The 144,179-nt window shown below is 35.9% G+C and overlaps 1 protein-coding gene across 2 annotated transcripts; it reads left to right on the plus strand.

The window, feature by feature from the left end:
• Positions 1-114,116: 114,116 nt before the first annotated feature.
• LOC145129848 (ethylene-responsive transcription factor ERF118-like) lies at positions 114,117-116,463 on the plus strand. 2 transcript variants are annotated; one of them, XM_079064661.1, is made up of 3 exons: positions 114,117-114,230; positions 114,590-114,842; positions 114,932-116,463. In XM_079064661.1, the coding sequence occupies exon 3, from the start codon at positions 115,144-115,146 to the stop codon at positions 116,191-116,193; it is 1,050 nt and encodes a 349-aa protein (XP_078920787.1). In that variant the 5' UTR covers positions 114,117-114,230; positions 114,590-114,842; positions 114,932-115,143; the 3' UTR covers positions 116,194-116,463. The 2 variants fall into 2 exon arrangements, with proteins under 2 accessions (XP_078920787.1, XP_078920789.1); XM_079064663.1 differs by lacking the exon at positions 114,117-114,230 and having other exon boundaries at positions 114,299-114,842.
• Positions 116,464-144,179: the final 27,716 nt, after the last annotated feature.

The following is a 144,179-nucleotide window of genomic DNA, read 5'->3' on the forward strand; positions in this document are numbered from 1 at the left end:
ATCGGGTCAAGTACATCTCAAATATAGTTATGGACTTAGACACCTTATCCAACATATCATACGTGCATACCATACATACGTGTCATACTAAAGCTATAACGGGTCTATTTCACCCCTGAGTCCCTTCCGACTCTCTAAGTCCCTTCCAACTCGTTGAGTGCCTTCCGACTCCTTCGGTATCTTTCAACCGGTACGAGTCTGTTTCACCCCTACACTAAGCATATAGTCATATTAGCAAGAGTCACAAATACAACGAGCACATACAGGCATATCGGTAAGGGTCATGAAGACAGCTATACTCCTACAACATAATCCAAAGGGTCGGAATTGGTGCCTTCAACCCACAAGTATAGTGAGCATACTCACCTCAATCTAATGATAAACAATAACACCCTCAAGCTGCTGCCTCGGCTCCTCAAGCTAAACATATCCAAACATCAACCCTAATTAATAATCACGGTAATAACCCATAATAAATGGTCTAGATCGTATTCTATCATGCTAAGGGTAAAATACCATTTTACCCTTCCCTCACTTGATCCATCTAACCATGGCCCAAACCCATAGTGACCCAAGGCCCCAAAATGGCCCAAATGGCCTTCTGGTGAGTACGTCATGCGTACCACCCCATCACGCCCTACGTACTGGGCCTCGACATAAAAGTTAATCGGGATTAACCCGTTACGCCGTACGTACCTAGAGGGTAGACCCAACGTGCTCTACTGATGACCAAAACTTATCATTAAGCTCTTAATGCTTAAAGTCCAAACGTCCAATTCACATATCTAACTCTTGGGAAGGTCTTAACTGATAAAGTTGGTAACTTTAAGCTTTTTCATGTCTTAAAAAGACCCAAAACTAAACCCTAGGTCCATAACTTCATAAAAAGACCAACAACTCATGCATGGGTGGAGTACAACCCTGAAGATCTGGTTTTTATGACTTATCAAACTCAGAAATGGCTAGAAATGATGCTCAAAGGCTCTGGAGTAACTTCTACTCACAAGATCCAAGCCATGGGAACAAAACATGCCCAAAACATAACCCAAAACTAGATCTACACTAAAGAGCCATAAAGTTTAAAGCTTTATACCTCCAAAAGATGTTAGATGAAAAACCAAGTCTGGATCCACAAGCTCCAAGCTCCCAACACCTCACCAATGGACTCCTTCTTCTTCAATATGCACGAAAACACACAAAGTTTCACTCCAAGAGCTCAAGAACCTCACAAGGTGGCTAGGGTTTCGAAATAACAGAAAGAGGGAGAGTTGAGGCTGGTTATGAAGGGGTATTGAGGTCTTAAGGTGTTTAAATAGAGTCCAAAACCTTAGGGTTTGGTACTTGCATGAGTATGCCATGTGTACCTAGCACGTACGCCCAACGTACTTGACGGAACCTGCGATCCTCATTAAATGATCTATACCCGACGTACCTATCACATACGCCCTACGTAGGGACCAATTTGCAAACAGATTTATAAATTTAACCTTTAGGACAAATACCTTGAACACGAGCGTTACATAAAAAAATCAAAATTACACTTAATGAGACTCCATACATCAAGACCCATTGGAAATGACCCCATAAATCAAAATACATTGTTGTGCATTTTTATGGGGTCCATTTCCAAGATTTTCCAATGGGTCTTAAAAAGGTTTGTTTTCCAATAGTTTATTATGATGTATGGAGTCCATTTCCAAGATTGGACCCATTTGAAATGGACCACATACATCAGATTACACAAGATCAAAAGGAGAAAAGGAACATGAGACACTTTTATCAAACAATAAAGCATAATTTTTTTTCTAGTCACTACTGCTACATTAAGAAATATCATAATTGTTCGAAACAAAAAAACTATATAGACCAAAAATTATAAACATGATGATGACACATATTCCAAACAGAAATACCAAATATAAAAATAAAAAGATGAATGACTCAACTGAAAAGAATATAATTCAAACAGTAGTGGCAACAACATCAGATACTTTAAATTCATCCATGTAGATTTCTCATAGCTTATAGCCAATACCAATCACCTTATAAGACCATGGATCTTGTACAGAACAAAAAGAATAAGAAAATATAACCCAATAACTGAATTTACATAAATAACTAATTGAAGCAAGGTTAAAGGCAAGTTTAGGAATATCATAGACATCGGTAAGAGATGTATGAGGGGTAACAATATAACCAACCCTATAAATACATAGATGTAGCACTAATATAATAACATAAATTAGGACTATGAGACAAAAAAGCAAAAGATGAAAATTAAGGTGACATGTTATGAGATTCCCTAGAACCCAATATTCATAAAGATAAAGGGATAATTGAAGTATTAGACGAAGACATACCTGCATGAGGAAAATATGCTTACATGATCGTATGATTGGATATAAGGAACTGTCTGAACTGCTCAAAAACTTCTGAATCCAAAGCAGATGAAGACATATGAGGATCAATCTTTATAAAGTGAGCAAGAATAACATAAATGATGGTGGAAAGACGTTTATAGGGTAATAGTGGGCATTACGATTTCCAATGGTTCTGATGTTTACAAAAATCACATTCATGAAGCAACTTTAGGAGCTGTACGATATTGGTTTGTAGCCTGAGGTTGTGGTGGAACAGTAAAAACAATAAGAGTAGCAGACTATTTAGACCCTTTATTAACTTGAGGCCTGAGACAAGTCTCCTCAGCAATCAACTCATGAACAACAGATTTAATAGTGGGAAACGAAGTAAGTGAAGGATTAATACATGTAATCATATTGTAATACCATCAAGAGTTGAACCAAACGTTGCTCTTTTGTCCTAGCAATATAGGATCTCAATGCCTTCAACTTATCAGATTTTGTAAGGACCAACTAATCCCACACATCACACATAGTTGTATAAAAGTCCTAGACTTTCATAGTATTTTATTTGAGTGCTCGAGTATATGTCTCCAACTGGTACTACTTAGAAAAAATATATTAGGTATATAATATGCCCAAGTGATCCCAAACTAGTTTACTTGTATCATATTTTGCCAAGTGGGTGCCAATGGATTAGATCTCAGAACTGTTGATCCAAGTGATGTTTTTTGAATTATTAGTCTCTCATGTATTAAGTAAAGTTGTACAATAAACTACTTATCATCATTAAGTTTACCCGATGTGCCAGGAACATATCCCCGTATATGTTTCCCACGTAGAAAAATTTTCATTATATAACTCCAATAGACATATTTTTTGACATCCAATTGAGTATTGAGGGAATGTAGAGAGTCATCCTTAGGGCCTCCACAATCTATTGAACTCTATGGAGTTTGATTGATTGTCACATCATCCATTAAACACATATACAACAACACATACAACCCATTAAACACATATTCAATCTTTTTTTTTGAAAGAGCACACATATTCAATCTTAATCAACACTTTATTCATTTTATTGAACCATTCAATGATCATTCAACTTCTTCGTTCAACTTGACTCAATGTCATCACTCTCACTTTATTCAACTCATATTCAATAATAATCATCACCATATTCAACTCTTATACTACTTGTCTTAAAGATGTTTTTACAAGTCATATTGATAGTAACCAAAAGAAACACATATCAGTAGCAAATATGAGCAAATACCAAAAATAATCAAAATAACCAAATAACAACAAAACGAACAAGAAACAAGCATAGAAATGATAAAAATTTACCAAAACATCGATCTGCAAAACTGAATCCTACTACACTGTCCTCAACAAGCATCAAATCAAAATGCATGGATCAAATAAAATTCTAATACCATATAACCTGATAACAATTTATAAAAAATTAAATAAGATTTTATTATCGACTAAAAACTGAATTTAAAAATATCTAAAATTAAATTAAAAAAACAATATAAATTACCTAACTAAATGGTTAATTAAAGCCCGACACAAAAACAACCAAAACATTTGGCTCCGACAACAACTATTAGTCTATCACCACGAGCTACATAAAGATATTGTCATATTTAAACAAAACAATTTATTAAACGTAGGCGGCGTTATTCCATAACAAAACAATTTAACTACTGGTGACTCGTTTAATGAAAACTTAGTTAGCTGGCAAATAAACACAGCTTGGTTAAAGGCATATGTACAGTATATTTTACAAATGAAAATCAATGTTCAATAAAAGGAGACGTTAGTTTTTTCTTGTTATATCTCCTATAGCAAAAAAAAAAAAAAAAAAAAAAAAGTAATAATAGACTCCTTGTAATGAATAGATATAAGGAACAATACAAAGTTTCTTGTAAACGTACGGCACATAAAACTAACGCTGAAAATATTAAAAATTTAAACATCTTATTCGTTATATAAAATATATAGGAAAAAAAATCAATAGTAATGACAACTATCGAGACGAATCTATTGACGAAAGCTACACAATGAAGTAATATCTAGTGAAAGGGATTTAGGAATTAAATAAATAAACAATCGTTGACCATAATATTGTTCTTAAAGCATAATTGAATCGCGTCCACGAACATAATTCCCCTTAAAAAAGACAATCATAAGAATAAAGACTATGTTTTCTTTTTAGTTTGACTTAAAATAATAACATATTTCTAAAATTTTTTATCAAATTATTCATCATTATTAGTTAAACTATCATGAAATTCAATGCAACCAGAATTAAATGCAACAAAAGGGTGAAAATATAATTTCATTTAATAAAGTTAGTGATAATTAATGTTTCCTTAATTTGTGTATTTTTTGTCTGCGAACAATAATTTTGGGACGGAGGGAGTATGTACATGGTGATCCCAGCAAGTATCAGGCGTGGTGCTGACATGATAGACGTAGTCAGGCTGAAACACCGGCTCTAGGCATGACACTAATAGGGGCGGTTCAATATGGTGTTTTATAATGACACTACTAACGTGTGACTTTCGTGTACGCTGTACAAAAAATTTTAATTTTTTTTCTACTATTATGTTACTATTTTTTTTTCTTGTGGCACGCCTAATATGAAAACCTGTGTCTGCCCGAGACACTATATAGAGTAGCCGGCCGTTGGCTAGGTCAGGCAGAGCACGACAAATTTGATAAATTTAATTGTTCAATGGATGAAAAATATTTTTAATTTTTTACCTCATTCTTATAATTTATACACCACCATATCAAACCCACTCATGTTTTTTTTTTATTTCATTTCATCAAACCATACAAGCCCTAAAAAAATTCGATCACCTTTATTTTCATAGTCTGATGTGAATATTCCATGACTTTGTTTAATGTTGATGATCATCAAAAAGATAGAGGACATTAGAAAATTGACGTGGCATACTATGCAGAAATGGCAGGACACGTGTCAGGGTCCCACAGACCACATGCACGTTAATGGCGGGAAAAAAGTAAAGGGGTAGGTGGGCTGAGTGACACGTAGGTGTATTTGGCGGGAAATAGAAGCGATGTGGTTTCATTGGATATAGCCGCCCACTCATCAGTCATCACTACTTGCGTCGTCTACTTGTACTCTTTAACCATCATATACAATACATATTACACATAAATATATGAATGATAAAAATAAATAAAACTAATATTATTTTGTTCAGCTAAATATAAATATAAATGTTATATCGTGTTTTTTTCATATTAGTTAAAAAATAAAGTCATTTCTACACCGAATTGACAAATGAAGAGACAAAAAGGACAGTTACTTTTTTTTCTTTATGTTTTCTCGTTTTAAGTTCTAAATTCGAAACGTGATAAATTTCTATTTGTCTCTTCATTTTAAATTCAACTTTAATATAACATAAATTTCTACAATGTCAATTTTTTCTAAACCGGCTACTCATAATAGCTTTTATTTTTCTTTGACATGATTGATTGGTACGCCGTAGATTTTTCTTAAAGATGGCTTTTTATTATTTTAGAACATATTTTTATAAGTTATTTTTTAGTATAATTTTGTGCTGGTTACAACCTTTTTTTTATTTGGTTGGTTATTTCGATTTTCATTTTAATCGGTTTTGGTTGATTCTATTATAATTTGTTTAGCTTTTTTACTCTTTTTACGTTCTTATTTTGATAATAACATAAAGATTAAGAGTCTTAAGAGTTTTCTATAAAAAAAAACTAGTATTTTACATCAAGTTGAGTCATTATTGGTATTTCTTGAGTTCATCATTATTCATTAATTTTCAAGTCTCCCAATAAGACTCAAAAAACTAGAAATGTTGTTATTTCTTCGTCTCTTCGTTGGTTGGTGATTTAATCTTTCTACAACTTGCAAGATGATCATTGGTGGGTTTAAACTTGTTTTACGTTATTCAAATGATCATGTCTTTAGTTGCCTAAAATCATATTTTTGAAACTATTTTTGAATAAAAACCAAACAATTTGTATCAGAGTCATATTGCAAATTTAGTTAGATTTTTTGATTTTTAGAAATCTTAGTTTTTGGAAAATATGGATAACTTAGTCTTGTATAAAAACAAGTTCATACATATTTTCTATAACAACTCTATAACTGATATTTTTTTTTATGTGACAAAAGTTTCATGCATCTTTAGTCATTTAAAGTTGTCTTAAAAAAACAAATGTTGTTTAATGTGTATGTTGATATGTATGATGTGCATAAACTAGCCAATGATCATTGTGTTTGTTGTGTTGTTGTGCTTGTTGTTTTTATTATAAAAATAGTTGTAATAATTTATTTATTCATATGGTATGTAATAAATTAAATAAATTAATTTTCTTGGTTTATTTTTTTAAAGACTAAACTGCACAAATGGTCCCTGTGGTTTGCTCAAAATTGTCATTTTGGTCCAAAAAGGTTTGGACTAACACCACAGGTCCAAAATTTTCATTTTGTTGCTAGTTTGGTCCAATTTGCTTTGAACTTTTTCATAATGACGATTTTGCCCTTAGTTTTTTATTTATTTAAATATTTTTTTGTTTAAAAGAAAAATAAAAAAAATTACATTTTCTATTTTATTTTTATAATTTTTTTATAAAAGAATAAAAATAAATCAGTAAAACAATCTCTCTCTCTCTCTCTCTCTCTCTCAATTGATCTTCCTAAGCAAATCTTCATATTAGATCAAATATATAATCCAAATGGGGCTTATGTTCAAGAAAAAAAATTAATCTTCACTATTTTCGTTCAGTTTTCACCTTCATCAGTTCACCATGTCTGAAACTCTCCCTCCTTAATCCACTAGACAAGACTTCAACAAACTCGACCACAGGAAATCAAAAACACAAACCCATGGATCAAAACCCATTCAAACCTATAAATCAAATCCACAAATCAAACATATAAACCAAACCAGAAATCAAACTGAGATAGTGGATGATGATACAGAAAAAGAGAAATTGAGAAGAAGAAAGGAGGATGGTGCCGACGATATACCGTGGTGGTGTTGTAACAGCCTTGCAATGAAGGGAGATTGGGGAAGAGGTGGTTTATGACGATGGGAAGAAGAGAGGCGGATGAAGGTGGTTTTTGAACTTCTTCCATCGACCTCCTTATTCTCTTACAAACCCATAGCATGTTCTAAATCCCACCCTTCCATGCGTTGATTCATCACGAGTTCATCATCTACATGTATGCTTTACTTTTTTGCAATCCCTGTGTGTAATTTCTATTGGTTTACACTAAAAGACTTCAAAAATCACCCCCTTTCCCCTTTGATTTTGGGTTTCAGGTCTAAATAAGAAGAGTACAGGGAATCAGAGATGGGGATGGGGTTTTTGTGCGCCGGTTGAAAAAACCCACACACATGAGGGTTTTTGTACGATTAAGCTTACCATTGTACGAAGGAAGAAGGTGTAGAAACCCTAGAATTGGCGTCGGCGGTGAAGAAGGCGCTCCAACTCAGATTTATGCAGATGACGAACCTTCAATCTTCTGATTTGTCTTCGATCTTCTGATTCGTCTTACCACCTCCCTATTATCGGATATGTAAGAGAGATGGCGCTCCAACTTAGATGTGTGGCGGCTGACGGTGGTGTTAGCGTTTATATCTTCCGACCTATGGCGATGCATCGGCGTTTATATGAGAATGGAAGAATATGGGGTTGTGGATTTTAGGAGAGAGAGAGAGAGAGAGAGAGAGAGAGAGATATTGTATATTTTATTGATTTATTTTTATTCTTTTATAAAAAAATTATAAAAATAAAATAGAAAATGTAATTATTTTATTTTTCTTTTAAACAGAAAAATATTTAAATAAATAAATAACTGAGGGCAAAATCGTCATTATGAAAAAGTTCAAAGCAAATTGGACCAAACTAACAACAAAATGAAAACTTTGGACCTGTGGTGCTAGTCCAAACATTTTTGGACCAAAGTGGCAATTTTGAGCAAACCACAAGGATCATTTGTGCAGTTTAGTCTTTTTTAAATAATAAATTAGTTGTTAGAAATAATTTATTTGTACAAAAATATAACAAAAAATGAAATTGGAGCCATTTTTTGAAGACAAAAGAGCAATTTTTCGAGATTAGAAGTATGCTGAAAGTTAGTGACAGTTTCTGAAAAGTGTCACTAATGTTGTTTCTTAAGGGATGTTGGACTTTTAGCAACAGTTTTTCGAATATTGCTTTCACAAAGCTTTTACAATCTTTTGCAAGCAATGAGTGTTTTCTCAAGTGTGAGCTTCTACAACAATATTACAAAAAGATTTTTAGTCCCTTTAGGAATGGACTTGGCATTTTTGTGTTGGCTCACAAAAATGTCATTAGTTGGTTATATTTATGCACATATATTTTTATGTATGTTTGTGTTGTTTATTTTATGCAATTATAATGTGTGGTTGATAAATTAGTTTTTCACATGCTAAAATATTTTTGGATAAAATAAACATCACATGGAGTTTGGTTTTCAAAATTTATAATGTTGACATAAGATGTAACAAGTTATTGTTTTAAAATAAAATTTTGTTTTATAAAAAACGTTAATAACGTCAAATTTTGAAATACTCAAATATAAGTTTTAAAATAGTGAATCTTTGTAACTTATACAAACTCCAAATACATAAGTTTTATTAAAGATTCAAATGCACTCAAACGTAATACTGATTATTAAAATTGAATCGCATCAAATTATATACAAAAACTAAATTTTTATATAGAACATTTAAAAGTGATTTTTCTTTTGAAAATTGGTACCATGGTTTATTATATGCTTGTAATAACCATGCTATCATATGTTTTTAAAACTAGAATTATAAAACATATAAAAGACTCTTTCAAACCTCAAATCTGTGCAATCCATCTTGAAGAACACTCGCACATCTTGTGTATGCACTGGTTGGATAAAGGTCACTTAACCGCTTAGTGTTATATGTTGATGGTCGGGGTGTCTTCGTGATTTCTATAACCAAGTTATAGGCCGATTACACAAGTTTTTCAAATTGGATGATTTGATCGGAAATCTTTTGTGATAAATGTCACCTAAGCAAGAGAATTCTGAGTCATAGATGGGATCAAACATGTCTAATTAAATTTGTTTATAGCGATCCCATAAATCTAGGAATTATATAGTAAGATATAATTGATAATCGATATCTACCGGGTTTGATTCAACTAAATGGGATAAATGTCACCTAACCATTTATTGGTTTTGCAACTTGGATCCTAGACTTTAATACTTAAAGTTTTTAGAAACTAAAAGGGTATTAATTATTAAAGAGTTTAAATATTGAAAATACTAAATGAATTTTGTTAAAAATTTTGTAGTTAAATAATTCATTCTCATTACCATGAAATTGTCATTTTCTTCAATGACTTAATGAAACAATAACATTCACTAGATACAACTTTAATGATTGAGTTCATGTCTTAAGAGACAATCTCGTGGGAGATATGAAATTATATAAAATTAAAGGCCCTAGTCCTAAACTATTTGCTCTGAGAAATAAACCTAAACATGATACCTAGTAAGGGCATCACTGTGATGTTAAAGATGTTTCTAACATCAAACTAGGAAAGGTACAAGGTCAAAAAGAGTGACCTTGTGTGATAGAAAAAGGCCATTAGTTCATGGAGAGGGTTCCTTTAAGCCCAATAGATCCAAGAAGGCACACATAGATTGATCGTATTTCTACTGTGGAGAAACTGGACACTGGAAGAGGAACTGCTCCTCTTATCTGGAAAGAAAGTCTGGAAGAGAATAGTACTTCAGGTATCTACTAGATAGAACTCATACTTTTCATATAACACTTAGGTACTTGGTACTTAAATGTTAATCTAATATTTGTAATTAGATTGTAGATATTTACAGAAGAGTAACCAGCTGAGCACAATCAAGGTGAAACTACACTCTTGAAGTTTAGTTTATTAATTATGTTAGGAACATAATGTACTTGTAATATAAAACAATGTTTGTTTTGGACCAATGTATATGTCTCAGTTATTTTAATTTATGAATGACTGACTATTTACTTAAATCACTTTTCAAAACGATCATATTCATATTCGGAAATGATTAAAATTCTTTTTATGAGACTAGATCTCCTAATAAGAATTATAAAGTAAATATCAATATTTTATAAATAACAAGTTCTATCGCCAAATACTTTTGACTTAAAGTTGTTTTAAATCAAACTCGTCTTTGACATTGTTATCTTTATGATATAAATAACATCCACATATACCAACTTCAAGAAAGGGATCTTTGAAGTCAAATAATGTAGTTTATTTGACATATGTAAATTTTATTTATATATAAAATATTTCTAATGTTATTTTCACTAAGTAGTAGAGAAAATAATTATTAAAGAACTATAGACTATGGTGTATGAGTTTATTTCTTTAGAATGTCTAAGATTTAGCAAAAGATACCAAATCAACTTTATTAACAACTATAGTAGTTATAAATTATATTTTACATGTTAAAACATAATTGTGAAATCTTTGTTGAATGTTTCAAATATAAAGTTGCAATACAAACTGGTAAGAACTATCTAAGACCTTAATGGTAATAAAGGATGAATTAAATCTTACTTTGTATGATTTACTTTCTAATCGGTAAAAATGTCATCCTTCTATTTTCTTGGGATAACACCTAAAACACTATCAATTGTACCTTGAATACAAACACCAACTAACTAATAGATATAATATTTTCTTCATAAGATGTTGTGTGGAAAGGCTCCATCCCTATCTTACTTAAATGTTTTTTGGATTTAAAGCCTATATTGGACAAAAGCTTTTAAGCCCAAAATCTACTAAGTACATATTATATAATACTCTAAATGTGGCTTAGATTATTATGTGCAAACCCACCAAGAATAAGTTCTCTTATTCCTCTGATAGTTGAGTTAACAGAAAGCAAGATTCTAATGACAAAGCAAGTGTGAGGTACATGGAACTTGAAGAAGCTCAAGAACCATTACCCGATGTAGTAATATTTGGAACTAGTTTTAACAAGGGAATGTTAAAATTGAATAATAGCTATTCACAAACACAAATTGTTCGCTTTAGTGGTAGAAATCATATATGACTTGAGAAATGTGGAATCTCTCATTGATGAGCTTTTCTTGATGGTTTCTGGAAAATCCATCAAATACCAAGATGTCATGTCAGATCTCGAATCTGATTAATGACTTAGAGTCATGAACATGAGATGTAATATATGTCTAATAATCAATTATGGTATTGACTGAACTTCCTATCTATAGCAAGGCTAGAAGGAGTAAGTAATTTTTCTAGAAAGAATAAATTACATGAATAACCATACACATTTAGAGCAAGACTTGTTATAAAGGGATTTTCTCATACTTGTGTCATTGACTATGGTCCTTATCATACTCATGACATTGATTATGACCAAACCTTTTTCACAAGTAGCTATGATTAGATAAACAAGTATATTATTTACTATAAATTCATATTCTTAATATGAGATACAACAAATAGATTTCAAGAAAGACTCATTTTCTTAATAGACATCTACTAGAAGATATCTATATAGATTAGCCTAGAGGTTTTCTTAATCCATATTATCCTAAAAAATATGTAGAGCTTTAGATCCACTTGTGGATATAAAGGAAACATCTCAATGTTGTAATCATCATTTTAATATGAAACCACAAGGTATGCTTTTATATCAAAATGAATAGAACATGTGTGTTTACTAAGAACTAGTAGGAGCATAGTGACATTCCTAATATTGTATGAATGAGACATAATTGATCATAACAAATTACATTCTAACCATGCCAAGCCTTTTCACATTGACTCGGAATGTGTTTCTAAAATGAAATACTTAGGAAAGACAAGATACATTCTTGGAATATCTATAGAGATAGATAAAATGAATGTTAAAAGTTTTATATCCATATGAATATATTGACAATATCTTGAAAGAGATCAAAATAGAAGATTCCTTTGGAGGAACCTTTCATTGTCACATGGCACTGATTTTGAGCCAGTATCAAAAGAACCAAGCTCATAGGTTTAAACTAGCTGAATGATTTATATTCAATTTTATTGGCAAATGAATCCATTATTTAAGCCATATTATGCATAAGACATGGTATATGATCATGCTATGAGCATATCATAATATACCAATTGAATACATGGTTAAGTCACCGGATAAGTATAGGAACATTCTAAGAGTACTTTAAAAGAACTAAGAGAATGTATATGAGACAATTAGTTTAGAATAAAATATTTATGTAAAGAGCTACATAAGATTCTGATTTCTAAACAAATATATATAATTATGAATTATAATTAGATTATGACTCCATTGTGGGATGAAGAGTAAGTTTGGTTGGAATGAAGTCCAACCAAAAAATAATGACACACAATCTACTACAAATGAAGAATACACTACTTTAGAAGTTGAAATCTAATATGACTAGATGAATGAGTTCATTTAAAAACTATGTTGATTTCTGCCATTCAAGGATCACATAGAAATCTTTGTGACTTCGAAAATATACTTAATCGAGCTAAGAGACTCTATGTCATGAAAGAACACCAATCATATACTCCAAGATATTTAACTATACCTAGACTAAAGTCAAATATGGAGATGATAGTATTCACATAATTCACACAACTTAAGTTTAGTCGAACCTATTAATAAAGTCCTTCTTCTGAACTAAGTATGAATTGTCACACTTCAGCTATAAGACTTTATTATTCTAGAAATAGGATTTTGATTTGGATATAGTATTTGGATATTGGAACATTATAACAACAACTATTACATACTGTTTTTGACATACTGTGATATGATCATCACATTAATACTTGTTGTGTTCAATATTAACATAGATGAACGTAGACAATGGGTTGTAACCAAGTTTCCTAGGTACTTGTCAGAGAACTTGTAATGATATATAGTGGGACTTAAGTGTAGGGATGATGTGCTTAGATATGGTCAAATGCTGGTCCTTAATCGGGTAGTTATATAAGCCATTTTCAGGTATGGTATGAACTATGCAAGAGGATTATGTAGTCAATATGTGATTTGTTCCTATTATGTGTTTAGAGTTAGACATCTAAGGTGCCTTACCAAAAGTTGAACACCAAATGAGATTGATTGTAGTCTGTATCTCATGTTTAACATGATGTCTGTGACAAAGGGATAACTGATAAACTTACCTTATACACCAATTTTACCTTGGAGCTTTTTGGGAATTGGGCGTTGATAGAATGGTACAAAGTCGTATATTGTTAGGGCCAGTGAAATGTTGCTAGACGTTCACCACTGTCTATATCAGTCTAATATGAATCTTGTGCAAGTGGGAGATTGAAAGATCTAGTATGCTAAAGAATCATATTAAAGTGATATTGTTAATTAGCATATGATACTAATGGGTCACACTAATAACAACTTGATACAATTGATTATTTATTAGAAATTGATTTTAATAAATATTCAATAAACTCTTATAATTAAATTGGAAATTATTTATTTATTGGAAGTAATAATTTTTATTAGAAAGTAACATTACATAATTCATATGGTATGAATTAATAAGTCATGCACATCATTTTGGACTAGATAAATTCTTTTGTCTTTTACCATAAAGTTAAAGTTTATATTTTATAAACTTGGTTTATAAAATATAAAAGCTTTTGTCTTCTTTTGCCTTCTTATTTTCGAAATTAAGAGAGACAAAAGATGGGATGGTCTTTTGGCTAGTTTATTCAAAAGCAAGGCATGGCTTGAAGCATGTGGAACACATAGGCTTTAAGGGAATGGGTTCTTAAAGTGTTAAGGACTTATGGACCAAATATTGGCTTTATGAAGTGAGGCTTCCATTCCTTTTTGTTTAACCATGCAAAACCGTAACTTGCATGCATGTGTGTTTCTCTCTAGTTTTTTTTTTAAGATTTTTAAGATCACACTCTTGCTTATGCTCTCTTTATGTTCTTATTTTGATAAGAACATAAATCTTAAGAGTCTTATGAGTTTTATACAAAAGAACTAGCATTCTACATCAAATTGAGTCACTGTTGGTGTCTCTTAAGTTCATCATTCTTCATCAACTTCCAAGCCTCCCAAGAGGACCCAAATAACTACAAAGGTTGTTATTTCTTCATTTCTTCTTTGGTTGGTGATTTAATCTTTCTACAACTTCCAAGATGATCTTTAGTGGGTTTAAACTTGTTTTATGTTATTCAAATAATCAAGTCTTCCATTGCCTAAAATCATGTTTTTGAAACTAATTTTGAATAAAAACTCAACAAATATTTGATGAAATTTTCTTACCGTTATGTGAAAATACATTCTAACAAATGAGGTGTGATATAATGGTATGAAATTTCTATGGTTTTAAGCTCTCTCTCTCTCTCTCTCTCTATATATATATATATATATATATATATATATATATATATATATATATATATATATATATATATATATGTGTGTGTGTGTGTGTGTGATGATAGCGGTAGTAGGTGTGTCTTTAATAAATATATTTTTGGGTTTCTAACTATAATTATATAAAAACCCTCAAAACTCAGATAAATCATTCAACATTTTCATGTTAAAATGACAACTCGCAATAAATGTCTTGAATTTGTAGTCAGAGTATCTAAATTCGTAGTCAAAATGTGTGATTTCTTATTTAAAGATCCCAAAAGGATTTTCCATGAAGTTCATATGAAGTAACAACCCATGATAATGGTGATCTTTAAATAAATTAAAAAATGATCGAGTATCCTACTTTAGAGCTTACAAATTACGAGTTTCCAACTTCAAAATAATGAGTGTGATTAGGGCTGTAAACGAACCGAACGTTCAACGAACCGTTTGTGAACCATTTGGCGGGAAGTTCGTTTATGTTCGTCTATTTAATAAATGAACGAACATGAACACAAATTCTCATTTGTTTAGTTAAACGAACAAACATGAACAATGATCTCGTTTGTTCATTTATGTTCACGCACGTTCGTTTGTGTTGGTCATTTACATTCGTTTATGTTCGTTCGTTTAAGTTTATTTATGTTTATATATGTTCAATTGTTTTTTATTACATTACTATATTATATGTTCGTTTATGTTCATATATGTTCAATTGTTTTTGCTTATCATTGTTCGTTTATGTTCGTTTAGCATGTTCACGAACATAAACGAACGAATATGAACAAGGTAATTTGTTAAACGAACGAACATGAACAAGAAAAACTTGTTCATTTATCCGTTCGTGTTCGTTCGTTTGTTCGGCTAACTTAAACGAACGAACATGAACAAGCTTTTGTTTGTGTTTGTTTGGTTCGTTTACAACCCTAGGTGTGATATGTGAATGAATTGTCTTTCTTACAATGATGGTAATAATTTTTTTTATCTCAAATGAAGGTCATACGAAAAAGTTATGAATGTTCAGTGTTGGATATTTTTTCATATTTATCATCGGGCATCCTACTTTGGAGCTTTAAATGACTTTGTGACCTCGAAATTTGGATTGTGATATGTCCATAGAAAACACTTTATTACAAATAGAACAATGAAAAGAAAATCAGATTAAACAGAGTTCCTATGAAATAGTAACGCAAGTTAAAGGTCGGCCAAAAATTCAAAATTTTCCAGGTTTTGACCTGCAAAAATTTTAAATTTTGGTAGGTGAATACATGTGCAAATCTCATATTTTAGCAGGTGAATACCTATAAAATTCTTATATTTTAGTCGACGAAGACCTGCGGAAATCTTTATCATTTTTGGTATTTTACACTGTTTTTTGAAAAATAACTGGAGTGCTTAACCTACTTAGTAAATTTCTCAGATATTATTTAATTTCAAAACCAACAAACAAGTTAGTATTTGGGGATTAACTTAATTAGTCATTTTTGCTTACAATACCCTTCCAATTACTTTGTGCACCTTTGGTTTGATGGGTTTTTTTCTGGTTTTTGTTTTTTACTTATTTTCGATTATTTTTTTTCCTTTGGACTATTCATATGTTAATTTTTTTTTCATATATATATATATATATATATATATATATATATATATGTGTGTGTGTGTGTGTGTGTTTGTGTATATATATAGACACGCATATATAGTTATTCGTAAAAAAAAATTGTTGAACAATACATATGAAGACCCCCACAAGTTCCTCATAGACTCATCCACCTACTCCCAACCTTTAGAGGGCTCGAAAATGAAGACTACCATAAGTTCCTCATAGAGTTCCATGTTGTATGTGTGGTCACGGAACCACACAATGTCACAGAGAATCAGATTAAGCTTAGGGCATTCTCTTTTGCAATGCAAGACTTACCAAAAGATTGGCTCTATGACCTCCTACCAGGCACAGTCAACACATGGGTAGATCTTGCACGATTGTTCTAGACAAGTAATTTCCCGAGATGATAGCTTCAGCCTTGAGAAGGGAGATCATTGGAATCAAGCGCAACAAGAACGAAGAATTACACACCTATTGGGAAAGATTCAAGAAGGTGTGCACCAGTGTCCAAAGCATGGTATATACGAATACAACCTCTTCCAATACTTTTGTGAAGGCATGCTACCATGGTAGAGGCGACTCCTCAATGCTTCAAGTATAGGGTCAATTGTTGATAAAACTCCAACAGAAATTCGAGCACTAATTAAAAACATGGCTTAAAATTCTAAGCACACTTCTCATGAAGATAGTTGGTACATTGATCCACCTCGAGGTGTGAAGGAGTTGCACACTCCTCAAATCGAAGCTCAACTATCCAAGATAACAAAGGCGGCCATGATGCTCACCAAAGACAAATGTGTGCAACCCACACCCTGTCCTTATTGTATTTTTACTCAAGTGGGACACCCAACCGACATGTGCCCACAACTACAAGAAGACATGGAAGAAGTGCAAGCAATGGGAGGTTAAACCGGGCAAAATCAAAGGAACTACAATCAGCCCCGAGGCAATCAAGGGTGGAATTAACCAAAATGTGGGTTATCAACCAAGTCAACCACCTCAATACCAACAACGACCACCTTTTCCACCACAAAACTTTCAGCCAAGGGAGCCACAACATCCACCTCAACAAGCAGGTTTATCAAGTATGTCCTTAGAGGACATAGTGAAGAGTTTGGCCACTAGCACCAAACCTTTCAACAAGAGACAAATGAAAGCATCAAGAACCTAGAGAAAAAAATTTCATAGCTTGCCACTTCAGTTAGTAGGTTGGAATCTCAAGGAAAGTTAACTTCCAAAATCGAGACAAATCCAAGGCACAATGTATGGTCCATCACATTGAGAATGGGAAAGAGTTATGATGGCCCATCAATACCAGTTGATCAAGAAAAAGAAGATGAGATAGTGGTGGAGAAGTTGAGTAACGAGGAGGAAAATAAAGAAAAATCCAACAAAAAGAAGCCTTCCACCACCAAATTCAAATATACTCCAGTCCCTCCATTTCCCAAAAGATTGGTGAGCACAAAGAAAGAACGAATGGAGAGTGAGATCATGCAAATGTTATGAAAAGTTCAAGTCAATATCCCATTCCTTGATGCCATCAAATAGGTATCTAGAGATGCTAAGTTCTTAAAAGAACTCTGCATACCTAAAAATAAACTCAAAGGTAATTAAATGGTAAAAGTTGTTGAGAACATTTCAACAGTTTTGCAAAAGAGTATACCCCCGAAGTGCAAGGATTCGGGTGTCTTTATCATGCCTTGCAAATTGGGGAATCTTCATGTACCTCGATTTATGATTGACTTAGGTGCATCTATAAATGTCCTACCATACTCCATTCACAAATTAATTGGTGTAGGAACATTAAGCAAAACCGATGTAATCATTCAACTTGCCGACCGGTCGATAGTACACTTAAAAGGTGTACTAGAGGACGTGTCAGTGCAAGTCAATGAACTTATTTTCCCGGCTTATGTTCTAGATATGGGAGATGATGACTCCCCAAATTCAAGTTCCATACATTTGGGTAGACCTTTTCTTAAAACCGCAAAACCCAAAATCGATGTCTACAATGAAATTTGATGGGGAGGTCATTAACTTCAATATTTTTGAAGAAAAAAGGTACTAAAGTGATGTTCACTCTTTAAATTTTGTGGACATTGTTTAGTCTTTAACTAAAGAATGATTTGAGTTGAGTAACCATGATTTTTTAGAGTTAGTTTTGAGTAGGAAATTTGATAGAAATTCAGTCAAGGAGATTGCGGAAAAAATCAAGCTAAATGTTGAGCTGCTAGGAATTGTGGAGTTTATGGCTGACAAGAAGAACATGGAGTCCAATGAAATGGGTATTCACCAGAAGGTAAGGTTTCAAGAATCGGAGGAATTCCAAACTGAAGCCTTCGAGAAGTCACACATATGCAAAGACAAGACCAAAGAATTCCACTAAGTACATTTCTCGTAAGACCTTTGAGATTAGTCAAAAGGTATTACTCTATGACTCTTGTCTGAAATGGTTTTTTGATAAGTTACGGTCCCGGTGGGTGGGACCGTTGGTTGTTACTAATTTGTATGATCATAGTGTAGTCGAGATTAAAAGTAATAAAACGGGAAAAAGTGTTCAAAGTTAATGGTCACAGGTCAAAGGCTTTTTATGAAGGTTTCCAAGGGAAAGATATGGAGGTTGATAGCTTGGAATGCCCAGACTAGATTGAATAACATTTAAAGGGGCAAAGTCGAACCACAAACTTAAAACAAGGGTGGCTAACCAAGAGGCAACTCAGGAGGGAGTATTTTCTTTCCATTTTTCTTTCATATACTCTATTTTATTTGTGTTGCAATGTTCTTGAGTCTTTTTAGAGGATCACGTACAAAACAATTTTCATATCTTAAAGATTGAGAAAGATTCGTGTTTTAAAAAACTTGAAAAATATGTTTTCGTGAGGATCTTAGAAAAAAAACGCACGATTCAAAGCACAAAACGCATGGTCGATCACTCAAAATGCATGGTCTTGATCTTGGTTGTGCATGTCTATCAAGGTTTCCAAAGAAGAAAATGTGCATGGTCTAACCCTAAAACCGCACGAGCAAGCTTTTAAAACGCATGGCCTGAACTCACCCTATGCGTGTCATTACAACTTTAAAACACGCATGGGTAAACATCAAAAACACATGGTCTGACTTGGACCATGCTTCATGTCGCGATTATTCTTTCTCGAAAAAACTCATGAGCACAAGAGGGACCATGCGTAAGGATGCACAATTATGCGTTTTTAGGTTGTTAAAAAAATTGATTTTTTTATCCCCTTGTTCCTCCAAGAACTCACGATAGTGAGATTTTCTCCCTACGTCCTCTATAACTGAAAACTCCTAAACCCTAATAAAGCTTCGATTTTCTTCAATCAATCCAAGATTAAAGCTCAGAGGTATGTTATTTTCGCTTCCTAACTTCATCTCCTTCATCCTCTTGGTTGATTTCCTCCATTGTTGGGTAAAAAATCGGATTTCCCTTTAAAACCCTAGTTTTTTCTTTGTAAATTTTTATTTGATTCTTGTATTAGAATTCAAAATTCTTGTGTATGGTTTCAAGAGCAAGCTTGGGGAGGTGTTTTGGAAGGAATATTTGAAGCTTTCACCTCCGTTTGTGCATTCTAACGTTTAAGAGCTCAACTTGTGTAGAGGTTGAAGATGAAGTGCAAAAGGCCAAGAAAACACCAACAAGTTCAGGATTTTTGCTGGTATATTCCTTCCATACTTCAATTTTTGTGCATAAATCTCCAATTTGTTTGACTAGAGTTGCTAGAAATATGATTTTGTGCTTTAAATCTAGTTCTGTCTCTTTTTCACTTTCACCTCTAATCATGTTGAACTTATGTAGTTCTTGAGGACTTGGATCCCTTATAATTACCCTCATCTTCCCTTTACTCAGTAGGTTGCCCTACCCTCTCTGAGCATCGATGATGATGCTTAATCTTAATCTTGGTGAGGGGTCTTTGTATATTACGTTCCTCATGCATTTCATAAAAATATTTCGAAAATCACAAAAATATTTTCAATGTTTTTTTTTAATTCCTTTTGCATTTCGAATTGTTAACCACCAAAAAAATTACAAAACGATTTTGTTTAACTCATTCTTAGTTTGCAGTTCATCCAAAAATTAATAAAAAATTCCAATAAGATTTTCAATTTTTATCTTTTGCATTTTCAAAAATAAAAATAATAAATAATAATAATAATTTCTCACCTGTTGGACACTATGGAGTAGGGTCATAAGTATTGAATCACATATTGGTCTCGGGTTTTGTTATGGAATTTCTTGTGTTTGAAAAGTGGGACAAATTTTGAGCCTGACATACCACTTTTTGACTGCTTGTGTGGGGGCCAGATGTAGGAGCTTAATTGGATCTAGGTGCGGATAAGATGGTTAGTCAGGATGATGTGTGCAAGCAAAGACTAGCCCGATAAGGTATTTTAAAGACATGAATATTCGCATCTTGGTCAGGAGGAATACCTTTATGTACTCCCGAGTCTTGCCCAAACCTTACATACATAGTTTCTCACCACCTTTTTGAGATAGGTCTTTATTTTTATAGGATTCTAGAGTAGATAATTAGATAGGTTATATTCATCGCGCCTAGCATTGATGTACTTTGAGGCGGGTCCCCCAATTCACATTTTTATGACCACAATTTTTTTGGTAACACCCTTTTTTGAGTCATTCCCCATCCTTTTTAGTAGGACATTAATTCACCATGAATGATCATTATGTGTTTATATTAGCCTCTACATAACACTCTGTTTCATATTTATGGAGTAAGTGAAAAGGAAAAACAAGAGAAATGAAGAAAATAAGCATCACAAAAAGAATAATAAGAAATCAAGTGGAAATTCAAGCTTAATCTTTCTTCACACTTAAAAAAAACAAAACAAAACAAAACAAAAACAATAAAAAATGAGAAAGAAAGAAAGAAAAGGGGGAGAAAGAAACAAGAAGAGGGAATACAAAATACTAAAAAAGTGTGATTCAAGGATGAAGATTTAGGTTGTCTTATGTCTAATGTCTAATTCTTAGACTGAGTTGTATTTTTATTTTGATTTTGGTGAGAAAATGTAGTGAAGGCAAGATGGCAGAATGTAAATGACAATCAAGGGAGAAACCCCCGAAGCGAGGTGTTTGTCCGGAGGCTATGCTGCAAACCCTATTTCATTATTATACACTTTGGCCTGACCAATGTAGGAATCATTATGTATGGAGGCATCTTTCCTTCACGCGTTATGGTTTTAATTGATGAATTCAGAGTGCCCCATTGGACGCATCCCCTTGTTTCTTTTTTCTTGTACACCATCATGACTGTCTCATCGAAATGCGATTTATTCGCCTTTCAAGTGGTTCAAGAATGTGATTTATGTCTCTAAAGTTGGGAACATTTGGAAAACGCATATGGTCCATTCAAAGCCGATTCTGACCATGTTGACTAACCTTGACCCAGTTCTGTGGCTCTATTGAAACTTTCTTGGAGTGAGAACAGTAACTGAAAAAGGGCTTTATTTAGAAATTTCTTAGTTTAAACATCTACTTCTTTTCATTGCATTTTTGTTAGTTTTTTTTATTTCTTTTCATAGCATGCATTCATTCCTAGCACCCATAAGCCATGTCATCCTTTTTTTTCCTTCATTGTTTCTTTTTGTCACCTAGAAATAGTCATTTCTTATTTGATTCTTGTCTTTTTTGAGGACAAGAAAGGTCTAAGCTTGGGGAGGTTTGATAGGTGCATTTTATGCACCTATTTTGCACATCTATTCCTGTCTTTTCATTGCATTTTACGTCCAAATTCTTGCATTTAGCTAACTATTTAGGCACTTGCATGTTTTATTTAAAATGCCTGGTACATCACTATCTTTTGATTTATTTTGTAGGCATTTTGGAGAACGGATAATTGGAGTTATGGAGGCGAGCATGGAGCTTCGATGATGGATCTTGGAGCATTGGAGCATGAAGAGAATATGTATTGGTCGTGTATCGAAAGAGAACTTGAAGACACAACCCGAGTCGTTGCATTTCATCATAGTAAATGACCATATTTAAAGCACGGTCTGTATCACACTTACAAAGGTCGTGTTTTTCTTTTTCATCATATATTTGAGCAATACGACATGGGGTGAAGCTAGACCGAAGACGGATCCAAGTCTGAAGACTGATTTAAGTTTTAGCAAAAAGCACAACCTTGATTCGAAAACACATGGACATGCTGAAAACACATGGCCATGCTGAAAACACATGGTCAAAACACATGGCCATGCCAAAACCGTATGACCATGCTAAAAAACACATGGTCTTATGGCTAGCACGTGAGCAGTTATTTGTGGGGCTAAAATGAGAAAATCGATCATTTTTCATAGACATACGGTTTCTAGAGCAACCAGTAGCAATTTTGGGCAATTTTGGGAGAATTTTTGGAGCTTTTGAAGATACCAAATCATTCCAAATATTTTTGATTTCCATTTGTAAGTATTAAACACTTCCATTTCTATATTTTTGTTGGTTGATTTGTTCTTAGTCATGTGTGGCTAAGAAACTCTAATTTCTAGTTCTTGTTCAAAACATGTTGATTGCTTGACTTGAAGCATATGACTTGATAGTAGATTTATGATTCTATGCTAGTGATTATGTTCTTGTTTAAACTAGAATACTTGAATTTGATTTATGTTTGATTGGCCACGTATATGAATTGAATTCTTGTGTAGTTAATTAACTTTTACGGCACATGATCGTTCTATAAAGTTAATGATTGGTAACAAGTAAAAGGTTTTCTTATTGTAGAACATATACGACATGTTTTCACACTTCCGAGCGTATGAGAAGAAAAGAACATTGTTGGGAAGCTTGTACAAAACGTAATACAGTTTTTCAATACAATATAAGAGCATGTTTAGGTTGAATTAGTAAAGCTAGGTCTAATCAAAGAGCATGTTTTGGTTAGATAATTTGGAAAGCGAGAGGTATTAGAGCGTGTTAATATCTTTCAGTACCAACTTAGAATAGTAATCAGGAATTACATCAAGTCATAATCAAGTTAAATGACGACATTGAGAATCAGAACTAGAACCATTCTAACAAATTGTTTACAAGTCAAATTAATTTGCTACATGTTTTCAAAGTAGATTGTTATTTACATTATTTCAGATTTTGCATATGAACCCCCTTTTGTGACTAAAGTACCTTGTGCAAAAAGTTATAGACTTTTGTCTCGTGTCTCTGAGGATTGACCCTGCTTGCCTTGTACTACTTTTTAGTGCACTGAAGCAGTGTATTTGGAGTCCATAGTACCCCTATTATTTGTTGGGTTTGACACACCTAGCAATCGACGATCAACACGTCGTTTTTTGGCAACCCTAACAATGAATTATACAATAGTGAGATTCGAGATATGGGATACGGCGGGTTGAACGGTATCATAGTTTGGCTCCTATGTACTACAGGGGCGTTGCAACTGCAAAATTAAATAATTCATACAAAAAGCATATGCTTCTTTACTTTATCATTACAAAGGCATCATGTATCTTATCTACCAATTTTGTCATATAAGGCTTATTTGTTCCAATTTTACCCTTTGAACATTTATAGGAGATGGAAATGGAAAAGCAAACCTATGTGATCATTTCAGCAAGATAAACTAAAATACAAAGATGCCACTACCATTGTCATTTCCCTATGTCAATCATTCAAGTATGGTAGTAAGTGGTGACCCTACCCCAAGTCCAAGGGGTGGCAACCCCTGGCGGGGTCCAAGAGGCAGAGCGCCTGACTGGGTTTTTTTACCATAATCTTGAACTCGATTTTAGTGACAGTTCGAGATGGCTACAAAATTGTCATACGGTTGATTTTTGGTAGTTTTCAGACAAATGAGTTATCTCCTAATATTGGTCATTCTTGTTTTTTTTTCCTGAGAAACCACAAGATTATAATATATTTTCATTCTTTATTCTGGATATACACTAAGTTTTATCCAATCTAAAGATTTCGAGAGTTCCATCAAAATACTTTGATCTGGAGTGTAATTCCCGACTCTCAGTTTTTCAAGTATTGTAAACACTCCGATTTTCTAACAAATTTCAAAGGTTATACCTGGAAACCTCTCAGATAAGCCAATTGTTATGTTCTGGTACAAATCAATGATGTTTAATTAGAATCAAGGTGAACAAATCACACAGTTACACACGCTAGATTAGTCGAATACTCAGTCCATCGTATTAATCTGGATATAGATATGTTTTTAGCTCTTATCATGTTGTTTATTCACAGTTCAAATGATGTCAGCTAGGAAAGACTAACTTTAGTACCCATTAAAGAATTTTGTAGAAAGGAGTTCAAGTAGGACACTTGATTAATTTTTATAGGTTAAGAAGTGGGGCAAAATGATCTTATTAATTTAAAATATTTTATAAAACTCATTCATTAAATTTTTGGTTTTAGAACACATTATATTTTTTTTATATATTGTATTATATAAAAATATTATTATAAATAATGTTTAAATATGCATAAATAAAATCTTTAATTCAAATATAAAATGCATACAAAACTAATATGTTATAAAAAAAAAGTTTCAAATATTATAGAAAAGTCATAGACTTAATATTTTATAAAAAAAAATATTATTAAATAGCTAATAAAATTAATTACTTAATAATTATTAATAATTAATTAAATTTTAAAGATTATTAAAAATAAATAAAATATTATAAAAAATAAATAATTAAATGTATAAAAAACTCGATATTTGTTGAGCGTTCAATGAACAAACTAAAAAATATATCTGCTTCAATGTTATATTGAATGCTGTTGAGTTGTCGGTTAAATGACAATAAATTATAACCAAAAAACATAGGTCTCCTTAAAAATGCTTGCATCCAAAAGTTATAATGATTTCTATAATGACAATAACTCAGCATTATTAATTTATAATTGATAATTGATAAGAAAATGTACTAATAATGTTCGTAAATATCTAACGTTCCTCGACGTGATCGTCGGGGTTTGTTTTCGTTAGCGGCGCGTGACCTATGGTAAGCCATGGTGATGCGTGGGCCAATAAGATTTTGGTCAGGTCGAAGGTATCACCTGTTCGGTGGCGGCCAGAAAAAATCTGGCATCATATATGCATGTGATGGATAGTATGGTCATGCATGGCGAATGTCGGATGGCATGACAACTCATCACTCGTTTGTATTAGATATTTACTGTGTAGAAAAGCGTGTTAAAAACTACTACATTTTATATCTATGCTTTCATCTACAATTATTATTTTTATGTTGATTTTTAGAGTTTATGGGTATGTTGGAAAAACTCTAACTCTAATTGGATTGTTGGATATTAGATGTATAGTTTTTAAGGATAGTGACTTATATTTGTAATTATATATATTTAGTTACTAATTTTTTATACACGTTTGTGCATTTAATTTGTTTAAATAGTTCAAAAAAAGTTAATATGATCGTTAAAAGGCATTTGCCAGTGAGATTGGTATGTTTTAAACAATTTGAATACATTGAATGGTAGATCACATATAAAAACATATCAAAAGTCTAGAGACTAAATATCAATAATTGTAAAAATAATTTACAAGTCATTAACTCTTATTTTCAATCCAACCCAACGCAAAATATTTTCGTAAAACTTGAAAACGTACTACCATCGAGGGGGTCATTTGGTTTTAACGTGGTCTTAGTGTTGTCTCAGTAACACCATACCCCTATAATTACATATATTAGCGTATAATATGGATTTTAAATATATAATATATATTTACGCTTAAACATAATCAAGTTTTTTTTTTCTCTTTTGTACCAATATTTTTCAAAAAAAAATCTATATCTATATCTCTAAAAAGGGAATTTCGAAATGTCAAATGATTCTTAATTAAATGTAACCTTTAAGCCATTGTATTGTACTAATATCATATGAATTATTGTTAAATATGACATGGGAATTGAAGACCATCTGTTGGTTGATCCTATAGTTAATCTGTAGTTGAGTCGTAGTTGATCTGTAGTTAGCTTGGCTAACCAATTGCTAGCTTGGCCGACGATCAAATGATGAAATGAAGGCCCAGTTTGATTTTGTAGTTAAGCTTTATGTGTATGTGTTGCTTATAAATAAAGGTTCATAGTTAGAATTCAATTATATTGTAGCACACATCATTCCAAGCTTGTGAATAAAAATACTGTCACACCCCCAAACCAAGGATGGCGGAAACGTCCGGGGGTGGAGGACTTCATGTATAGTATCACAACAACGAGTATAATAGTGCTCAAAGTAAATACAACCATCATAAATATAATTGAAAAGGTTACACCGTAGTATATGTTTACATGTTTCAAAATCAATTACATTATGATGACAAAATGAACTGTTTGACGATTTAACGTCCCATCCTCAAAATGCTGTTGGTTTCCTGTTTCACTGATTTCCTGAGAATACAAGTAGTTTTGAAAAGTGTCAACAATTAAGTTGGTGAGTTCATAAGAGTTTTGTTTGAGAAAGAAGTCGTTTTCCTTGTAAAAGCGACAGAGTATGTTTCCAGAAAATCCAATATTTTCTTTATTAGGTGTGAAATGAATGCTCCTATGTTATGCGATAATGTACCCTAGAAAGACCCGTAGATTCCTTCTATAATCACCCAGTGTATATAAGTTATATAAAATTCAAGTTAAATAAACCGTCGAATATAATGGGTCTGCCCTAGGTCCACAACCAAACAAGGAACAGGAAGTAAGGCGGGCCCACCAGTTCTAAGTCGATTGTGACTAGATTTTTATATAACTCTAGCATATACACTTAGCAATTATAGCTGAAGTCTAACAATTCTAGATGAAATGTAGTTTTAATAGAAATATGTTTCCAAAGAAAATCCAATATTTTCCTTATAAAAGTCATGTAGTCTTAAATGTCAAGACCGAAATGTACAAGTATTTTTCCATACTTAAAGTAATTCATGCAAGTTTAAATCGACATAAACTCGTTTAATTTTGAAGTAAAACCCCTTTTCAAAGTAGAATTTTCCCTGTAAACTTGAAAATTTGTTAACTCCCTATGTGAGTCGTTATAACCATACTATGACGAGAAATAACCTGCACAACGTTTTTCAGACGTTAAGATCCTATGACTCTTGTCACCAGCAGACCTTCCGGTCCGGCTGTAGCTAGCAGCGAGGTGTGGGGGTGTCAATCCCAATATAGATCTATACACAATTATCACGCTCTCCCTACAAGAGACTCTGGTTATAACTTACAGGAATTGAAATCCCGTACTCTAGGCGTACGGGGAGAGAATTGTCTCACAACTTACGTTAACTAGTTTACACATAGTTTGATTATAAAACCTCTTCCGTGGTGGAAGTAAAATCACATTTTATGAATAAATTAGTGATATGAAATCCTTAAACTATTACTATTATAGCTTATCATGTAGTATATGAAAAACCCATTTGTTTTGAGAGTAAAACATTTTTCATGTAGTAAAAATCCATAAACTATGCTTATTGTAGTTTATTATATGTGTTCGAAATAAATGAAGAATCCTTATCATGAATGACTAAATTTCAGTTTATGATGATAAACTAACAAGAAAATACATTCAATATTTAGAAATTATTGTTATGCACTTTGCTCAACATACTACAAAGTGTTATGAAAGTTGTAAGCTGTTAACTAGTTTTTGACCTTTCTACACTGTTTTAGAAAAATCATAGAAAACTCATACGAAGTCGAAAACTGAATCCGTAAATTCTGAGAGTTCATAAAATGTGTCCAGTTTATTCATAATTTTTATTATGATTTTTAGAAGTCTTTAACTTGTGTTAAAATGTTCATATTCACAGACTGGTCCGAATTCGTTTCTGAAATGATAGGCAGTTTTGTAAAAATCACCATAAATCGTAGAAAAATCGTATGGAGATGTGCAAGTAGTAATTTTAAAGGTATGAACCTGATATATTTGCATATTAAATAGTTTTGAAAGATATCAAGTTTAAGATGGTCAAAACAGTCCGTGAATAAGACTCAACTTTTCTGATGAAAGCTGTTGTTTGAATTTAGTTAAGTTTTTGGTATTTTAACTTGTATTCCCCCCCTAAAACTTGAAGAAAACATGAAAATGTAGGGGTATGAACTCACCTTGAGTGATTTCAGAAGATGGATGATGAAGAAAAGAAGTGTTCAACTCAAGAACACTTAGAAGATGCTTGAAGATTCGAAGATCTAACAACAAATATGACGATATTTGTGTAAGGAACTCATGATTTGAGTGAAGAAGTGTAAGGAAATCAAGTGTGGTAAAAGATTTACTTACCAAAGGTGTGTGAAGAGCTCAAGATCAGCCTTGAATCTCGAATTCTTGGTGAGAGGAAGTGAGAGAGAATGTGTTTTGCTTTTTGGTGAAAAGTGAGTGAAATGGGAGGAGAGATAAAGATCCTTCTAGCCTTTGATCAAGATTATGGCTGGAAATGAGTGTAAAAAGGACAATGATTGACTAGGTATGGGTGAATAGTGACTGGGAATGGTCATGGAGTGGGTATGGGAGGTAATTTGTGTCCTTGCCCAAAGGATAAGTCAACACTCCACCTAAATATCTCACCCACTAGATTTTATTCTTAAATAAAGATTTCCCTAAAAATGTGCTTAATTTATGAATATATGGGGTCTTATATGTCAAAGTATAAGTTTGGGTGAAAATCCCACGCTAAAATAATCAAAAACGGGCTTAAAACGGAATCGGGGTCGAAAACCGGGTGAAATGGGGCTTACAGCGAAGCTTCTCGGATTGGGGCCAAAGTTCGGTCCCCCAGCAGCAAGGACCGAAGGCGAAGGAAGGGAGGGAGCGAAGGCGAAGGTCAGGTTCGGTCCTCCGAGGTTCGGGTTCGGGTGCTCCAGTTTCGGGTTCGGTCCGACAGCTTCGGTCTTCATCAGTTTCGGTCCTCAGCAGTTCGGCCCTAATACTTTCGGCCCCTATAGAGAGTTTCGGTTCTAGAGAGGCTTCGGCCCTAATAGGCTATTTTTCAAGGTATCTTCCCGTTTCGAACGGTTTTTCACCAAGTTAAGTGTCGGGATGCCCCAAATGATTATAAAAAGGTTGAGAGAGATTTTGAGAGAGATTTGGGAGAGATTTCACATACTTGGAGAGATTTCTCATACTTAGAGAGATTTGGGAGAGATTTCACATACTTGGAGAGATTTCTCATACTTAGAGAGATTTGGGAGAGATTTCACATTCTTAGAGAGATTTCTCATACTTAGAGAGATTTCACATACTTGGAGAGATTTCTCATACTTAGAGAGATTTGGGAGAGATTTCACATACTTAGAGAGATTTGGGAGAGATTTGAGAGAGGTTTCGTTTGCGACCTTTATGAGTGTTTGGCTTCGTAATGCAGGATTTGTACATCCCGTTAAGTCTCGTTATGAATGTTATACGCCCCCGAGGGGTATGGAATAATGTTTTACCGAGTAGTTTCATCACTTACCCCGATTAGGGTTTAGAATTTCCATACACGTGAAAACTCTAAGTGATACTTTGTTATTAAGATTGAGAGTTGTACAATAAGAAACATAATGGAAACCCTAATATACAAGGGTTAGATGAGTTGACCGGTTTAACTTGTAATTTTATACTAGAAGTTTATTTACTGAAAGTGTATTTTTATACCAAAAGTATGTTTACTGAAAGTGTACTTTTATACCAAAAGTATGTTTACTGAAAATATACTTTTATACCAAAAACATGTTTACTGAAAGTGTATCTTTATACCGAAATCATGTTTATTTATTAATTTGATATGTACTTTTCGAGACTGAAAAGTATGATATGTATACATATAGGTAGTTTTTTTTTTTGAAAGAGCACATATAGGTAGTTTCTAAGCCTATAATGTATTTTATGTTTATCGTGAGTTTCTATAACCAAAATCCTGACGAAATGATATGCCTTGTATGTATATAAGTCGTTTCCTAGCCTATACATGATGTATTTTATGTTTATTGTGAGGTCCTATAATCGAGTTATTGACGAAATGATATGCCTTGTATGTACATAGATAGTTTCCTAGCCTATATATGATGTATTTTATGTTTATTGTGAGGTCCTATAACCAAGCTACTGACGAAATGATATGTCCCTCCCGACGTTTCATCAGACGTCGCAGTAGTATAGAAAATTATCATCCTTCTTACACTCGACAGTCTAGGTTGGAGCTAGCAACCACTGGTGGGGGTGTCAACCGGTATAGATAAATACATAATATTCCCGTTCTCCATGATTAACGATTATAAGCCAGGTACAACATCCAAAAATTTAAGACTAAGTTCTTACATTAATAAAGTAAATAAAGGAAATATGATTTATTTAATTAAATCTCTAAGAAATGATCATAATAATAGTTGGTATGAAGTTTAGAAAGTTAGAAATGAAAATAATGACATTTTAAAAGTTAAAGGGCCAAAAGTGTCAAGTTGGCAAAGTGACTTGACCAAAGACTCAATTAATGGAAGGGACTACAAAAGTTATATAATTGATGGATAAGGACTTATGATGTCAAAACCTAAGTTAAAATCACAATATTGACGTTTGATGAATTTTGTCCAAAATGGGCAAACTAGAGAGATCAAATATGAAAAATTGGGAAATAAGATCCACAACTTCTCCATCCTTGTTCCAGATTTGTGATTTCATCCAAGAACCCTCTCTAATGGCTATTTTTACATCCATTTCTTTTAGGGTTTGTTCCAAGTGAGGAATTAAGCAACCAAGCAAAGAAAAGAAAGACTCATGGCGTGTAAGGTATAATTTCTCTTCCATTTACCCTAGAAATCGAGTTTGTGAAGTGGGTTGAACCCTAATGTCAAGTTTTAGGTGATTCAAGGATTAGGATGTAACGCCCGTGTTTCTAGGCTAGGCATTAATATTGACATAATGGTCTAGGTTAACCTTTGTAACTCATTTAGAAGAAATGAAAAGGAATTATGTGAATATTATGTGAAAATTATGTGTTTTATGCTTAATTATTAGGGTTTAAATAATTAAGAATAAAAATGAACGTCAAAATTAAATATTAGATAAAGCCGATATCTATTAAGGAACTTGTAGTGGGCTTGACAAGGATTGCGGATATATAAAGAATACCGAAATCCGAGTTATAACGAAGAAGTTATGACCTGTCGAAGTTTCACGACAAAACCGGCACGGTGCCGAATGTCGTAAAAAGTGAGTTTTTGATAAACTACTTTTTAGCCTTAGTGATCTAAACGAAACTCATAGTACTCGTTAAACCGAGAGTATGTATAAAAAGAACGCCCAAATCTGACTTCGTATGAGGAAGTTATGATTTTTCGAAGTTTCAGCTTAGCAGTAGACAGCTAAAAACTCGAATTTTAGATCGAGTGATTTTTAGCTGACACAACGTAAACGAGAATCGAAGGTCTCGTAAATAGTAGCACAACGGTAAAAAGTCTGACGAAAACGGACGTCGGATGAAGAAGTTATGAATTTTTAACGGATTTCCTTTCCCGGTCTGTTAAAAATAATAATATAAAAATTAAATTCAAAATTAGCAGACGAAGTCTAAACGAAAGTTGTAGAGCGTAATTTTACCTACGCGTGCATATAAAGAACGTTAAAAACGGAGCCCGTATGCGAAAGTTATGGATTTTAGAAGTTTTTGCACAAAAACCGAGAAAAAGCACAAAAACCGAGGAATTTCGCATGGCCCAACTTCGGCCACGTCACCCTCGCTCCGAGGTGGCCACGTATCCGAAGCAGCTGCGTGGCGCGTCCAAGAAGTGACATGTGTCGCACAGGTGTCCGATCTGATGCGTCGTCCGAAGCCAGCTGCCAACGGGTGTCACCTGCTGATTCGACCGAAGGTGCGGCCCAGTAAGAAGATGACACGCCTCGCATCAGTGGCAGGTCCGAAGCGAGCCACGTGCCTCGCCTTCGCATCCGACGCGTGCAGCCTTCGCAATTCCGACGCGTGGTCCTCCTTTCCTTCGGCCGAAGTCTTCTCGCAGCCTATAAATAGGAGGGTGCGAACCCTCCCGGCTAAGATTGGAAAATTGGCAATTTTGGCCCCTTTTTCAATATTTTAGCCATTTTCACATCCCCCGATGCCCTGAGATCATTTCCAACGCCCGGAACACGTCCCGGAGTGCCCGAGAAGCCCGGGAAATTTATTTTTTTCGGTTTCGAAGCCCGACCCTCGCAGAGCCCGGTTTCTCAATAAAACTCCCGGTTTTATTAGAAACGATCGTTTTAGGCAACGAAGTGCTGCCCGGTTATCGTTAAATCATGTGAGTGTATAGGTACTTTCACCTTACACATAGATATGAAGTATTTACCTTGAAATACGTGCTATGTGTAAATATATTAATTGTTTATTTGAGGTGACTGTTGAGTTGATGTTTTATACAAGTTTTAAACTGTATATGTATTTTTATCTACAAATATGTTGGGTAAAACATGGGTAGATGAATTAGATGATGTGTGATGAAATAAAAGTGATGAGAGGTACCGATGTTTGAAAGATCTAGTCATCTAGCAGAGTGTAGACAACGACCACAGTCCATTTTAGATAGTCCAGTGGAACGTTAGCAGATTTGTAATCGGTAGATATGTTTGAACTATATGTTCATAAGGTGTTCTCGAACTATATGTTCATGAGGTGTTTTTGAACTATGTGTTCATCCGTTAGTTCTTCTTTTTGACACTATTACGTGCCGGGGTACGGAAGCGTGCGGGAGTACTTTATTAGTATTTTCCCTATGCTTTTATTTTGAAGAGCTTTGGAGTCTTCGTTTCTTTTGTGAAGTGTTCAGACGAGCTTCATGATTCAGTGTTTTCATTTCCAATGCTGGATAAGGGTGAGTCTGGGGATTCAGACCACAGCCTAGGCATTAGTCAGTGTTTTCATTTCCAATGCTGGATAGGGGTGAGTCTGGGGGTTCAGACCACAGCCTAGGCATTAGTCAGCGTTTCCATTGCCGGATAGGGTGCGTCTGGGGGTTATATACCTCACGATATTCAAACCACAGCCTAGGCAAAGTTCGATGTTGGATAGGGTGCGTCTGGGGGCTACATACCTCACGATATTCAGACCACAGCCTAGGCATTGATAACTACCCCTGACTTAATTGTCTTGTGGTTCTTTCTTTTACGAACAAAGGTTTGTGGTTAAACTTATTCCATTCATTCGATATCTTTATCGATCCTTGTTTGCTGCTAGGGGATTTCCGAAGCAGTTTCGTTAGTTGGTTGTTCATATCGATCCTTTAGGCTAGATCTAGTAAGATCACTGTATAGGATCGGTATGTGGGGATCGACGTTGTTAATGCTTGTAGTATAAACCTTGGGCAGCGATGGACTTCGTGCCTATTCCTTAGGATGAATCCTTAGGAATGAGTGATAGTTGATTCTTAGGGTAGATCCTTAAGAAATAAATAAGACAATGGGGATTGGGTAATTGGGTTGATTGTTTGATGTTTAAGCATAACAAATTATTTATTGTGGGTTGAAAACACTATATGCTCACCAGGCTCCCAAGCCTGACCCACTCAGTTTAATTGTATCACAGGTATCGATACGAAGTTGCTTTACACTGAGAGATTAAAAGAGAAGTAGATCACTAGTGTAAATGAATGTAAGTTTTGTTTATGCTTATGTTTTTGTATTGACAATGACATCCCAATGGTTTAAGTGAATAAAATACATTTCTTCGGAAATGATTTGATAACATATTTATTATGTTTTTCTGGGAACAAATTCCGCAACACTTTTAATCAAATGATTACTCTGAAATTATTTTAAAAGCATAAATTAAACCGGTCTTTTCTGGCCGTGAAATTGGGGATGTCACATAGGATTAGGTTTTCTAACCTCCCTTCAGTTTTTTATGATCCCAATCTCAATCCAATCATCCCATTGATGAATTTTAGGATTTGGTGAAAACCTCATGAACCCTAGAACCCCAAATTGGGGATATTACAATAGATGATGAAATGAGATTGGATTCTATGACCTAGATGATATTTGATATCCACAAATATAATTGGAATGCTCAAATTCATCTATGATGGTAGAATCATATTTATGCTAGAATTGGAATGGAATTGAGTGAAATGTGAAGAAAACAATGGAATCTTTTATCTGTGATCATTTGATGAGTATATGATACTCAATTACTCATAAACATGAGTTTATACTAATAACATGATTTGAGTGAAAAAACAAGAAGACTTGAATGATATTTAGTTGAATTTATGGAATATTTGGCCATAAAGGCATTTTGGGAAACCTATGGATAACTACATGACGATTGTCATATTATAAGTGATTGACATTCATGAACATGAATTGACACTCTAGAGATGATATTGGAACAAAAATATGAAGGGATGCCAGTAAGTTTCTAGCTTTAGTTATTGTTTTGGCCCAAAGGGTAATTTAGGAAACATGGAATGGAATTGAGGATTCCATACTTGGATTAAGTACTTACAATGAGATTGATGGTGGCTTTATGTACTTGACAACACTCAGTGATGTATTAAATGATTTGGAATAATTAATATTGGTTAAAGAGTGTTCTTAAGAAACTTGAGCTCTTAACCATTTCATTTGAGTGTTTGTAAGCCTTGTGAACTAAATATTTTAATTGATGACTTAATGAATTAAGTTGAATGTTTTGACATAATAAAACGCCCTCTAGTAGTGCTTGGAAACCTTTAAAAGTGTTACAGGTGGTTACCTAAAAGACCAAAACCATCCAAGCAAGTTTAAGCCTAAAAAATTGAGCTTTTAGGTGTGTTTGGGGTGTCTCGGGACGCGACCCGCGTGCAGGGGTCAGAACCTACAACTCAACCAAAATATAAACTTTAGTATTTTCCTCATAACTTTTGCATACAGACTCGTATTTACTTGCAATTTTCACCTACATTCATATTTTTACATGATGAGTGATTTAAAACAATAAAATTTAGTAATGGAACCTATGAGGGGTATTTTGGTCATTTTAATAACTTGTGTCCATATTGTATAAGTAATGTTTGAAGAGTGTTGCTCTAATGAAAGGAACTATAAGAGGACTAGCTAACCTGTGTGTGATTGAGGTAAGTACGTGTTGGTATTTTCCCACTTTGGGATACATGGAAAAATGATTTTTATGATAAGGAAATACCAATGATTTGATATACGAAACGTTTTTAAATGAAAGTGTTTAATTCTTTTGAAAAGAATGTTTTGAAACAAGAACGTTTTTTAAAGTAAAGGAATGTTTTGGAAAAACGAATGTTTTGATATGAGAAATGTGTCTTTTCAAAGTATATCTTTCTAGTAACATATGCCATTATAAATGATGATATGAGTATTGATATTAGGGAATGTGAAAGCTAAAAAGAAAGTAAAAAACACACAATGAAAACTTCCTGGGTCATGATACCGCATAAGAGGCACTAGAGGAATCTAACAGGGTGGTACCTTCCTTGCCGCGAAGTAGATGTCCTATTATGATACCTTGGTGGCATGATTTGGTTGTGTTCACCTTGTCCAATTAGGATATAGTTGTGGACTGATTTGGTTATGTCCACCTTGGTCAGTTATGATACCTTGGTGGATTGATTTATTCTTTCCACCTCGGCCTTGGAAATGGAAAAAGAAATCTAATGATATTATATGATATGATATGATACGATATGATAATATATGCATGGGATGATATGATATGTTATGTTCTTATGAAATGGTTTTCATGAAAATGATTTGAAATGTATTGATAAAAATGTGATAAAGGTTTTGGGTCACAAACCCCCATATCTCACGATACATTTTTGTCTTACATATCACTTTTTAATGTCATGTATCTCAGGTTTCACTTAAGGAGAAATGATGATATATAGAAGTTAAATCTAGAGAATGGATGGGAATTTGTTAAGTTTCTTATTAATTTTATTGACGCAATTCGTATTTGCTTGCGATAGTTCATATGATGATTAATGGTAACACCCAATGTTTTATTCATAAATATTTTGTGGGACCGGTTTTTGTTAAATTTGGCTTAATACCCGAAATGATTTTGTTTAAACTATGGCATTTAAAAGTTTTAAAACTTTGGGTGTTACACCATGGGTCTTTCGAAATAATGGATACTCAGTTTGATGAATATTAAATACATAAACTAGAAATGTATTGTAGTTCCCACAAATTAGACATGTATTGTAGTACTAGTTCCCTAACTTTAAATGTCAAAATTATTTGGGCACCGTTTCGATAGCATAACCTTATTATATTTGATTGATAGGCAGATGTTCTATAGTACAATCCTACTGCATTTATTTGATAACCAAAGATTTAATAATATTACCCTACTCTGTTTGTTTTGTAAACAAAGGTTCGACAGTGTTTTAGATATACAAAATATTGGTATATAATAGTTTATGCATGTATTCTTCCCTGAAAATAGTTAAAAGGTTTGAAAGTGGGGCCGTAAACACATACTAGTAGCGTACTTTAAACCAACATAGCTCTCACTAAAGTGGTCAGAAGTTTGGAAAGTCGCATACAAAACTTTGATACGGAACACTACTTTCTGTAAGCATAGTGATAATACTACAATCGTGATAAACGTGTTAAATTGAGGTTTGTTTGTTCAAGAATGGCCCTATGTTGGATACTATATGTAGGTAATTATACCATACCCAAAAGGGTAGAATCCTATAAGAAGAAAGAGTAAAAGGAAACTATCAAGTATTAAGACAAACTGTGCAAATTCATGAAGAACATGTTGCAGGGGAATTTGATCACTACTCAATGTTTTGATCATATATCAAGTTCTGGAGTTCCGATTTACTTGAATGAAGATGTTTTGGGAAACTAGACTAAATTTTCTACAACTTCCATGTATTATGTTTTTGCTGATTCGACATATTCACCTTCAAAAGAGGCACGAATGGTGAAGGGAAAGTGTAGGCGTCCTTCTTTTAAACTTGTATGGTTCAAACATAAGTCGGTTCACATCAGAAAGAAATTGATTGGTTGAATACCTAAGCCTTAATTTGTAATAATCTACAAGCACGCGTATTTCTTAAGGTATTCATAAGTATCATAGTTGGGTAATTGGTGTTTTGCAATAAACATCGGACATGATTGATGTATATAAGTGCTAGAGTTTCATGAGGATTTGAAGTAAATATTTACAAGGTGTTTACTAAAATTCCCGAGAGTTCCTAAGTGTTTTCCTCCGTGTCATGTACTATGATCTTCCTTGAGTCTCTTAGAATCTTCAAGCATTTTAGTCAAACATTTATCGTATCCAAGTTTAGTTTTGCATCATTCTAACCATAATAAAACATATGTGACCAGTCTACAATTAGTTGTGGTTCGCCCCATTTACAACAAACTTAGTTAAGGTATTTGACCTAAAACCTTACGTTGTATTCTTATCGAGGGTTTGAGTTTTTAGTACGTTTGGGTTATATATACATGTGTTCTCATCATGGGTACGAGTTTTATGTATAACTCTTATCGAGGGTTTGAGTTTTAAATATTTTTTTGTACCTCAATGCTAGTTGATAAGGCACCAACTAGTCAGGACAGTCGGTGGGCAGGACTATTTTAGCATATAGTTGTTCTAAAATCTAGCAACCCATGTGACGTGTCTATCCGATCACCACTCCTGTAAGTAGCATATCGGTAGGGTAATTAATAATACTTGATTATTTGTAGGTTTATAAACCCGAGTACAAAATGTCGTAGGTTTATATGAATAAACCTATTTGTAGCATGTCGAAGATTTATAGTAATAAATCTAATTATAGAGCTTATGTCTTATACTATAGTGCTTTCTTAAGAACGTACTCGTTTGTCACACCCCCGGCCGGCGGCGGAAACACCGAGCGGTGTAACTTCATTCTTATATCACAGTTATCAAGCATACATTTAACAGTACAAAAGAATTTTATAAACTACATACCTTTATTGATGATAGAAAGTTACATTATTCTTTTTTCCTAGTGATTATTACATAGTATCCGAATTATCGCACACGTCTTAACATATATATGTTCCCTATGAATAGAAAGGATAAAAGTAACACTTCCCTTGTTCAAGTAACATTCCAGCTTATCAAGTTTCTGAAAACACATGCGTTTTGAAAATACGTCAACATAAAGTTGGTGAGTCCACAGGTTTTGACTCTGAGTAAAACTAGTACTATTTCCAAGTTCGAAAAGTATTAAACATAGTTTGAAAGTATCATTCTGACTCATACTTATCTTCAACATATTGTATATATCATAGGTATAATGGTTTACTTACTAAATAAGTGATATACCTACAATCTCCATATACCTAAATCAAGGAAGGTTACTACGTATAAATCTTATTTCAATTCTATATGAGTATATTTGTTAGGTATAGTTGTTTACTTAGTGAATAAGTAGAATACGTACAAATTCCTTGTACTTAGAGTATAAGTGTTTGGGAAACTTATACTTAACATTAATACTTGTATATTGACAAAGTATAATGTTTCTAAAATTGTGCTACCATGAGTCCATAACCGCTGCTATATGACATACAAGACCTCTGATTGGTGCTACAAATGTCGCACCGTGGTAATAGATTCGGCACGCTTCATCGACTTTGGAATAGAATAAACTAGGCAATTTCGTCACCCGAAATAAATCGTTGGGTTGTAACTACCAACCACAGGTGGGGGTGTCAACCATTATAGATATTTCCACAACTTCCTTGTCACCCGAAATAAACCGTTGGGTTGTAGCTAGCAACCAAGGTGGGGGTGTTAACCCGTATATATCTATACACAACTTCCTCGCTCACACGAGATTAGTGGTTACAAGTGAGAGGATTTACCATAATATTTCCAATCTTAGTTGATGAATAAAATACCTCATGTAGACTTTGTCGAGTTCCTATAGTTCTAATAGCGAAAGCATGTTCGTGTCTAAAACCCTAAGTTACTAGACTATGCTTTAAACATTACTCCTAATTTTTGTAATACTTAGGCAGTACAACATCTATAACTCGAAGTAAAACCAAGTTTTATCTAACATAAAAGAATAATAGCAACATACTTAACAAGTCTATATAGAACTCCCGAGTATAACTCTGGGGTTATAACACAACATAGTATATAGAACTCCCAAGTATAACTCTGGGGCTATAACACAAAATAGTATATAGAACTCCCGAGTATAACTCCGGGGCTATAACACAACATAGTATATAGAACTCCCGAGTATAACTCTGGGGCTATAACACAAAATAGTATATAGAACTCCCGAGTATAACTTCGGGGCTATAACACAAAATAGTATATAGAACTCCCGAGTACAACTCCAAGGCTATATTAGTAAAATCTATGATAACAACATGCTAACAAGTTTAAGATAGTTGTATGATTTCAAAATATCAGATATATTCTTGGTATATATGATACAAAACAACGATATCCCGGGTAATTATAACTATTTATGTTAATACGAACATACTATCATATAAACATAATATTAACTTATATATAATATTTAGCATGCATTTTCCCCCGAATACATTAAAAAGTGGGGCCATGAAACTCACCATAGTAGCGTGATTTGACAGAATCTAACTAGAAACGGTCAGCGGTTCGTGATCGTCGGGCTCGGGTTAAGGAACGCCTTCAGCAAAAAAGAGAGAGAAATTAAATTTTTGTGTAAGGAAGGTTAGGGTCGAACTTGCTTAATAGGCTCTCCAAGACATGTTTACGTCGTGAAGTATAGTTGCATCACCTCATAGACTTGTCATTTGGGTTCTATCTTCGGAAGGTGTCCAGATAACATTTTCACGTGGTGAACCTTTATGTTCACGTCGTGGAGTCTTAACACATCACTCATGTAGACTTGTCGTCTATATTCTAGCCTCGAGAAGTGTCCTAGATAACCTTCACGTCATGAACTATGACAGATTAGGGTTTCTGCCACTTGTCATGTTCTCAGACTGCTACATCTTTGAAAGATGATATCTTTTGCATACAAACTTTGTTTTTGACGTTCTTTATATCCACACGTACGTATTTCTGAGTACTACAACTTTCTTTTAGATTCCAATAGCTAATTCTCACTATATTTAATTTCTTCTTATTATCGATATTTATAGTGTTAGAGTTTATCATAACTTCTTCATGTGAAGTTAGATTGAGATTTGTTAAAATCTTTTGGAATTGTATGGACGTGTACTTTGATTTATACCATAAGGTATGTACGAAAGTTCATATTTGTATTAGAATTTTCCATGAACTACAAAGTAATTTTATTATATTACTTGTTTGACATGATCATATGCGACTATTGTTGACCTATTTTGACTGGTGTTACATTCTTCCCCCCCCCCCCCTCGTTGAAATAATTTTGTCCCAAATTTTATCTTGTACTAGATACCACCAAACGGTCCTGGATAGCTTCCCTGCTTCCGATTACGAATGCCCTGCCGCGGCCTAAACCTCCATAACTCCTTAATTTTTGACATTCCCTCCTGAAGTGACAATTCTCACCATACTCATAACATGTTCTTCCTCCACCATAGCCTGTTCCACTATTTGTTCCTTGATTTACTGTTGTAGGTGTTGTGTTACTGTAGTAGCTCACGGTATGTTCGTGCTTATTACACTGATTGCACCATAAACACTGACGTAGATGATGATGATTACACCGAGTGCACCATGGGAGTTTCCCATCAAACTTCTTTGGTTGTGTGGGTATTGCTGTTGTGGCTTCATAATTAGTTTCCACAACTTGTCTCTTCTCGGATGATTGTCTGGGATTCTTCCCATTAAATTTGTGCTTGTATGTTCCAGATTTGGGAGGTTCAACTTTGTAACCATAAATCCCCCTGGGATTTCTATGTTGGTTAGCTGATGAGCTATGTGCTTTGTACTGTCATATGTTGTAGGTTTTGATGTGATCACCATCCCTTTGATCTATGGTGCTAGACCCCAGATATATCGCTCGATGTTATTGTATTCCAAAGTTACAAGTGTCGGACACATCACTACAAGGTCATTGAATCTAGCGGTATAAGCATTTATCTCTGAACCCTTCATTGTTAGGTTCCACAGTTCTTGTTCCAAGTTTTGTATTTCCTCTCTTGGGCAATACTCTTCTTCTAGCATCATCTTTAACTCCTCCCATTTCATAGAATTTATGGTATTAACTCCCATCATATGTACATGGCTGTTCCACCATGTTAGTGTTGCATCAGCAAAAGTACATGCTGCAAATCATACTTTTCAATCATCTGGACAGAAACTTATTTGAAAGATGGATTCTGCCTTTTCAATCCACCTATTCAATTTAACAACTCCTTCAGTTCCATGGGAGGTCTTTGGTTTGCAATTCATAAAGTCTTTGTAGGTACACATTATGGCGGTTCCTACATTGCCTTCATTTCTAATTCCACATGTTGTGACATTAACTAGAGTCGTAGCGATTCTCTGCGCTATAAATTCTTCAAGTTCAGTTGAACTTATGGAGGGGTTTATTTCTGGTGGTGGTGGTTGCAGTTCTTGTTTTTGTTGTTCTGTTTGTTGGTTAAGGTTTAGCCGAGCACCTTTTCTTTTAGGCATTTTATTTAGTTCCTATTATAAGTAATAAGAACATTATGAGTTTTCTTCAGCATTTTAATTAGTCATTTAAAATACGAGTGCCAATGACTTCAATTATTCTTCAAAGTATAATACATAGTGGATGACACAATTTGTCACATGATTATTGTAATATTCTTCATTTTTATTACCAGTGGTTACATTAGTTTATTGTAGGTTTATATGAGAAAAGTTTCTAAAAACATCATAAAATTTGCAAGGTTTACTACACCCTTGCTATAAACTTTTCCCCCTTTACCTTAACTAGTCTGATTTTTTATCTCCTATCTTACACAACCACTAGTTCTATTCCATCTACTAGTATCCCAGGTGATGACCCAGTGCGTCAGTGGCATGAGTCATTTGTTCTTCAAGCACTTGATTCCTGTGCTCCAAATCTCCAGTCCTTTCCTTGTTTCTTGAGGTTTGATTGTAGTGCTCCAGTTCTGCAATCCTTGAGTCGTGAGTAATCATGTCATTATAAGCGAAAGATATGCGACGATGGACACCCATCATCGCCTCTTGATCTCGGGTCCTTTGTCCGTCTATCCTTCGCACCCATCCTGAGAGATGAGTAGTAGTCCCTATGAAAATTTCCATTTTGTTTTCGATTCTCACACTTTTCTCAAACAGTTGGGACAGAGGGTCAACTTCGGAAGAAAGTGAGGGATTGTGACATCCCCAAATTTCTCGGCCAGAAAAGACCGATTTAAGTTATGCTTTTAAAATAAAATCAGAGTAATCTTTTTAAAAGATGTTGCGGAATTTGTTCCCAAAACAAAAACATGATAAATGTTTATCAAAACCTTTCTTTAAGAAATATATAATTTCCTTTTATATCAAAACCTCGGGATGTCATGTTCCGATACAGATCAAAAGCATAAACAAGACATTATAAGCCTTACAACAGTTATTTACGACTACTGGCCTATAATCCAAAATCACTCATCATCATCATCCGACTATGCTCGGGGTCCACTACCAGTAATATAAAAAGCTGAGTGGGCCAGGCTTGGAAGCCTGGTGAGCATATAGGGTTTTCAACCCACAATAAATAAATTTATTATACTTAAACATCAATCAATCAACCAAATTACCCCAACCCCATTATCTTATTTATTTCTTAAGGATTGACCCTAAGATTCAACTATCACTCATTCCTAAGGATTCATCCTAAGGAATAGGCACGAAGTCACATCGTCGCTAGGATTTATACAACAGGCACTAAGTCCATAGCTGCCAAGGTTTATACAACATGTGCTAAGTCCATAGCTCTTATTTATCGACAATATTATTCACGGGAATCCCCCCTGCAATACATGTCAATGGGTTTTTAGAGTATATCTGATGAACATATAGTTCACACACTTACAGGTTGCGAGCCTGCTAGTGTTCCACAGATCATCTAGAATAGTCCATGGTTGTCATCCATACTCTGCTGAATGACTGGGGCCACGTTTGGGTAAGTGATTCTCTCATAATTCACCACACACCCTCAACTCATGATCCATATCACTGATCATCTCATTCATCCAACTCATCTTTCATCACACACCCACTATTTCATCTACTCATGCTGAATGACTGGGGCCACGTTTGGCTCCGTTTTTGACGTTCTTTATATGCACGCGTAGGTAAAATTACGCTCTACAACTTCCGTTTAGACTTCGTCGGCTAATTTTGACTTTAATTTTTATATTATTATTTTTAACAGACCGGGACAAGAAATCCGTTAAAAATTCAAAACTTCTTCATCCGACGTCCGTTTTCGTCTGTCTTTTTACCGTTGTACTACTATTGACGAGACCTTCGATTCTCGTTTCGGTTGTGTCGGCTAAAAATCACTCGATCTAAAATTCGAGTTTTTAGCTGTCTACTGCTAAGCTGAAACTTAGAAAAATCATAACTTCCTCATACGAAGTCAGATTTTGACGTTCTTTTTGTACATACTCTCGGTTTAACGAACACTACGACTTTCGTTTAGATCACTAAGGCTAAAAAGTAGTTTATCAAAAACTCATTTTTTACGTCATTCGGCACCGTGTCGGTTTTGTCGTGAAACTTCGACGGGTCATAACTTCTTCGTTATAACTCGGATTTCGGTATTCTTTATATATCCGTAATCTTTGTTACGACCACTACAACTTTCTTAATATATATCGGCTTTATATAATATTTATTTTCGACGCCCATTTTTATTCTTAATTAATTAAACCCTAATAATTAAGCATAAAACACATAATTTTCACATAATATTCACATAATTCCTTTTCATTTCTTCTAAATGAGTTACAAAGGTTAACCTAGACTATCACGTCAATATTAATGTCTAGCCTAGAAACACGGGCGTTACAATTCTCTCCCCCTTAGGATGATTCCGTCCCCGAAATCACACATCAGCAAACAAATGCGGGTAGCGACTCATCATGTCACTCTCCGTTTCCCAGGTGATATTTGGCCCATTCGTATGTTTCCAACGCACAAGCACTAAATCGACCATCTTGCGTCGCAACTTCTTAGTCTTACGGTCAACGATTGCCTTAGGTTCTTCAATTAACCTCTTGTTTTCATCCAACCTTAATTCATAAATGGGAATTATGTCAGGCACATCTCACGTGAACTTTCTCAAATAACACACATGAAAGGTGTTATGAATACCCTCCAGTTCTTCCGGTAATTCTAGCTTGTAAGCTTGATTCCCGATCCTCTGAAGAACTTTAAATGGTCCAATAAACCTTGGACTCAATTTTCCCCTTTTACCAAATCTTATAAGTCCCTTCCACGACGAGACTTTAAGTAAAACCGAATCTCCAACTTCGAATGATATCGGTTGTCTTTTCTTGTCAGCATAGCTCTTTTGTCAATCTTGAGCTGCCAACATCCTTTCCCTAATCACTTTCAACTTTTCAGCAGTCTGATGGACTATTTCAGGTCCCATAAACTGTTTTTCCCTAGCTTCCAGCCAACATGATGGCGTTCGACACTTTTCTCCATACAAAATGTGATAAGGTGCCATCTTGATGCTCGAGTGGAAACTTATTATTATAGGAAATTCTACTAGGGGTAAGTGTTCATCCCAGTTACCTTGGAATTCCAGGGTACATGCTCTCAGCATATCCTCCAATGTTTGAATTGTTCGTTCGCTCTGACCATCGGTTTGCGGATGGTAAGCTGTACTCAAACACAACTTGGTACCCAATTCCTCTTGTAGACTCCACCAAAACCTTGAGGTAAAACGGCTGTCATGATCGGATACAATCGTTAATGGAACACCATGAAGCCTCACAATTTCCTTCACATAAGAATTCGCAAGTTTATCCATAGACCATTTCTCGTTGGCTGCTATGAAATGCGCACTCTTAGTGAAACGATCAACGACCACCCAAATCATGTCGTGACCGTTCCTTGTTATGGGCAGTTTAGTCACAAAATCCATGGTGATGTCTTCCCTTTTACCCATGGGTACAGGTAAAGGTTCTAAACTCCCATAAGGTCTCTGATGTTGTGCCTTAACCCTAGCACATGTTAAACACTCGGCCACATACTTAGCAACATTCAGCTTCATCGTCGGCCACTAGTAATAGGGTTTTAGATCCCTATACCTTTTTGTACTGTCGGGATGAATCGAGTACATGGTCTTGTGAGCTTCTTCCATCAGAAGATCTCTTAATGCTCCCGTCTTAGATACCCAAATCCTATCTTTGAATACCTTCAGTCCTTGACCATCTGTATCAAACACCAACGTTTTATCCCAAACGTTCTTCCTTTCGGTTATTTTTCTCTAAAGCTTCCTCTTGAGCTTTCTTTATACTTTCCACAATTGTCGAGACAACTTCAATTTTCAACGCTCTTGGCCTTTTCTTTTCAAGATTTACCTTCCGACTGAGAGCATCAGCAACAACATTTGCTTTACCAGGGTGGTAAAGTATCTCACAGTCGTAGTCCTTGAGTAATTCTAGCCAGCGCCGTTGCCTCATGGTCAATTCCTTCTGATTAAAGAGATATTGAAGACTCTTATGATCAGTGAAAAGTTTGCATTTAGTACCATAAAGATAGTGCCTCCATAACTTTAAGGCAAATACTACCGCTGCCATCTCCAGATCATGAGTGGGGTAGTTCTTTTCATGCTCTTTTAATTGCATCGATGCATACGCTATCACTTTATCCCTTTGGGTCAGAACACAACCTAACCCAACTCCAGAGGCATCACTATAAACTGTGAAGTCATCAACTCCTTCAGGTAACGAAAGAATCGGTGCTTCACACAACTTCTTCTTTAACTTCTCAAAAGCTTCCTTATGCTTCTCATTCCAAGTATAAATAGCTCCTTTGTGGGTCAAAGCTGTTAATGGAGTCGCGATCGAAGAAAAGCCTTGGATAAACCTTCGGTAATATCCAGCTAATCCTAAAAAGCTTCAGATCTCAGTAGGACTTTCAATTGTAACCTTGGAGTTACAAAATAAATCCTTATCGAGGACTCCTTATTCTTCTTAGAATAAGTACTTTCCTTCATTCATTGTAACAGACCGATGGGTCATGTTCTAATGATCTCTCATCGTATAATGCACTACTTAGACTCAGGTCTCTTAGAGACAAATTTCGGAACAAACTATACTTTCCTTCATGTTCTAATGTGATACAATCACAGTTCATCATGTATCATTTCTAACTACCAACTTCTTATAAAAATACTTAAATCTTTAAAAAGTATACTTGTAGTCAGAGCTCCTTGCCCCGATGTATTTATAGTTTGTATATCGTTTATGGATTGATATACTGAGTTCACTATAAACAATGCTCTGATACCAATCTGTCACAGCCCGAAACCAGATGACGGAAACGTCCGGGGTGGAGGACTTCATTTGTAGTATCACAACACATGCATCATAGTAATCAAAGTACAAACAACCATTGTATTTAAAAAGTATAAGTATTTACATGTGTTCAATCATTGTATATTGAACCAAAATATAGTTATACAAAAGAAGATATGACTCAACATAGCTCCATCTTCTCAAAAGCTCGGGGAGTACCTGTGTATTATTTCCCTGAGAATACAAGTAATTTGAAAAGAGAGTATCAACATAAAGTTGAGTGAGTGCATAAGTGTATATGTTTAAAGGATGTCTCTGTATCTTGTATATGTAAATTGTTCCAGAAAATCCTATATTTTCTGTTGTATATGAAAAGTAGTTTTATTCCCATAAAACCATTCTCTTTGTATTAAAGTTTTGTATTTGTATTCCTTTATGAAAACTTGTAACTGAGAGTGTGCCTGGCTCCACCAGCTGTTATTGAAAACTGTATTGAACCATTGTAATTTGTATTCTGTAAACTGGTACTTTGAAGGTGTACTTTCGTTTAGTTGTTTATACATTAACGTATTGTTAATATCTTTTTAATGAGTTATTATAACCATACTATGACTGATGGCCTGAAACAAACGCTTTGTGGGCGTTTAAACTGTTGATAACAATTGCCACTCATTGGCGTGTATGCCTGACTGTAGCTAGCAGCCTGAGTGCGGGGTTGTCAATCCCGATATAGATCTACACACAGCTTGTTTCGATCCCCGGCTGGAGATTCTGATTATAATGTCAGGACTTTACCTATGCTGTCTAAAATGAATTAAACAACCTGAATTGAATGTCTCATAAAAACCATATAAACGTTACATGTATATTAGTTATGAAAACCCAATCATTCTGAAATAAATGATTGACAGTATGTTCTTGAATTAGTATTCCGAACACGTATGTTCTTGAATCAAAACCCAATCATTCTGAAATAAATGATTGACAGTATGTTCTTGAATTAGTATTCCGAACATGTATTTGATAAGTGTAAACCCTTGATTTGTTCTGAATCAAAACCCTTGTTTCTTGTAAGACAGTGTATTCTAGTATACTTGAATCATGAATTATTGTTCTATGTATAAATTATACCTATTATAATTTATATGTACTTTCTGAATCTGTATTAAACTATGTTTGCATATAATCCCTTGCTCAGCATGTTACAAAGGTAGTTAAACTGATGAAATAACTATTATATTTATATACATATACAATTTTATATATAAGTAAAATTTAAACGACACTCGGACAAATAACCGGTACTATAAGCCCACATCCAAACAAGGAAAAGGACCCAGAATGAGTTATCAGTCCTAAGTCTTTTAAATCTCATTTATATATATATATATATATATATATATATATATATATATATATATATATATATATATATATATATATATATATAATATGAATTTTGGGGAAAAATATAAGTTTATAAAAGAGTTTAATGTTTTGAGTATTTTTAATGACTTAATGTTGTTTTATCATGATTTGAAATCGTGATTTTATAAGACAAAGTTCTTGTGTTATGCTTGTATTCCCCCCTTAAAACAGTAGAAATTATGAAAATACGGGGGTATGTACTCACTTGATAGGTGGTGAATCGGACAGATTTTCGTTTCACGAATAGGAGTTTATTTGCCAAGGAACCAGCTCAAATTGGCCAGAGTTTCGACTGGAGAGAGGTGAACTTCTCGGGAATCTTGGGGCTTCGAGGCTTGCTTAGGGTTTTAGACTTGATACCGGGGCTTTAGGGGTTGTATGTGAGCTTATGGGAGTGGAAAATATGAAAGAGGATGAAATTTAGGGTGAAAAATGTAAATAATTCGGAAGCCCTCGCATGCCTTATATAGGCCGAAGCTTCGAACCCGAGGCCATGCGAGGCTGACGCGTGTCGGACAGGTGGCGAAGGAATGGGGCTCGCTTCAGACAGCAGGATCGCAGGTGGAAGGTTCGGACTGGACCGGACTTCGGTCCAATAGGAGAAGGGCACGTGCGAAGGGGATGTCCGAGGAGTGTCCGAGGGTGATGTCCAGGGTGTCTCCGGTGTGTCTCATGCGAGGTTGTCCGAAGATGAGTGGACCGCGGAGTTGGTCGAATCGGAAGGTGCCACGCAAGGCTTCGGTCCAATCAGCAGATGACACGTGCGAGGATGACGTGTCCGAAGGTCATGCATGCGAAATTGCCCAGTTTTCCATTTTTCTTGATTTTTGTGCCAAAAACTTGCGAAAATCATAACTTTCAATACGGGCTCCGTTTTTGGTGTTCTTTATATGCACGCAAAGGTAAAATCATACTCTACGACTTTTGTTTAGATTTCGTCGGCTAATTTTGAATTTATTTTTAATATTATTATTTTAAACAGACCGGGACGGAAATCCGTTAAAAATTCATAACTTCTTCATCCGACGTCTGTTTTTGACTGTCTTTTTACCGTTGTACTACTACCGACGAGACCTTCAATTCTCGTTTAGGTTGTGTCGGCTAAAAATCACTTGATCTTTATTCCGAGTTTTTAGCTGTACACTGCTATACTGAAAGTTAGAAAATCATAACTTCGTCATACGAAGTCAGATTTTTCCGTTCTTTTTATGAAAGTTCTCGGTTTAAGATAAACTACAACTTTCATTTAGATTGTTAAGGCTAAAAAGCCTTTTATTGAAAATTCAGTTTTTACACTGAACAATGTTTTGCCGGTTTTGTCGCGGATTTTCGATTGGTCATAACTTCTTCGTTATAACTCGGATTTTAGTGTTCTTTATGTTTTTGGAAACCTTGTTACAATCTCTATCACTTGGTTCATCCCAATCGAGATTGTTTAATAATTTATTTTTGAGGATCAATTATGTAAATATACACATTATGCTAAAATTTCTCTTTATTATTTTAAAAAGAAATACACATTGACCTAAATTATCACCTAGGTTTGAAATAACGGTTTGTTACATTATCCCCCCGTTAGAGAGAATTTCGTCCCGAAATTAGTATTTTAGATAGACTAGGGAAAAAGATGTGGATAGTTCTGTTTCATTTGATCCCCTCGCTCCCAAGTGAATTTAGGTCCCCGTTTTGCATTCCAGCGAACCTTCATTATCGGGATACGGCTTTGTTTAGTTTTCTTAACTTCCCTGTCTAGAATCTCTACGGGTTCTTCCACAAAGTTGAGGCTCTCGTTTAACTCGATTTCCTCGAGTGGGATCACAAGAGTCTCGTCGGATAGACACTTTTTCAAGTTCGAAACGTGGAAGGTAGGATAAATGTTATTTAATTCTTGGGGTAGTCGAAGTTTGTAAGCTACAGGACCAATTCTATCAAGAATTTTGAAGGGTCCTATGTACCTTGGATTCAGTTTGTCACGCTTTCCAAAGCGTATCATGCCCTTCCAGGGTGAGACCTTTAACAACACGCGGTCACCAACCTGGAATTCCAAGGGTTTTCTCCGTTTGTCAGCGTAGCTTTTCTGTCTATCTTTGGAAGCTTTAAGTCGCTCCCGGATTTGTACGATTTTCTTAGTGGTTTCTCGAATAATTTCCGGACCAGTGAGAGCACTGTCAGGAGTTTGACCTCTAGCTAGCTGCGTGTCACCCACTTCATCCCAACACAGAGGGGATCTGAACTTGCGGCCATAGAGGGCTTCAAATGGAGCAGCCTTTATGCTAGTGTGATAACTATTGTTATAAGAGAATTCAAAAAGGGGTAAATGAATATCCCATGCTTTTCCAAAGTCTATCACGCAAGCTCGCAACATGTCTTCTAATGTTTGAATCGTCCTCTCACTTTGTCCGTCGGTTTGTGGATGGTAGGCTGTACTCATGTCCAGCCTAGTTCCCAAAGAGTTTTGTAAAGACTGCCAGAAACGAGAGGTGAATCTACTATCTCGGTCCGAAATAATAGATATTGGTACACCATGCAGTCTAACAATATCCCTGAGGTAAGTTCTGGTTAGTTTCTCCATCTTGTCGGTTTCTTTTATTGGCAAGAAGTGTGCGTATTTGGTTAATCTGTCGACGATTACCCAAATAGTATCATAACCACCCGAAGTCTTGGGTAATTTGGTTATGAAATCCATTGTAATCCGCTCCCACTTCCATTCAGGGATTTCAGGTTGTTGTAATAAACCTGAAGGTTTCTGGTACTCTACCTTGACTTTGGCACAAGTAAGGCACTTGCCCACAAAGGTAGCGATTTCGGCCTTCATGTTAGGCCACCAGTATAGTTTCTTAAGGTCCAGATATATCTTGTCTGAACCTGGATGAATGGAGTATCGGGTTTTGTGTGCTTCATTCATAACCACGTCTCTGTAACCACCGAACTTTGGTGTGCAGATCCGGTTCATGAAATAATAGACTCCATCATCCATGACTTCGAAGTTCTTATCCATTCCTCTCAGAGTTTCACCTGCCATGTTTTCGGGTTTCAAGGCTTCAAGTTGAGCTTATTTGATCTGTGTGGACAGATGTGAATGGATTGTCATGGTCAACGACTTTACTCGGCGACCCGAGTATTCTTTTCTGCTAAGGGCATCAACTACTACGTTTGCTTTACCAGGGTGATAAAGAATTTTACATTCGTAGTCGTTCAGTAGCTCCACCCATCGTCGTTGTCTCATGTTCAGCTCTTTCTGATCGAAGATGTGCTGGAGACTTTTATGGTCCGTGAATATTGTGCATTTTGTGCCATATAAGTAATGTCTCCAGATCTTCAGAGCAAATACCACTGCTCCTAGTTCAAGGTCGTGTGTTGTATAGTTGACTTCATACGTCTTAAGTTGTCTTGAGGCGTAGGAGATAACCTTTCCTCGTTGCATAAGTACACACCCAAGCCCTTGATTTGAAGCATCACAGTACACTACAAAGTCTTCTGTCCCTTCGGGTAGAGACAAGATCAAAGCACTGCACAAGGCTTGTTTGAGCGTTTGGAATGCTGCTTCTTGCTTCTCTTCCCAACTAAAAGTTACACCCTTTTGCGTCGGGGTGGTAAGCGGTTTAGCGATCCGGGAGAAATTTTGGATGAATCTGCGATAGTAGCCAGCAAGACCTAAGAATTGACGGATTTCTATAGGTGTTTTGGGTGCTTGTCAGTTTTCAATTGCTTTGATTTTGGAAGGGTCCACGTGTATTCCTTTTGAACTGACCACGTGACCTAGGAATTTAACCTTCCAAATCCAAAACTCGCACTTTGAAAACTTCGCATAGAGTTTTTCTGTCCTAAGGGTTTGTAATACTTGACGAAGTTGTTGGCCATGTTACTCTTTGCTCCTTGAGTAGATCAGGATGACGTCGATGAAGACTATGATGAATTTGTCCAGGAATGGACGACACACTCTGTTCATTAGATCCATGAGCACAGCAGGTGCATTCGTCAATCCGAATGGCATCACTATAAACTCGTAATGACCATAACGAGTTCTAAACGCGGTCTTGGAAATGTCTTCCTCCAAAATCCGTAACTGGTGATACCCGGATCTTAAGTCTATTTTCGAGAAGTAGTTCGCACCTTGAAGTTGGTCGAACAGATCGTCAATGCGAGGTAAGGGATATCGATTTTTGATGGTAAGTTTATTCAGCTCGCGGTAGTCTATGCACATGCGGAATGATCCATCCTTCTTCTTTACGAACAAAACCGGTGCTCCCCAAGGTGAGAAGCTTGGTCTTATGAAACCTTTACTAAGGAGTTCGTTAAGTTGGCTGGATAATTCTTGCATTTCAGAAGGTGCAAGACGATAGGGGGATTTGGCTACAGGGGTAGCTCCAGGGATTAAGTCGATTCGGAATTCGACTTGTCGTTCGGGAGGTACTCCTGGAAGATCATCGGGAAAGATATCGGGAAAGTTGCAAACTTCTGGAATACTCGCGATATCTTTCACTTCTTGCTTTTTGTCTACGATGTGAGCTAAGAAAGCACAGTACTCTTTGCGAAGGTACTTCTGTGCCTTAATGCAAGAAATGATCCGAAGGTTCGTTCCGGGTTTGTCGCCATAGATAATAAGAGTTTCATTAGTTGGTAAGTTCAAGCGAATAGCTCTTTCATAACGTAGGATGTCGGCATGGTTGGGGCACAACCAATCCATACCTATTATGATGTCAAAACTTTTGATAGAGACCGACATAAGGTCTATTGGGAAAGACAAATCATTCAAGGTAAGGATACATCCTATGTATATATCGTTAGTGGATTCAGATTTCCCGTTAGCCATTTCTACTGTAAACATTTCATTTAGTGGTTGGGAGTTTTGATTTAGTAGATGTTTAAAATTATGGCTCACGAAGCTCCTCTCAGCACCACAATCAAATAGAATGCATAAATAAGTATTGTTGAGAAGGAACTTACCCGTGACCACTGCAGGGTCTGTCACCGCTTCTTCGTGACCCAGTGCTAAAATCCTCCCAACTCACCGGCATTTCCAGCTTTTGGACAATCTTTCATGAAATGCCCCACATCACCGCATTGGTAGCATGCTCGGCCTACTCCAGCGGCAGGTACTTGGTTAAGTGGTTGGGGTGGTATTCTACGGAATCGGGTAGTATGCCCTTTCCTGTTGCAGTTACGGCACTGTATTTCTCGGCAATTTCTGTTGTGGTGAAAATTGCACTTGTTGCATTTAGGGAGGGTACCAGCATAGGGCTTAGTTGGTGCAAGGTTATTAGGGACAGCAGCTGGTATAACAGCGGGTATGGTAGCAGGTATAGTAGTAGCATGGACTGCCATTACTTGTTGCTTCTTTGCAGGTTCCAGAGGAGATTTTCCCTTCCTCTTGTTCCAACCCTTCTTGCTGTTGTTGTTGTTCTCCTTGGGTTGTTCTGGAGCAGAAACCACAGAGTTTTGACGGGCTCCATGGTCGATAAGAGATTGTGCCAGCTCTTTGGCACTGTCAAAAGTAATAGGCTTTGAAGCTAAAACACTTGACTGAATTTGGGGCGACATACCCCAAATATATCTCTCAATCTTTTTGCTCTCCATAGGAACCATATCCGGACAAAGAATTGCCAGATCACAGAACCTACTGGTATAGGTTGATATGTCAGAACCAACCATTGTAAGAGCCCATAGTTCTTGCTCCAGTTTCTGTATCTCCCCTCGCGGACAGTATTCCCGCATTAACATGGCTTTTAGGCTCTCCCAACTGATGTAGTTAGCCACTACTAGAGTAAGTGACTTAATGTGACCATTCCACCATGTTAGAGCCCTATCAGAAAAAGTACAGGCAGCAAATTTAACTTTGCTACCCTTCGGACAGGAGCAAATTTCGAAGATCGCTTCCGTCTTCTCAATCCATTGTCTTAGTGCCATAACTCCCCCGGTCCCGTTAAAGGTCCTGGGTTTGGCATTAGAAAAATCCTTATAAGTGCATTCTCGCGAATGCCCATGACTTTCGCCATGGTTAGAAGGATGTGCACCAACTCCCGACCCACTAGCACTAGGAGTATGGATATGAGACAGGGCAGCAGCTACAGTTGCCGTGACCGCCGCTTGGAACATAGCGGGGTCGAATTGAGGAGGTGGGGGGGTGGCGCCGGTGCTTCATTGATATTGATATGTCTTGGATTTCTACGAGGAGGCATCTCTTGCTATAAAAGTCAATAGATAAAAAGATAGTGAGATATCAAGAATGAAAATGAATTTGATATCTCTGAACTAAACACTTAATTCAACATGAATTTCGCAAAGAATTGGAAATAGAAATCTACTGCAAGTACAACTTGCAACAGGATAATATGAAATTGAATGGTTATTTTCCAAAGAGTATGAATGTACATGTCAACTGTATTGGTATATTAGGTGTATGTAATCTGGAACACTTGACCTTAAAGCAGGTCTATAATATACCACAATACTGAGGAAGTGTCGACATCAAACCGACCTATCGAAATTAAAATTTCCGCGGTCGTATTAAAAGTATGAAAAATAACACTGGAACATTTCCGTGATCCAAAACTTTGGAATGGAATGTTTATGAGAATTGTACTAACTCTTGTTGAAGTAAAGTGCTTATTGTTTTATTGATATTCGATTTTGTACATATCGTGAAAAGTAGTATATACGTTCGATATATAAAGTAGAAAGTATAAGTAGTGCGAACACTACTTGCGGCGATTTCTACGACGGTTGCTAGGTTCCGCTTCGTCTTGTGCTTTCCAGCGCCTTTCTTGGGCAGCTTGATGCTCCCTCAGTTCTCTTATCTCTGATTCAGCAGCATTAAGTTGCCTTTGAAGGGCTTCAATATGGTGTTGGGTCTCATCTTGCATTTCGTCAAGACGAAGGATATCTGTAGTGTTAGCCTGCGCTACCGCATTCACCTCTAGGATTCGATTGATCGACATCCTTGATTGATCGAACTGCCGGGCTATTCGGTTTACTATAACTGGAAGAGCTCTGTCAGCGGTTCCTCCTCTAGAGACGTTATAGAAACCTCGTGCCATTCCGTAAGGAGGGCGTTGGCCGTCTTGTCGACTCCAATGGTTTATGTATTGGCCCCACTCGGGTATGGGTTCTGCTTCCTCTTGCCTCAGGGGATGCTCCCCAGGGTTGCATACTTGTGGCTCTGTATCCGTACCACTTGATTCGCTGTCCTCAAAGGGTTCTTCATCTGAGTCTGTGATCCAGCCTGCATTCTGTGGATTGTAGGGGTCTCCCGGTAAATTGGGTTCAGCCATAGGTTCTGTATTAGAAGTAAGGTTAGTAAAATACTCTCCGTAGTATTTTAATCTGTGTGTTCTGTTCTATAGTTCTTCTGTAGGTGTATGGTAAGTTTTAGACATGTCGCAACACCACATAACTGCCCAGGTTTGACTATAGTGTTCAACATCCAAATACCTTTAAGTTCTTATGATTGTGATATTGTACTTGTAAGTATGTGTGTGTTCTTATGACTGTGATACTATACTTGTAGGTATGAGTGTTAGTATACTTCTTATAAAAATACTTAAATATTTAAAAAGTATACTTGTAGTCAGAGCTCCTTGCCCCGATGTATTTATAGTTTGTATATCTTTTATGGATTGATATACTGAGTTCACTATAAACAATGCTCTGATACCAATCTGTCACACCCCCAAACCAGACGACGGAAACGTCCGGGGGTGGAGGACTTCATTTGTAGTATCACAACACATGCATCATAGTAATCAAAGTACAAACAACCATTGTATTTAAAAAGTATAAGTATTTACATGTGTTCAATCATTGTATATTGAACCAAAATATAGTTATACAAAAGAAGATATGACTCAACATAGCTCCATCTTCTCAAAAGCTCGGGGAGTACCTATGTATTATTTCCCTGAGAATACAAGTAATTTGAAAAGAGATTATCAACATAAAGTTGAGTGAGTGCATAAGTGTTTATGTTTAAAGAATGTCTCTGTATCTTGTATATGAAAATTGTTCCAGAAAATCCTATATTTTCTGTTGTATATGAAAAGTAGTTTTATTCCCATAAAACCATTCTCTTTGTATTAATGTTTTGCATTTGTATTCCTTTATGAAAACTTGTAACTGAGAGTGTGCCTGGCTCCACCAGCTGTTATTGAAAACTGTATTGAACCATTGTAATTTGTATTCTGTAAACTGGTACTTTGAAGGTGTACTTTCGTTTAGTTGTTTATACATTAACGTATTGTTAATATCTTTTTAATGAGTTATTATAACCATACTATGACTGATGGCCTGAAACAAACGCTTTGTGGGCGTTTAAACTGTTGATAACAATTGCCACTCATTGGCGTGTATGCCTGACTGTAGCTAGCAGCCTGAGTACGGGGTTGTCAATCCCGATATAGATCTACATACAACTTGTTTCGATCCCCGGCTGGAGATTCTGGTTATAATGTCAGGACTTTACCTATGTTGTCTAAAATGAATTAAACAACCTGAATTGAATGTCTCATAAAAACCATATAAACGTTACATGTATATTAGTTATGAAAACCCAATCATTCTGAAATAAATGATTGACAGTATGTTCTTGAAATAGTATTCCGAACACGTATGTTCTTGAATCAAAACCCAATCATTCTAAAATAAATAATTGACAGTATGTTCTTGAATTAGTATTCCGAACATGTATTTGATAAGTGTAAACCCTTGATTTGTTCTGAATCAAAACCCTTGTTTCTTGTAAGACAGTGTATTCTAGTATACTTGAATCATGAATTATTGTTCTATGTATAAATTATACCTATTATAATTTATATGTACTTTCTGAATCTGTATTTAACTATCTTTGTATGTAATCCCTTACTCAGCATGTTACAAAGGTAGTTAAACTGATGAAATAACTATTAAATTTATATACATATACAATTTTATATATAAGTAAAATTTAAACGACACTCGGACAAATAACCGGTACTATAAGCCCACATCCAAACAAGGAAAAGGACCCAGAATGAGTTATCAGTCCTAAGTCTTTTAAATCTCATTTATATATATATATATATATATATATATATATATATATATATATATATATATATATATATATATATATATATATATATATATATATATACAAATATGAATTTTGGGGAAAAATATAAGTTTATAAAAGAGTTTAATGTTTTGAGTATTTTTAATGATTTAATGTTGTTTTATCATGATTTTATAACACAAAATTCTTGTGTTATGATTGTATTCCCCCCTTAAAACAGTAGAAATTATGAAAATACGGGGGTATGTACTCACTTGATAGGTGGTGAATCGGACAGAGTTTCGTTTCACGAATAGGAGTTTATTTGCCGAGGAACCGGCTCAAATTGGGCAGAGTTTCGACTGGAGAGAGGTGAACTTCTCGGGAATCTCGGGGCTTCGAGACTTGCTTAGGGTTTTAGACTTAATACCGGGGCTTTAGGGGTTGTATGTGAGCTTATGGGAGTGGAAAATATGAAAGAGGGTGAAATTTAGGGTGAAAAATGTAAATAATTCGGAAGCCCTCGCATGCCTTATATAGGCCGAAGCTTCGGACCCGAGGCCATGCGAGGCTGACGCGTGTCGGACAGGTGGCGAAGGAATGGGGCTCGCTTCAGACAGCGGGCTCGTAGGTTGCAGGTTCGGACTGGACCGGACTTCGGTCCAATAGGAGAAGGGCACGTGCGAAGGGGGTGTCCGAGGGTGATGTCCGGTGTGTCTCATGCGAGGTTGTCCGAAGATGAGTGGACCGCTGAGTTGGTCGAATCGGAAGGTGCCACGCAAGGCTTCGGTCCAATCAGCAGATGACACGTGCGAGATGACGTGTCCGAAGGTCATGCATGCGAAATTGCCTGGTTTTCCATTTTTCTTGATTTTTGTGCCAAAAACTTGCGAAAATCATAACTTTCGCATACAAGCTCCGTTTTTGGTGTTCTTTATATGCACGCGTAGGTAAAATCATACTCTACGACTTTCGTTTAGACTTCGTTGGCTAATTTTGAATTTATTTTTAATATTTTTATTTTAAACAGACCGGGACGGAAATCCGTTAAAAATTCATAACTTCTTCATCCGACGTCTGTTTTTGACTGTCTTTTTACCGTTGTACTACTACCGACGAGACCTTCAATTCTCGTTTAGGTTGTGTCGGCTAAAAATCACTTGATCTTTATTTCGAGTTTTTAGCTGTACACTGCTATACTGAAAGTTAGAAAAATCATAACTTCGTCATACGAAGTCAGATTTTTCCGTTCTTTTCATGAAAGTTCTCGGTTTAACATAAACTACAACTTTCATTTAGATTGTTAAGGCTAAAAAGCCTTTTATTGAAAATTCAGTTTTTACACTGAACAGTGGTTTGCCGGTTTTGTCGCGGATTTTCGATTGGTCATAACTTCTTCGTTATAACTCGGATTTTAGTGTTCTTTATGTTTTTAGAAACCTTGTTACAATCTCTATCACTTGGTTCATCCCAATCGAGATTGTTTAATAATTTATTTTTTAGGGTCAATTATGTAAATATACACATTATGCTAAAATTTCTCTTTATTATTTTAAAAAGAAATACACATTGAGCTACATTATCACATAGGTTTGAAATAACGGTTTGTTACACGTGACATACTTATCTTAGTCGGACTCTAGTCGATATGACCTCTAAGGTCAGAATAACAATTATCTTCTTAGTCATTACCGAAACGATGGTTACGACAGACTAGAACAAGACTGAATCAATTACTAGCTCCTTGGTAACCTTGTGACTTTCCCTGATCCAAGTACAAGTCATGTGCTTCCGGTAGTGTAGGCCTCTACTACCATTCACACCTACTCATACTCGTCCCAAGTATTGTCTCGCAGTTCTCCAAATCACCATACAAGAATTTCACATAGTCATTCAATTCATCAGATGACAAAACCAGGGTTTATATTATTTTCTTGAAACGATTACACAGAGGTTCAAGTTTACCCTATACTATGCCTCTAATAGGCTAAACCACTTGTTACTATTCACATTACTACTTCATAACTTGATCTTCGGGTATCAAGTCTTTACTTCTAATTCCTAGCGTTGTTATTTGCTTCGTCAAGGATATTCTGAAATTCCCTTGGCGTTGGCGGTGCGCTTGGCCTTGTTACTTCATTTTTCTTCGGACAGTCCTTAGAAATATGGCCTTCTTCCTTACATCTGTAACACACCCCCTTGGGAATCGTACAATCATTGGCGTAATGCCCAATTTCTCCACACCTAAAGCAATTCAATTTCCTGCCATAATTCCCAGAGTGTTTATTTTTACACTTCCCGCACCATTTTCCTTTACCTCCTCTTTTTCCAGACTTTGAGAATATGTTGCTCATGTTGGGCCTTGAAGACCCCTCAAATCTACTCTTCTTGCCAACTTCAACCTTGTTGGCGGTCCTGTCATTGATCATTTCTTTAATAGACTTAGCAACCCAGATAGTTGCCTCAAGAGCAGATGCTTGACGCACTGGCACAGTAAGTTCATCCTTACTTTCTTGAAGTAAAACTTTTGTTTCTTCCATCTGTTGATCCAACATCGCACGCACCATTGCCTTCACCCCAGTCATCGTGATCGGCTCAGGCTGCGGATTATAGTTTTCGAATCCACTTTGAGTACTCGCCATTTCGATCTATACACCAATCGTAGGTGATTTTAGATCTTTATTTTCGATAGACGTTAAATCTTCGTTATTACTCCGAAACGTTTATATGTTAGTTCTAATATCGTAGTCATACGTTTAGAATCCTACACACATAAGGTTTCCAGATCCGGTCGGCAACAGATCATAGATCCGAACAAATAATGACATATATGGCAAACATATAGCATTTAGCACATAAAAGCATATTAGACATCTTTCCTAAAATAAACTAGTGCTCGTGTCTAAAATATGGTAGACACTCATCTCACAATCATCACTTAGCATTCTAAGTTTAAGTCTAGAAATCCTACAATTTCTTAGTTCGCTTAAACTAATGCTCTGATACCAACTGTGACATCCCCAAATTTCTCGGCCAGAAAAGACCGATTTAAGTTATGCTTTTAAAAAAAATCAGAGTAATCCTTTTAAAAGATGTTGCGGAATTTGTTCCCAAAACAAAACATGATAAAAGTTTATCAAAACCTTTCTTTAAGAAATATATAATTTCCTTTTATATCAAAACCTCGGGATGTCATGTTCCGATACAGATCAAAAGCATAAACAAGACATTATAAGCCTTACAACAGTTATTTACGACTACTGGCCTATAATCCAAAAATCACTCATCATCATCATCCGACTATGCTCGGGGTCCACTACCTGTAATATAAAAAGCTGAGTGGGCCAGGCTTGGAAGCCTGGTGAGCATATAGGGTTTTCAACCCACAATAAATAAATTTATTATACTTAAACATCAATCAATCAACCAAATTACCCCAACCCCATTATCTTATTTATTTCTTAAGGATTGACCCTAAGATTCAACTATCACTCATTCCTAAGGATTCATCCTAAGGAATAGGCACGAAGTCACATCGTCGCCAGGGTTTGTACAACAGGCACTAAGTCCATAGCTGCCAAGGTTTATACAACATGTGCTAAATCCATAGCTCTTATTTATCGACAGTATTATTCACGGGAATCCCCCCCCCCTGCAATACATGTCAATGGGTTTTTAGAGTAAAGCTGATGAACATATAATTCACACACTTACAGGTTGCGAGCCTGCTAGTGTTCCACAGATCATCTAGAATAGTCCATGGTTGTCATCCATACTCAGCTGAATGACGGGGGCCACGTTTGGGTAAGTGATTCTCTCATAATTCACCACACACCCTCAACTCATGATCTATATCACTGATCATTTCATTCATCCAACTCATTTTTCATCACACACCCACTATTTCATCTACCCATGTTTTACCCAACATTTTTTGTAGATAAAAATACATATACATTTTAAATTATTTAAAAACCTGTATAAATCATTCCTTCAACATCCATCTCAAATAAACAAACAATAGACATTCACACAACACGTATTTTATATAAAATACTTCATATCTATGTGTAAGGTGAAAGTAACTACACACTCACTTGATTTAATGATAATCGGGAAGCACTTCGTTTCCTAAAACGATCGTTCCTAATAAAATCGGGAGTTTTATTGAGAAACCGGGCTTTGCGAGGGTCGGGCTTCGAAACCGAAAAGATAAATTTCTCGGGCTTCTCGGGCACTTCGGGGCGTATTTCGGGTGTTTGGTATAATACCGGGGCTTTGGGGGAAGTTGGAATGAAAGAAATATGGGTTTAGGGGTGTAAAATGACAAGTTTCCAAAATATACCTGGGAGGTCTCGCACCCTTCTATTTATAGGTGCGAGGCTTCTGATCGGACGGCTGAGCGGCAACCAGGTGGCAGCAGATGCGAAGAGAAGGCAGGTGCCTTGCACGTGCGAGGGTCCAGGTGTGGCCTTCTGATTGGACCGAGGTCTAGGTCTGAGGGGTGGGAGGTGGCGCCTGCGAAGCTCGGACAGCTAGTGCGACACACGTCGGTGCGAGGTAAGGCGGCTTCGTATGCGAGGAGTCATCTGGGCACGCGTCGGACCGCGGTTGGACCTGCACTTCGGATGCGAGGGTTGCGACACGCCTCGCCAGCTGGCCTCGGTGACTTACCAGTTTCGGACACGTGGCGCGCATGCAGCAAAGGTGACGCGGCTGAAGTCCCCCCATGCGGAATTTCTCGGATTTGTCATTTTTTTCTCGATTTTTGTGCAAAAACTTCTAAAATCCATAACTTTCGCATGCGGGCTCCGTTTTTGACGTTCTTTATATGCACACGTAGGTAAAATTACGCTCTACAACTTCCGTTTAGACTTCGTCGGCTAATTTTGACTTTAATTTTTAAATTATTATTTTTAACAGACCGGGACAGTAAATCCGTTAAAAATTTATAACTTCTTCATCCGACGTCCGTTTTCGTCTGTCTTTTTACCATTGTACTACTATTGAAGAGACCTTCGATTCTCGTTTCGGTTGTATCGGCTAAAAATCACTCGATCTAAAATTCGAGTTTTTAGCTGTCTACAGCTAAGCTGAAACTTAGAAAAATCATAACTTCCTCATACGAAGTCAGATTTTGACGTTCTTTTTATACATACTCTCGGTTTAACGAACACTACGGCTTTCGTTTAGATCACTAAGGCTAAAAAGTAGTTTATCAAAAACTTATTTTTTACGTCATTCGGCACCGTGCCGGTTTTGTCGTGAAACTTCGACGGGTCATAACTTCTTCGTTATAACTCGGATTTCGGTATTCTTTATATATCCGTAATCCTTGTCACGACCACTACAACTTTCTTAATAGATATCGGCTTTATCTAATATTTATTTTCGATGCTCATTTTTATTCTTAATTAATTAAACCCTAATAATTAAGCATAAAGCACATAATTTTCACATAATATTCACATAATTCCTTTTCATTTCTTCTAAATGAGTTACAAAGGTTAACCTAGACTATCACGTCAATATTAATGCCTAGCCTAGAAACACGGGCGTTACAGGGATGTGGTCGGGATGATTGTGCAATCTAATACATGTTAGCAGCTCTTTCTTCTGCTACACACCTGTCAACTGTTTGTGCTATCCTTGCAGGTTCATCTTGGACTCTATGGGTATCCGAAGATGTCCCCTTTGGATTATTCTTAATCCTTATCCATTTTGGTATGAACTTATGATTCATGCGTTTCATCTTGGCTCCTCCCGAAAGTTGACGATAAAGAGTATTCATTGGTGGTATGGAAGATGCAACTGATTCTGTCTCTTCCATGGGTTTGCTTTCTTCCATTTCCTTAGAGAGTTTGTCGGATGGTAAAGGTGCTCCGTCGTCTGAGGGTATTGGGTTGAAATTAGTTGGAATCCTGGGGTAGTACGGATCACCTGCCAAAAGAGGGGATGAAATCTCGTGTTTTTCATCTGTATCCTCTAGGATTATCCATTCTAGAGAATGATCCATGTCAAATTCCTATACATTTTGGATCACCGAGTGTTTAGTCTATCAAATATTACTTCCAAATTAAATAATCCATATGATCTGATCATAATAAAATGTAGTTGTGCACGTACACCTAGTTGTGATAGGATCTACGTACATATAAACTTTAGTTGGAATATTTGATCTAAATCCTTGAGATCAAAAACATTCTAGGTGTTTAGGTGTATTCTCATCGCGGGTCTGAGTCTTCATGTATGACTCTATATTTCTTATATGTTGTATTCATACCTTATTAATTATTGTTTGTTGCTTCAGGTCTAGCAAATAAGGCACCGGCCAATCAGGACAGGCGAAAGGGTAGGATCATTTTAGTATATAGCCCATCTGAAATCCAACAACCCAAAGTGACGTGTCTATCCTGTGACCGCTCCCGTAAGTAGCCCTTCAGTAGAATAATTAATAATACTTTATATTATAGGTTAAGGGATATATCTAAACCTAATAGAGTAAGTCCTAGACTATGGTCGTGCTTTCCTAAGAAAGTACTAGTTCTCTATAGTCAATAGCTCTGATACCAATCTGCCACATCACCAGCTGGCGGCGGAAACACCGGGTTGTGTAACTTCATTCTTGTATCACAGTTATCAAACATACATTGAACAGTACAAAAGAATTTTATAAACTACATACCTTTATTGATGATTGAAAGTTACATTATTCTTGTTTCCTAGTGATTATTACATAGTATCTGAATTATCGCACACGTCTTAACATATATATGTTCCTTATGAACAAAAAGGATAACAGTAAAACTTCCCCTATTCAAGTAACATTCCAGCTTATCAAGTTCCTGAAAACACATGCGTTTTGAAAATACGTCAACATAAAGTTGGTGAGTCCACAGGTTTTGACTCTGAGTAAAAATAGTACTTTTTCCAAGTTCGAAAAATATAAAACATAGTTTGAAAGTATCATTCTGACTCATACTTATCTTTAACATATTGTATATATCCTAGGTATAATGGTTTACTTAGTAAATAAGTGATATACCTACAATCTCTATATACCTAAATCAAGGAAGGTTACTATGTATAAATCTTATTTCAATTCTATACGAGTATATATGCTAGGTATAGTTGTTTACTTAGTGTATAAGTAGAATACCTAAAAATTCCTTGTACTTAGAGTATAAGTGTTTGGGAAACTTATACTTAACATTAATACTTGTATATCGACAAAGTATAATGTTTCTAAAATTATGCTACCATGAGTACATAACCGCTGCTATATGACATACAAGACCTCTGATTGGTGCTAAAAGTATCGCACCTTGGTAATAGATTCCACACACTTCATCGACGTCGGAATAGAGTAAACTAGGCAAGTTCTCACCCGAAATAAATTGTTGGGTTGTAGCTAGAAACCACGGGTGGGTCTATCAAACCATATAGATCTATGCACAACTTCCTTGTCACCTGAAATAAACCATTAGGTTGTAGCTAGCAACCACGGTTGGGGTGGTTAACCCGCATAGATCTATACACAACTTCCTCGCTCACAGGGGATTAGCGGTTATAGGTGAGAGGATTTCCCCTAAGATTTCCAATCTTAATTGATGAATAAAATAGCTCATGTAGACTTTGTCGGGTTCCTATAGGTCTAATAGCGAAAGCATGTTCTTGTCCAAAACCCTAAGTTACTAGACTATGCTTTAAACATTACTCCTAATTTTTATAATACTTAGGCAGTAAAACATCTATAACTTGAAGTAAACCAGGTTTTATCTAACATAAAAGCAATAATAGCAACATACTTAACAAGTCTATATAGAACTCCCGAGTATAACTCCGGAGCTATATCACAACATAGTATATAAAACTCCCGAATATAACTCTGGGGCTATAACACAAAATAGTATATAGAACTCCCGAGTATAACTCTGGGGCTATAACACAACATAGTATATAGAACTCATGAGTATAACTCCGGGGCTATAACACAAAATAGTATATAGAACTCTCGAGTGTAACTCCGGGGCTATAACACAAAATAGTATATAGAACTCGCGAGTATAACTCCGGGGCTATATTAGTAAAATCTATGATAACAACATGCTGACAAGTTTAAGATAGTTGTATGATTTCAAAATATCATATATATAATAGGTATATATGATACACAACAACGATATCCCGGTTAATTATAACTATTTATGTTAATACGGATATACTATCATATAAACATAATATTAACTTATATATAGAATTTAACATGCATTTTTCCCTAAAAACATTAAAAAGTAGGCCATGAAACACACCCAAGTAGCGTGATTTAATAGCATCTAACTAGAAACGGTCAGCGGTTCGTGATCGTCGGGCTCGGGACAAGGAACGCCTTCAGCAAAAGAGAGAGAGAAATGAAATTTTGGTGTAAGGAAGGTTAGGGTCGAACTTTCTATTTATAGGTCGTCCAAGACATGTTCACATCATGAACATATATGTTCACGTCTTGAAGTATAGCTGCATCACCTCGTAGACTTGCCATTTGGGTTCTAGCTTCGTAAGGTGTCCGGATGACATTCTCATGTCGTGAACCTTTATGTTCACGTCGTGAAGTCTTAACACATCACTCCCATAGACTTTTCATCTGCATTATCACCTTAAGAAGTGTCCTAGATCACCTTCACCTCGTGAACCTTCATGTTCACGTCGTGAACTATGACAGATTAGGGTTTCCGTCACGTGTCATGCTCTCAAACTGCTACATCTTCGGAAGATAATATCTTTTGCATATGAACCCTATTGTTGATGTTCTTTATATCCATGCGTAGGTATTTCTGAGCACTACAACTTTCTTTTAGATTCCAATAGCTAATTATCACTATATTTTAATTTCTTCTTATAATCGAGATTTATAGTGTTAGAGTTTATCATAACTTCTTCATGCGAAGTTAGATTGAGATTTGTTAAAATCTTTTGGAATTGTATGGACGTGTATTTTGATTTATACCATAAGGTATGTACGAAAGTTCATATTTGTATTATAATTTGGCATGAACTACAAAGTAAGTTTATTATATTTCTTGTTTCACATGATCATATGTGACTGTTGTTGACCTATTTTGACTGGTGTTACATCGTTTACTATAGCCAATAGCTCTGATACCAATCTGGCACACCCCAGCCAGTGGCAGAAACGTTGGGCTGTGAGACGAAATCATGGATCACAATATTAAGCAGGCATTGAACAATACCATGATATGATAAAAAAAAATAGATACTTTTATTAATATCTACTAGTTTAGGGTGCATAAACACTCCCTAACATTAGTACTAAAACACGAATGATACTTTGTGATCCCATGATGGTTCTGAGAGTATGTATTCCATCTACTTAGTTCTCTGAGAATACATGTGATTTTGAAAGAGTGTCAACTTTAAAGTTGGTGCATTCGTGGATTTGTAATGTCTTAAAAATGTACTTTTACCTCAAAAGTATGTTTATTGAAAGTGTACCTTTATACCAAAAGTATGTTTACTGAAAGTGTACTTTTATACCAAAATCATGTTTATTGAACGTGTATCTTTATACCAAAAGCATGTTTATTTGTTAATTGATATGTAATTTTCGAGAACGAAAAGTATGATTTGTATGCATATAGGTAGTTTCCTAGCCTATAATGTATTTTATGTTTATTTTGAGGTTCTATAACCAAACTCCTGACAAGATGATATGCCTTATATGTATATAGGTAGTTTCCTAGCCTATATATAATGTATTTTATATGATATGCCTTATATGTATATAGATAGTTTCCAAACCTATATATGATGTATTTTATGTTTACTGTGAGGTCCTATAACCGAGCTATTGAAGAAATGATATGTCTTGTATGTATATAGGTACTTTCCTAGCCTATATATGACGTATTTTATGTTTACTGTGAGGTCCTATAACTGAGTTATTGAAGAAATTATATGCCCCTTCCGATGTTTCATCAGACGTCGCAGTAGTATAAAAACTATCATCTCGACAGTCTAGGCTGTAGCTAGCAACCACAGGTGGGGGTGTCAACATGTATAGATCTATACATAATATTCCCGCTCTCCATTATTAACGGTTATAAGCCATGGGTCTTTCTAAGTAATGGATACTCAGTTTGATGAATATTGCACACATAAACTAGAAATGTATTGTAGTTCCCACAAATCATACATGTATTGTAGTTCTAGTTCCCTAACTTTAAATGTCAAAGTTATTTGGGCACAGTTTCGATAGTATAACCTTATTATATTTGAATGATAGGCATAGGTTCTATAGTAAAACCCTACTGCATTTATTTGATAACCAAAGATTTAATAATATTACCCTACTCTGTCTGTTTTGTAAATAAGGTTTTGACGGTGTTTTAGATATACAAAATATGAGTATATAACAGTGTTAGTTCCCAAAACTATTGATAAAAAAATCATTTTTAAAACACCCAAAATGATACAACCAATTGTTCCTAAACAAGTCATAGTAAAATATCTTTAACATCAGAGTAAATCAAACAAATAGTGTGGAATAAAATCAAAGGGATGTTGTGCGATCATGCAGGGCCCTTCCATTTGGAGCCAGAAGTACCTGAAACATTCAAACCAAAAAACCGTAAGCACGAAGCTTAGTGAGTTCCCCAAAATACCACATACCATACATAACATCGGGCCCCACCCACATAACGGACCCTGTCCAACATAACGGACCCCCGTCCAGCATATAAACGGGCCTCAACCAACATACAAATGGGACCCACCCAACATGAAAGATCTAGTATGCTCAAGAGTCATTTTAAAGTGATATTACTAATTAACATATGATACTAATAGGTCACAATAACAACAACTTGATACAATTGATTATTTATTAGAACTTGATTTTAATAAATATTCATTTAACTCTTATAATTAATTTGGAAATTATTTATTTCTTGGAAATAATAACTTTCATAAGCAAGTAACATAATATATATCATATGGTATGATTTATTAAGTCATGCACAACATTTTGGACTATAAGGACTTTTTTCTTTTACCAAAAAGTTAAAGTTTATATTTTAAGAGTTTATAAAATTTACAAACTTTATATATATCTTACTAGTCAAAAAGATGGCATGGCTTTCATGTTTATTTAATCAAAAGTAATGGATAGTCTTAACAAGCATGGGAGACATGTTTTTCTAAAGTAAAAAAGGTGCTTAACGGGATAAGGACTCTTGGATATTGTTCTTACTTTAAGATTAGCATCAAAGGCTTTCATTTGGTGACTTATTTTGAGTGCAAAAAATGTAACATGCATTTGTATGCTTGCTCTCTCAACTTTCGAACATCTTAGAAGAACACTTACTCGCTTTTACTCTCTTGAAGTTCATACTTTGGTTATGAACTTCAAGCTTAAAAGTTATAAGAGTTTTACAAGAATAGCATCTTAAATCAAGTTGGTTTCATGTTGGTGGCTCAAAGGTTCCACATTCTCTATCAACTTCCAAGCCTCCCCTTGAGGATTCAAAGTCTACAAAGGTTGTTAAATTATTTCTCCATCATTTCTTTGGGTGGTGTTTAAATCTTTCTATAACTTCGAAGATGATCCTTGGTGGGTATAAACTTGTTTTATGTTATTCAAAATTTCTAAGTCTTCTGTTACTAAATCTTATGTTTTTGAAATTAATTTTGGAATAAAAACCCAACATTTGTTAGTTTTATCTTACAAGGATGCAACTTTGAAGAAAGCAATTGAAAAGGTTTTTGATAAATCTAATCATCGGCTTTGTATGTGACATATTACATCTAAACTTCAGAATAATGTTTGTCAATACTATTATGAATTTAAGATTATGTGTAATGAATTGTCTATATTTCTAATATATGAATATCCAGATTACAACATCAATTTAAATACAAAAGGTTAATAATGTTCAATCTATTTTTTTTAAATAAATTCAGGTTTGTTGGGATTTGTACAACAATGTCGAACTTAAGAGGAGATTTAATTCTCTTATATGGAACTCGAAGATTGATAGAAATCAGTTTAAAGAAGGATGGATGATCTTCATAAATGAATATAATTTGAATGATAACAAATAGTTTACTCAAATCTTTCGATTGAGAGAACCTTGGATTCCTACATATTTTCACGACATACCTATGTCGGGTTTAATGTGTAAAACTTCTCGTTTTGAAAGTTCTAATGCTTCATTCCAAATCTAAACAAATTATGGTATGAATCTAGTGAATTTCATGATTTATTTTAAAATGGCTATGGAGAAGCTGAAGGAAATAAAACATTAAGTTGTATCATGTTCAATTTTTCGTGTAGTTCAGAAGGAAATAAAACATTCAGTTTTATCAAGTTTTCATATAGCTAAATGTAGTGATGAAGAGTCCATTATTTTACTATTTTTTTAGGAGAATAACAACCAGAACTTGCAGTCTAATCATGATCAGAATGACGATCAAGATGATAATGGTGAAGATTATGATGATATATTACATGACAAAGAGTTTAAGGTATTTTAAAAATAATTTATATATTTATAAATATTTACGTTGGAAAAGAGGTATTATTCCAATTGAGATTTTGCGAAAAAACATTTAGATATGATGACGATGATGTTGCTGTTAATACGGTTGTTATTGATGTGTTTTCATCCGTTGACAAATGTTTGTCTACGTTAAGTGCTGAGAAACAAAAGTTGAAAGATTATATGTCTTGTATTAAATAATTAGAGAATAAGTTTTTTTATGAACAATCATTTAATAAAAAACAAAGACAAAGCATACGAACATGATAGGTTCCTTTGTATAACAACTTCATTTGTGGTTCAAATTGAGAATCCAAGTGGTACAAGAAACAAAGGAAGAGGTAGGTGTATAAATATTAAGAGTGCAAAGGAGATTATTATTGAAAAAGCATTAAAGGTCAAAAGGAAATGTGCATGTTGTGGTAAACATTTATATCACAATGTAATTTAATTGTCCAACAAAAAAAAGCCTTATCAGTAGTTAAATTTGATGCGGTAATGTGGTTTGGTTTGAATATTGAAATTGGTTGTTTTATGTTTACAACATCTGTTTCCTATTTATTGATTTTTATGGATGAAGTTTGTATGATTTGAGATATTTTTATTTGGTCGTTTTATGTTTGGAACATTTGGTTTTATGTTGATTTTTTTTAATCATGAATATTATAAGTTGAACCATACAAACAAAAATAAATGGATGCTTGGCTTTATACTTTTATAAAACAAATAATATGTAATTAATTTTCTATGGTGAAGCATTTCATTGAGAACATCTAAGTAAAAAAAAATGTTGATGATGTTCTTGTTCATTCATTAGTGTTTAAAGTATCTGATTAACATTCAAATAACATATATATTAAATAAAACCATATATTAGTGTTTAGCATATCATAAAAAACCAATAAACACAAAATTCATACCATTTTTTTATAATAAGTTTAACACATTAATCTTAATATCATATAACAAAAAAATATGTTAAACATAAAAAAAGGTAGCATCTTGTTGTTGACTATATAGTTGCTTGTGAACTCCTTGATTCTCTTCATTGTCTTGTTGATTCTTCGATCCATAAACTCAACCATAATCATCATTGAGTTTATAAGAGTAATTTACTTCTTGTAAGACTCTTCAAGATAAATGTATGCACTGATCCTTCTAGCATAAGGATCAAACTTTTCTAGGCACTGAGGATGCTATCAATATTTTTTGACTGGAATAAATAGTTGTAGAAAATCTTCATCAACATTTTTCTCCTATTCATGTAGGTTTCCAAGTATCGATTCATGTCTATAAGGATATGTTGTTTCTCCATGTACCTTTCACCAGCAGTTAAAGAACATGAATTCATTGAATGAACGGAGAAAAGAGTTTATATTTTCTTTATGTGATTATTTATATAATTGTTGTGAAATATCGTTGGTAATAATAGGATCAAGTAAAATACGTTTCATAATCAAACGGCGGTTAGTATTTATATATGTTTTTAGTCAGTTATAATAATTGCATGCATTAAGTTCTTTGCAAAACATATATGTTTTTACCTAATATCGATGATTGAAATCGGAAGATTGGTATTACTTGTAGAATCGGCGTCATCCTTGGATAGTATCCGATTAGAAAGGTTGATACGACGTGAGACTACACATGTATCTCCTACTGCAATTATATTTGGTATTGTAATGTTAAAAGTAATTAAAAATATGTATGAAATTTGAATTATAATATATTAACCAGATCTATTTTTGATAAATCATCTTCTTCGACCATGCCTATCATACATGATTCAACTAATTCGAGAAAATCTTCATAGTTGAGTAGTCGCTTTGGTCATAGTACAAGCAGAGGATCTTCCCTTGGTAATGAAAGTTAAAAAACTATCATTTATGACTTTATAATCTACTATGGCTACAAGCTTATAATAAAATTTTACTAAATAACTAACCATAATGTAAGTAGGGAAGAATATTCTTGAATAGGATGATTTAGCCTTTTTAACCTATAGCTTTTTCAGAACTATTGACCATGTGTCAATAACTCCAAGATGAACATCCATACATGTTGCTAATGTTTGTGCACATTTTAAGCTCAAATATCCTTATCCACCTTCATCTTCCCATATGACTGTACTATCATGCAACACATAATGTTATTCCGAATATAAAAGACAAATACCATTAACAAATTAAATATGTTAGAAGAAAGTACCTATCGTTCAAGTATGTTCCTCACACAATTTGGCATAAGATTACATCTTTCATACTTATTTTTTCTTTCAAATCACAAACACGATTCACATATGGTGAGCATAATTGATTTCTTATTTCACCATCCCATTCTATACCACACTGACATTAGTTCCAATATATTTATTGTTAGCTTTGGATATTTCTTTATCTTTTCCAATGTTTCTATTCTTGTATTCCCCCCCCCCCCTCAAAACTAAAGAAAACTGGAAAATGTAGGGGTATGAACTCACCTAGAGTGATTTCTTGAAGAGTGGAAGGTCGAAGACGAGGAGTATCAAGTCAAGAACACTTGATAAACACGTGAAAGCTTGGATGATCCAAAAAGTGAATTAGTAGCTCAAGAACACCTTCACAAAGTGGTGGGAAGTAGAGATGAAAAGAGGCTTTATTGAGCGGTTAATAAGTGTGTAAGTTTGGAATGATCAAGGTAAAACAACAAAACATATTTAAAACTTAACTTAACAGCTTACAACAGAAAAGTTGTAACCTGTTCACAAACTGTTTTACCCAACTTAAACTTAATATGTTTCAAAAATGTTTAATATGCAAGTAGTTCAGGTTTATACCTTTAAAATGACTACTTGCACATCTCCATACGATTTTTCTACAATTTATGGTGGTTTTTACAAAACTGCCTATCACTACAGCAACAAAGTCGGACCAGGTTGTGAAAATGAACATTTTCACATAGGTTTGAGACCACCAAAAATTATAGGAAAATTTATGAACACAATAGACTCCTTTTCCAAACTCTCAGAGTTTACGGATTCAGTTTTCGACTTACGATGATTTTTCTTTAAATATTCTAAAACAGTGACAGTTAAGGGTAAAACTGTTAAACACAAGTTTAAGAGTTATTCACACCTTGTAACATGCTGAGCAAGGTGTGTAAGATTTACACTTAGTAGTTTCAATGTCATTTTCGTTGAAATACAAAGTCATGCATATCAAGGTTTCACTAAATCATAACACACAACTGATAAACTATAATAGGTATAGTTTGAACACCTCATTTAACAAAGAAATGGTAATACAATCGATTTTACAAAACGGGTATTTCAATAAAAAAAAACGTGAACTTGTTAATGAATAAATTGTGAGACATTCACCTTCGGGGTACTCTTAAGTACCACAGAAAAGTCCTGTAGTTATAATCAGAATCTCTTGGAGGGAGAGCGTGATAGTTGTGTATAGATCTATATTGGGTCTGACAAACCCGCACCTAAGCTGCTTGCAACAGCTAGACCGACAGGTCTGGGGTGACAATTGTCATAACAATCCCGACGCCTAAAGAACGTCGAGTACGAGGTCTTCGAGTTTTAGCATGGTTATAACATCTCACATGGGAAATTAACAAAACACACAGTTCACGGGGATTTAAGGAGTTTTATTTAAATATAAAACCACACACATAAGTATGACGATTCACTTACACATACTAAGTCTTGGTTCGGATTAGACTACAACAAACCTTTTAGAAAATATTGGATTTTCTGGAAACAAACTTTAAGGAACAACATTCATTTTTCATTCATAAATTGCTTATGAACTCACCAGCTTTATGTTGATACTCTTTCAAAAACAACTTGTATTCTCAGGTATTCAGTAATACAGGTAACCACAAGATTTTTGAAGGCGCAGATTTCTTTTGAACTATTTTGACATCATATGTAATTCATTTGGAAACATGTATTTTTTTGCAACGATGTAACCTTTTAAATTATATTTATGATGGTTGTGTTTACTTTCTTCACTATGTTTATGATACTGAGCATGACGTCCTCCGCCCCCGAACGTTTCCGCCTTTCCCGTTTGGGGGTGTGACAGATCGGTATCAGTAATACAGGTAACCACAAGATTTTTGAAGGCGCGGATTTCTTTTGAACTATTTTGACATCATATGTAATTTATTTGGAAACATGTATTTTTTTGCAACGATGTAACCTTTTAAATTATATTTATGATGGTTGTGTTTACTTTCTTCACTATGGTTATGATACTGAGCATGACGTCCTCCGCCCCCGAACGTTTCCGCCGTTCCGGTTTGGGGGTGTGACAGATGTGATAACCGTCAAATTCAAGTCAAATTCAAAGTCAAAGTCAACAAGTCAAACCGGTCAAACTTAACTAGTACTTGTATGCTAAAAGTTATTCTATGTATAAAAATGGGCATTGTATGTCAAGAATTCAAGTATCTCGGAGAATCTATGTGTATAGCAATGTAAAACCCTAAAAAGGGAGTTAAACGAATCAAAACACGACTATGGACCCTTTTGGGGACTTAAAATGATCATAACCGAAGCATAACGGGGTTCACGAACCTTGCATTGCAAGATTATACGATAATAATGGCTAAAATTAAATCTCTCCCAAATCTCTCCCAAATCTCTCTCAAAATCTCTCTCAACTTTTTATAGTCAACCGGGTCATCCCGACCCTTAACTTGGCCAAAAACCGCTTGAATCGGGGAGTTATATTGAAAAACAGCTAATTAGGGTCGAAACCCTTCTTAGGAACCGAACCCTCTTAGAGCCGAAGCTCCTGATGACCGAACCGAAGCCTCTTACAACCGAAGCCTGAGAACCGAACCGAAGTCAGCAGGACCGAACCTCTTGCACCCGAAATGAACCGAGCCTTCGGTCCATTTCGCTCCTCTAGCACCTTCAGACCCGAGACCCTCCCTTCAGACCCAAGCCTTACCTTCGGTTCCTCCTTCTCCCTTCTCTCGGTCCTCGCCTCCTAAGGTCCGAACTTCGCAGGTTCGCTTCTATTGTCCGGTTTTCGACCACTTTCGCTTCTTAAGCCCGTTTTTGACGGGGATTTTTCACCAAATTCATATATTTACCATTTTTAATTAAAACTCATTAAGGAAAGTATTCTACATCACAAGTGGGTCAAGTGTGCCCACTTGCCTCCATGTGTCATCTTCTCATTAGCCCAATCTTATCCACATCATACAAACCAAGGTAAACATCATTTCAACTTGCAATTTGCTCCAGCAACCTTCACTATATAAAGAAATCCCTGGAGGATTTCTTGGTTTACCTTGATCATTCCAAACTTACACACTTCTTAACCCCTCAAGAAAGCCTCTTTTCCTCTCTACTTCCCACCACTTTGTGAAAGTGTTCTTGAGCTACTACTTCACTTTTTGGTAAGTATTACATCTAAACTCAAGTGTTATTCCATATCTTCATAACATCCTTGGATCATCAACACACATCTTAACACCAAAAATCGTTCTTAGGATCATCCAAGCTTTCACGTGTTTATCAAGTGTTCTTGACTTGATACTCCTCGTCTTCGACCTTCCGCTCTTCAAGAAATCACTCAAGGTGAGTTCATACCCCTACATTTTCCTTTTTTCTTTAGTTTTTAGGGGGGTATACAAGTTAAAACACCAAAACATATTTAAAACTTAACTTGACAGCTTACAACAGAAAAGTTGTGACCTGTTCACAAACTGTTTTACCCAACTTAAACTTAATATTTTTCAAAAAAATTTAATATGAAAATAGTTCAGGTTTATACCTTTAAAATGACTACTTGCACATCTCCATACGATTTTTTTACAATTTATGGTGATTTTTACAAAACTGTCTATCACTGCGGCAACAAAGTCGGACCAGGTTGTAAAAATGAACATTTTCACACTGGTTTGAGACTACCAAAAATTAGAGGAAAATTTATGAACACGGTAGACTCTTTTTCCAAACTCTCAGAGTTTACGGATTCAGTTTTTGACTTACGATGATTTTTCTATAAATATTCTAAAATAGTGACAGTTAAGGGTAAAACTGTCAAACACAAGTTTAAGAGTTATTCACACCTTGTAACATGCTGAGCAAGGTGTGTAAGATTTACACTTAGTAGTTTCAATGTCATTTTCGTTGAAATACAAAGTCATGCATATCAAGGTTTCACTAAATCATAACACACAACTGATAAACTATAATAGGTATAGTTTGAACACCTCATTTAACAAAGAAATGGTAATACAATCGATTTTACAAAACGGGTATTTCATTACAAAAAACTTGAACTTGTTAATGAATAAATTGTGAGACATTCACCTTCGGGGTACTCTTAAGTACCACAGAAAAGTCCTGTAGTTATAATCAGAATCTCTTGGAGGGAGAGCGTGATAGTTGTGTATAGATCTATATTGGGTCTGACAAACCCGCACCTAAGCTGCTTGCAACAGCTAGACCGACAGGTCTGGGGTGACAAGTGTCATAACAATTCTGACGCCTAAAGAACGTCGAGTACGAGGTCTTCGAGTTTTAGCATGGTTATAACATCTTACATGGGAAATTAACAAAACACACAGTTCACGGGGATTTAAGGAGTTTTATTTAAATATAAAACCACACACATAAGTATGATGATTCACTTACACATACTGAGTCTTGGTTCGGATTAGACTACAACAAACCTTTTAGAAAATATTGGATTTTCTGGAGACAAACTTGTAACAAACTTTAAAGAACAACATTCATTTTTCATTCATAAATTGCTTACGAACTCACCAGCTTTATGCTGATACTCTTTCAAAAACAACTTGTATTCTCAGGTATTCAGTAGTACAGGTAACCACAAGATTTTTGAAGGCGCGGATTTCTTTTGAACTATTTTGACATCATATGTAATTTATTTGGAAACATGTATTTTTTCCAACGATGTAACCTTTTAAATTATATTTATGATGGTTGTGTTTACTTTCTTCACTATGGTTATGATACTGATCATGACGTCCTCCGCCCCCGAACGTTTCCGCCGTTCCGGTTTGGGGGTGTGACAGATTGGTATCAGAGCTTTGTTTATAGTGAACTAAGTATATCGAACCACGTAAGATATACAAACTATAAATACAACGGGACAAAATTATCTGCCGTAGCTTTTCAAAAATACTTTAAAAATAGAAATTTGTATTTTTTATAAAAGTATTCGTACAATCGCAGTCATTAATTCAGTATCATAATGGCAATAACATAAAAATATCAAGACAAGTTGGACACCATGATTCAGTTTCGGGGTATGTAGTCAGATCTTGGATGAATATAGCCTGATCAACTATATTTAGCCAAGGTAGGACCAATGTATGCCGAAGAAGGATCACGATGAGCAACAAGTCTTCAACTTACCAAAAACTTCGAGGATCATACATAAAAATACTATAGGAGTATTTTAACACAAGAACCGTAAAAACCACATTATAAATTGCGATAACTAACTTCTTATTCCCAAAAATTCTCGTGCTATCCTTCTTATCCCTATTCTCGTACATGCACAATGGCAGGATTTTACATGTTGGGCGACCCCTACTTCCCCAACCAAGGGAATGTCGGCTGGATTGTGGAAGACCCAGAGGAAGATTCTGAAGAGGAACCCATCGAGGATGAAAAACCCATGGAGGATGAGGAACCCATGGAGGAGGAAGAATCAGTAGACGGAGAAGAAGAAGAAGACACAGATGGAACCGACTCCGAAACCGAAGTTTACAATCCACACCCTACCCCTATTCCTCCGCAATACTTCCAAGGCCCGATGCCCCAATGGGCCGAAACTATACATCGATGGAGCCGAGAGCAAGGGCAACGACCTCCTTATGGCATGGAACGAAGTTTCTACGACCTCAGCAGAGGACGGTCAGCCGACCGAGCCCTTCCTGTCATGGTTCACCGTGTCACACGCCACGAAGAGCAAACAAGAGTAAACACCCGCCACCTCATGGAAATTGGTGCAACTAGCCAAGTCAACTCCGTTCGCATTCGTCGGTTGGAATATGACCACGATCGAACTCGAGACCGCACCGAGCTTCTTCGATGGGAAATGGTCGCGACCCGAGCCGAAGTACAAGAATTCCGAGAACACCGAGCCGCTCTAGAAGAATGTCTGGCAGATGCAGAACGCCGGGCGGCTGAATCCAGAGCTGAAATGAGGAACTTCGTGATCCTCAAAGCTTCAACCGCCGCAAGTAGTGTTTGCACCGCTCGCTTCAGTTTAACCTAGTTTTGCGGATAAATACTACTATTATTTTCTAGTATTTTATGTCCGATCTCGCGATTTAAGTGTTTACACTTCCGTGATCAGTTAGGCGGTCAAAATTTTCCCATACATTGATGTAGCATAGACCCCTTGTAGGGTCAAATTTTCCCAATATTGTATACTAAGTTATATCAATGAAATTGACACGCTGTTTGCTTTATTACATCAAGTTCATGATAGGGATTGTTTTCAGACTAAATTTACTGGTGTCCGATTTATGATTGTTTGATGTATAAATCAAAGTTATATATAATTAAGACCATGCCGACCTAGAAATGGTGGTTCCGCCTCGGATCCTGTTCCTTGTTTGGTTGTGGGCCCAGGGCAGTCCCATTAGATTCGAAAGTTTATTTAATCTTAATTATATATAAATATTGTACATCAAACGATCGATGGATGGGCCCGGTATGGATTCTATCACAGACATTTCATGTGAATCAAAACTATCATCATTCATAAAGTCTATATTTCATTATCTATAGACCTCTAGTATGAATGGATTTATACAATATCTTTACAAGTCGGAATCATGATGCATATAAAGAACTAATAATGTTTAGTTTTAACTCTCGACTTGTGAGTGCTATCAAAGACTTATTGTCTTTTCATTCTTGATATAGCAGAAGATGCCACCTCGTAGAAATCCTAGACGCGGCAGCGCCGCAGGAGCTGCAGCGCCACCACCACCTCCACCACCCCCTCAGTTCGACCCAGTAATGTTCCAGGCGGCCGTAACAACCGCAGTAGCAGCCACAATGTCCCAAATCAGCACCAACAATGCGGGTGGTGCGGGTAATGGTGCCACAAATTCCAACCACGGGGACAGCTAGGGACACTCGAGAGAGTGTACCTACAAACACTTTACTAATGCCAAACCCAAAACCTTCAATGGAAGCGGAGGTGTCATAGCATTGCTGCAATGGTTCGAGAAAACCGAATCCATTTTTGAAATATTCGCATGCCCTGAATCAAGCAAGGTCAAATTTGCAGCATGCACATTCTCTGAAAGGGCCCTCACCTGGTGGAATGGCCACTTCAAAGCATTGACACTTCCGGTGGCTAACTCGATAACGTGGGAAGACCTGAAAACCATGTTGATAAAGGAGTACTGCCCAAGGGGCGAGATACAGAAGCTGGAAGAGGAACTTTGGGGTCTCAAAATGACAGGCTCTGATATCCTGTCTTATACCTCAAGGTTTAGCGATCTAGCCATGCTGTGTCCTGGGATGGTTCCTTCGGAAAGCAAAAAGGTGGAAAGATACATATGGGGATTATCTCCCCAACTTCAAGGAAACGTATTGGCCTCAAAGCCAACGACCTTTGACAGTGCCAAGGAACTGGCACAACAACTTATCGACCATAAAGCCATCCATGGCACCGTGGCAACCACCACCGAATAAGCAAAAGGGGGGAGCAACAAAAGGAAGTTCTAGAACAAGAATAAGGGTCAACCTGCTCAAGACCCTGCCAAAAAGCAACAAGTGGTTGCGGTGCACGCTGCCACAACCACTGCCAACCCAACTCCGATAAGGCAATACGTCGGGAACCTACCCAAGTGCAACAGGTGCAGCTTTCACTACAACGGCGCATGCCGTGAAATGCATTGCACCAACTGTAACAAAAAGGGGCACACCGCTCGATTTAGTAAGGCTCCAGTCCAATAAAACGCACAAGCTGCCAACGCCGGAGCAAGTCGAACCTGCTATGGTTGTGGAGAGGCAGGACACTTCAAGCGGAACTGCCCGAAAGCAAGAAACCCCAACCCTGGTGAAGTGGACAGAGTTCCGGCGATAGGTCATGAGGAAGCGGTTGCAGATCCAACTGTGGTCATCGGTACGTTTCCCCTCAACAATGCATACGCATGCATTCTTTTCGATAGTGGTGCGGAGAAAAGCTTCGTGAGCCATCAATTTAAACGCTTGCTTAAACAAAAACCACAAACACTAAAAGACACATTCACTGTAGAAATGGCTAACGGAAAAACAGAGAACACTAACGACATTTACACCGGGTGTACCCTCACCCTAAACAATCACTCTTTCCAAATCGACCTTATGTCGGTCACCATAAAAAGTTTTGATGTCATCATTGGCATGGATTGGTTGTGCTTTCACCATGCTGAAATCCTATGTCACGAAAAGGTCGTTCGCCTTAATCTGCCAAATGGCGAAACCCTCGTCGTCTATGGCGACAAACCTAGCTCAAACTTTTAGATCATTTCTTGTGTCAAGGCTCAAAAGTATCTCCGCAAGAAGTACCACGCCTTCCTAGCCCACGTCGTAGACAAGAAACAAGAAGCGAAAAACATCAAGGACATTCCGTAGGTCTGTAATTTCCCCGACATATTTCCGGAAGACCTTCCAGGAGTGCTCCCTGCTCGACAAGTCGAATTCCGAATCGCCCTAATCCCTGGAGCTACCCCTGTAGCCAAATCGCCATACCGTCTAGCCCCAGCCGAAATACGGGAACTGTCCAGTCAATTGAACGAACTGCTAAGCAAAGGTTTCATTAGACCAAGCTTCTCACCTTGGGGAGCATCGGTCTATTTCGTCAAGAAAAAGGATGGATCGTTCCGTATGTGCATCGACTACCGTGAATTAAACAAACTCACCATTAAAAGCCGATACCCTTTGCCTCGAATCGATGACCTCTTCGACCAGCTACAAGGAGCAAGTTTCTTCTCAAAGATTGACCTTAGATCAGGGTACCATCAACTACGAGTTCAAGAGGAGGATATTCCCAAGACAGCTTTCAGAACGCGCTATGGTCACTACGAGTTTGTAGTGATGCCTTTCGGCTTAACAAATGCACCCGCGACGTTTATGGACTTGATGCATCGGGTGTGTCGACCTTACTTAGACAAGTTCATGATTGTTTTCATCGATGATATACTAGTCTACTCCCGAAGTAAGGAAGAACACAGCCAACATTTACGTCAAGTCCTGGAGACACTGAGGGCGGAGAAACTGTACGCAAAATTCTCAAAGTGCGAGTTCTGGATTCGAGAAGTGAATTTCCTTGGGCATGTAGTCAGCAAGGAAGGAATACATGTGGACCCTTCAAATATCAAGGCAATTGAAAGCTGGGCAGCACCAAGAACACCCACAGAAATCCGACAATTTTTAGGACTCGCCGGTTACTATCGAAGCTTCATTCAAAACTTCTCCAAAATCGCAAAACGACTCACCACCCTGACTCAAAAAGGAGTGACTTTCGTCTGGGGGATAAACAGGAGGCTGCGTTCCAAACACTGAAACGAACTCTGTGTAGTGCTCCGATCTTGTCCTTACCGGATGGAACAGAGGACTTTGTGGTTTATTGCGATTCATCAAACCAAGGTCTAGGATGTGTGTTAATGCAATGAGGAAAGGTCATTGCCTACGCCTCAAGACAGCTAAAAACGCACGAGGTAAACTACACGACGCACGGTCTCGAATTAGGAGCAGTAGTTTTTGCCCTAAAAATCTGGAGACATTACCTCTACGGCACTAAGTGCACTAACTTCACCAATCAAAAAAGCCTTTAGCATATTCTCAATAAAAAAGAACTCAACATGAGGCATAGACGATGGGTGGAATTACAAAATGATTACGAATGTAAGATTCGTTATCACCCCGGAAAAGCCAACGTGGTTGCTGACGCTTTGAGCAGAAAGTAATACTCGGGCCGTCGAGTAAAGGCGTTAACCATGACCATCCATTCACACATGTCAGCACAAATCAAAGAGGTACAGGAAGAAGCCTTAAAACCAGAGAACGTGGCAGGTGAAGCGTTGAGAGGAATGGACAAAATCTTGAAGTCAGGGATGACGGAGAGCGTTGTCTCATGAACCGGATCTGGACACCAAAATTTGGTGGATTCAGGGACGTTGTCATGAAAGAAGCTCATAAAACTCGTTACTCAGTGCATCCCGGCTCAGACAAGATGTATTTAGACCTCAAGAAGTTGTATTGGTGGCCGAACATGAAAGCCGAAATAGCTACCTTTGTGGGCAAGTGCCTGACTTGCGCCAAGGTTAAGGTGGAGTATCAGAAGCCCTCGGGACTACTTCAACAGCCAGAGATACCCGAGTGGAAGTGGGAGCGGATTACAAAGGATCTCATTACCAAGTTACCTAAGACAACGGGTGGACTTGACACCATTTGGGTAATCGTCGACAGATTAACCAAATCCGCACACTTCCTACCAATAAAAGAACAAACAAAATGGAGAAACTGACAAGGCTCTACATTAAAGAAGTTGTACGACTTCACGGAGTACCGATATCCATTATCTCCGATAGAGATAGTCGGTTCACGTCATGGTTCTGGCAGTCACTGCAGAAAGCTATGGGAACTAGGTTGGACATGAGTACAACTTACCACCCACAGACCGACGGGCAGAGTGAAAGGACCATTCAGACGTTAGAGGACATGCTAAGAGCTTGTGTGATAGACTTTGGTAAATCTTGGGATGCTCATTTACCCCTTATCGAATTCTCATACAATAATAGTTATCACACTAGCATCAAAGTTGCTCCGTTCGAAACCCTCTATGGTTGTAAGTGCAGATCACCCCTGTGTTGGGCTGAGGTGGGCGATACGCAACTAGCAAGAGGGCAAGTTCCTAACAGCACACTCACTGGCCCGGAGATCATCAGGTAAACAACAGAAAAGATCGTCCAAATTCGAGAACGAATGAAGGCTTTGCAAGACCGACAAAAGAGCTACGCGGATAAGAGACGAAAACCCTTGGAGTTCCAAGTTGGGGAGCGAGTACTACTAAAAGTATCACCTTGGAAGAGATTGATACGTTTTGGAAAACGTGGGAAATTAAATCCAAGGTACATCGGACCATTCGAAATCCTTGCCAGGATTGGCCCGGTGGCATACAAACTACGATTACCCCAGGAACTCAATCACGTTCATCCTACCTTTCATGTGTCGAACCTGAAGAAATGTTTGTCTGATGAGACCCTTGTCATTCCTTTGGAAGGAATTGATATCAATGAGAACCTCCACTTCGTAGAGGAACCGGTTGAAATCATGGACCGAGAGGTCAAATCGACGAAACAAAGCCGCATTCCCATCGTAAAGGTCCGCTGGAACGCCAAGCGAGGACCCGAATTTACTTGGGAACATGAGGACCAAATGAAGCAAAAGTACCCACATCTATTCCCCAACCCTTGAAGTTCCACTCAAAATGCAAATTTCAGGACGAAATTCCTTCTAACGGGGGGATAATGTGACAACCGTCAAATTCAAGTCAAAGTCAACAAGTCAAACCGGTCAAACTTAACTAGTACTTGTATGCTAAAAGTTATTCTATGTATAAAAATGTGCATTGTATGTCAAGAATTCAAGTGTGTCAAAGAATCTATGTGTATAGCAATGTAAAACCCTAAAAAGGGAGTTAAACGCATCAAAACGCAACTATGGACTCTTTTGGGGACTTAAAATGATCATAACCGAAGCATAACGGGGTTCACGAACCTTGCATTGCAAGATTATACGATAATAATGGCTAAAATTAAATCTCTCCCAAATCTCTCTCAAAATCTCTCTCAACTTTTTATAGTTAACCGGGTCATCCCGACCCTTAACTTGGCCAAAAACCGCTTGAATCGGGGAGTTATATTGAAAAACAGCTAATTAGGGTCGAAACGCTTCTTAGGAACCGAAGCCTCTTAGAGCCGCAGCTCCTGATGACCGACCCGAAGCCTCTTACAACCGAAGCTTGAGAACCGAACCGAAGTATGACGACTCACTTACACATACTAAGTCTTGGTTCGGATTAGACTACAACAAACCTTTTAGAAAATATTGGATTTTCTGGAAACAAACTTTAAGGAACAACATTCATTTTTCATTCATAAATTGCTTATGAACTCACCAGCTTTATGCTGATACTCTTTAAAAAACAACTTATATTCTCAGGTATTCAGTAATACAGGTAACCACAAGATTTTTAAAGGCGCAAATTTCTTTTGAACTATTTTGACATCATATGTAATTTATTTGGAAAAATGTATTTTTTTGCAACGATGTAACCTTTTAAATTATATTTATGATGGTTGTGTTTACTTTCTTCACTATGGTTATGATACTGAGCATGACGTCCTCCGCCCCCGAACTTTTCCGCCGTTCCGGTTTAGGGGTGTGATATCACCACATTCTTATTTGCATCAATTGCTGCTGCCCTTAAAGTATAGTCATTCAGATTATCTGAATCCTTGGCTAGTTTAGCAGATAGATATTGATTTAAATTACTCTTCTCTGAAATAACAATTTCATTTATAAATATTTGTGTCCAAGGAGACACTCCTTCAATTCTATCTTCTAGTATCTTATAACTCAATAGGTGCTTCGACGTTGAATACACATCTAATATTTTATCATTCCCAAGTTTTATGGAATTTTCATTTAAACTAGTACATTTTCATTTAAACTAGTACGCATCACAACTTGTGTATCATTCACACATGCTTCATTCAACCTAGAAATATGTGCTCCCTCAACATTTATCACTTGTGCATCAGTCGTCACATCTTCTTTCAAACCAGAACTATGTAATGTTTACATATTCCTCACCAGTCCACCACTCAAACCAACTTTATTCAGACTATAACCATGTTCTCATTGCACATATCTATATTTTGTAATAGTCATCAATCCCGCATTCAACCCTGCATCATGTTTTTCTTGAACATCTCTTCCTAGTAATTCTATCCCATAACAATGATCTTTTTACAGATCCCTCACTATAGAGTTAGATATAAAAGTTGTCTTTCTCGAATAATCATTTAGATTGTTATAATCTGCCATGTTACTCATATCATATATTTCATTATTATAAGTGTGGTCATTTCCATCTTTGCTTGAGGTATTTTTTACTTCAAGTCCACAATCTTCTTTCATGATTCTCTTACAACTGTCTTTATTCTAACCAAATTATGTATTTGTAGACGCTCTTTAGGTATTTTTTACACCCATTGCAAAAGCTTCTTTCATTTTTTGAATTATGTATGTGAAAACAACGCTTCACAAGTATCCAACCATCTTCTCATGATTTTACTCTTTGGAGAAGTCAAAATTGCAGAGAGTACAATGTTTTTCATCGACAACCTTTGTTCTTCAACAACTTTTAATCTATTCTCTAATATTCTATTATACTCATACGCAATATATTGTATGTTATCCACATATTATTAAATAAAAAATGCTTTGTAGAAATAATCAAAATGTATACTAGTTGAATAAATAATTATGTAAAGATTATATACCAATAAATAATTATGTAAAGATTATATACCTCAATACTTTCTTCACCATAACTACTTTCTTTTTATTAATCTTTTCATTTCTTAGTTGCAATGATCCAAAACCGCCAATACTAAGTTTGTATTCTTCTAGAACTCTCAGATGCTTGGAATCTAATTCTTTAATGAATGGTCTTTGTCTCCTTACAATCACGTCCTCATAAATAACTTTATCTGCATAAACAAGCTATAAAAGGAAAATTGAATTTATTTAGTTCAAGGATGTAATAAATTATTAGTACCAAAAATTATTATTTTAAAACATACCATTAAAAGCTCTAAAGGGACAGTATAGTAACAGTTTTTGTCGAATGGTATCCATTTTAGTTTGCTCATGTCCAAACAAGCTAACATATAGCCACGCCAATATATTGTCTTCCAGCCAACAACTTTTATTAACTTTCTAACAAAATAAGTCTTTGATGCTCCGCTCATTTTTGTATCCGCAAAGTTGTTTATGAACAAAGTTATAAAATCCAGCTTGAAGTTATTGTCTGCTTTATCTGTTGCCCTTATCCTTTTGAGGCAGTTCCCGTTACTAAATTTTTCTCCTTTGCATCATTGTTTCCATTCCTTATACTCTTCATCATCAATATCATATTCATAAAGTTTATTGAATTCTACATTGTATAATGGTATGCCAAGCATTGCAAATACTATTTCCCTATCTATATATAACCTCTCCATTTCTAGTCATATTGAGTAGGTTTCATCATTATTTTAAAACATACCATTAAAAGCTCTAAAGGGACAGTATAGTAACAGTTTTTGTCGAATGGTATCCATTTTAGTTTGCTCATGTCCAAACAAACTAACATATAGCCACGCCAATATATTGTCTTCCAGCCAACAACTTTTATTAACTTTCTAACAAAATAAGTCTTTAATGCTCCGCTCATTTTTGTATCCGCAAAGTTGTTTATGAACAAAGTTATAAAATCCAGCTTGAAGTTATTGTCTGCTTTATCTGTTGCCCTTATCCTTTTGAGGCAGTTCCCGTTACTAAATTTTTCTCCTTTGCATCATTGTTTCCATTCCTTATACTCTTCATCATCAATATCATATTCATAAAGTTTATTGAATTCTACATTGTCTAATGGCATTCCAAGCATTGCAAATACTATTTCCCTATCTATATATAACCTCTCCCTTTCTAGTCATATTGAGTAGGTTTCATCATCGAACTTTTCAACCAAATAATATGCTAGTTGTGATGGTAATGTTGTCATTTGAATCTTTTAACAAACCTCCAATCCATTATCTATTAACAATCTCCTTTTTTCATCAAATAATGATTTCCCTACCAGGTATAAAGAATTCGGTGACGTTCTTGTGATTATCTGGTGAATATGATCAAAATATACTTACTTTGATGGATTTAATGGTTCACTTAATTTTTTTTTTAAATCTCTCTCGATTGGTCCCTTTCTATTTCTCATTTCTTCTTCATCCACATCATTAGTACTTTCATGTATTTTCTTCCTCTTTTTTCTTCTTCCATAACAAACCTTGAAATTAATATGTTCTCAATCATAATGATACAAGGAGTGTAATTATTGTTTTCGATGTATAACATAGTTGCTAAATGTTACATACATAACATTAGATTAAAATTATAGCAATAACATCTATTTTTGTAGAACATTAAAGTCATCACATTTCAAAGAAGAATAAATCAAACAAACAAGAAATGACATACCAAATTCATAAAAGAAAGTATTATGAAACTTAATTTGTTCTCGTTGTGGATTTACAAAATCGTCGTTCGGTGAAATGTTCTTGTTTGAAAACTTGCTTTTGAACATTTTCATCTTCAACATTGAACTGCTTTTTCTACTTCGCATTTTTCCTTAAAAACTGCAATATGCTTCTTGTAATCGATACAATTTGATCAACACTTTCATTTTTTTAAATAAAATCGACGAATAAAGAATCAAAATTTCAAAAAAAAATCGCTCAAACTTTTTACCTCAAATGCTTTTTGCGAGATTTTTCGGATAATGACGGTTCAATGATACAATTTCCATTATTAAGAACGTTAATTTTGATTTAATACCCATCCGTCTCTTTTACTTTTTTAATTTCTATTTTTCTTCTTTTATTTATTCCTTAATTATATTAGCCATCGATTAATCCAATCTAATGGTCGAAACTAGTTCATTTGTATTCACACAAAAATTATTTCTCATTTGAACTTTTACTTTAGCACGCACACACACAAACACACACACACACACACACATATATATATATATATATATATATATATATATATATACATATTCTCTTTGAAAGATCAAAAAGACAACCCAAACTAAAATATATGTAGAATTATGTTTCAACGGGTCACAATAATACACCCAAAGATAGAAAAATATTCACAACAAAAAAGACCAACTATCAATTAGAAGATAAACATTTCTCAATAGATAAATGTTGGTCCTTAAATAAGACATGTTCTAAAGCATGCAAATGACATGCATGTCAAATAATGTACTTTTTTGTATATTATTCACAATAGGAAGAAGAGATTAAATACGAGAGCATAATGAGCTAAATAAGGTTAGAGGCTAATTTATGGATAATCTACTCCTAAAATTAAGGCTTATACATATAAGATTTGATTCCTAAAATGCTCTAGTGACAACCCATGACAACATTCCCCCATCAAGTTGGTGTATGTAATTCACGACAACCCAATGTGTTAAGCGAGTTGTAAAAACTTTTGATGCATATAAATTTTGTGAGTATGTGTGCTAAGTGACCTTAAGATTTAACAAAACAAAACTGGATTACTCTATCTTTAAGATTCTATTTAATAAAATGTCGATCCACCTCAATGTGTTTTGGTATGTCATGCTGCATTGGATTATGTGTGATACTAATAACAACTTTATTATCGCACAATAAGTCCATCTCCGTGTTGGGGCAACTCTTTATTAAGTTATCAACCTCTTAAGCAATAGGAGTTTGCATAAACCTTTTGCTATCCCACATAATTCTGCTTTTGCACATGACAACATAACAAACCTTTGTTTTTTACTTCTCTATATAAGGAGATTTCCACTAACAAATGTGAAGTAATAGAAAATTGACTTCCTACCAGAGGTTTTCCTACCTAATTTGTATTTTTATATCCCTCTGTCATTGTATGGTTATTATTTGAGAAAATTTTACCATTTCCAAAAGGCTTTAAGTATCGAAGAATAGGATTTACAATATTCATATGTTATTTACTTGGTTGATGCATGGATTGGCTTACTACGCTAACAATACATGCACAATTTAGTCATATGTGTAAGAGATATTTTGGTTTCCCAACCAATCTATGATATCGTTATTTATGTGTAGGGACTTGATATGGGTATTCTCAAACTTTACAATTTCTAAAAATCGATGTATATGTGGGCTTGAAGAGTGGTAGTTAAACTATAATAACAAATTTGTAATATATGTTTGTTAGGAAAGAAATATACTTTGCTTTGATCAAGCAACCTTATTTACCAAGAAATATTTTAGCCCTCCTAGAATTTTCATTTCAATCTTAATTTCCAATTATTTTTGGAGTCTCGATATTTCTTCTTTATCATCCCGCATGACGATCATATCGTCCACATGAAAAATTAAAGTTGTTATCTTGCCTCATTGGTGTTTCAAGAAGAGAGTATGATAGAAACGACTTTGATGAACATCATACTTCTTCAGTTCCAAGTTCAATTTTCTAGAACGCGCTCTAAGTATTGTTTTAGACTATACAACCCTCATTGTCGTTTACACACCACTTTTGACTATGAGATTGTAGTGTAGCCTGGGGGAGATACACATAGACTTCTTCCTCCAAGTCCCCACAGAGAAAAGCGATTTTACATCAAACTAATATAATGGCCAAGCAAGGTTTGTCGCAAGGGACAACCATACTCTAATAATATTTAATGTAGCTATTGATGAAAAGGTTTATTGGTATTCTATCCCATATGTTGTGTGCAACCCTTTGCTATTGATGAAAAGGTTTATTGGTATTCTATCCCATATTGATGAAAAGGTTTATTGATAGATACTCACATGCATCCCACCATTTTCTTTCCTTTACGAAGATGGCTCAAAGTCCAAGTTTATCTTTTGAGGAATATATTTTCCTTTACGAAGATTTTTAGTGCCCAATGGCTAAGGGTGACAATTTTGGGGAAACTTGTCAAATCCTATATCTAATTAGTCAAACCAAAAATAAACATATAAAATGTGATGAAATACTACTTAAAAGCTTAAAAAGGGAGTTACTAAGTCGAAAATATAGATAGATAACATGACAATAAGAAATGGGAAATTTTAGACCAAAACAATCAAAGTATTGAAACTCTTGTTGACTTGAATCAATTAGTTTAGGAGTATAAATGTTAGTGAAAAATATGGAAATGAGCTAAAGTAGAATTCTATGGTGGTTGGTGAAATATCAAGTTATTTTAGAGGTCAAGTAAATATAATTTAGGGTTGAGGATTAAAAGTTTCATAATAAAGAAAGTATATTTGACCAAAGGGGTGACCCAGTTAAGCGATTACAAGCGATTACTGGACCATTACATTCATAAAATGGATAATGAATGATCAATGGTGACAATTTCCAAAGTTATAAGTTGCTAGAATATGCATTGGAGTGATTTTAGACAAAATATGAGAAGTTGAGGATAAAATCCAAAAAAGTAGGAAGTAATATGCATCACCTTCATTTCATTTCTTATATGCCGGCTTTGAAGAGCTTGAAGAGCACTCCAATGGTGATTTTAGTAGTAAACTCAAGTTAGGGTTGGGATTAAACATTAGATTGAAGATATCATCAATGATTAGGAACATTTTATGTATAATTCTCATGCTATTGACATAAATTTTGAGTTCGGATTTTAAGTAAAAAACCAAATCCTATTTTAACAGGTTTTGATGCTTAGGGTTTTGTTTTCTAATTTCAAATTGGAAATCAGTTTATAAATAAAAGTCCAATCATGATTTCGAGCTATGAACTATAATTGAAAAGCAAAATCAACCTCTTTATTGTCCTTAAAAAAGAGTCAATGAAAGAATAGCACAGACACGTTATGGTCATAAGAGGAAGCTCAAACTTTTAAAACAAAAACAATTAAGGATACAAAAAGGTTTAGCGGCACAATTTGCTGTATGTTTGCCTTCTCACTATTGTATTGTGATAACTAAGTTATATATGAAAGGAAACACACCATTGAGGTAAAAAAATTAAAAAAATTATTTATTTTTTCAGGCTTAGATTGCTCATAACTGGTGTTCAAACTAGGGGTGAGCATGAGTTGGGTTGTGTCGGTTTTAGGGTAAACCAAACCCAACCCATGTATTTTGGTTTATGGGTTTTAGAACCCACTGGGTTCGGTTTTTTGGTCGATTTTGGTTTTTGGTTTCTTGGGTCGGTTTCATCAGTCTTTGGGTTCAACCCATGGGTTGATGGGTTTTGGGTTTAAACATGTGGGTTTTGGGTTGTAACCTATTTTTCAGCAAATCTTCAGAACTTAAAAATGAAACAAATTTAGCAACCTATATTAAAGAAACTAAAAAAAAACAATTTCAACACCAACACAACCAAAAGTACGTTGCTAAGAGCTTACAACAACCATGTTTAAAAACAACCAAGTTTAACAAGTTTTTAGAAACAAAAACAAGTAACAAACAACCCGGTAATAAGTTCGGTTTCACTAAAACAACACAAGCCATATATTTGGTGTAATTGAGTACCAAAATGCACCCCCTTTTATATTTGATGTATAATACATTTGACATAGAAAATCAAATTATAGTATATCAACGAAAAACATGTAATAATCTCGGGTTGGGTCGGTTTCAAACCCAACAGGTTGGCTTGGTTTCAAACCCAACGGGTTGGGTCGGTTTGAGGTACTAAAACCAAACCCAAAACCCATTTTTTTATTTTTAAAAATTTAAACCCAAACCCAACGATTTGGGTTCGGTTTCGGTTTTGTCGGTTTTTGGGTTTTCGGGTTCAGTTTGCTCACCCCTAGTTCAAACACGTGGATTGCTCATTAAAAACAAGTTATTCTTTTTTTTTTCTTTTTCCTTTTTTTTTAGAAAAGATTATCAAAAAATAGAAAAGAAAAACATGTTTCATTTGTATAAGATGGTATAAAAAACTGATAATGCTTATGCAATAACATTAAAATCAATGTTTAAAAATGATATGGATTATATTAGATAATATAATAAAACTGAAATTAATTTTTGTTATTGTTTGATAATGAGAAATTTTCATTCAGATTACTTGTAAACTCTTAATATTACTTCAATATCCTTATAAACTTTAATATTACGTGTATATCCGTCTAAAACTATAAAAATTACATCAATATCCAAAATCAAATTATAATTATAATTATATCATTTTTTATTAAGAAAATTATATAATATTCGAAATTACATATAAGTTTACCAACATACCATTTTCCTAATTTAATCCAAAATTGAAGCGCATATTCATTATCGGAACTATAACGACTATGATAGTTTTCTCCACTTGGACAATATGAGACTAAATCATTTTCATCATCCGATTCATCAATAAACAGATCTTGGCCACTAAACGGTTTATCCCTTTGTTGTGTAATTTTTTCAGTCGTTGCATATATTATTACTTCATTCTCCTCATCATACATGCTAAGCATCACCATGAAGTTTTCATCAGAATCGAGTCTAATAAAACATTGCTCTTTTGCATGCTTGTCAATAAAGACTATTGACAAAGCAATATTATTTTTTGATGGATAATGTTTTTTCACATCTTCAACTAGTTGATTTAAGTTGTATGAGCATATGTCTATATAGAGAGTTTTTCTAAAGCCGAAACAATACACTTGCCTACATGAGTTCCTGACAAACCGAAAAAAGCCTCCATATTTCAGTTTAAGCTTGTATTTCCATGTTACTTCCCTGATAACCTCAAAGAAGATAAAAGCTTGTGAAATAAATGGGAAACATAGAATATCATCCATCTTGTAGGTAAAACAAATTTGATCGTTAGAATTATTGTATAAACTTACTTAATTATCGGGGAGTGACCACCTATCTCCCTATCTCCCATCCTGGTGTATCAACCTCATACTCCATCAAAACTAATTGAACGCAGTGATAGAAATCTGGAAGAAGAGACTTTGTTTTGTGAACCAAAATTAATCCAATGCACATGTATAATTAATCAAAGAGAGAATTTCATATATACCCTTATTAAAGATACAAATATCATATTTATTCAACCTAATTTCTAAATACCATATTTACCTTTATTAAACTTTTAAAATATCACATTTACCCAAATACTATTTTCATAATATTATTAATAGTTTATAATCATGTTTTTATATTTAATAATTATTATAATTATAAGAAAAAATCAAATTGACCATATTTTCCCTCCTAAATTAATATCCCTCTCCACAAACATGTCTGTGTAACTATGTCACTGACAATGTGAACGTCTGTCCCCATCTCAGCCAACTCCATCTTAGTTTGAGTGCCAATTCCCTGCCTATTCGATTTCTATTCAATTGACGTGATATTTGAAGCTATTTGTCATTAAATTTTTAATGGACTAGTCTTATGGCTATATTATACTCAATTATTATCTCGACGGGGGCTTACATGTTTATCTTTAATTTTGTGTATATTATTGAATCTTACAAGTGATTAATGGATGGGTATTCCTGAAGGTTTTTATTCGACTATGTTAATTAGATGTAAACTTTAATCCAATTATGCAACCATCCTAACATTTAAATAAGACGAACGTAACCTAAATAGAGGCGTCAACCGACAAGCACATAACAACAATAAAATATACAAGAGGTGCAATGGGGTTATACTTTTAACTTCTTTGTGTAACATCCCAAAAATCATGACTAAAAAATTCATTTTTGATATAGCGATTCATAAAACCATTTATAGAAAACACCATCAAGTTATTTCATTTCATAAAAACCATAACTCATAAGTCTCAAAAGCATGTCATACTATAGTAACAACGTCAGAGTACAAATCACAAGAATCTCATAATGCGGAAATCATGTGTGTGATGCACTGCTACCGTGTCGACTCCTTTCCCTTTGAAGAAGAGGGACCTGAAACAAAACTGAAAACCGTAAGCACAAAGCTTAGTGAGTTCCCCCATCATACCACATACCATATAACAAACATACTGCTAGGCGATTATGGGTGCCCGACCTACCTTGCCAGGCAATTCTGGGGTGCCCGACCTACCCTGCCAGGCAATTCTGGGGTGCCCGACCTACCCTGCCAGGCAATTATGGGGTGCCCGACCTACCCTCCGGTTTATCTCAACCGGCTACAGGGACTGTTTCACCCCTACCACTACCACATAATAACATATCATAAACATTCTGTCAGACATATTTGGGTGCCCGACATACCCTTCAGTCCTTACGACCGTAACATGGGGACTAATCCCCCTACTACCACTATCACATAACATCATATCATCCTAACACATAAAACATATCAGGTAGTAGCAAACCTAGATAATTATCACAAAGACAATCATCTATCAAACAACTCCTACTAGTGGGCCGACATTGTGGCTGTAGACCCACTTCTACTGGAATGTAACTCACCTCACACTGCTAAAGCTCGCTGCCCGAACTCCCTAGTTGCTGCCCCGACGGCCTCCCAAGCTAACAATTTCCAACACAAAATCCAATTAGCAACTAAGTTCTAAACCATGAACCATAATCCAAATCTTGGGGTAAAATGACCATTTTACCCCTGGCCTAACATGACTCATAACTAAGGCCCAAGCCCAAAACCAATAAGGTCAAAAACCATAAAGTCCATAAAAGCCCTATATTTGGCCCAATTTCCAATTGTGCCAAGACCCTTACCTGAAGCTACCCTTTTTGAACCCATTATGTACTTCATATCTCTACAGGGGTCAACTTTGGTCAAAGTCAACGTCCAAGTCAACATTCTGGTCAAAGTCAACATCCTGGTTGACTCAACTAGCCGAGTTGGTCCATCAACTCGTCGAGTTCCTGATCCATGAAATTCTGGAAATCTCGATCCTACTCGTCAAGTTCTTTCATAAACTCATCGAGTTCCCTTTCAAACCGAGTCGAGACATTTTTCTCACAACTCGTCAAGTTCCTCCTTGGACTCGTCGAGTTCTCCTTCAAACAGAGTCGGGAGAAACCGGAACAACTCGTCGAGTTCTTCCTTGCACTCGACGAGTTCCTCAGTCTTCAAAACTCGGAGAACCTTATTCACTCACTGAGTCATCTCCTAGACTCACTGGGTTTTCTCCGGAGTCAGAAAAGTAGGGAATCACGGTCCAACTAGCCGAGTTTCTCTTAGCCCTCACTCATTCATTCGATTCCAATCGAGTCCAATGAATCTAAATCATAGATCTGGTCCACTTGGGCTAGCATAACACGTAAATTTGCTAACTTTACGCCCATGCATGGTGTTATGAGCTAGAAACACCAAAAACCAAGCTAAAAAGGAGATCTAGGGCATGGAGAAAGGCCATGGACAATAAAGTTGGCAACCTTGAGCTTCATGAGCTCATATGTGCCTAGATCTGAAGTCACCACTCCATAATACACTCAAATCCCGACAATGACTTCAAAATGGCCCAAAAGTGACAACATACTATCCTAAATGAGGATTTAAGTGATAGAAAGCCAATGTATAAGCTTTATACCTCAAATGAGTCTGAAATGTAGCTTGAACTCTGGATCTACTGACTTCCTCTTGAATCCCCAAGCTTCTCCTTCCTTCTCAAGCTTCAAAATCACCAAGAACACATAATAATGGCTTCAAAACACTGAAGGGTGGATTAGGGTTTCGTAGCTAGGGTTTATGATGATGAAGGCAACAAATGAGGCCAAGTGGAGAATATGATGCTTAAATAGGATGCAAAACCCCGAAATTAGGGTTTCATTCTCCAGCTCCAACTCGTCGAGTTGGTCCTCCCCAACTCGTCAAGTAGGTTTCTCAACCCGCGTCCAAACTTATTCCCATTTCTACTCGACGAGGTTGGGGCCTCCCAACTCATCGAGTCCCTTTGCAAAAATGAGAATTATTACTTAAAATACCTACCAGGAACCAAGCGTTATAACTCTCCCCCACTTATCTTGGACTTCGTCCTTGAAGTCTACCGCAATCACCTATCCCCAAAAATGACTCACGCGATAAGCCCGCGACTCCCTAGATTTGGCATGAACTAACGGACGTTTCTTACAAGCACTGACACTTGCCATCCTGAGGGTACACCCACAACCCCGCACAATCAATGGCCTTTCCAAGGCAACCGAAACTTCCATCCTGGATACATCACCCGAACCTTCAACCCTTTCAAGCTACTTCTACCTTCTGAGACTTGAAACCTATCATAACTTGATTTCCCGACGGCTAGCTCGTGCTGAAACGACTTGAAAGAACTCTCCGTAAATTTCCCCAAACTTCTAGCGAAACAATCATAACCCCTCCAACTCTGTTCATATCTCAGCCTATTTCGAACTACTTAAACCATTCTTAGAGTAGTTCTTGAAACTCGGTGAATAATGACTCCTCGATCTCTCAAGTAAAACCAATCCTACTTTCCCAGGGGTCCGAACCCTAAGGACTCAGTGGTCTGGCTCCCTATCAGACCTCTCAGACCGAACTATCACCCCTCACGCTGTTGTTGAAAAGGGAACAAGTCACTGTACATAAACGGCTACAAGACACTTACACCTGAAAGAAGGATCAGATAATCCTTCGAGTAGAAGATTCATCCCTGCAATGGTTAGACTCATACGAGAGCTACGCAACAGAGTCAAATCAACTATTCTGAGATTATTTAATCCCACTGTGAGTGACTTATCGTTTTCCAATCATTCAGTTACTCCGTCCGTACATGGAATCCTAAAAGCACCAATACTGCCCGAAACGCTACCTGCCTGAAACACTGAACTGCCTGTAACACTGAACTGCCTGAAACCGTATGCTGCCTCCTGGCTGCTTTCCAAAATCCACCGAGACCTTCCTGGTCTTAGTTCGTCTGCCAGTCATCTGAAATATCGGGTTCCTACCTGGTTACTGAGCCAAAGGCTCCCATACAGTCGCCTCTCGCGACTTCCAAACGAAATCCTCACCTGACAATATTTTCCACTGGTCACTTGTCGTTGTGGCTCTAATGATCTCCTGATCCAACCGATCGAGTCCATACGTCGAATCTTGACGTCACCAAATCCAAGCTAAAAGTGAATGCTACACGACCAAAGATAGCCTTCTATCACAAACGACCTTATACGGTCCATCTCCTCCTTGATCCTATAAATGTCGTGGTGTTCCCATGGTCTTCTCACTAGCTCAACCATACCTAGCCCATCTGGGTAATTCCGCAACCCAATCCGTGAAATTTTTTCCATGCCATCACTGTTGCACCCGGACTGGTGGGTGCTACGGTTCATCCCGTGATCTAATATCACTCCCATACTATCTACCAACCTAGTGAAAGCTATGTCTACCCCCGCAGGCTTACAACACTCTAACGCTATCCGACAACTTTGTGAATGCTACAGCTATACCCGCAGTCTTACAACACTTCCAACGCTATCTGTCAACCTTGTGAATCCTACGACTACACCCGCAGACTTACAACACTTCTATCACTACCTGACATCTTTGTGAATGCTACAGCTACACCCGCAGACTTACAACACTTTTATCACTACCCGACAACCTTGTGAATGCTATGGCTACACCCGCATACTTACAACACTTCCATCACTATCTGACAACCTTGTGAATGCTACGGCTACACCCGCAGACTTACAACACTTTTCATGCTAACTCAACTGCTGAACATGGTCTTTCCGCTAATTAATAATCCGAACACACCCAAAGTCGAGCATATATACACGATCTAATATCCCAAGCTAAACTCACGTCCTGATTGAAATCCCTGACCTGTTTCCCGATGCATGCTATACGATGCCAAGGGAAAACGTGGACTAAATGTTGGAACGTTTTCCAAACTCCAAACTCCCATAATCCTCAAGCTAGACGGCCACTCGACCGTCTTTCTCCCTAGCGGGGATGCGAAACTCATCCTAGTTTCACACCTATTTTTGCGCCTGAATACCTGGTCGATTTCCCCCACTTAGATTCTACTAAGTCTTCGCGGTACGTAAGAATTGAAGGATTCTCAATCCTTCTTACTTCCTAATAGTCTATTGTCGACAACCTGTGCTTACCAATGCTAGCGTTCCACTACCAGTCAAACCCTAAGATCGTCCATCCTCTGAAACCTTAAAGAGTACTCTTGAAATCTGATCCAGTTCGATACTCCAATCCACCCTCCACGAGATTATACCAACTCTTTGGGTTTCCATTTTGGCGACTAGAATCCTTAACCTTTACTTTGGCTGACGAATCCTCGCAGAACCACTGAACTCTAATCAAACACGACCCACGCGAAGAATACAATTTCTTTGGAACATCCAATGGTCAAACAACCCATGCGACTACACCTGCATCCTTCTGCTACCACTCCTCTCCTAGCGTCGGTAGTGCTAGAACCCATAAGTTCTCTCATAGGTCACCACCGATCATACCGGTATAGATGATGAAGCCACTATGCTCCATCGATTAAGGGGGTCTAGCCCTGATGAAGCTAACTCCATACCTTCTTCATAATACCCCCCTGACCGATTTCTACTACGAACTGATCGAACAATGAACACCTCGAACCAGCAAAAGGGAACGACCTTTCACTAACTAGTTATAATTCACCGTATGCAAATGGCATATGACGATATGTGAAGATATAAAGCAAAGAAATAAACCAGGGATACAATTACCCAACCCGGTACAATATTCTAAACTAAATAAAATTTCTCACAACAATGTGCCGATAAAACTGAAAGAAGGCAAGGTTACATACCCGCAGCATCGTCTGCTGGAGTCCTGACTTCTCCTGTCTGAAACTGCGGGGCCTGACTCCTATCTGTTGGGGCTCCTACCCCGTCCTCTCGACCATCAGAGATTTGCAAAATAGCCAGAGCAGGCGCCTTCGCTGCTCCTCCCCTCCTCCTCAGACTGTCGGCTTTCTTGTGGCCCACCTGCTCACAGTGAAAACATAATAGGCTTGCCCCCTGAGAACAATCTCTGCTGACATGACCAACCCCGCCACACTTGTTGCACCCTAAACCCCTGGAATGACAAACTCCCTTGTGCACTTTCCCGCACATGTTGTACTGAATCCGGCCCTGCTGGCCCTTCGCCCTATGATCAGAAGTCTTGGGTCTCCTTCCGAGACCCTCTACTATACGCATCTGGCACGACCATCTCTTCCCAAGTGCTCCAAATCGATCTCGCATCCTCGGACTCTTGAAGTCATATCCTTCAGGGTCTGACACCCTGTCACGCTCACTAGCCCACTTGCCAACGGCTGAACTACAACAGCGGGAACATCCTCTGCCCCAACCGAGTCACAAAATCCTCCCAAGACATAGTCTTCAACTCAGAAAGCGCAATAGATCGTGCAATCAATTCCCAGCAGCTCCTTGCCGCCCGATACAGGAGATCCAAAGCGAACCGAACCTTGGCTCCTATGAGGTAGGTACTAGTGCGGAAAACACCTTCCATCTCCTCAATCCAACGCGAACTCAAAATCTTGGCAGTCCTTACCCTGACTGGTTCACCACCTGAGCCGAGACCGAATCCTGAACCAAAACCATCTCCCTGAGTGCTCATCTCCAAACTAAAAACCACAAAACCTCTGGTCAGACTTACTCAAAGATTCTCCTCCCCGAAGCTTCTAAGATTCTCCAAGACACTCACCGATTCGAGTATGGATCATGTGCTTTCAGTAGTATGGACCTAATACTACCTTCCACACCTATCCATACTTTCCTCAGCAATCCTCCCGAATCCTCCAAGTCACTTCCTCAAACTGATACACCCAAGTTTCACTAAACCTCACTACTAACCCACTGAAACATATCCTAGGGTTTCCTAGGTTCCCGAACCCACCCAGTCCTTAGTAGCTGAAAGATTCCTAGTAATGTAAACTAGCTACGTTATGAATATAGCCACATGCAATAGAGATCAAATAATACTTTGAGTAAAAGACTCATCCCCAGAATGGTTAGACTCAAACGAGAGTTGCGCAATAGGGTCAAGTCCATCACTTTGAGATTATCCGGTTTGTGTCCCATGTGACTTAGCATATTCACTTAATAGCTAACTTACATCACTAAGAGTACCACAAAGCACAAAGTAAGCAACATTCAGACAATGAAAAATCTAACCAACATACTCCAATCAAACCATTCTATCTTCTAGTCAGGAATCTATACTGGCATGTGATTCTAAAGCTCATACAACCAGGCATAACCTAAACAGGCCATCCTATCACTGACTGATCATTACTAGCATGTAGGTCTACAAGCACATACAATAGGCATATAAGGTATCCTTCCTAGATCCTTAGCCCTAATCTAGCATGCAGTTGACATATTCTCAACTCATATCATAACATAACATATCATAACATGTATGGGTATCTTGGGGAAAACTTACTTGAGCTCGGCCGATTGCACGCATCACATACCTTGTTCTTTTCAAAGTTCTTTTTCTCTTTTCATATTCCTTTCAAAATTCTTCTTATAAAAATGATTTTTCTTTGAAAATTTTTATACCAAGTCCTTAGTTTGAGTCCAGACACACCCAAGAGTATGTCCGGATCCCTCAAACCACGGCTCTGATACCAACTTGTAACATCCCAAAAATCATGACCAAAAAATTCAATTTTGATATAGCGATTCATAAAACCATTTATAGAAAACACCATCAAGTTATTTCATTTCATAAAAACCATAACTCATAAGTCTCAAAAGCATGTCATAATATAGTAACAATGTCATAGTACAAATCCCAAGAATCTCATAATGTGGAGATCATGTGTGTGATGCACTGCTACCGTGCCGACTCCTTTCCCTTCGAAGAAGAGGGACCTAAAAAAAACTGAAAACCATAAGCACAAAGCTACGTGAGTTCCCTCATCATACCACATACCATATAACAAACATATTGCCAGGCAATTCTAGGGTGTCCGACCTACCCTGCCAGGCAATTCGGGGGCGCCCGACCTACCCTGCCAAACATTTCTGGGGTGCCCGACCTACCCTGCCAGACAATTATGGGGTGCCCGACCTACCGTGTTAGGTAATTCTGGGTGCGCGACCTACCCTCCGGTTTATCTCAACCGGCTACGGGGACTATTTCACCCCCTACCAGTACCACATAATAACATATCATAAACATATTGTCAGACATATTTGGGTGCCCGACCTACCCTTCGGTCCTTACGACCGTAACACAGGGACTAATCCCCCTACTACCACTATCACATAACATCATATCATGATAGCACATAAAACATATCAGGTAGTAGTAAACCTAGATAATTATCACAAAGACAATCATCTATCAAACAACTCCTACTAGTGGGCCGACATTGTGGCTGTAGACTCACTTCTACTGGAACGTAACTCACCTCACACTGCTGAAGCTCGCTGCCCGAACTCCCTACTTGTTGCCCTAACGGTTTCCCAAGCTAACAATTTCCAACATAAAATCCAATTAGCAACTAAGTTCTAAACCATCAACCATAATCCAAATATTGGGGTAAATTGACCATTTTACCCCTGGCCCAACAGGACTCATAACTAAGGCCCAAGCCCAAAACCAATAAGGCCCAAAACCAATTATGCCTAGAACCTTACCTGAAGCTACCCTTTTTGAACCCATTCTCTACTTCATAACCCTACAGGGGTCAACTTTGGTCAAAGTCAACGTCCAAGTCAACATTCTGGTCGAAGTCAACATCCTGGTTGACTCAACTCGCCGAGTTGGTCCATCAACTCGTCGAGTTCCTGATCCATGAAACTCTGGAAATCTTGATCCTACTCGTTGAGTTCTTTCATGAACCCGTCGAGTTCCCCTTCAAACCGAGTCGGGACATTTTTGATAGGTTTTTCAGCATTCTAACACTCCTATGGTGTACATGCAACCCTAGAAACCTTGGATCTATGTTTGACTAAGATACATGCAAAAAATTATTTTTCCAAGGTTCTTATCCTAACTAGCATGGCATGGGGTACTTGAATCAAATAAAACTAGTAGAATTACTTACCTTGTAGTAGTAGTTGATTGCTTGGAGTTTGAGAGCCTAGCACCAATAATGTGGATGCCTCAAATGGAAGTCATAAATCACCACAAACTTGGAAACTTGAGAGAATAGTCACCAACTTCTTGAAATCGGCCCTCTTAGTTTACACACATCAACTGGTGCAATTTCAAGAACCAAAGCCTCCTTTATATAGTGTGGTGGATTAGGGTTACATCCATGTAAACCCTAATACCCATGTCTTTTCATTTCCATGAGATCCATGGGTTAAAGCTCCATGGAGTATCCATGGACTTTCCATGCAAGCCTAGCCCATTCCAAATAAGCATTAGCCCACACTATATAAATACAAGAGCCCATATTTAATTAGTCATACTTTTGATCTCTAAATTAATTCTAAATTAATTATAGATCAACACTAATTAAATAATATGATTTTATATTAATATATTAGAACTTATAATATATTAATAAATCATAACTTATACTATTCTCAAAAGATTATCCGTAAATTGTTCGGGTGAAGTGCAACCCAAATGGCCCATGCCGGGTCGGGTCAAGTACATACCAAATATAGTTATGGACTTAGATACTATATCCAACAGTCTCCCACTTGGATAAGTCTAATAACTATAGTTGCAAGTACGACTTCAGGAACCGATCAGCAATCGTAGCTCTTTAAACTCTGTTGAACTATGAAGCGCCATTTTAGATAAGTGATCATATAATCATCTGTTCTAGATATCAGCCGGACAAATACATGGAACATGGTCTTGCTTATTGTCCATCATTTGTTTCCCGATTTCCGATTTGTTTGACATAGAACTTAACTGAACACATCAATTTAGTTCTGACCGGGCCCGGTACATAGGTCAAAACAAAATCATCGAGGGGCCCAGATATCGCTTCTAATCCTAGAAGGAACAGATAAACTTTGACTCATATGTTTGCTCTACTACTTGTTGAATTACACACAAAAGCACGGTTTATAACATCGAGTTACCAATGCGTTTTCGTGCAATCAATGCATAACCAACTCATAGGCAACAAATCATATCTCTAGGTTTGAAGACTTATATGATATTACCGTCTCACGATCACTCGAGATAAATTCCATGAAGTGATACAAGTGAGCGTGGGTTGAATCCAATACTCAGAACTTATGAGCACTCATGAGTGTTGTAGCCCCGCTTTGTCTAACATCTTAGACCTCTACAAGCCAACCCATGACAGTCTTGATTTATATCTACTTCCAACATATGACCGACTGTGAAGAGTTTGAATAATATGATATAAACCATAACATAATTATTCTGGAAGTCAAAACATGCAAAAAGAAATAATAGTAAACGATTGACAAGAGATAGCAACACTTTACTCATAAATAACAGCTTTTATTTATCATCAAATGTCAATTACATTTTACAAATTTCAAGATTATCTAACTACTAAAACTAATATCATCCTTCAGCCCTATGCTCTGAGCATGCTGGAGATGCTTAGCCCGAGTCAGTCCCTTCGTGAGGGGATCTGCTGGGTTCTCATCCGATGATACCCTATTTGCCATGAGGATTCCTTCTTCTATTCGATGTCTGATGAAGTGATATTTTCTGTCAGTGTGTCTGGATCTCCCATGATCTCTTGGTTCCTTGGCTAAGGCAACCGCACTATTGCTGTCACAGAAAATCTCCATTGGCTCCTTTATAGCTGGTACAACTCCAAGGTCTCCGATGAAGTTCTTTAGCCATATAGCCTCCTTTGCTGCCTCGCTTGCTGCTATATACTCTGATTCACAAGTGGAATCAGCCACTGTCTCCTGCTTGGAACTTTTCCAAGTATTTGCCCCTCCGTTTAGAGTAAAGACCCAGCCCGACTGAGAGCGAAAATTATCCCTGTCAGTCTAAAAGCTAGCATCACTGTACCCTACAACTCTCAAGTCCTCACTGCCACCGAGTGTAAGGACCCAGTCCTTAGTCCTCCGTAGGTACTTGAGGATATTCTTTACCGCAGTCCAGTGTGCCTTGCCAGGGTTCCCCTGATACCTGCTAACCATGCTCAAAGCAAAGGCTACATCAGGTCGAGTACACGTCATAGCATACATGATCGATCCTACAGCTGAAGCATAAGGTATTCGACTCATTTCTGCTATCTCAGCCTCAGTACTAGGGCTTTGTGTCTTACTCAATCTGGCGTTACTCTGGATGGGTAACTCTCCTTTCTTGGAGTTATGCATGTTGAACCTTTTCAACACTTTGTCCACATAGGTGCTTTGACTAAGTCCAATTAGTCTTTTACTCCTGTTTCTCAAAATCCTTATCCCTAGGATATAGGCAGCTTCTCCAAGGTCCTTCATAGCGAAACACTTCCCAAGCTAGGACTTTACTTCCTGCAGGGTTGGGATGTCATTTCCTATGAGTAGTATGTCATCCACATACAGTACCAAAAAGCTGACTATACTCCCACTAGCCTTGATATAGACACAAGATTCATCTTCACTCCTTGAAAAGCCAAATTCTTTGACTTTCTCATCAAAGCAAAGATTCCATCTGCGAGGTGCCTGTTTTAATCCATAAATGGATTTCTCGAGCTTACACACTCTACTGGGGTACTCTGTACTGACAAAACCCTCTAGCTGAACCATGTAAACATCTTCAGCCAACTTTCCATTAAGGAAAGCGGTTTTGACATCCATTTGCCATATTTCATAATCATGAAATGCAGCAATGGCTAACAAAACCCTAATAGACTTAATCTTGGCCACTGGTGAAAATGTCTCATCATAATCAACTCCCGGAGTTTGAGAATAACCCTTTGCAACCAGTCGTGCATTATAAGTGTGTACATTACCATCCATGTCGGTCTTCTTCTTGAAGATCCATTTGCACCCAACTATCTTACGATCAGGTACATTGTCAACCAAGTTCCAAACTTGATTGTCATACATGGACTGTATCTCGCTATCCATAGCCTCTTTCCATTTAGCAGCCTCAGGGCCTGCCATGGCTTCCGTGTAGCTGTTAGGCTCATCCAGATTTACCAGTGTGTTATCACTGATAAGTGTCTCACCTTCTGCAGTAATATGAAAACCATAATAATGCTCAGGTGCATTCCTAACTCTGGTGAAACGCCTCAAAGGTATAGATTCTTTAGTCGGCTCAACAGGAGTTTCCTCCTCAGGTTGAGGGCTAGGGTTTGAGGTTCCTTCACCACTTGACTCTTCAATTTCCTCAAGGTCAATTTGCCTCCCACTGTCTCCTTGGCTCATGAATTCTCTCTCTCGAAAGAATCCTCTTCTTGCTACAAAGACCACATTATCACTGGGTCTGTAGAAGATGTAACCAAATGATTTCTGTGGGTAGCGGATGAAAATACACCTTTTGCTTCGGGGTTCGAGCTTATCGTGAGTCTCGCGTCTCACGAAAGCCTCGCAACCCCAAATCTTGATGTGGTCTAGATTGGGAACTTTTCCAGTCCACACCTCGTGAGGTGTTTTGGCAACCTTCTTTGTAGGGACTAGATTAAGGATATGGGCGGCAGTATCTAAGGCATACCCCCAAAATGAGATTGGTAGAAAAGCTCGACTCATCATGGAACGAAACATGTCCAACAAGGTCCGATTGCGCCTCTCAGCTACACCATTCAACTGTGGTGTCCTAGGAGGTGTCAATTGTGAGACAATCCCACATTCCTTAAGATAGTCAAGGAACTCAGTACTAAGATACTCACCACCACGATCGGATCGAAGCATCTTAATGTTCCTGCCCAACTGATTCTCCACTTCTTGCTTAAACTCTTTGAATTTCTCAAAGGTTTCTAACTTATGCTTGATTAGGTAGACATATCCATATCTACTAAAATCATCAGTAAAAGTCACATAGAACCGATTAGCATCTCTTGTGGCGGTTCTGAAGGGTCCACACACATCCGTGTGTATGAGGTCCAACAAACCTTCACCCCTAGCACAAGTGCCAGTAAAAGGTGACTTTGTCATTTTACCAAGCAAACAAGATTCACAACTATCATCTGACTTTAGGTCAGATGACTCCAAGACTCCATCCTTTTGGAGTTGGCCTATGTGTTTCTTGCTTACATGTCCAAGACGACAATGCCATAAGGATGCTTTATCTAAGCTAGTGGAAGAGTTAATACACAATACATTATTTCCTAGATTATCTACAACAGATACAGTTTCATACACGCCATCATAAGGTAATGCTTTAAAATAAAGAACATTATTAAAGAAAGCATCAATACTACCATTATTATTATCAAAATAAAAGGTAAAACCTTGTTTATACAATGCATGAAAGGAAATAACATTTCTTGCCATTTCTGGCGAATAATAACATTTATTCAAATCTAATGTAAACCCACTATTTAGCACTAAGGAATAAACTCCTATCTTGGTGACAGGTGAAGCTTTCCTGTTTCCCATGATCAAGTTTATCTTTCCCTGCTCCACATTCTCACTTCTTTTAAGTCCATGCAAATCACAACATATGTGAATACCACAACCTGTATCAAGGACCCAAGACTTAGAATGAGGTGAGTTATTAGACAATATAGTGTATATACCTGCATGGTTGGGTTTTACTTTCCCATCCTTCAAATCTTGTTGGTACTTTGGGCAGTTTCGCTTCCAGTGCGACTTTTCATGGCAATAGAAGCATTCAGCCTCATTAGGGTTAGCAGAAGGAGTGACAAAACCTTTCTTGGTTTTGCTTGAAGAGGAGCCTTCAAGGGTCTTACCCTTGGTACCCTTAGAAGGGTTCTTTCTCTTCTTCCCTTTGCCATGCCCGATTGCAAAGACATTGGCCGCAGTTGGAGTAGGAGTAGGAGTAGTAACAACCGACTTACCCTTTAGACCACTTTCAGCGGTCTTCAAGAGTCCTTGAAGTTTGCTGAGGGCGACTTCTTCCTTGTTCATGTGATATGTCATGCGGAATTGATCATAACACGATGGCAAGGAGTGCAAAATGATGTCTATTGCTAACTCCTTAGGGAAGTTCACATTCAACTTCAGTAAACGGTCCACATACCTTTGCATTTTCTGCATGTGGCCCGTGATGGGTTCACCATCCTTCATTCGGGTTGTTATCATGGAGGAGATTATTTCATATCGCTCTTGACGAGCACTTTGATGGTAGCGGTCCATCAAGTCCTGGTGCATCTCAAAAGGATAATAGTCCTCATAGGACTTTTGGAGCTCGGCTGTCATGGTGGCCATCATGATGCATGCCACTTTTGTAGCATCTCTTTCATGTACCTCATATTCAGCAAGCTCTTCAGGAGTAGCAGTTGGCTCGGGTACCTTCAGCTCCTTGTCGAGAACATATTCTTTGTTCTCATACCGAGTGACCATCCTGATGTTTCTGATCCAATCTGTAAAGTTGGACCCATCAAAGATGACTCTCCCACAACAATTCATGAGAGAGAAGGAGCTAGTAGGGTTTGAGCCAGAAGCATTGTTATTGGAAGACATCTGAAAAGAAGAGGGAATAGATTAGATTAGATATAGAGATAGTCCTTAACAAAACACCCAAATGTAATATTAAGGCTAGGACCCAACACAATATTTTATAACTTAGAAGAGGGATGCCGTAATCTAAGCTATAAGATATTTGAAGGTAGGTGAATGACGATTCACCAATTTCCACCATGAAAAACGAAATATTTAATTAGGTTTTAATTGGTTTAGAAACTCCTAGATTCTTTGAGATTCATTGAACTTTCTTCAATGACATGTTTCAATCTCGAGTGTGCCCTTCAAGTTTTGTGACTGGGATGCCGAGGATCACAAAACAAGGTGTGAAGTAACCATGCAAATTACTTGGTACCCTTAATGTATTACCCCTCTATCGATGTGCCGGTTAACCACACACGCTCCATCGATACTATGATAAACATTAAGTCACCCTTTACCTACCTTGTTAAGTTCAAGTTAGTGTGTCGGTTAACCACACACGCTCCACTAACGACTTAAGCAAAGTGTAAAGTGTAATTTCATGGATTAGCACCTTATTCACATTTTCCTAAAATAACTAAGATTGGGAACTCAATAAAGTTTAGTTACTTTAGTATTATCATTATACTTTTAATGAGAATTTATAAGTCCTTGTCCTACCCGTTCGGCTAACGACCCTCCACCGATCAAGGAAGCGGTGGGTGAGAGTGGACACCCATTAAGTTGCCATTTTATAGGCAACAACCTTATACCACCTTATAGACCGACTTCGTGAATGAGGCGTACTAGCGGTAAGACGACTTGATCTTATACATATATAAATATTATTAAACTTATAATATTATAAAGTATAAGGGTTGAATTTTAACTTTTAAAATTCTAGGGGCTGGAACTAAAGTTTTTAATATGACTTTACATGTTCCAAAACTTGAGGGCAAGTTTTGTAAACTTTCAAAATTTTTCATTTCTCATAACTTATGAGTTAATGGTTATTAAAAATGAAGACTCTTCAATTTTTTTTGTAACCTATGTGTTCTTTTAATGGTTATTTATAAATGTGACTTTTGGTTATCCATAACTTAAGAACTAGTTATGGACTCCATTAAAACACATAAAGATCAAGAATTAATCTAATCAATTATTAGCACATAATTTCTATGATCTTCTAAACTCATATGTTTATGAATGTTCATATCAAAAATTTCAAGAATCGTAAGTACATATACAAAACTTGAAATTTTGATACGAGCTTTTGAACAAAACTTCGATTTTCAAGTTTTTTTTTTTTTTTTTTTTTGTATCAAGTATCAAATAAACAAAACAGGCTCTGATACCACTGATAGGTTTTTCAGCATTCTAACACTCCTATGGTGTACATGCAACCCTAGAAACCTTGGATCTATGTTTGACTAAGATACATGCAAATAATTATTTTTCCAAGGTTCTTATCCTAACTAGCATGGCATGGGGTACTTGAATCAAATAAAACTAGTATAATTACTTACCTTGTAGTAGTAGTTGATTGCTTGGAGTTTGAGAGCCTAGCACCAATAATGTGGATGCCTCAAATGGAAGTCACAAATCACCACAAACTTGGAAACTTGAGAGACTAGTCACCAACTTCTTGAAATCGGCCCTCTTAGTTTACACACATCAACTAGTGCAATTTCAAGAACCAAAGCCTCCTTTATATAGTGTGGTGGATTAGGGTTACATCCATGTAAACCCTAATACCCATGTCTTTTCATTTCCATGAGATCCATGGGTTAAAGCTCCATGGAGTATCCATGGACTTTCCATGCAAGCCTAGCCCATTCCAAATAAGCATTAGCCCACACTATATAAATACAAGAGCCCATATTTAATTAGTCATACTTTTGATCTCTAAATTAATTCTAAATTAATTATAGATCAACACTAATTAAATAATATGATTTTATATTAATATATTAGAACTTATAATATATTAATAAATCATAACTTATACTATTCTCAAAAGATTATCCGTAAATTGTTCGGGTGAAGTGCAACCCAAATGGACCATGTCGGGTCGGGTCAAGTACATACCAAATATAGTTATGGACTTAGACACTATATCCAACAATTTTTCTCACAACTCGCCGAGATCCTCCTTGGACTCGTTGAGTTCTCCTTCAAACAGAGTCGGGACAAACCGGAACAACTCGTCGAGTTATTCCTTGCACTCGACGAGTTCCTCAGTCTTCAAAACTCGGAGAACCTTATCCACTCATTTATTCATCTCCTAGACTCACTGGGTTTGCTCCGGAGTCAGAAAAGTAGGGAATCACGATCCAACTCGCCGAGTTGCATGAGTAACTCGTCGAGTTCCTCTTAGCCCTCACTCATTCAATCGATTCTAATCGAGTCCAATGCCTCTAAATCATAGATCTGGTTCCCTAGGGCTAGCATAACACATAAAGTTGCTAACTTTACGCCCATGCATGGTGTTATGAGCTAAAAACACCGAAAACCAAACTAAAAAGGAGATCTAGGGCATGGAGAAAGGCCATGGAGTAATAAAGTTGGCAACCTTGAGCTTCATGAGCTCATAGGTGCCTAGATCTGAAGTCACCACTCCATAATAAACTCAAATCCCGACAATGACTTCAAAATGGCCCAAAAGTGACAACATACTATCCTAAATGAGGATTTAAGTAATAGAAAGCCAAGGTATAAGCTTTATACCTCAAATGAGTCTGAAATGTAGCTTGAACTCTGGATCTACTGACTTCCTCTTGAATCCCCAAGCTCCTCCTTCCTTCTCAAGCTTCAAAATCACCAAGAACACACAATAATGGCTTCAAAACACTCAAGGGTGGATTAGGGTTGCGTAGCTAGGGTTTATGACGATGAAGGCAACAAATGAGGCCAACAAGTGGAGAATATGATGCTTAAATAGGGTGCAAAACCCCGAAATTAGGGTTTCATTCTCCAGCTCCAACTCGTCGAGTTGGTCCTCCCCAACTCGTCGAGTAGGTTTCTCAACCCGCGTCCAAACTTATTCCCATTTCTACTCGACGAGTTTGGGGCCTCCAACTCGTCGAGTCCTTTTGCAAAAATGAGAATTCTTATTTAAAATACTTACCAGGAACCGGACGTTACACTTTGTTTTACCATTTGTTTAGATTTACACCAAAAAATCATATGTATGATTCTTCTTCTTCCTTAGCCCGACAAGTTGAACAGAAGGCCAATGTTTTGGTTTTATCTACGTTAAATTAAGGAATATTTTTGTATTTTTTGGATTTTAAATTACAAAAGGCTAAAATATAAATAGCAAAACCTAAAATAAATATAACAATGACAATCTTTAGAAAAGAAGATATAAATTTAAATTTGGGTAAAATATGATATTTGAGAAGCTTATGAAGGATACAAATGATATTTTAAACTTAGAAATATAAGAGGGGTATAATAATCAATTGATAAAAATAAGAATTTAAAATGATTATTGTTTAAAAATGTATAAAAATAAGGATTTGGGTAAATTTGATATTTTTAAGTATTATAAAGGATAAATATGATATTTAGAAATTAGGATGAGCAAATACGATATTTCGAAGTTTAATAAGAGCATATATAAAATTCTCCCTTAATCAAATGCAAACGTAATGTAATAATGTATATTAAAATTACTTCGAAGAAGATGACATAGATTAACTGTTGTGATGGAGAAGATGCAACGATAGTTTTGGATTTACAAGGATATTGAAGTAATATTAAAACTTTGCATGGACATATAATTAGCCTTATATACATATACATAAATTAATAAAATATAATATAGATGATAACATAATTCCAATATATTTTAACTTTAGATCACGACTATTTTAATCGATTAGTAACATTTCTGCGCCACTTACATGCCTATTTTAATGTTAAAATGTTATATTAATCGAATATTTGACTTTCAACCTTTTTGTATGTGCTATTTTTGTTACAATATTTATTAACTTTGTTGTAACTTGTATTTAGTTTTATGTTTATGTAACTTCTAAAATATATTTATTTTAACATTTAACAAGATATATTTTTATAAAATATTTTGTTGACAATTATAACCTAATAAAAAATAACTCATATCTTATATGTTTACAAAGATGTTGCTAAATCAATTATGAAATAACGATTTTAAATGTAATAAAATACGTGTTTGATTACATACCAACAAAATTATTAGTACAAAACCAAAAATTAGACCACAAAAAATATCACAAAACCAAGCCCTTGAAATGTACTGTCTATGTGGACCAAAAAAACCGATTTTTCATAAGTTCGATTTTATTTTTTATAAAACCGACAAAAAAACATAAACAAACTATAAAATGGCATTGTTCATTATATTGATTTTTTGTTTACAATATGTTAATTCTTCTATTTATACTTTAAACTCATAGTTAGTAAAAAAATATGAAACAAACTATGACCATCTTCAAACAATCTTTGTTTTTTCCCTTAAAAATATAATAAAATATGAGGTAAATAGTGTTTCATCTGAAACCATACTTTAGTTTTTACTTAATTTTTAACCCTAAAAAGTATATTCATAATATATTCATTTTTGTAACTTATATACATTGTCAAACACACTCTTCTATTAATTAGTTTTTAACAAATATATATTTTATATTTTTTCGTTACAATAATATATGTTATCACATTTATAAGATATATTTCAATTATAATCTTTTATAACTGTGTTTCAAATTTTTGTTGGGATTTGATGCGATCTATATACACTAGTTTTGTGCAGCGGAATCAAACAAATAACCTTATGTGTACATGTATCCTAAGTGTATATATATATATATATATATATATATAATAGAAATCCACTTTCAATAATAAGAATTCACTAACCTTTGATTCTTCTTGATTTCTGGATTGAGATATTGTGACATCCACAATTGCAAAACATGGCAAGGAGCCAAACCAGGAATCCCCTGATGGAATCACACCCAAACACCAACTAGCGAAAAGGGTTATTTAGGAGAGAGGTTCGAAAATCTCAATAACCCAATGAGGGTTATTGATTTCGTCTAAGAAAGAAAGAGGGGAGAGCTATACACTTATAGAGAGCAAATAGAATCACTAGGGTTGTGACCACAGTTTATTTATAGTCTCCAGTTTAATTCACATTTTCAAGAATACTCCTTATCCTTGTTTGAATTAATATATCCTTTTATCTATAGATAGGATCGATTCATTCAATATTCTGAGAGTTTTTGGAATATTCCAATTAATTACTAAATAAATTAATCAATATTCAACCTATTTAATTAGTTCAAAAGTAATTTCTAATTAATTTAATAATTCATAATAAATTAACAACTTCTTTTCTCTTAATTCCTTTTTGCCTAATTGGGTTATGAGGGTAAACCAAAAAGACCATACTATAATTAGAAATATTAACAATTAATTAATGATTAGTTAATAACCTTGAACAGTTAATCCGACAATTTTTTATATGTATTTGATTTTTATATTAATCTGATACATAAATATTAAACTTTACATATATGATTAATTAATGTACTTTAATATATACCAGGATATTACAAATATTAAAATATTACATTTTAAAATAAAACTAGTAGATAAAAACAAACTAGAAATATATAAAATGAAAAAAAAAGAGTAAAATCGTCAACTGAAACTTCAATCCTATTTTTGGAAATAAATAGTGTTATTCCATATTTGAAATAATATTATCAATTTATCTAAAAATGGGGGATGAAACAGCGTAAAGTTGGAGATTAATGGAGAAAAAAAATGACATTTAGGGGTTGGTTGAAGATGCTCTAAAACAACAAATGAATATGAAAAGTAGGAACTAAGAACACAAGTGAATATGAAAAAGTAACGAACTAAGAACAACAAATGATAATACCTAATAATTAAAAAAATGGAATAAAATAAGGGTAAGTGTGTTTTACTAGTAGGATGATTGTGAGAGAAGATGGTCAATATCCTCCTACTAAATATTTCTATTTATCTTATTATTCATTAGATCATGATAAATTTCAAAATCAAAAGATAAAATCAGGAAATAGATGTGGTGCATTATATGCGTCAATCATCAAATAAGTATGAGGATGAAGTAGAAGAAAATTTTATTTCCTTTGTGGAAACATTACTATATATATACTCTTAAGAATTACGTGCAAAAATAAACTTGAATAATTGTTTATAGACAAAATAATAGTCAGATGATTGTGAGCATCTACGATAACTACCTACGATATGACATGTGTTATCTGACAACTCATAAAGTATAACGAACCGCAAATTTTTAGAGGTGAGTGTGTTTCACTAGTCAGATGATCGTGAGCATTTACAACATGTATTCTCAAAACTTATTTACCAAAATTAAACATTAACGACTATTTATAGACACAATAATAACGTCATATCGACGACAACTGTTGGGATAAAACACTTGTTCTTTGACAGCTCATAAACCATAAATAGCACAATTCTATAAACGATATGAACCAGACCGAAACTGAAAGAACTGGGAACCGATGGAAACAAAAATGAAGAATCGAGAACCGAACAGCTAGGGACTAAACCAGTTATTGTGTCAGTGATCGTTCCAAAGTCGTTTTCCAATCCCATTAAGTCATTCCGGTTTGGTCAGGTAGAACCGAAACTGCTAGAACCGAGAACCGTATTAAACTATATGATTGAACCGGGAACTGTTCCGTAAAATGTAAGATCGGCCCGGTCCGATGCTGGTTATGATTTGGTTCGATCCAATCGACCGTCTATTTCATCTCTAAGTCTACCGAGATAAAAACCACAACTACTATTATATTAGTTTCTAACTAACAATCAGTTTGACAAATAACATAAATTATAATTATTGTAAAATTATAAATAAAAGAATTGCATTAATTACTTTGTAATCAAAAGTTAACCGAAAAGGCGATTATAAATAGTGTACTCATCGCCTTCAATACAATTCGACTGTTGACGAGAGTGTGAACAACAACAGTAAAAGAGGAAAAAGCAGTCCACTTGAAAACAGTGTGGTGTTTGAGAGAGAGAAACCAAGGGAGAAAAAAACACACAGGTATCACATTTCTTTATGCAATTCTCGATGTTTTTGCAGCATTTCTATATATAAATTAATCTTCTTGTTTTATTGAGATTTGCGTTCTTCTTCAGTCCCTTTTAATTTATGCCTTTTTCCATCTTTCTCTTTACCCAAGTGGGCACTCGAAATTAAGGCCTTATTTTCACTCTTATTGCTCTGTAAAATTTTCACTAGTTGTCGCCTTCTTCTTATCGAAAATCTTGGCCATAGATTCCTGATCCCTTATCTGACTACACGATTAGGAGAAAAGGGTTTTTCATTTTTCTTAGGGTTTTGATTTCTTCTATATATATCGTCTTTTTCATCTTGGTTTCACTCTTTTTTTGCTCTTCCAGACTGCAAAAATCTCTCTAAAGGGGTTTACAGCGAGAGAGAAGAACTGGTTCTAGAGCGAGAGTGTGAGAGGGAGAGAGAGAAAGGAGAAGAAGAGCTGGGTTTTATGTCGGCAGATTCATTGAATCTGATTGGGGCTCCATTGAAGCTCTGTATTTCTTTTGCGTTGTTCATCTGTTCTTATCTCTGCTGTTTCACTCAGCAGAGTCTTCTTCTCTGTGTTCCGACTGTTTCGATGCGTTTGAGGCCAAAAAGGTATGAAAATCGACAAACCCTTTTGTTAAATCTGTTTATTTTGGGTGTTTGTTTGCGGATCTTTAATGGGTGTTCTTGATTTTTTGCAGGACTTGTTCTGGAGTCGAGTGTTTCGGTGGTTTTCACATAAATAGGTTGTTTGATCTTTTCTTGTTCTTGAGAGGGCCTTTGACATAAACCCTAAATCAATTTTGGTTTATTTTCCGGCTTTTATTTTTGTTTTGAAAGTTTTGTTTAGTTTTGGGTATGTTTTGAGGCTGCAAAAGCCGCCGGAGTTTTGAAAACGATAACACAACCGCCGATGAATCAAGAGAAGAAGTCGAGAAACAGAGCGAAGATAATGGAACCATACAAACTCATGCGGAAGATCCGGGTCATCTGTTACGACCCGGATTTGACTGATTCATCAGATGACGATGAGCCCAACAAAAAGCCCTTTGGGTCAAAGCGGATTGTCCGAGAAATAAAGATTCCGGTCGGCGACGGTGGCATTTCCGGTGGCTGTACGGCGGTGATGACAGCGACTAAAGAACAGGAGACTGAAAGTTCATGTCAAGATAGCAACAATGGCGAGAAAAGTTGCGGGAAAAGAAAAAGAGTTTCGACCAAAATCCCCGGTCAACCCCGGCCGCCGTCCGCCTCCAAGTACAGAGGCGTCCGGCAGCGGAAATGGGGAAAATGGGCGGCGGAAATTCGTGACCCGTTTAAGCAACGACGGGTATGGCTTGGAACTTATGATACTGCTGAAGAAGCGTCCAGAGCTTACGAAGTCAAAAAACTGGAGTTTGAAGCCATGGCTGAAGCTTCAAAGGGTGGTTCCAACATCGTCAAAAGCACCACCACAACCACCAACACTACCAAAGCTCTGTCGTCCACCGCCGTTTCTCAGCCTCCCAAACCAGCCATCTCCGAGGAATCAGTAGGTGTAATTTCTCACATTTCACCATCTTCACCGACCGAATCATCCTCCATTTCTAGAAAGATACTCTCTTCCGCCGGAGCTTCTGAAACCTGCAACGCGGAAAGCAAACTCGCAAACAAACCCGAGCCACTTCCGGCCGCCGTCGGATCTCCGGCGATGGAAGAAACCTTAACTCTAGCCCAAATCGGTGAAGGGTTAGACATGAAATTGGAGCTGGATTCCATTTTCTTCGACAGTTTTGCTTCACCACTTGACGGATTTGGTGATCTTGATGATTTCCAGCTTTGTGGATTTGAAGATAACGAATCTTGTGAATTACCAGATTGGGATTTTGATGAACTGAATCCTGAAGAACTTGCTTGGATGAACACATTGAGGGTGGATGAGCCATTGATGAACGAACAGCCGCTTAATATCGCATGCCTATAAATTTTGCAGCAATTAGAAGAGAGTTTTTCAAGGGTTTTAGAGTATAATCCTCTTGAAAAACAATGGTTTTGTTTAATTTACATGTCTTTTTTTTTTTTTTTAAATATTTTTTTATTATGTTTTTGTTGAAGAGTCCTTTGGGTTTTCTTGTGCTATTAGAGCCGTCCGAAGGGGTGTTTCTGAGTTGCTGCTGCTGCAAGTGTTAAAAGACAAGTCTTCTATTATTTAATTTTCATCTGTTTTTATGGTAATTAATGGAGCTTTATGTTATTATGGGTGTTACAAGTTTTAATGCAGAGGGTACATGTCATCCTGCATTGATGATGGGTTAATGTTTGTATGTTTTAAAGTGTCGTCCACTATGTGAAAATTATGGTCAATGGTTTTATTTAATTTTTTTAAAAATAAAAGTATGCAGAAGAAACAAATATTAGGTAAGAGTCACCGTTAGACTTTTCATAGAGATATACGCTTGATTGTCATAAAAAGGAGATGTTTTCATATCTTGATTTAGTAGAGTTTTGAAGATATGAATTGATTTGAGTTGTTCATTTTATTGAGTTAATATATATATATATATATATATATATATATATATATATATATATATATATATATAGATGGTATTAAAAAACGTACACTAAGATTCTATTCATTTTAGACTTGAGGGTGTAGCACCCATAGTTTGTCATGTACGGCTTGGGGAGTGGGTGTTAAAAGGCTTATTATTTGCTTTGCACGCCATATAAACACCACCACTTAAATTTAAGGGATAATGACTTGAAAGGGTAACAACCTTTCGATTTTGTTTATATTTAGTTGTTAAATTTTTTTTCATTCTCTATTTGCTACTGAACTATTGAAACTGTTCATATTTTACCCTTATAACCGGTAACAATCGGTCATAAGGGTGAAATGTGAACAGTTAAAATAGTTTAGTGGCAAATAGATAATGAAAAAAAGTTTAGTAACTAAATGTGAACAAAGTTGAAAGTTTGTTTCCGCTAAAAAAGTTCAATGACTAAATGAGAACAAACTTTCTCTTCTATTATGTTTTAGCAAATTATTTATTTTTGTTAAATTCTAGTAACATTTGTTGATGAAGAAATCTATGAAATAAAAAAACAAAACCCCAAAAAATATATTTAAAAAAACAAAAAACCGTAACCGAAATAAAAAACCAATAGTTTGGTATTTTCCAAAATAAAAAAATCAAAATTTTCAATCTGATTTTGGTTTAACAAAAAGATAAACCATTCTCACCCATAGCTATTAAGAAATTGTGTTTCATTGTCATAAATTACGTTGTATACCGAAGGAAAAAAAATTAAAAACCTTATTTTTTTAAAATAGTTATTTAAATATGAATTGTTTTTTTTCTAAAACATTTTAAAATTATGAGTGACTTTTTTGAAAGAAAATAAAATAGTCCCGTTTTAATTGTTGAATATATAGCTATTTTTTTTTAAAAAAATATATTTTTGTAAATGTGATATGGATAGGGTGGTTTGGGTGCAATACTTCATAAAACATGTTAACGGTTTTAATTAACTCTATATGTCTAGTTAAATAATCATAAATTTCAATAATTATTCAAACTTTTTAAGAAAATACAATCTCAAATATTAATCAATTGTCCTGGTAAATTAAAAAATGTTTAAATTCTAAACAACTTGACTTTCATTTTCGATATCTTTTTAAATAGTAATATACTAATATGATGTATGTCAATACATGGAGTATAACAATATATATATATATATATATATATATATATATATATATATATATATATATATATATATATATATATATATAATGTATCAATGTACGTATGTATTTTTTTTATAAACAATGTTTATGGTTTAATGTATGTCAATTTATATGTTGCATAATTTTATAACACAAAATTCATACATATAATATTAGGATAATTTTTATACATATAATATTGCATAGTTTTATAACATAAAACTTATACATATAATGTTGGTTTCGTTTTCGTTTTTTATACCTTTTTCGGGGGTTTTTTTTTCATAGATTTCTTCATCAACAAATGTTGTTAAAATTTAACAAATATACATAATTTGCTAAACCATAATACAAGAGGAAAGTTTGTTCATATTTAGTTATTAAACTTTTTTGAGAGGGAAACGAACTTTCAACTTTGTTCACAGTCACTAAACTTTTTTTCATTCTTTATTTGCTACTGAACTATTGAAACTGTTCACATTTTACCCTTATTACCGGTTGTTACCGGTCATAAGGGTAAAATGTGAACAGTTTCAATAGTTCAGTAGCAAATAGAGAAGGAAAAAAACTTTAGTGACTAAATGTGAATAAAGTCGAAAGTTTGTTACCCTTTCAAGTCATTATCCCTAAATTTAAATATGATACCGCAAAATGATATGTTAGTGTTGATGAGAGAGAGAATATGTATGTGAGTGTGTATTTCTTTTGTCTTTATTTCTTTTTACCAAGTTTGACTCACTCCCTAACTAATCTCATGCTATTTATGACACTCTTTCCAGCCTAAGCTGGAACCTCACCACCCCGACCATGTAGTTCGAACCGCCGTCAAGCCAAGTGCGGCACATTTTGGCCGCATGTTTTCCTCTCTCTCTCTCTCTCTCTCTCTCTCTCTCATTCATTTGTAGACTTATTTGGATTTGGTCCATATAGTTTAAAAATTGTGTAATGGTCTAAAAATTACATAATCAGTAAGAAACGACAATATCAATTTAATATCTCATTTTTTAAAAAAAGTTCTTTGTACCTACCTTGAATCTGGAATTTTAATGACATGTTTGAACACCACCACCATGGCAGCCCCCAATGAAAACTGCTCACCTTCGAACAGCCTAGAAGCATCAATGTGAACCGGTGGTGGTGAGCAAATCAAATCGGACAACTCATTGTCCCCATTCTTTGATTGCTGCCTCCCACCTCCACATTCCATTGGACAAAATTAGACAACTGAGTTCGATTGATGTGGAGTGTTTTTAGTGTGTATGGGTGTAAATGACGAGTTTAAACATAAAACCCCGATGAAAATAAAGAACATATGGATTTTATTTCTTGAAAGATAGAGGATCATTTTTCTAATTTATAATTATTAAAGTATTAAAACTATATAACAAAATTTAAAAAAAATGAAAAAGTATAAAAGCCTTTTCAGTTTTCACATTGACCAAATCCACAATGAATCCTGTTGATAAGGACGTTAAATGGAATTTATAAATCATAAGGACCAAATCAAAAGAAAATTGGAATCTGCAAACCATAGGGACACTCTTTGTATGTTTGGTCAAGAACACCAACCAAATACATTTTTCTTCATCTAGAGGGTCAGAGACTTGCTCAAGTGCAAGTTGAAGTTCTGGAGTTGCTCAACTCCAAGAACATGAAGTTCCTTTTCCCTAGAAGTCCTAAAAACTCAGAATGGTTCTAGTTCTAAGCATAAATGAGGATGAAACAAAGTCCAAAAGATTTACAATGCATAAATAAGGACTTGAAGGTGATTTCTTATGCCGAAAATGGAAGCTAATCACCAATATGAGCAACTATTAGCTCCTTAAGCTTATCAATATCTCCAAACTCTTCAAACAATGGACATGGAGGCTAGGGTTTTGAAAGGAGGGGATGGAAGATGAGATTCATTGAAACCCTAGGCCATTGTGCACATTGAGGCGTCACGTCGCGATCATTAAATGACTATCGCACCATGGTGACATGGCAACACCACGCCTCCACCTTGGACGAATGAATTAGCGGTAATATCTGGCATAATGAGAAAACTCCTGATCTCGATGTGAATTTTTGAAACCTCCCAATTCATAACGGTTCCTACCTTGTCCGGATCAACCAAAATCCCTCACTGATTGATAAGATGACCAAGGGACTGAACTCCCCACAACCAGAAATCACACTTCTTGAATTTAGCATATAACTTCTCACACCTTAAGGTGTCTAATAGTTCCCTTAAATGTACCTCGTGATCCTTGTAGGTTTTTGAATACACTATAATATCATCTATGAATACTATCACTGATCTATCTAGCATGGGCCTGCATACTCTGTTCATCATATCCATAAATGTTGCATGGGCGTTCGTCAGGCCAAAGGGCATTACTACAAGCTCATAATTCCCATAACGAGTGCGAAACGCCGTCTTGGGTACATCCTCTTATCTAACTCGCATCTGGTGATACCCGAAGAGTAGATCGATCTTGGAAAACCAAGATGCTCCCTGCAACTGATCAAATAAGTCGTCAAATTTGGGTAAAGGATAGTTGTTCTTTATGGTGACTTTGTTCAACTACTGATAATCAATGCCATACGGAGGGGCCCATCCTTACGAAGAAAAAGAATCGGTACCCCTCATGGAGAACTACTGGGACGTATAAAACCCAAATACAATAACTCCTGCAACTGAGTGGATAGCTCCTGCATCTTAGGAGACGCCACCCGGTAAGGTGCCCTATCAAGTGGGATTGGGTCTGGAAACTCTTTGACTACGACTTACTGCTTGGGAGGAAACTCCTAGACTATGACGATCTCATCGATAGATAACTGCCGTCGACCACACCTACTATCCACAACATACACCAAATATCCGACGCATGCATGCTGAAGGTACTTCCAAGCCTTAGCTGTGGAACAGATAACCGAATTTCCATTCCTCTTCTCTTTGTGGATAACCATTTCTCCTCCACTTATGGTTTGACATCGAACTACTTTCTGTCTACAATCAATCAATGTGTGATGACGATCTAACAAATCCATACCCATGATGACATTGATCTCCCCCATAGGAATCATGATGAGGCCAATAAAAAATATCTCGTCATAAATATCAAAAGAGCAACCTCAGAAAACCTCAGATGCATTAACCAATCTATCATTAGAAATATAAACTAACATCGGCGAGTCAAGCACCCTTAAATAATGCTAAAATTCTTGCTAAAAGCAAGAGACACTAAAGATTGGATCGCTCTCGAGTCGAAAAGAATAAGAGCAGGCTTAGAATTCAAAGAAAAAGTACCTGATAACACATAAATAAGCATACCATTGCAATAAATTCATGTAGACTAGGAAATAGCATATACCTGTCACGACATCTGGGGCATCGACAACCTCTGTGGATGTAAGCTTAAATGCCCTCGTGTCTTCGGGCTTTTTATGCCCTCCTTCAGTGATCCTCAATGTGGCAGGAGCAAGAGCCATGAGCTGCTGACCGGTAATGCTCGGACACTCTTCCTATGCTCGGACACTCTTCCTTGTAGTGACCAAACTGATTGCTTCTGAAGCACAACTTCGAAGGCTTCTTACAATCCTTGTTGATATGCACTGACTTTCCATACTTATAGCATACGATCTGACGAACCCTACACTCCCCAAGATGATTTCTTCCACTCTTGCTAAACCTGGGTATAATACTCTTACCATCCCCCTTGCCTCCAGTCATATTGAACTTCTTCTATGGCTTTCTGGTCGCCTGAATTGGTGTCGACCTCTTCAGATTCAACTATCTCTCAAGTTCAATCTCACGAAGGCGAGCTACCTCAATCATCTCACGGATAGTCTTGCACGTAGCGGTGACCACACACACTCACAAATGTCATCCTTCAACATAGCACTATACTTGGACATCTTGATGGCTTTTGTAGCTAGATACTCAGGAAAAAACAATGAATTCTCATAAAACAATGCAGTAATCTCATTCACAGTCTCTATATTGTGTCTCAAAGCAATAAACTCCTCAGTGAGTTGCTGGACCTCCACAGCTGGAATAAACTCCTCCTTTAATATTTCCGAGAACTCAGGCCATGCCATAGTCACCATCTCTGCAGGTGAACGGGTGTTACCGATAAGTTCCCACCAATCCATGGACACATCTCTCAGAATGCTCTTAGAGTAACGAACCTTTGCCTCCTTCAGGCAATAACTAGGATGAAAAGCATCCTCAATGTCCACAATTCACCTCATACTAACAACATGACCCCCCTTCACATTAAAATGCGGTGGATGGAAAGAAAAGTGTAACGTCCTGATTTTTAACATAAATTTTTTCATTTTGATTTATTCAATTAAATTAGAGTATAGTTAAATTATGCGGAAAACATGATGTCAATGCGTGTGTACAGTCAAGCCTTGCCCTTCTCACGATCCGACGAAGTACCTGAAAACATTTGTAGTCAATTGGGTAAGCACGAAGCTTAGTGAGTTCCCCAAAATACCATATACCATAATACATATACATGCATAGAAATAATGGCTCACGACTTTTTGCCAATCCACTAATTAGATAACGACCTTTCGCCGATCCACCAATAATATGTGTATCTTATACTTACGAACTACTTTCTATTTTGTCTTCAACACGAGTCTTTGTGTGTTTAGACTTATGGCCCATCTGCCATTTTTTCTTCAACACGAGTCTCTAGGCTCCCGAATTCCTCAAAGAACTGAACTAGAGAGAGAGAGAGAGAGATGTTCAGAGGGAATTGCTGTGATGAATAAACGAAGGCTGACTTGCTATTTATAGGCATCTGCAGGGGAGGCACGACGCACACCAGAATAGGGTGCGATGTGTCTATAGGTTGGTAGTAGGGATGGCTCTGGTTATGAAACATGTCGTGATGTGACTGGTGCTGCGTCGCGATTCGTCAGGTAAAATTGTCAATCTTCTAAAAATCATATCTTTTGAGTACGAGCTCCGTTTTCAATGTTCTTTATATCGATGCGTAGCTATTGACAAGTAATACAAATTTCATTTAGAATACGTCGGCTAATTCTCATCCTATTATAAATTTAACAGTCTATTAATATTACACTGCAAAAAACCGTGTAAAATTCATAACTCATTCACACGACCTTCGTTCTCGATGTTCTTTATATCGGCATATTGGTATTTATGGGATATTCAACTCTCATTTACATTGTTTTGGCTAACACCCAACCAATTTTAATTTCCATTTCAGTGTCGCACACTGCTGTTCTGTGTCGTACCGAAACTTCGAAAAATCATAACTTCCTCATACAAAGTCAGATTTAGGCGTTCTTTATACCTACATAATCGTCATCACGACTAATAAAACTTTCGTGGTTACTATTTTGGCTAAGAAGTAATATTTTTCTACTTCGAATTTTATAAACAAACGTTTATATTTAATTCTAGCGTGAAGTGAAAATTGGGTATTACAACTCTCCCCCACTTACAGATGTTTCGTCCCTAGAAATCCTAATATTAGTGAAACTTAAGATAATTCCTACATGTCATATTATTGGAGTTATCGAGATCAACTTATGATCTAGCAAATGTTGACGCATCAATATTTTCCGGTAGAACTTCATTTTCCACCTCAGACGTACTCCCGAACTCCTTGCAAAGTCTTCCAAAAACGGGAACTTGTAGGTCTGGTTTTCCAGAATTTATACTCTACGATTGACGATTCCCTTCATAAGTAAAATGTTGATTTGTTCCTTTGACTAGGGACACTGTCGACTCGTTATAAAGCGAGTAACTAGGGAAATTTATCTATGACATCCTAACGGAATCTACCTTCCAAAACACCCCCCTACAAAAGGCTTATGGTATATCGTTCTGAGTTTGTGTGCCATGACATATTCCTATGGTATACCCTTAAAACACACACAAACCTAGATTGCAAGTGGTCTCTCTACCTAGTTCAAGTGTTCCATCATCATGAAACTTAACCAAGGCTACTATAACTGGTTTAATGGTTTGAAAACTCTGGAACCAATACTCTAGTAACACCTGTATCAAGGTATAACTACTGATCGAGCAATTTGTTCCTATGCCTGCTTACGACTCGTCGTGGTACTATCCAAATACTGGGATTAGGATGCCAGACCGCTCTTGTCATCATTCCCATCGGGCCTGACGACTCATGATCGTCCCCTAGGTGGTCTTGAAGACTCACCATCATTATCCCATTGTCTTGAAAGAACGCAGCCATCGTCCTTCCTTGATATCTATTAATCACAATAGATCTCCGCTACTTAAACTTCTGAGGCTACAACCAATCCGAGGTCCTTAATCTACACCGTACGAATGCTAAAATCTAATCGTCTTCCTATGTCAACATATGAATGCTAAAATTTGGTCAAAGTTCTACATTAAGTCTCACGGAAATCAATAAAAGGAATTGCTAAACCTACGATAATAATGACACATTAACATATGATTACATGGTAGTACGAAATATAAATTCTAACTTGTTGCCCTATATTAACCTATGATTTATATCGTTTGACTATAGTCTTCTATCAACTCACACTCACTCCTATGAGAAAACACTGAACCAGGAGCGTAGCCTGTCTTGAAACCTAAGATAATACCGATGCATTACTAGATTCATACATAGTCGCATTCAACGATCTATCTAACATGACCCTTAACTGAATAAACGTGTCTTGAAAATTTACACTAGTCGCTTACTATCCTTTTGTGTTCTCTATCATCCGAAACCTTACACCCTAAAAGCTTGAAAAACTCTCTGACAATACCCTACCGTCTTACTATAGTTCTAAATCCAAAGGGAGTACTTAGATCCTTTTACTACATTGCAGGTCGAACCTTTATTGACATCATCACAACGCTACTTGAACTAAAGAGGCGTATCCAAAGCTGAATCTCCCGCAACTACCACTGCTTACATCAATTTTAACAAGGAGTCACTCATGTACTTGAACTATTGATAATACATGCTAGGTACTGTTAGTTAATCTTAACTGCTACCAATAACCATAAAACCGTTTGGTCGAACTTGGATCAACAACATGATCCTCTAATCTTATCATGTATACTACTAATACGTCTTCAACCCTTGGAAAGTATTAACGCCTCTATTAATGGGCATAGTCCATCCCGAATGATCCCTTTCTAGGTGTCTCTTATTGTACCTGTACAGATATCATACGATGACTTGGAACAGTCGTACGAAGGAAACACCTTATTCTTTGTCATCGATCCTACCACCATAATTCTTTGACCTGGGATAACTAAATCGTTACAACGGGATTAACCCACTCTCTAATTCTGATGTATACCTTGAGTGACCCATCCTTTTTCTAAATGAAAGCACTCGACGCTTCTTATGGTGAACTATACGACCCACTGAATTACATATCTAGTAGCTTCTCCGTTACGAGGATAAATCCCACATACTTGATGACACTAAACTGGCTGTCTTGGCTATCGTTGTCACACCCGATAATTTGGTCAACTCCTAAATCTTACCAGACGCTTGGGAGGAAAGGCGAACCTTTCCTTGAGAAGTACGTCGAGAAACTTATAGTCTATGGGTATTCTAGTAGAAGATTTCCTTCTTCTTTCACCCCTTATGACGAAACCGAAACTAACAACCTCCACCTAATTTTTCCGTAATTCTTTGGGACCTTAACGTAGAAACCAAAAGTTGAACTGATCTTCTCACTTTCTCTTTAAGGGTTGGTTCTCTACCACTTGGGTTCGACCCATCATCTGCTGCTACTCGTGACTGACCAAAGTCCAAGCTAGCTTTGCCTATGTGATTTGTAGCTCCTTTTGACTTTGAATAAACTCATGTTTTTCATATCTAATGACTTTGACGTTCCCAACTTATTATTACTACTTGTGCTTACCGCAAGTGGCGTTCTTGTATAGCACGACCAAAACATGATAAGGCTGTGATAAGCACAATGTTGTGTAGTAATGCACGAATGCAATATGTATGCCTAAATGGTATATGAGGATATTACTAACTTAGTGGAAATACTAGCAACAATGACGATTGCTAGATTAAATGCCTTATTCATGCATCTTTGGGACAATTAATCTTGTCGTGTTCCAACTGAACCTCTTGTAATGATCTTCCCGACCATTTTTGGAACACCTGGATGCAACACATGAATGCCACTTACATATACCTTCTATCTAACGACTACAATCACTACTTCCCTATTCTTTTGAGCAAGAATCAATAGCTTGACCTATTCGTCGATGTTGGTACCTGAATCCACACCTACTCTTTCATCCTTTGATGAACCTTCAGTCCCAACTCTTGGAGACACCCGTTCCTTCCTAACTCATCCCATGGCATAGTATCTATCTGATTTACAATAACAGACTTAGTGATCATAACTTGATAACCTTTTTTTACAAAAAGGTCCATAACAAACTGAACCTTTTCCTCTACGAGACGAACACTAATTTGGAAGGCACTTTTTATATATATTATCCTTCTTATGATAACACCTTGATCCTTTATCCTTTAAACATGGCATGTCGACCTTTAACCACATCACTGCAGGTAGCAACTCCAGCCTTTGGTTGCTCAACCCCCAACGAAGGCTGCGATCCTTTCATCGATCGCTTTGATCATCTTCATCTGAAATCATACGACTAAGGTTGGTACTATATAGAACAAGGTTCTAAGAACCTAATCTACTTATGTAGGTTTACTCTATTCATACTCGATCCGTTATGGATACTTGGGCCCAAACATAGATTCACTCTCTTAGATATCACCATACCGCAGGTAATGAGTAAAAAAAGGCAAAAAGAATTTATAATGCTAGCCACACTATCTACCCAACTACTAGTACCCTAGCAACTTTTTGACTCTTCCTGATCCAAGTATGAGTCATGTGCTTCAGCTAGTGTAGGCCTCTACTACCTTTCAAACATACTTATACTTATCCCAATATTTTCCTCACAGTTTCCAAGTCACTTCCAATACTACACAAGATATAGCCATATTCATACCTGTATTCAGGCAATATTTTAATACATTTTAAGTAATATTTTGGTTAATTGCAAATATATGTGATACTTATTGAATTAATTTACATTTTGAAGCCAAATAGGACACTCTTGAAGAATAAGGACTAGAAGTGACAAATATATTGGACCTTGGAAGGACTGGAGCTAAAACGAGAGTTTAGTGGAGCTTAAACGAAGAAGATTCTAGTAAAAAACCAAAGTCACGTCGTGAGACATCTATTATCATGACGTGAGGAAAAATATGCTAGAAGATAGACACGCGGAAGCCATTTTCCTTGCCAGACACAAATTACACTGAGATCACGACGTGAGGATGGATTTTCGAAAACTATATATATCCCTTTGCTCATTCAAGTTAGGAGGTTGGCTTAGACATATTTTGAAGAGATACCCAAGTTTGGAGGTCAGAAACCTGCGAAAAAGATCCTTTGGAAGGAGAGATTGTTTGAAGATCGAGAATTTGAAGATTAAATCATTACATTCAGTTTGCATTATTTAATCATGTCAATTTCGTATGAACTTGTGTGTTTACTTTTAGATATGAGTAGCTAAATTAGTTGACTTTCGTTTAACTAAATGAAACCTTAAAACTATGAATTAGCTTATTATTTTATGGATTATGTAAAGTTGGTTTGGTGCTTGTGTTTGATTACCATTACGTAGCATGATAAAGTGTGCCTCTTTGTTTATTTAATTCAAGTTAAGTGTAGTTTAGTGACTATTAAATTGCATGAACTTGTTTACCAAGTAATTTAGTGACTATTAAATTGCTAGAGCTAGGAGTGACCACATCTTAGATTAAGTAATAAAGGTAACAACTTTAGTTGTGTTGGAGAACATAATTGTGTTTGATTAATTGTATTGACCATAGATAGTTATCTATATATATATATATATATATATATATATATATATATATATATATATATATATCTTACATAACGCAGTTATCATTAATAACTAATTCTGTGTTTGCTTGTGTATGACCATACATAGTAGTTCATGAATTGGTAAAAATATTAGTAGATTGGACCAAAATTGTTAATTACATATAAATTGGTAACCAACTTTATTAATCCATAAATAAGAGCTAACCATAGGAAAATGTGGATTCAAAACTAAACGAAAGTGTTTTTAATATATTGATTACAATCATTTTTAGTTGAGTTCTTAAGTTATCTGAACTTGAAAAATCAGATAAAACACCTTTTTAATTATTGCTTTCTTTTAAATTAATTTTTAGTAGTTATTTTAATAAATTGAATTCGTTCCCTGTGTTCGATACCCAACTTACTTTACTATACAATTAACTGACTAGGTACACTGCCTATAGGTGCATTAGTAGATAAGTAGTTAGGTTATAAATTTAAATCTAGATAAGTGATATCTTTTGCACATATCAACACACGATGACCGCTAAACAAATATGTAAGCGTACCAACAAACATATACAAATTTTTTTACTAGACTCGACTAGGATTTTGTATCTCTACCAACCCCATACCTCATGAATATATACCCTATCAAGCATACATTATACCTCTTAAACTCTCCTTCCAGTATTCCCTCCACTTCACTCTACTATCATCCAAAGAAGAACTTCTACCAATATTAACTAATTATTAGACGAATACAATTACATGCTGCTAAAATCAAATAGTCTGTCGACTAAAAGATATGACACTACAATGGTTGGACTTAAACGAGAGTTGTGCAATAGCACCAAATAAAACAATCTAAAACTATTTAATTCTGGGAGCATGCAACCTAATGTATTTGTTAAATAATCAATTAATATCAATATAGGTTCTAAGCGGCCAAGAACAAGCAAATCTCTAGGATATAAGGCATCTTAAGTATCAGGAAAATTCTAATATGAAATTCCCGAAAAGATCCTAGCCTATATACTAACATGTATTTCTAACAGTTCACATATCAACAAATATAACAAATATGGATATTTTGGGAATCACTTTCCTTTCTGAGCTCTGGCCGACTGGACGCATCACATTCTTTTCTTTTGAATAAAGTTCTTTTTCTTTAAAATATTTGTTAAGATATTTAGATCCGTAGTTTGAGTGTTGAATCACATGAGTGTTCATCCAATTCTATCAAACCAGGGCTTTGATACCAACTTGTCCCAATTTCTAACATAAAATTTTTCATTTTTATTTATTCAATTAAATTAGAGTATAGTTAAATTATGAGGAAAACATGATGTTGATGCGTGTGTACATTCAAGCCTTTCCCTTCTCATGATTCAAAGAAGTACCTGAAAACAATTGTAATTAACTGGGTAAGCACGAAACTTAGTGAGTTCCCCAAAATATCATATACCATAATACATATACATGAATACAAACAATGGCTCACGACCTTTCACTGATCCATCAATTGGCTCACGACCTTTCGCCGATCCACCAATAATATGTGTATCTTAGATTTACAGCCTACCAACCATTTCGTCTTCAACACGAGTCTGTGTGTGTCTAGAGTTACGACATACCTGCCATTTCATTGTCGACACGAGTCTATAGGCTCCCGAACTGTTTTCGTTTCGCTGTCAACCCCTCACTTAACTGTAACGAATAACTCAAATACAATAACATTTAAGCACATAGAGACTATACTTTCGGCTCTACTCAATAACTCTAGTACGATAACATTAAGCACATAGAGACTATACTTTCAGCTTTACTCTACTATCTCTTATATCCTAACATACATGAATATATATTGTAATACATAGTATAGTGAGATAACTCACATAGGCAATTACTCAGATGACTAACAACTATTTAGGCAATCCAACTGGCGAGCAACACGCCTAACAAGTATTAACCTATAATACTATAGCTTATTAATATCTTTGGAAATCTGGTAATGAAACCTAGATCTTTCACTAATCCCAAAGAATACTTTAAGCTCTATCAAATAAGAAATAACCATGTAAGATCATATCGGAGGTAGGGTCTATTTGGTATATAGGGTATACTGTTTGGAAAACCCACTTTAAACACCTCACTAAATCTAGCCTAGACATCATTCCCATAAGTAGACAAATCAATATTATGACCAGAATCACTGATAAATCTTATTTATAAATTTATAATAACGACTATGAATATAAATATAAGTTACACTTAAAGTGTAGTAAGTGTAGCTTAACTTACAGAAATTTCTAGCGAAAAGTCGGAAAATCGCGGGAAAAATCTCGACCCGAAATCTCCTTTTTTTTTTCAGGCTCCAACATACCTCAGTTCCTCGCTAAAGTAGAATTCTATAGAATCCCGCAAAGCCTCCAAAAGATCGTAACGAGCGAGAGAGAGGGAGAGAGAGAGAGAGAGATAAAGGGAATTGGTGTGAAGTAGAAATGAAGGTTGGCTTGCTATTTATAGGCCTCTGCAGCGGAGGTGCGTCTCGAAAACAGACCAGGGTGCGCTGCGTCTATAGGTAGGAAGCAGGTGTGGCTCTAGTGATGACACATATCGCAATGTGGCTGGTGCTCCGTCACGATTTGTTAGGTAAAATTCTGAATCTTCTAAATTTTTTATCTTTCAAATACACGCTCCGTTTTCGACCTTCTTTATATCCACATATAGCTATCGAAGAGTACTACAACTTTCATTTAGACGCCGTTGGCTAATTCTCATCCTATTTTAAATTTAATAGTATATTAAGATTACACTACAAAAGACCGTGTAAAATTTATAACTCTTTCACACCGACTCCTTTCTCGATGTTATTTATATTGACATATTGGTATTTACGAAAATTTTAACTCTCGTTTACATTGTTTTGGTTAACATTCAATCGATTTTAATTACGATTTCAGTGTCGCACACTACTATTCAGTGTCGTACCGAAACGTTGAAAATCATAACTTCCTTATACGAAGTCAGATTTGGGCATTCTTTATACCTACATAATTGGTATCACGACTACTAAAGCTTTCATGATGATTAATTTGCCTAAAAAGTAATATTTTCTACTTCGAATTTTATAAACGAACGTTTATATTTAATTCTACTGTGAAGTGAAAACGGAGTGCTACAAAAAGAAGTCTCGACAGCTCACTCCTCGACCTGCGCCTAGTCCCGAATTAGCTGCATCAATCCTCTGTGCCACAATCTCTAACAACTCAGTCCTGATTTGGGTGAACAATTTAGGGAACAACTGCTGTATAATGCCAACAGATTTGGCCTAGACAAATTAGCAATAAAAATGACATTTATATATAATGTTATTTAGGATAAATAACCTGAACCAAAATTGTAGTATATGAGGCAACGATTCCGTATATATAAAAGACTTTGAAATCTGACTTCGTATGAAGAAGTTATGCTTCTCCGTAGTTTCACGATAAAACCGGCACGACTATGCGCACCATAAAAAGTGAATTTTTGATAAGGTTCTTATTACCCTAAGCAATCTAAATGAAAATCATACTAATCATAAAATAGAGAAGGTGAATATAGAGAACATCCTAATCTGACTTTATATGAGGAAGTTATGATTTTTTGAAATTTCAGCATAGTAGTGCAGCCACAGAAATCGAAATTCAAATTGGTTGATTTTTAGCCGAAACAATATAAACGAGAATTGAAGATCTCGTGAATATAAGCCCGCCGATATAAAGACAGTCGAGAACGGAGTTCGTATGAAGGAGATATGAATTTTGTTTAGACTTTAACAGTCTAAACCAGTCTAAATATGAATTTTAATTAGAGAAAGATTTAGATGTTAAGACCTTAATTAAAGTTGTAGATATCGTTGAGAGGATTCCAGGGATATAAAGAATGTCAAAAACGGAGCTCGGATGCAAAAGTTATGCCCGTCTGAAAATCTATGAGAATTACACTGCGCTGATCACATGGCAGCACTGGAGTGCGCCATGTGGCCTGGTCGGCGACCGACTCTCCTTCAACAATGTGCTGACATGGACCAAGGAAAACGCGACACATGGTACCATGTGTCAGAAGGCGAAGGGACCAGCGAGGCCCATGTGCATGCCGTACCTTTTGGCCATGCGCGGCGTGTGCCCCCGTAAGTATAAATAGACACTAGTTTTCTTTCATTTTCACACAAAATCCCAATCCCTTTCTCTCTGAGACACCATACTTTCTTAAGTCCGAATTTAGGGTATTTATCAAGGTTTTTAGGGATCTAGGTCTATGGAAAATAGAGCTTTCGGTTTTGAAATTCCGCCCGCTTAGTTTCCTGATTTTGGCTAAACTCTCTATAAGTTAATCCACACTTAATTTATTTCAAGTGTAACTTATATTTATGTTCATAGTCATTATTATGAACCTATAAATAATATTTATTAGTAATTCCAAGTCATTATACTGATTGATCTACTTACATGGATGATGTCTAGGCTGAATTTAGTGAGGTGTTTAAAGTGAGATTTCCAAACAATATATTCTGTATACCAAACGGACCGTACCTCAGATATGATCCTACTTGGTTGTTCCTTACTTGATAGATCTTGATAAAGACATTGGATTAGTGAGGAATCTGGAGTATCATTAGTCACCAGGAATATAAGACTAAGACTTAGTGATATTCGTACCTAGGTCACATCAAAGGAAAAGTCAGGGTGCTAGGTGATGCGTTGCCAAATTCACCAGCCATCCACTTTTAACAAGTAAGTGCATAGTTACTTTCATCTTACACGTAGATATGAAATATTTAGATAATTAAATGTCATAGGTGCCTATTATTTGTATTGAAACCTTTTGTGTTAGATGAAACTATATGAGCTAATTTTATTTCACCATACATGTATTTTCATACTTATAATATATGGGGTAGTGGAGGATAAAGAGAGATGAAAATAATAATAAGAGGTCGAGACTTTTATAGTACTACCGGACTAGAAATGTAGTCACCTAGTAGGGTATTGAGGATGAACACAGAGTATTCTAGACAAGTCAGGTCGAACATGGGCTGGTACACAACCTATAAATGTTTATAAGTCAAACATGGACATGCCTATAACCTGTAGTTTTTTATAAGCCATACATGGGCATGTTGACAATCTGTAGGTGTTAATCGATTATAGATGGGCAGGTTTACAACCTGTAGATGTTAATGAAATTATTTGCAGATAGGTATACGACCTAAAGGCATTGATGAACCGTATACGGACAAGTGCATAACCTGTAGGTGTTACTAAATTATACATGAGCATGTTCCCGACCTGTAGATGTTAAGGAACATCATACAGACATAACTACAAACTGTAGGTATGAATGAATTATTCATGTGAGTATTCTATTCACCCCATGGTCATCTTATTAACACATGTTGCTAAGGAATTCACGAGGTAACATTGTTCACTTAGAGATCCTTAAGGATAGATCCTTTGAGATCATCTGTTTAGGATCATGGAGTGAGAATAACGGGAATGGAAAACCGGGTTAATTGTTTGATGTGGATTATATAATTATAACAAATTAATTATAAATTTGTGGGTTGCACTATGTACTCACCAGGTTTCCAAACCTGACCCACTCAGTTTCTTGTGTCACAAGTATCGATACAAAGGTAATTGAAGTTTGGAATGATGAAAGATTAGAGGAAAATTGGCCATTAGGTGTTGTATGGATAATAATAATCATGTTTATGATTATTTTTACTGCATTAATTATGACATCCCAATTTTTAATAAATCAATGAAAAACATTTCTTTGAAAATACTTTTACGAGACAAATTCCGCTATATAAAGAATACTCAGCTTTTTTTTTAAATAAACATAAATAAAAATGTCTTTTTTGACCGTGAAAATGGGGATGTCACATGCTGGACTGCCTCTACAACCTCACTAGCAATAACCTTTCTGAAATCTAGAGCCTCATCCAGTACGGGCTCCCTTGGTCTAACAACTGGTCTACCTCTCATTTGCACCATGACTGAATCCAAAAGGTGCGGCTAACATTAGGAATGATTACATACTACTATATCAATTAAGATGATGTTCCATTGTCACACACCTCCCACTATTACTTCGGGCCCCTTCACGATTCCTATAGATCCAACTACCCATCCTACACTTCAGATATTACGGGCCCATACCATCATTCACACCTATGGGTAATTGCCCCCGAAGATCACTTGAAGTTTCCATACCTAACTAAGTGTTTGGTGATCATTATTTACATGTGTATTCATAAACTATGTCATTCATTTCCCTATCGGAATCTACCATCCAACCTAAGAACATAGAACTCACATATGCAACTATACATAACCATAAGGACTAGATATACATTCAAAAGGTTGATTCTATCCTATGTCCACAGCCAAACAAGGAACATGAAATAAGCCAAAATCAATATTTCTGAGCCTATATAATTCTAATCATGCATAACTGTGACATACAAATCACCAATTGTTAAGATGGATAATTAGACCATAACAGATAAGCATATACTGACTACATGTAACATCATATAAGCAAATAAGCCAGTTTCACCATATAACATATCGCTGAAATATTTTGACTAACTGTAGAGCTCGGATGATTGGACGATCTGCATTCTATTCTTCGAGGCATGTGGCATTTCCCTTTACTTATAATTTCAAAAATGGTCCCTTTTACTTAAATTTACTTACAAAAACAATTCTTTTCTGAAAATCTGCAGTGGTTTGAGTCTAAACACACTAGATAGTATTTTTAATTCTCTCAAACCATTGCTCTGATACCAACTTATAACATCCCAAATCAATATTTTGTTTTTGATAAAATCAGAGTGTATATAATAAAATAGGGTTCTATCCATAGCACCAACGATCATAATGTATCAAAAGTCATCATCAAAAGCGGAAGCTAATAATTGTTTTGAAAACAAAGTGAACAAAAGATAAACACAAAATGGATGCCATGCCCCCGAAAAATATCCAAATCCCCGATCATGCTGGCTCCTTGCCCTTCGAACCTAGAAGACCTGCAACTAAATAGATAAAATAGCAACTGTAAGTGTACAACTTAGTGAGAAATCATAATAGTTATTCATTATATAGATCTTATGCATCCCACATATTACATATTAGCAACAAGTAACAAAATGAATTACTAATATTCTAAACACATATTATTGGTACCAACACTACACCAACAGACTGATTCCCCAAAAGGTTGTCTTGGACATTGCCAACTAGGAGTGATCACTTCCCCCGAAGGGTCTGTCATGATTATCCAAACTTTGACCACTCCACCCAACTAGGCGTGATCACTTCCCCCGAAGGGTCTGTCATGATTATTCAAACTCTTGAAACTCACACAAAGATGGTAGGGTTTGGGTGGAGGTCGTTCTTAGAGGATGGAGGCTACCAAATGAGGCAGCCCTAGAAGTTAGTGCCTTTAAATAGGGCACCAATCCTGAAATCTAGGGTTGAAATCTAGTCGCCGCCATGTTGTGGCCAAGAGCTTGCCATATCGTGGAGATTCACGAATGCGCTTTTTCCAAAACTAGGCCTCCACGTCGTGGTCATTCCATCACCATGTCGTGGACTAGGTAAAATCCCAAAACTTAATAAATGAAATTAATTTTAGAAGACCACATGTGTCGTTCAATTTCATATAAAAATATGGTTCTTAATTGGTACCAACTTTTCCATTTAACAATTTTAATTTTTCTCAAGAGGTTCTATATTTTGTTACATGTTAGGTGTTCAATATGCTTATTGGGTTGGGCGATGTTGAAGAAAGGTAGGCTTACACAGCTTACAAAAAAGGTTTTGATGAAATATGTATATGATTACGTATCATCTAAACCACTATGTGATTGGATTGAATTAAATTAGATTGAAGAATTATGTTCATTTTCCTAATTATTACAAGCATCTACCAACAAGCACCATTGTTGTCTTTCTCCGTGCCCATAAGTTTTTCATACAACAACTACGTGACCTCATCAGTAAGAATCACTCATGAGTCATGATCATCTTGGTTTTTAAGAGAAAATTACACAAAGCCATTATAGTATCAACCTTTTACCTAACAAGCCATTATGATTTTTTTTACATAAATGTCATTGATATATAACTCTTTTGTAACGTCCCAAAAATTATGAAGAAAATTTTCAACTTTAAGATATATTAACCAATGAAAAATCTTTAACTTAAAATCCATGAGTGACATTCATCTGTCTAAAAACCATAATGTTAACAGAGTTGAGTTAAAAAAAACAGCGGAAACCAATATCTTCATTGCGTGTGCATAGTCTCGCTGAGCTCTTCTCACGAACGAACTACAAAACATTTTATTCACAACTGTAAGCATAAAGCTTAGTGAGTTCCCGATATACCACATATTGCATCATACATATACAATGCATCCACACAAAGTCCTCGACTCTAACGCCGATCTACCTACTCTTCTATCCACATGCATATATCATACACAACGATCCCAACCCGAACATTCATAACGAGCCTAGACCAACCTACATACTGGGCCCCGCCCACAAAGTATAACGAACCCAACCCTAACTCACATAACAAGCCCAACCCTAACTCCAATAACAGGCCCCGCCCAACATGCATCGCAGACCCTCCCCCGCATTCATAACGGGCCCTACCCTCATACACCATGGCCCCAGCCCAACATAAATAACGAGCTTAACCCAAAGAGTATAATGGGTCCAACCCTAACTCATATAACAATTACTGCTAATACTGACGACCGCCATATGAACACATAGCCATATATAGTCGGGAGTCATATAGGCAGTTGAACAGATTATCCCACCTGAAAGCAATAAATCTAAAAAGAACCATGTGATAAGGCTTTAGACCAAGAGTTCTCATGATATCTAACTTGAACAACGTACAACCCCTAGGGAATCAACTCAACAAAAAACTAGTACCATCATTACCTTAACCAATCATGACACCTAACAATATCATACAATCAATAGGAAAGACCATATTGGTCTAGCATATCATGACCCCATGTTTCCTATACTACACATACATAACAAGGAATTATCCTAGTCAACTAGCATACTCGTACTCTAACAGTACCATGATCATAACATACAATGGATATATAATGTCATACGTGGCATAGTGAGAAGACTCACCTGAATCGCAAAATCGGAGAAGCTTGCACTAATCAATCTCGCGAACTAGCTACCATAAAATAAAGATCAATCCTTAATTAACAACCAAAATCCTTCAAGTTTGACCCAAGGTCAAATTAGTCAAAAGTCAATGGTCAACGGTCAACAAAAGTCAACGATCAACCAAGTCAACGACCACCATGTGGTGGTGAGATCTTGACCATGTTGTGGCCAAGTCAGGACAAAATAGTCGTGATGCAGAGCACCACCACATCATCAGTCTTCTTTGGCTATGTCTTGGTTTCTAGTAGAGTGCTCTTTTATTCATTAAGAGCTTAATCTTTACAAATCAAAGAACAAAACTTCAGATCTGGTTTTTTTCATTGAATTAATGGATAAAGTTTTCAACTTTATTCATTAAGGCCTTACCATAAGGAATGTTCTTAAACCTTAAATCCATTAAACCCTCCTAGTGACAAAAAATTATGCATGGTTCAAAGGGAACCATGATATAACACCTTTTCCACCAAGTTAAGCCTAGAAAGTATCACCAAGCAAGTCTAATGTTCTGGAGTTGCTCAAAACTCCAAGAACATCCCTTCAAATGACCTCAACACCTGAAATGAGAAACAAGAATGATAAATGTGGTAACTTTGTACCTTCCAAAGCTCCACAAGATCTAGGAAATGCAAGATCTAAAGTAGATACAACCTTTCATCCAAAAAGCACACCACTTTCTTATCATAAGATCAAATATAAGGCTTCAAACATCAAAAGCATCACATAAACATCAAAAACATTCAAAGTGAGGGCTAGGGCTTCGAGTTAGGAGGGTGGAGGCCGAAGAGAATGACCTAAACCAAGAGTTAAGGTCCTTAAATATGGAGGAACCCTTACAAATCTTGGGCTTGGCCTGTAACAGCCACCACATTGTGGCCATCAAGTTACCACGTCGTGGTGGCCATCCGACACGCTCTTCATTTAAATGTCATGGCCATCAACACACCATTAATCACCTACAAAAACCTTATCTTTGACCCATTTAAGTCTTCAACTAATCTATTCTAGAAAATAGGTGTTATGTCTTTTTTCCATTTCAACCATTATTCACCTACAAAAACTGGTTTCCAAGTTTGATTTGCATGATGGACACTTTTTAACGAGACTGCATTTGATGTGGCAATGGAAATATCTACATAAGTGTGCTAAAGTGTCAAAAAATATATTGTTTTTAAGTGTGTCTATCTGTATAATACTTGTTGATAATATCGCCAGCATGATATTAGAGAGGAGTTCTTGACCTTCAACGGTTTTCTGAAATCTTATGAACCAACAAAATATTTACAAAACCTGCCCGAGCTTCGTTTTATTTCAACCAACGTGTTGCAATGGAATTTGGTATGAATACATTTGGGAAGGAAGAGGAGTTACAGGATGAAGTAGAAAGATTAAAGGAACAACTTAAGCAGGTTATATGTATTTTTGGTTATAGCATTCTATTTTCAGTTTTTGTTATTACAATATTGTACTTTAAAAAATCTACTCATTATAGCGACTGGGTAAGTGAGTTTAAAAGGTGGTAGGTTATAATATATGTTTCTATAATAGGGTAGATTTTTGAAAGTATAATGCATTAATAATAGATAATTCATTTTTTCCTTATTACAACATTGTACTTATGAAAATTTGTTTGGACTTCAATCTCTTTGGAAAAAAAATATTGTACTTATGATTATTTTTAGGACATTGTGTTTTCAGACATGTATCTGATTGTACAACTCGGCAACCGGTTTCAGAGATAACAACCTACCTATAGCCATAACAGGGTACATTTTCAAAGTACAATGCTTTAAAAAGAAAATAATTTTTTTTTGTTATAACAATATTGTATTTTGTAATTATCTTTGTTAAGGCATTGTAGTTGACAAATCTACCCGCGTAGGATAAACGATGTTAGAGATAGGATGTTAACCATTGCTGTAGTTAGATTTTTCATATTATAATGCTCTAGTAAAACAATAACCAGAAGTTATGATACTATAATAATAAATGAAAGTAAAATACAAAATTAAAAAGAAGAAGTAGAAAGAGGTTTGAAGAGTATATTGCTATTTCTAATAATTAGCCCTAAAATTTAACACTTGTAACGACATAAAAATGAAAGTTTTTGTTGTTATATTTTGTTATATGCGAAACAAAGTTGTATTTTTTTGGGATGAAAGAAATGACCTTATTATTATTATTATTATTATTATTATTATTATTATTATTATGATGATATATTTTTTTCTATTGCGCCAAGTGCAACCTTTTTGCCCATCACAAAGTGCAGGAATCCTTCTAGTTTATTTACTATAAATTATCGTGTTCATACTTAACAAGCCTTTACATTATGCCCATACCATATACCTAATGTTGGTAAATATAAATTAGCATATTCACGTTAAGAAACAACTATTGAGATTGAAAGTAGAATTATTATTTAGCGTCTAAAAAATATTATATTATTAATTTTTATGCTGCATAAATTTACAAATATATTATATTTTAATATATTTCTTTTTCTAATTAGTAATATCGAAAAAACATCCGAAAAAACATCATAAATGGTCCCTGTGGTTTCCCAAAATCTGAAGTTTAATCCCTATGGTTTAAAAACGTCAAAGATGGTCCCTGTGGTTTCAAAACTTTTGACGATTGGTCCTTATTGCTAACTCTGTTAAGTTTGTCCGTTAACTGAAGGGCATTTTCGTCATTTCACTACCACAAGGACCATTTATGATGTTTTCTCTCTTTTTCTTTAAATTAAATATTATTATTTTAATATATATAAAATATCTCTCCTTACCTGCAAATTAAAATCTCACAAAAGATAAAAACAAATATACATTACACAAATGAAAAAACCCATTTGAAACTCTCGTTGAAGGCGACATAGAGCTGAGATCTGAAGAGATCTTCTGTTCAGTTTCAATCAAAGACAAACACACGCCTCCGGTGCTGGTTCGATTCGGGGAAGGACAAATCGGAAGCAGAAATCGATGGAGGGTGGTGGCAATCGATCGTAAAGGAAGGAGCACCTCCGTTTCTTGTCTAATTCGAAGAAAGGAGAAGGAGAACGAAATCAGAAAAAAAAGAAACATGTAGGCATCAAAGATTTTTGGTCCTGTGTTTGATTTTTCGAGTAAGGAACGAGCACCTCCGGTTCCCTCACTAGTTCGTAGATGGAGGAAGAAACGAAAGCATCAAGGGCTACTGAAGCAGCTCCTGCACTTTCTGTCTCGGAAAGAAATATGAAGGGGAAGGGAGAGACGGTACGATGGAAGCAGGGCAACAACAACAGTACAGGTGGGTGTTTGGCTGCTATGGAGTCGACGAAAGAAGAAGAGAAGGTGCGAGGGGGTTGTTGCCCTCTTATCTGCCGGAAAAACTCCACCTCTGGAGGGGGTTTCTTTGATTGAAATTGAATAGAAAAAATTAGAAGAACAAGGGCTGACAATGAATTTTGGGGGTGTTTTGTTGCTTTGCTCGACAGAAAAAAGGAAGAAGGAGGGACGAGGGGTTGCTGCTCCTCTGTTACCGGAAAACCACAAGAACACCACCTCTAATGGAGGTGTTTTTGGTTGCCTATCGAAGAGAGAGAGAGAGAGAGAGAGATAGAGAGATTATATATATATATATATATATATATATATATATATATATATATATATTAAATAATAATATTTAATTTAAAGAAAAAGAGAGAAAATATCATAAATGGTCCCTGTGGTAGTGAAATGACGAAAATGCCCTTCAGTTAACGGACAAAACTTAACGGAGTTAGCAATAAGGACCAATCGTCAAAAGTTTTAAAAACACAGGGATCATCTATGACGTTTTTAAACCACGGAGACTAAACTTCAGATTTTGGAAAACCACAGGGACCATTTATGATGTTTTTTTCTATCTTTATACGAAACTGTATATTTGAAATCTCGTTGATAAGTTTTATTTTTCAAGTGGTTCCAAAGTGTTTAAAATTTTAATTGTTAATTAAATTCCTCTATTTATATCGAGTAAAACAACTCTATATGAAAATACAGGTGTAAATGTTTAGTAGGCCAAGCAATTGATATCCACAGCTTGAGGTCCTTGATGCCTGTCATATCTAATGCAACAACCACTGTATTATCGTGAGATAAACAACTAAATTCTTATACGGACTAAAAAAACAGTGGATCACTAGTTTAAAAAAAAGGATAACAAAAGGTTTGACTGTTGGGGGAGGAAACTCTGAGAAAATAATTTACTTAGTCAATGGATTTTTATTTTGTCTATATCTGAGTTATTTTTTTTTAAATTTGTTAAATGTGTTTAAATGTTATCATTATTATCGTTTATTTTAGTTGATAATAATAATATTTCAAAACATTTAATAAATTTGATAGTCAATCTTGTATATAAAAAAATTGTCTAAATATAAAGAAAATATAAAATTCATTGTCTTTATAATTTCATTTTTTCTTATAATTTGGTAGAATAAAATGATTCAATTTTGATATAAAAAACCTACAAACGTCTTGATACTAACATAAGTTATGTGATGATTTATGATTTTTTATAATTCATTTTGAAATATGTGAATTCAGTTGTTTTTTTTTTTGAACGGCAAATCTAAGATTATCATGTATTATTTCTAAATTCCACTTATTTCTTCAACAAGACTTAAATCATCAACCTCAAAAGGAAGAACAACATTAATATCGTTGGGCTAGAAGCTTCTACGTAATTTTAGCCTATAGTTTCATTCAAAGCAAATGCAAACCACTCGTACTTGTTGAAACAACAAACAAATGACAAAAAAGAGGTTGTGGATGCATAAACAGTCATCCGTCGTAGTTGTTCATATACAGTCCTCATCTTAAGCGGTCAAATAAAGCGCGAGTAATCTTGTGTGATTGAAATGTTGATGTTGAGTGTATGCTATAATATCGGGTTACAAATATATGTATTTAGATTCAAATCTTACTATATAAATGAAAATTACATTCTTGGATGATTCGATAATGGTTGCAATTTTTGAAACATATCAAGAAATTGTAACATGAGGTATTCTATGAAACCGTGTTTCTAATTAAAGATTAGTAATATCAATATTTTGTAATGCATATTATAAATCAAATAAATAATATTATAATACAAATTTTTTAAAGAACAAAAAAACAAGAGAAAATTATAAAAATAGCCATTTTTTCCTAATCCTTTTGTAGAAAATAGCAAAAAGAAACCCAAGATTACAAAAATAGCCACTAAAATCGCAGATGGATTAGGGTCATCTGAGATTTTGCTTTCTCATCTGCAAACGTACAAGTTGTTAAAGTAGGCTCGTGTAGTGTACGTTCGCAGATGGACCTGTCCATCTGTGAACATGGGGAGACCATCTGCGAATTTAGTTTTTTCACGGTGTAAATACCTTGATTTTTTTGGAGCATTCATTTTTCTTGATTTTTGTTGGGGAAAAGTCTCTCAGACGGATTTTTCCAAGTGAAAAAAAAAATTATTGACAAACAATACAAATGTACACCCTCAGAAATCAGTTTTATAACACAAATCATATTTATATCACAATTGTCTAACATATTTACATAATACTTGCATCAAAAATCAGTTTGCTACAAATATAAAATATGAAAACCGAATGTACAATCTCACAAATGCAAAGGTACAACTTCAAGATGTATCAGAAATTAGTTTTTTTTTAACACAAATCATATTATTAACACATTTCTATAACATATTTCCCTCTGAGAGACTTTTCCCCAACAAAAATCAAGAAAAATGAGTGATAAAAAAAGGTATTTATACCCCGAAAAAGCTAAAATCACAGATAGTCTCCCATGCCACAGATGGACAGGTCCATCTGCGAACATACAACTTGCTTATGCACGACACTGCTTTAACAACTTGTACATTCGTAGATGAGAAGACAAAATCGCAAATGACCCTAATCCATCTGCCATCTTAGTGAATGTTTTTGTAATATTGGATTTTTCTAGCTATTTTCTGCAAAGGGATTAGGAAATACGGTTATTTTTGTAATTTTCTCAAAAAACAATGATGGTATTTAATACAAATTAAAATAAAAGTTTTATTAATCATAAAGAATAAATTCAATTATAGTATAAAATCAACTTGTCATAAATAATATATTTACTAATAATAAAATTAATATAGTGCAAAATTTCATTGTTTTATTTTTCTATATTGCATAAAATTGTTTTATTTTATCATCAAAGGACTATAAAAAAAAGGTATAACGGTTACAAGAAATACTATAGATTTAGGAGTTAAATCAATGAGTATATAAGTCCATCCAAATGTTGAGTGTTTAACTTATATTTTTTATAAAAAAAATATAAATCTAAAAATAAAATAATACATGTATACATTAGCAATTTTAATAAATAAATATGAAACCTTAAGTTACATTGTGACAACTGTGAACTGAAGATGATTGGGAGATGCAATATGTATGTTTTGGTACTTATTGTATTATATCAGAAAATAAGTAGAGTTAAATCAGGAAATTGTGAAAGATAATGCTAATTCACTCTTAAACGGTTTCATGGATATAAAATTGGTCAAAAACGGAGCTACTATCAGAAAGTTACGGTTGTTTGAAGTTGAGATGAAAGTACATTGCTATTTGAGAAAAGTCAATGAAAGTCAAAGTCAACGGTCAAATTTTGTAAAATTAAATTACGACTTACGAGCTAAATTTGTTAGTAAATTATATTTGAAAATGTGAGTAGTTTGGGTGACAAATAGTTACCGAGTCTGATTAGTGATCAGGTAATTGATCACTATTGTAGATAGAGTGATGAGATTAGACAAGTTCTAATGAACTTGATATCTTGTCCAAATAGGATTGGAAAGATGATGAATAGGAAGGCGACATTGAGGTGGAGGCCAGAATAATAGTTAGTCTTCACTAACTAACAAAGTGAGTAACATTATCTTTCTCTAGATTATTATTATCTAGATACATGATAATTGTTGTGCAATTATATCTAAATTATTATTCGCTAAAATTATATGAGTAGAGTAATTGTGACAATTGAAACTATATTTGTCTGATGCTATA

The sequence above is a fragment of the Lactuca virosa genome, chromosome 8, assembly GCF_052849685.1.
Source record: "Lactuca virosa cultivar CGN04683 chromosome 8, Lactuca_virosa_CGN04683_v6, whole genome shotgun sequence".
Classification (NCBI taxonomy): Eukaryota; Viridiplantae; Streptophyta; class Magnoliopsida; order Asterales; family Asteraceae; genus Lactuca; species Lactuca virosa.

Coding starts and splice junctions, on each gene's coding strand:
- LOC145129848 (XM_079064661.1), top strand. CDS start 115,144: ATGAATCAAGAGAAGAAGTCGAGAAACAGAGCGAAGATAATGGAACCA.